The sequence below is a fragment of the Rosa chinensis genome, chromosome 5 (assembly GCF_002994745.2).
Source record: "Rosa chinensis cultivar Old Blush chromosome 5, RchiOBHm-V2, whole genome shotgun sequence".
In the NCBI taxonomy this organism is placed as follows: domain Eukaryota; kingdom Viridiplantae; phylum Streptophyta; class Magnoliopsida; order Rosales; family Rosaceae; genus Rosa; species Rosa chinensis.
The window spans coordinates 26,381,896-26,491,723 of record NC_037092.1 but is presented as its reverse complement, the minus strand read 5'-3'; the positions used below and the strand labels follow the sequence as shown (position 1 = coordinate 26,491,723).

At 40.5% G+C, this 109,828-nt stretch overlaps 7 protein-coding genes and 1 long non-coding RNA gene across 13 annotated transcripts; 2 read left to right on the top strand and 6 right to left on the bottom strand.

Moving 5' to 3' along the window:
* Positions 1–25,131: 25,131 nt before the first annotated feature.
* On the bottom strand, positions 25,132–26,322 carry LOC112165838 (ethylene-responsive transcription factor 4). Its single transcript, XM_024302520.2, has one exon. The coding sequence runs from the start codon at positions 26,217–26,219 to the stop codon at positions 25,467–25,469; it is 753 nt and encodes a 250-aa protein (XP_024158288.1). The 5' UTR covers positions 26,220–26,322; the 3' UTR covers positions 25,132–25,466.
* Positions 26,323–30,591: 4,269 nt separating this feature from the next.
* On the top strand, positions 30,592–32,910 carry LOC112203535 (protein FAR1-RELATED SEQUENCE 5-like). The gene is made up of 3 exons (XM_024344494.1): positions 30,592–32,400; positions 32,634–32,758; positions 32,853–32,910. Exons 1-3 carry the CDS (start codon positions 30,592–30,594, stop codon positions 32,908–32,910), a joined length of 1,992 nt encoding a protein of 663 aa, XP_024200262.1.
* A 10,523-nt stretch (positions 32,911–43,433) lies between these two features.
* LOC112201761 (NAC domain-containing protein 6-like) lies at positions 43,434–44,658 on the bottom strand. Its single transcript, XM_040505784.1, has 2 exons — positions 43,990–44,658; positions 43,434–43,916 (listed from the first exon to the last, which is right to left on the bottom strand). The coding sequence occupies exons 1-2, from the start codon at positions 44,656–44,658 to the stop codon at positions 43,434–43,436; spliced, it is 1,152 nt and encodes a 383-aa protein (XP_040361718.1).
* A 989-nt stretch (positions 44,659–45,647) lies between these two features.
* Positions 45,648–47,912, bottom strand: LOC112201979 (30S ribosomal protein S20, chloroplastic). Its single transcript, XM_024342905.2, has 3 exons — positions 47,694–47,912; positions 47,318–47,484; positions 45,648–46,133 (listed from the first exon to the last, which is right to left on the bottom strand). Exons 1-3 carry the CDS (start codon positions 47,842–47,844, stop codon positions 45,900–45,902), a joined length of 552 nt encoding a protein of 183 aa, XP_024198673.1. The 5' UTR covers positions 47,845–47,912; the 3' UTR covers positions 45,648–45,899.
* A 1,324-nt stretch (positions 47,913–49,236) lies between these two features.
* On the bottom strand, positions 49,237–56,243 carry LOC112167536. 2 transcript variants are annotated; one of them, XM_024304565.2, is made up of 17 exons: positions 56,090–56,243; positions 55,948–56,011; positions 55,690–55,798; positions 55,382–55,444; positions 55,113–55,213; positions 54,889–54,955; positions 54,722–54,793; positions 54,296–54,454; positions 53,770–53,843; positions 53,565–53,659; positions 52,775–52,882; positions 52,564–52,661; positions 51,468–51,605; positions 51,205–51,252; positions 50,648–50,762; positions 49,926–50,026; positions 49,237–49,521 (listed from the first exon to the last, which is right to left on the bottom strand). In XM_024304565.2, the coding sequence occupies exons 1-17, from the start codon at positions 56,160–56,162 to the stop codon at positions 49,435–49,437; spliced, it is 1,572 nt and encodes a 523-aa protein (XP_024160333.1). In that variant the 5' UTR covers positions 56,163–56,243; the 3' UTR covers positions 49,237–49,434. The 2 variants fall into 2 exon arrangements, with proteins under 2 accessions (XP_024160333.1, XP_040362393.1); XM_040506459.1 differs by lacking the exon at positions 51,205–51,252.
* Positions 56,244–61,035: 4,792 nt separating this feature from the next.
* Positions 61,036–61,487, bottom strand: LOC112203534 (V-type proton ATPase 16 kDa proteolipid subunit). The gene has a single exon (XM_024344493.2). The coding sequence runs from the start codon at positions 61,428–61,430 to the stop codon at positions 61,095–61,097; it is 336 nt and encodes a 111-aa protein (XP_024200261.1). The 5' UTR covers positions 61,431–61,487; the 3' UTR covers positions 61,036–61,094.
* An 8,535-nt stretch (positions 61,488–70,022) lies between these two features.
* On the top strand, positions 70,023–72,752 carry LOC112166212. 5 transcript variants are annotated; one of them, XR_005810788.1, is made up of 6 exons: positions 70,023–70,099; positions 70,223–70,655; positions 70,985–71,048; positions 71,756–71,842; positions 72,189–72,279; positions 72,525–72,752. It is a non-coding gene; the product is annotated as an uncharacterized LOC112166212 (long non-coding RNA). The 5 variants fall into 5 exon arrangements; XR_005810789.1 differs by having other exon boundaries at positions 72,486–72,752; XR_005810790.1 differs by lacking the exon at positions 72,525–72,752 and adding an exon at positions 72,394–72,412.
* Positions 72,753–79,000: 6,248 nt separating this feature from the next.
* Positions 79,001–82,226, bottom strand: LOC112168211 (protein CUP-SHAPED COTYLEDON 1). The gene is made up of 3 exons (XM_024305337.2): positions 81,705–82,226; positions 81,319–81,602; positions 79,001–80,672 (listed from the first exon to the last, which is right to left on the bottom strand). Exons 1-3 carry the CDS (start codon positions 81,910–81,912, stop codon positions 80,082–80,084), a joined length of 1,083 nt encoding a protein of 360 aa, XP_024161105.1. The 5' UTR covers positions 81,913–82,226; the 3' UTR covers positions 79,001–80,081.
* Between the last annotated feature and the right edge of the window lie 27,602 nt (positions 82,227–109,828).

Below are 109,828 nucleotides of genomic sequence, written 5' to 3'. Positions count from 1 at the left end.
ACTCTAAGGGACTCTTCCCTAATACCCCATTAAGATTTTTTTTTTTTTTAATTTTTTTTAATACCATTTTACCCCTCACCCCTTTGTTACTTAGAGAGAGAGAGAGAGAAACCATATGAGACTTCGCTGGAGCCCGTCACCGGCCTCAGGAATCCGGTCACCGGCCACCGAAATCCGGTCACCGGCCGCCGGATTCCGGTCAACTTTCGCCGGATTCCGATCACCGATCACCGGATTCCGGCCAACTTTCCCCTAATAGACGTCTATCAGCCATGTATTGCCCCCAATAGGCGTCTATTGCCTCTCAATACAATAGACGTCTATTGCCCCCCAATAGACGTTTCGATTATCGAAATGGGAACTAATTTTCCTATAATTAGACAAATAAAACTTTGATTGAAGAAAAAAAAGAGGAGATTACATCAATTTAAAACGTGTATTGCCCTCCAATAGTCTTTTTCTTTTTCTTTTTTCTTTCCTTCTATTCTTTTGCCCTCATTTTATCCAAAAAAAGAAGAAACAGAGTATGTATGCCCACAATTTCACAAAAGCAAAAGAGATGACCAATTAACTTCAAATTTCTTAGCCCTCAGCAACCTTTTCATGCTCCATTTATATTTTTTTTTGGACAATAGAACCATTACAACAAAAGAAGAAACAGAGTATGTTTTCCTCCTCAAAAAAAAAAAAAAAATCCTACGCTTTTGAAACAGAGAGAAGCAAGATGCCCGAACCCGAAACAATTCGGAACCTTACTGCTGGAATCGAAACGCTCAGTTCATGGTTCAGACTCCGGTGATTCCTACGCCCAGTTCATGTGTTCACCGTTCCAGGTAGACCTGCTGGACTCAAGGACGTGGTTCAGACGCTGGTGAAGTCTCCGGTGGGGCAGAGGCCGGCACGATCGCGATCTGGGGAGGAAGTCAAGAACTGAGGCCGCGCCATGAACTTCTCGAGCAAAATCTTAGGTGCAGATTTGGAGATGACATAGATTCAAATCGTCGTCCAAGGCAGATCAAGGAAGAAGAGAGAGAGAGAGAGAGATTGATGATGAGAGAAGAGGGCCAAGGCGGAAGAAAAGCAGATCGAGGATCAACTAATCGAGATTTGCCGGAAGCCGGCTGAGACAGCAGTTCTGCAGAGAGAGAGAGATAGAGGAGAGAGAAAGAGAGAGGGCGAGAGGGAGACGGCGAGGGAGATTGAGTGGGATGTAGTTTTCAATTTTATGGAGGCCAAAATCGTCATTTAGCTATTAAATGGGGTTAGTGGGAACAAAATTCTCTTGATGGTGTAAGTGGACTACTTTTAAGTCATTTTGGTGCTATGGGTCAAGGTCCCATATTTTATTGTCCTTTCAAAAAAAAAAAAACTAATATTTTATTGTAATCTTGGTAGTGTGGAAGAATAATTGTATAACAACGGTCTGGTCCGATCGTGTCTACTGCTGGTTTAAACTAGATGACATTATCCTAGGGTTTGCTCTCAACTTGGTGTAAAGCAGATGAGAAGTTTGGTTTGATCTACTTTGTTTGGAGCAAATCCTTGTTTGGTCTGGCAAGATTGGTCAACTTCAATCTGGGTGCCATCATCGACGGTTATTTGCATGTTGATCTGTGTTGGGGGAGTCTATGTGTCTAGTGCTCTGCTGCAAGAGCACAACATACACAGCGGCCAACGTTTGGTTATGATTAGGTGCGAGGTTTGGTTCTGATCTTGTTTAGTTTCCAGTCCATAGCATACTGGTGGGGTCGACCACCGGAGGAAGAAGTTGCAATGGTGGTGACGAGTGCAATGTTGGAGGCCTGGACGACGACGGCGTTGGCTATGGTGGCAACAAGAGGGATGTTGTAAGCTCCTGGTTCCCCTATTATCCATGCCCCCTTTAGGGGTTTGGACCTTTAGGCCTTGGCTAAAGTTTTGGGGGATTTCGGCCTTGTGGGATCAGTCTAGTCTGGGTCGCTATGATAAGTTTTGGTCCTCTTGTGGATTGGACAGGCTTGGAGGGTGTTGTTAATGTTTAAGATCTAGCGGTAGCCAAATCCCGTTAACGTAGGTCCTCGTTCGGACCGCTACTGAAGGAAGCGTAACGCTAACGTCACTTATCAAATGAAATACAAAGAGCGTCAAAGGAGAGACTTATCTACTCTGATGCCTAAGTCAGTCAATGTATTTATGTTGACAAACTCAAACAGAGTAATGTTAAGTATGTAATAAATGCGTAGTAAATAAGGAGAGAGGAATAGAACTTTTATAGGTGATAAGGAGACTGATCTCTTCCTTATTTTCGATGTGGGACTGATGTGGATCAGTCAGCAGTTTCTGATGTCTTAGCGAGGTAACCTTGACGAGGAGCATGACGATGCGTCAACAGTGATCTTGACCTGAGGCTGAGCTCAGGTAGCAGCCCTTTTAATGGTGTTCCTGGAGGTAACGCCCTTGACAGTGCTCGTGCCGCTAACGGCAACATGGGCATGACTCATTATGCTTAGTCAAATGCTTGTGTAAGTACTTGCCACCCTCAGTTACTACTTAGCGTTTTTGGGACAGCCTGCCCAAGGCTGGACATTCTTAGGTGTTTGGGTCACCACAAGGTTTTCAAGTGTCAGTCTCCATAGGTAGGATCGTGGCTTCTTTTTGAAGCTGGTAATTATCTCAATTTGACTAGTGTATTTCAATGGCTTATGGATAAGAAGTGACATCCTGTTTGGTTGCTAAGAAGTGACATTCTATTTTGTACCACAATTGCATTTAGGCGAACGGAGGGCAAATTGATGATTTGTTTCCTTAAAAGACACGAAGTTTGTTCTTTGTTTATAAGTTCACTACCAATAGCGAGCTCAAATTAGATTCTAATGAGTTAATTTTACTTTTAATAGGGTTCTGGATTTTCTTACTATTAGCCAAATAGTCATCCTCAAGTATAAGAGGTGCAAGTAACAGTATATGAATTTAAGAAAGATTGTCGAACCCACGAGGATTGGATTCCTTTCACTAGCTAGGGTGTTAACCTAAGGAGAGCTAGAATATGCAAATATACAATCACAAACCTAAATTCACAAGGAAATCTAGGCTCATGATGAGTATGTGCATTGTGGTGGTAGTGAAATTGTTTGTTGGATAGAGTGGTGAATCAAATTAAAATAAATGCTCAAATGTAAACTAAACTACTCTAAACTAACTAAACTAGTAATATAATGGATGAAGTTAGGGGTTGGATTATCTACCACTAACCTCCCTTGCGAGTATTGAAGTTCAAATACAAGTGATGCTATTCTTATTTCCCAATAATTAACCTCTTTGCATCCGGATAAGACTACAAAGGCTTAAACTCCTTTAATGTTATCAATTCCAACCAGATAAGTCTAGAATTAATTACCTAATAACAAATCTTATTACCGGTTAAGTCTCAATTCATTGTTCCTAGATGTATAAAGCTTTGAGTTTAGATAATCATGCAAGCAAACCAATCCTAAATCTAGGTGATTTTAACTCACAACCTTCACATGCACATAGAGGACGCTATCATGCTATCAATGCTCAAGGTTAACTACTACCTAAACATTTTTTTATGAGATGACAAACACAACACATTAAAAGTAGTTAAGTTTGAATGAATACATTCACTTCTTGAATTAGCATATGAAGATGAAAATCACAAATAACATCAAATTTCAATTAAAACATCAATTCATACAAAGTAATTACTCACTCATAATCATATAAATTAGCATTAAATTTATAAAGTTCATCAAGGTAAATTAAAGAGTTGAGGAAAGAATGAACTAGTTGAAACTTGACAAAATTAATGGGTAGCTTCTCCTTCGTTTTCCTCCTTCAATGCTTCTTGAATCCTCCTTGATGGTGAAATGGATGGATGATAGACTTCTTGATGGTGATGATGAATGGAATGGTGCATGATGAAGATGTGATGCTCATTTGGTCAACTTTGAGTGGTAGTGATGGATTAATGGTGGTGGTCATGGAGGTTGAGGAGTACGGATATTATGGGTTTGGATTTTGGGAGATAGAGATGGAGGTTTTGTGGAGGAGATTGAGAAAGAAAGAAGATGTAATGGGGTGGTGTGGGTGATGTCCTCTTCAATTGGGAATGGATGTTTAAATAAATGAAGATAGAGGTATGAAAATGATGATGAGGAGCCAAGATAGCAGCTTAAGCATTATAAGAAGCATGGAAGTGGAGTATGAGAGTGGTAATAAATCTTAAAAATAAGGGAAAAGGGTATGGAAGAGATGGAGTAAAAAGATGAAGAAATGATGAGCTATTAAAGAGAGTATAGTAGAAAAATATGGCTAAGGGAGAAGAGAGGAGCAGCTAGCTCTCTTATTATGCGTGGAAAGCATGAAAATGAAGAGTGTTGGAGTGATTTTGGGTCACCAAAGTCAAGGTGACAACAAAAGGAGAGAAGGTGCATAGGGATGCTTATTATCCAAAGGATAATATGATGGATTAATCTTGCTATAATTTTGTAGGACTCTTCTAGGACTCTCCTTGATAATTACAGCTTCATAGATCTTCCAAAAATGCACAAGAAATCCGCTCAAAGAAGGTTCTAGGCTAAACTGCCCTGTTTTGACTAGGATACGTTTTTTTTCTTTGAAGCTTCTTTCTTAGACAAGGATTGACTAGATATTGCCGTGATTCTAGATGTTTCTTGACTTATCCATGATCTATGAAATTATATTTTTAATAATGATCAATAAAGTTCTAGAAAAAATTCAGGCAAATTGCCAGAAAATATCTCCTAAAAAGTTTCGTGAAAAGCTGACAGTTTCTGCCTTATTGGGAAGCCTAATTTGCACTTGATTTTCTGCTGTCCCGTTGATGATTCTGACCAGGTTTTTAGCTCATGTTGAAGTACAACATCATACCTTTAAGGAATACCAGCCCTTTTTGTAAAGCTGCAGTTAGAAGAATGCAAGAAATGCTCTCCAAAACTGTTCCTGAAAAGCTGATTTTGAAACTGCAGTTTTCTGCTTTGCAGCAACTGTGTTGCATAACAAGTTCCGTTGACTTCCCTTGTAATTTCCGGCCAAAGGAGTGATGAAACTTAGTCCTTTGCATCATTACTTCATGGTCCATGGCTTCATTGCTCTATTTAAACTCCTATTTTTCTGGGATTGCTTCACGAAATGCTGATGTCGCCAAAAGTGATGGTGTATGTAAAATTCGCCGGAATTTTTTTTTTTTCTCCTCTTGTCAAGATTTTCTACAAAATATGAAATTAGATTAGTCAACACTAAATTGGACTTTTAGAACAAATAATTTTCATGTTTTAGGGTACATATGTATATATATATATATATATATATATATATGAATTATGATCCAACACTTACTGATTATCTTGTTGTGAGTACATAAAAACTCTAGCCGTTGCTTGTTGATCAATTTCTATCAAAAAAATAATAATAATTGTAAATCGCTTTTTGCTAGTTGAGTTTATTTGTAAGTTGTAATTCTAACTTTTTACTTTCATAATCCAAACAATTCATATTTTAGAGTATAAGGGTATATGTGATCAAATCAGAACTTCCTGACACAAATAATTTTATGTAAAAGTTCAGGAAAATGAAATGAATTTAACAATTATATAATTAAACTCTAACAAATCAACTTGTTTTGCTAGGATTTTCTAGTCACTCTCTCCCTGACACCTGGTGGGATCTCCGATCTTATCTTTATAGCTTTACCAAATCTTGCTTGTCCATGTGTGGTGGCTCACTACCATTGTTCTCAGCATTCTCTTAAAAATTCTCCTTTGTGTATTGACTTCTTGCTCTTAATCTTTGTGTTTTCTCTAATGTTCTCCTTGTACATATTACCCATCACCGAGCATATATTACCACTCACTTTGTGACTGTTCTGGCCAGGCCACAGTCTCGCTAGCTAGTCCAATGGACTCACTAGTTGTAGATCTTCCGGCCTGAGTCAAGTTCAGGTCCAACCAATAAGAGACACACCTTCACGCGCTCGTCGAACACGTACTTCCAGAAATCCTCCTTATTTATAGCTATGGTGCAGGTTCATCCTTCTAGGTGGTCATGATGGTTGTATGATCAGTGGAGTTTGTGGTCTTGAGGTCATGATGACGATGCTCCTTATTTGCTGCTCTGTCTCAACTCTCAAGTGGTTGCAGATTTGGATATGGCATCCAAGTTGGGTTTGGATCTTAGACCCTATGGAGCCTAAAAATAACACAGCTCCTGGATGAACGACTCTAGATTCTGAAAGAACCAAACTATCCTTAAAAGGAACGGGCCACACCCACAACATCGAATCTGGAACCAAGTCAGGTCTGGATAGTCTAAAAAGCCATTTAGAACATCTCCAGGAGACATGGGCTTCCGCCCACGACTTATCCAAAAGGGTTATGGACCAAGCCTAATAGATGAACGCCATGTCACATTATGAATAATCTAAGCCTAGTGGTAAGGCAAAACTCAATGCGTAACAAGTCAATCTCATTCGGGTCCGTCCAATCCAGATTAGAAGACTCTAAAATGAGTTTGAGCATGTGGTGGCCTACCCAGCGTAGGTGTGCTCTGCCAAATGGGTTCGGTAAGGAACACATTGCAGTAAATGATTGAAGTCCAAGGGGCTCTCCACGGGTGTCAAGCCCACTAGGGTTTCCTACAAACCCTAAAAGGTCCTCTATATAAAGCATTCTCATGCTTTGCCTCAGGGGATTCGATTCAATTCAATTCATTCATAACCAAGTCTATTCCGACTTTACTCGGTCTCTACGGTAAAACATCCATTCCAACTCACTCTATATGATTATACTTTATGTTCTCTACTAACTTGATCGTCGGAGGACCCTTGGCCAGTACCACATCGATCTTCTCACAAAGCCAAGGATTTCTCTTGTCGTTTCTTATGTGCAGGTAATCGAGTCTAAACATTGACGAAATTTGGCTACAATAGACTCGGTGTCAGATTTGGTTCTAAATTTTATGTTCACGATAATTCCTATTCATAAGATAGTTGCAGCTAATTACTACCATTGGCGGCATACATTTGTCTCGATTATTTGGTGGAAGGAAAACCTCAGTTTTGGGAGTGCGTTAATCTATTGGCTAGGACTGTCAGGTAATTTGGGTGAACGATGCATTCACTCCTGTTAGACATCTCCTTAAAGTTTCCCATTTTGCGCATTAGTTTTGACAACCTATTTTATTGTTCTTGCTTTTAGAACAAATTCTCTAAGGTTCGCTCGTAATCTATACTATTATTGAGAGAGCAAAGTTTTCTCTCCATAACTGAATGAGTGTTTCTATTGGGACCTCCAAATCTGCTCACTTGACCTCACTCTATTATGAATTATTAAATGACATATATAACCTACTATAAAATGACTATTAAAGACAACAATTATACTAAAAAAATATTATATTTATTTTATGTATACTTTCCAATTCAATAATATTAGATTGTATTCTTTATTATTTCCCATATCTATTTTCATTTTCCGATTCACTACATACTCATTAAAGCATTTATTTAATAAGAATTAAAAATATGATTAAGATAATGTGACATAAAAATGTATGATATATTGATATATTGTACATACATGTGCATTTGCAAGCATAATTAGCTATAATGAGCCAGACTCATGGTACCGCCAGGGGTATCAACGCCCACCATATAAGTGACTGGCGTAAAGACAGCTAGCCGGGTTACCGCCTGAGCCCCGGATCAACCCCAAAGCACCGCCGAAGCGCCGCCATGCGCCGTGTCAAGTTGGCATCTGAGGCTACTTAAACTGGGAACCGAAGCACATCAGTCCCACATCGAAAACAAGGAGAAGATCATCCTCTTCCTCACCTATAAAAGGTCCTCTCCTCTCTCCTCATTTATTACGCATTCAATACTTACCTACTGTTACTTTGTCAACATAAATACATTGACTAACTTAGGCATCGGAGAGTTGAAGACCGCCCAACGCGGTCTCCCTCTGACGCCCATTGTATTTTACTTGACAGGTGACGGGAATCACTAACAGCAGAAGTATCGGTCCGCCCGCCGGATCAGCGTTAACTAAAGTCCAGCTACCGCTAGACTTTTAGACATTAACATTGGCGCCGTCTGTGGGAAACCTTGAACAAAAAGTCATCCCATCACAATTACCATGACTAACGGTAGCGGGGGAAATGTCGAGGAGCAGGCAGACCAGTCCGCCGTTCCCCAACCCGCCCACCCAGCTGTAAGCATCAACCGCGCACTATTCAGCACCCCGGTCAACCCTGGCGGTGAAACAAATCCAAGCAGCAGCCGCCCCCCAGGTCAGGACCTCACCGCCTTGTATGAGCTGGCGCTGGCGGACCTCCACAAAGTAAACAGAGAGCGCGAGCAGGAACGCAAGGAAAAGGCTGAGGCCCAAGAGCAGGTGGCCACGCTGATGACACGTTTCGACGAGCTAAAGCGGGCGCTAGACGCAAACGCCAACCCAGCACGAAGTGAGCAGTCACACAGCACCAGACACAGCCGGCCTACCGCTGGTATAGGACCCATTGTGCAAATGCAGGTACCGCTAAACCCACCTGAGCTGGCAGGAATGGGACCACCCCCTGTCCCCCAACTATTGGAGCAGGAGGCGGAGTCATCGCTGCGCACCCACCCCTCGAGGACCAGAACAAGGACTGAGGGCAATCTACCCATTCCCGGGCGAGGGTCAGTTCCGCGGAGCGCCCGAGCAGGCCCCGCTGGCAACGCAACCGCCCAAATTTTGGAGAGAATACAGCAGTTAGAACAGAGGCTAATCCTGACAGAGGCAGGCACCCCGGCGCCAGCCCCAAACCCACTCTTCGCGTCCAGGCCAGGACCATTCACCGCTACAATTTTGCAAGCTGTCAGACCAGCGTTTGCAAAGACCCCAAAAATGTCACATTATAGCGGTAAGACCGATCCCTTCGTCCACATGGACACGTTCAAGAAGGTCACCAACAACAAGGGATTTGATGACGCCACCCTGTGCCACTTGTTCAGCGAAACGCTGGATAGTGAGGCAATGAGTTGGTTTTTCGAGTGTCCGCCAGGGTCCATCGGCTCATTCCAGGCGTTATCTCATGCTTTCCTCTCTCGATTCATCTTGTTGTCCGCCGGTCATCATAACACGAGCCAGTTGTTTGGCGTCCGGCAGGGAGGGGACGAATCATTGAAGGCATTCGTCACAAGATGGCGGGCAGCATCTCAGTGCCGCGATCTCGACAAAACAATGGCTTCGGCGGCTTTCAAGCAGGGACTCCTCAAGGGACCATTCCTCTATCACCTCAACTACAATCATCCAAACGCGGCGTATGATCACCTTATGAGTGAGGCGGTCATTCATGCCCAGGCAGAGTTTATCACATATGGAGAAACCCCACCACCACTAGCAACACCAACAAAATCATCTCAACCCTCCTCCAGCCATCAGGAGACCGCCAGCAAGGCCCCCACTGCACAGCCAGCTGACAAGAAGAGGGAGTGGCAACAGGGCAGTTATCAAAGCAAGAGGCAGAAAGACAACCATTACAAGGGCAACCGCCCATCCCATGGGGACAATCGCAACAAGCAGACGGAGTCCTCTCAGCGGTATGCGGTATTTACGGTCCTCACAGCCTCGTACGAGGAAATTTACAATCAGTGCAAGGATCGGATACCACCGCCACCCTCACCGAAATTCCCCAAAAAGGGCAAGCCAAGAAACCCCGGCATGTGGTGCAAATACCACGAGGACAGCGGTCACAATACCAACAGTTGCAACGCTCTCAAAACGGCCATTGAGACCTTGTACCGTGACGGCAAGATGGATCAATTCAAGGTGCGCCAACCGCCACCTGTAATTGCCAACATTGAGCCACTAGGCCGCATCAACACCATCGATGGCGGGGCTCTAATCACCAACATGTCTCACAGGGCAAGAAAGCGTTACGCACGCGCAAATCACCCAAAGGAAGTCTGTAACATCCGCTACGAGAGATCCGCCAAACTCCCAAAGTCTGGTTGGGAGCCCATCACCTTCTCAGAGGAGGAGGAGCGCGGAGCACATCTACCCCATGACGACCCATTTCTGATCGATGCCATTCTCGACAGATGGTCAGTGGGAAGAATCCTGGTGGATAGCGGATCTGCTGTCAATGTCATATTCAGCGGTTGTTACAGCAACCTTAAGCGGAACAAGAAACTACTACAAGACCATGAGCCATTGCTTAGCTTCTCCGGCGATATCACTCAACCGCTGGGTTCTGACTACATGCGGTTAACCATCGGCTCCAGTCCATGTATGGCGGAGGTACATACTGAATTTATAATTGTGGATTGTTTCAGTTCATATAACGCCATCATAGGACGGCCGGCACTCAACAAGCTCAAATGCATCATCGCCGGATACATGCTTCTCATGAAGTTCCCCACACCCAACGGCACGGGCTGTGTCAAGGGAAGTCAGCAATTGGCAAGAGAATGCTACTCAACCACCATTGCGCGGTCAACCCGCCGCCACGAAATCCTAACGGTAGGAAATCAGGCACCGCCACCGGATATCTTCGAGGATCCTAAGGATGAGGAGAAGAAATATGTGAAGAAGGAACCGGTCAATCCAGAAACATCGTTGAAGGTCATCAGCATCTCCGACGAGCACCCAGAGCGGACAGTCCGCATAGGAGCTCAGCTAGACCCAGAGGTGGCGGTAGAACTCACTCAATTCCTACGGGACAACGCCGCCATCTTTGCATGGTCATATGCAGACATGCCAGGTATCTCTCCTGAAATCATCACACACAAGCTAACCATCAAGCCATCCTTCTATCCTATCAAGCAGAAGCGAAGGGCCTTTGACGAGGAGAAATACCGCGCCATAGGGGAGGAGGTCGCCAAGCTCCGGGGCATGGGATTCATCCGCCAGGTAGTCTATCCCCAGTGGATCTCCAACCTGGTCATGGTCAAGAAACCTAGCGGCAAGTGGCGGATGTGTGTCGACTTCAAAAATCTCAACAAGGCGTGCCCAAAGGACAGTTTCCCTCTACCACGCATTGATCAGCTGGTTGACGCAACAGCCGGGCATGAACTCCTCAGCATGATGGACGCTTTCTCCGGCTACAATCAGATCAAGATGCATCCCAGCGATCAGGAGTGTACCACCTTCACCACCGACAAAGGCCTGTACTGCTACAACGTTATGCCTTTCGGTCTGAAGAACGCCGGTGCAACTTATCAGCGGTTGATGAATGCTATGTTCGCTGAACATTTGGGCAAGATAATCGAAGTCTACGTGGACGACATGTTGGTCAAGAGTATAAAGGCCAGCGGACATGTGGCAAACCTCAAGATCATAGTTACCATCCTCCTGGCCTATGGCATGCGCCTCAACCCAGAAAAATGCTTCTTTGGCGTCACCGCCAGCAAATTTCTGGGTTATATCGTCAGTGAACGAGGAATCGAGGCTAACCCGGACAAGGTACAGGCCATACTCGACCTGGCGGACCCTGAGTATAAGGTACATGTCCAGTGCCTCCAAGGCAAGTTAACCGCCCTTTCTCGATTCATCTCCAGGCTCACTGACAGGTGTGCCCCATTTTTCAAACTCCTCAAAACGACCCACAAGAAAGTCATCAACTGGAACCCAGAATGTCAGACGGCATTTCAGGGCTTGAAGGATTACCTAGCGGAAGTCCCACTACTCTCTATCCCTGTGCAAGGAGAGACACTGTTCATATACCTAGCGGTATCGATATCGGCGGTGAGCTGCGCCATTGTCCTGCGGGAGGGACAGGACGAGCTCCCAGTTTTCTACGCCGGCAGAGGCATGAACGGGGCAGAAACAAGATATCCACCCTTGGAGCAGCTAGCTCTCGCACTCATTGTTGCCGCCAGGCGCCTCCGCCAATATTTTCAAGCGCACACAATCCATGTGCTAACTAATCAACCGCTGAGACAGGTGATCGAGCTCAGTGAATTTGACATAGATTACAAGCCAAGAGCCGCCATGAAGGGCCAGGCAGTAGCGGACTTCATCGCTGAACTTACCGAGCGTCAGCCAAAACCCAGTACTCAAACAAAGTCCGCAACAGAAATAGTAGCCAGTGCAGAAACAACTCCCCCACAGTCCGATTGGAACCTCCACGTGGACGGATCCGCCTGCGCCAAGGCCAGCGGCGCCGGAGTCATCTTAACCGGACCCGGGGGACTGAACGCAGAGTACGCGTTGAAATTCAACTTCAAAGCTTCAAACAATATGGCGGAGTACGAGGCGCTCATAGCCGGTCTACTCCTCGCCATCGACTCCGGAGCTGACAACGTCAACATATTCAGCGACTCCCAACTAGTCGTCAATCAGGTCAACGACAGCTTCCAAGCCAAGGACCAGCAGCTAGCGGCATATTTGGGGTACGTAAAAACGTTGCTAAAGAAATTCAAATTTCACACAATCACACAAATCCCCAGGGAAAAGAACGCCAAGGCTGATTCACTGGCGAGACTGGCAACCGCCCAACCGCATCAGAGTCCAGCGGACACAAGGGTGGAGTATCTTGACAAGCCAAGTATCACAAAGACCCTGGCGGAAATCTACAACGTTCAGGTCAACCCCAGCTGGATGGACGAGATCATTACATATAAACGCAACGGAACGTTGCCAGAAGACAAGGTACAGGCAAGACAGCTCCAGCGAAGAGCAACCCGCTACAACATCCAGCACGGCAAGCTCTACCGCCAGGGGTTCACCCATCCTAACCTCCGCTGTCTAACCCCAGAGGAAGGAAGGGTTGTCCTAGCGGAAATCCATGGCGGGGAATGCGGAAACCACTCGGGCGCCAGATCCCTGGCCAACCGCACAATGCGACAAGGATACTTCTGGCCCACACTTGGTGATGACGCCCGGCAGATTTCGAGGTCTTGCCACAAATGCCAACAGTTTGCAGATTTCCCACACGCACCAGCGGAACCACTGTCAATCATCGTGGGCCCATGGATTCATTCCACGTGGGGCCTTGATCTGATGGGAAAATTCCAAACTGCCAAGGGTCAATTCAAATACATCATTGTTGCCATCGATTACAACAGCAAGTGGATAGAGGCAGAGCCACTGACGGCAATAACTACCGCCAAGGTAATTCGCTTCCTTTGGAAGAATATCTACTGCCGTTACGGTGTCCCACACACAATCATTACAGACAACGGCACACAGTTCAACAATGACGAGCTCATCTCCTTCACCACCAACTTAGGCACCAAGTTGAGGTTTGCATCTGTCGCCCACCCCCAGACCAACGGCCAAGTCGAAGCGGCAAATAAGATAATCAAAAAGTTGTTAAAAAAGAAGCTCGACAACGCCAAGGGTTTATGGGCGGAAAAGCTCCCAGAGGTTCTGTGGGCCATACGAACAACTCCAACCTCCGCCACCGGAGAAACTCCTTTTTGTATGATGTTCGGCACAGAGGCTGTCTTACCCATTGAAGTTACTCAACCTACCGCTAGAGTCGAAGGCTACTGCCCAGAGAACAACAGCGCTGGCGTCAACTTGGACAACGACCTCCTGGAAGAGAAAAGACGCAAGGCCCACTTACACAATCTACAAAACAAACAACGGGTATCACGTTTCTACAACGCCAGAGTCAAGGCCCGGAACCTCCAGCTGGGGGACTCGGTCATGAAGGAAGTCATTCCGCCGCCGACTAAACTCCGCCCAACTTGGGAAGGCCCGTACAAAATTGTGGAAGTCGTTAGCCCAGGCACCTTCTACTTAATGGACAAGGACGGCGTCACATCGGCCCGCCCTTGGAATACTGAACACCTTCGGTATTACTACAAATAGTCAGAACCCTACCCAGGAGCATCTTGACTTAGCTAATTATTTTGTTCAAATATTTAGCTAAGGGAAGCTACCCAACGGGTACTACCCCGCTTTTGTACACTGATCAGTCAGCTATCAATGAAACGAGGAATTATTCAAACCATTGTTACCAAGTCTAGCACTGAGGGCAACTGGCAACGCCAGCAATCGTCGGCGGACCTCGTCCGCTACGAGGTGCACTTGGACCAATCTTAATTCCTTTAATGTTCCATTGATCGACAAAAGAAAAATATAACTCAAAAACACTACACATACATCATGGCAAACCAAGTCAGAAATTTATGTTACGCCCCAAAATTCTTTACAAACTGATGCGCCTCAGCGGCTACAAACAAAAAGGGGAAAGCAGGAAAAAAACTAGGGTCTCGGATAGCTTCAGCGGTTGGCTTCGGCCTCTGCTGCTTCAACAGGCGGCGGCGCGACCGATCGGCTCGCTTGATCGGACCCTCGAGCTGTCGGACTGGGGGTCTCCATGGTGCCGTCCGCCCGGGTGGGTGCCTCCAGAAATCCGGCACGTGACACCTCCGACGGGGTCTGCTGGGGAGTCTGCTGGGACCCTTCCGTCGGATGAGGGCCACTTTCCCCGCTGCCCGAGTAAGTACCTACAGCTGGGGCAGGCACGACTTCTGTCTCCGCCGGGACACTCTCGGCCGGCGGCACGTCAGGCTGTGACGCCTTTACAAAGTCAATGGCGCCCTTCCGCTTCAACATATCTATATTGGCTCGGGTCCCAGACTTCGCCGCTTCGGTCAATGTCTTCTTAAACTCCGCCGACTGCTTGAACGCTTCAACAGCAGCGGCCGCAGCGGTACTCCCCTCAGCTCTCAGGCGGGTAACCTCACCCCCCAGCCGCTTCATTTCGGCCATCCTGTCGGCGGACTCTCGCTGCACTACAATGAGCTTCTTATCTTTAGTGGCTATCCGCTCCTGCAGCAGCGTGATCTCCTGCTCCAATTTGGAGACATGTTCATTCCTCTCCAGGTCCCGCCGGATGGCCGCATTAAGCTTGCCGCGGGCGTCCGTATAATCACACTCCGCCTTGGCCAGCCCCCGCTCGACCTCCGCCAGTCTCTCCTTTGCCTCCGCCAACTCCCTCTGGAGACCTCCAATTTCTCCCTTGAGCTCTTCCTCAATCCGGGGCTGCTTCGACGCCGCCACGAACATATCGTGTAATCCCGCCGATATTTGACCAAACGCCGAGCTAAAGGGCGATTGGTCAATTGCCGTGGGGCGCGATATGCCCGCCAGACCGCCGAACCCCAGCCGCTCACACAGATGGAAGAGGAACTCCCGCTCCCCTTCTGTCATAAATGGCGCATACTCGGCGAAGGAGTCCAGATCACTGACGGCGGGCGCCTCTCCCTCCACCGCCGCAGTTTTCGAAGGAGCCTGTCGGGCCTTCTTCTGTCGGCGGGCCCCGACCACCTCCAGATCATCTCCCTCTTCCTCGTCAGGAGACTCAGCCGTCCGGCGCTTTCTCTCCAGCGCCCTCTGGCTCCCAGCGGCGGCCTCCGTCGCCCTTACTGGCGGCTCCTCCCTGGTCACAATGACTTCTTCAGTCGGTTGAACCACCTTTTGAGGGCCACGCCTCTGGGCAGGCATCCGCTCCTTCTGTGGCCCGGCCGCAGCGCTTCCCCTCTGATCCCCGCCGACCGTCTGGGTCCCCGCCTGCACTATAGGGAGACCATCCTCACCAAGATGAGACTGGTGCGGCATCGGCATCACCACCGGAACCTCGGACTGGCTCAGCGCCAACGTCTCGGGGTTCACTACAGTCTGCTGGGCCGTTAGCCCCTCGGCGTACATGGCCTCCAAAAAATTCTCTATCTCCGCCCGATCCATCGCCTTCTCAAATGCGTCGCGACTCGATTTGTTGCCCGGCGGAGTTTCTAAAAAGAAAAACGACAGCCACCAGTCAAGACACAATTCAAAAGTATAGTACGAAACGACAGGGTAGACTCCTCACCAATGGAGCGTGTTAGTCGCAGGTCGACCAGCAACTCCCAACCAGTCAGCAGGCGGAAATCAAGCAAGTTTCGGTTCCGCCAGCAACCCCTGATCCTCGCCACGCGGCACTCTTCTTCGCGCGTTAGCGTGTACCGAAGTCCCGCTGCACACAAAAAAAAAATAATAAATAAAAAATAAAAACACGACGTTAGTAGGAGTACAAGTGCAAGCACGTGGGCACGCCAAATACTTTCAGCGGAAACCGGACACCAACCTCGAATAGGTTGGAACTCAGACTTAATCCTAAATGTCGGCCCTTCCGCATTCGATCTGGCGTGGTACTCCCAACCGTCGGTAGCCACGCAGAAGGTCCCCCGCCAGTAGGACATTGAGTCCCTTAGATTCTCGATCAGCTTGGGCGCTCCTTGCCGGCGACTCAAGTTCACTTGCCCTTGGCAGCCTCGGCGCTTCACGTACACCAACTCGTAAAAGTGAAGCACTTCCGCCACGGTAGGCCCCTCGCACCCGGATAACCGCCAAAGGGAGTTCACGGCGAGCAACAACCGCCACATATTGGGGCAAATCTGACCCAACGCAAGGCCAAATTCGCACACCAGGATCTGGAGGTTGGGCACCAGCGGGAGTGTCACTCCTTGGCGGAATATCGCCTCATGAACGGCTGCAGATCCCGCCGGGAGAATCGACGCCTTCTCATCCGCTGTCGGCGGACGCAGCTTCACCGACCCCGGCAACCGGAACGTCTGTTTCAGTCGATTAACCGCAGCGGCTGTCATCCGCCCACCTGCCTCGTCGACGGCGGTGCCATCTGAGAGGAACCACGCCGATTCCGCATTCTGCCCCGCTACTTCTTCTTCCCCAGCGGAGCCGCTAGCAGCACTATTGCTCGCCAAACGCTCGTCGCGCCTAGCTTTGCCAACAGCGGCCTCACCCGCCTTAGAACTCTCCGGACGCGAACCACGACCCATAACTACTTCCCAGGGGATAGTCTGAAGCGGCTCAACGTCTAACGCTTCTGGCAGTGAGGTTCCTGCAGGGGCAGACGGACGCAACGAATCAATAAAAATCCTATCCGCCGCGCTGAACGACACGTCAGACCCGGAATCCTCACTGCTCGAAATCTCTATAACGTTAGCCATCCCAAACCCTAAAACCCACATCAGTTAGCACAAACACAGATCTAGCCTATTCTCGCATCAGATATAGCCACAATAATCAAAAAACAAAACCCAGAAAACTCCAGAGTACAAAACAGACTACTCAACCCAGATTCGGCTATCTAAATCCTTAACCACCAACGTTTAGCCAACCATAATCCAACCATCCCACCCAAGGAAATCCCACTCCAACCTCAGAACACACCCATTAAAACCAGCAATTATCAAAGAAAATAGCAGAAGCAAAAGGCAGAGGAGGAAAATCCAGATACCAACCTCAGTGGTGCAAACTCCGACACGGTGGTGCACAGTTACGATTGACGTCTCTTTGGGAATGGTGTACCCAAACTTCGGTAGGCTCCTTCTCCGGTCTTGGACAAACAGGGCTCGCAAACGGTGACTAGGTTTTCAAAATTTTCACAAAGTGTCAAATCCCACAAAGTTCCCCCCCTCTTATATTGGCCCCAACGCGTCCTCAACCGTCCGCTCCATATCAACATCACGTACCAGCCGTACACGTGTCATCAGTCTCCACTCACTCTCCGGAGTACCCGAGGCGTTACCTCGGTTATGAAACCCACAATTAATATCATTAAAAGCTAGAAGATGGACAGGCTTAGGAGACAAGCCTACGCACGCTAACCCGCTATAGGTTCGACACGTGTTAAACAGTTGGGGTGACTTCGTAAAGAACCGCCCGGAGTCTCCGCTGAGCGAAACCCCGCCAGCGGATCTTCACTTGTCATCCTCCAAGTGACGGAGTCTCCGCTGAGCGAAACCCCGCCAGCGGATCTTCACTTGTCATCCTCCAAGTGACGGAGTCTCCGCTGAGCGAAACCCCGCCAGCGGATCTTCGCTTGTCATCTCCCAAGTGACGGAGTCTCCGCTGAGCGAAACCCCGCCAGCGGATCTTCACTTGTCATCCTCCAAGTGACGGAGTCTCCGCTGAGCGAAACCCCGCCAGCGGATCTTCACTTGTCATCTCCCAAGTGACGGAGTCTCCGCTGAGCGAAACCCCGCCAGCGGATCTTCACTTGTCATCCTCCAAGTGACGGAGTCTCCGCTGAGCGAAACCCCGCCAGCGGATCTTCACTTGTCATCCTCCAAGTGACGGAGTCTCCGCTGAGCGAAACCCCGCCAGCGGATCTTCACTTGTCATCCTCCAAGTGACGGAGTCTCCGCTGAGTGAAACCCCGCCACCGGAACTTCTTTTGTCACCATCAAAGTCTCCAGTGGAACTTCTCTCGTCATTCCGTGAACGGGGCGCCCTCTGCTACACAGCACACCGCTAGCGAACCCCCTTTCTCATCTGACAAACTGCGTACTTTATTCAGCGCAATACCGCTCAATAAAATACCACCAAGCACGTCTACTTGACGCTGCTTCCCGCTACATCTAGCGGGGGGACTTCCGCCAGCGGTGGATCCCGAGGCCACGCCTCTCTGACAACGCCACCATGCGGAGTTACGGTCAGAATGTCCCTACGGGACACGGGGACTAGTCAACAGTCTACGACAGCCCTGATCAGGTACGTTGACCCCCGTCACTTGGGTGCTAAGATTGGGCTCGCAACCCAACACCCTCTGCTCCGTGCAGCGCTGCTCCGTGCAGCGCTGCTCCGTGCAGCTCCCCCTCAACAAACAATAATAGTGACCATCCGGAGGTCCATCTTAGCCGGGGAGTGGGGGACTCCCTGGGGGGCCTAGCAGGGGCCCACCCGAAAGGGCACAAAGCGTTTGCTCAGTAAATCCATGGTTGACAACGCACTGACGCTAATTATGCTTCTGCAAAGTCTAGCGGGAGAAACGCTTCAAACCGCCGATCAACTCCCCAACCAAGATTGCCCTCCTTGACTGGGGATTTGGGGGACTTGTACATACATGTGCATTTGCAAGCATAATTAGCTATAATGAGCCAGACTCATGGTACCGCCAGGGGTATCAATGCCCACCATATAAGTGACTGGCGTAAAGACAGCTAGCCGGGTTACCGCCTGAGCCCCGGATCAACCCCAAAGCACCGCCGACGCGCCGCCATGAGCCGTGTCAAGTTGGCATCAGAGGCTACTTAAACTGGGAACCGAAGCACATCAGTCCCACATCGAAAACAAGGAGAAGATCATCCTCTTCCTCACCTATAAAAGGTCCTCTCCTCTCTCCTCATTTATTACGCATTCAATACTTACCTACTGTTACTTTGTCAACATAAATACATTGACTAACTTAGGCATCGGAGAGTTGAAGACCGCCCAGCGCGGTCTCCCTCTGACGCCCATTGTATTTTACTTGACAGGTGACGGGAATCACTAACAGCAGAAGTATCGGTCCGCCCGCCGGATCAGCGTTAACTAAAGTCCAGCTACCGCTAGACTTTTAGACATTAACATATATATATTGAACACATACTGGTGAGGGAAAACAAAATAAATCCTATTATAATTTATTACCTAAATATAAGTCTATCCATTATATTTGCAACAAAAAAAGTAGCAGTTATAAAAAATATATATTTTTTAATAATTAATCATGAGGTACAAAAAGTAGAGAAAATAAATAAACATTAAGAAAAAATGATTTCTTCAGTGCCTTTAACAGCTAAAATAGAAAGAAAGAAAGAAAGAAACCACAGAATAGTTCATGTTATTTTATTATTGATTAGAAATTAATTTTAAAAATCAATACCTTGTGTGTTGATTTATTTTATTTTATTGGAAAAGCAATTTCTGCATGTTGTTTGATTAAGGTATGTATATGTAGTTAAGATTTATAGAGTAATTAAATCATTTAAATGACTAAGTTTTTTATTTTAAAGATAATAATTTGTTTATGAGTGAGGTTATTTGAGGAACTTTAGTGAGGTTTAGTGAGTAAATTTAGTATTTAAAAATTTGATAAGAGGTGTAAATACTTGTGAGTAAATTTGGAGGTTCCAATAGAAAAACTCTAACCGAATTTTTTTACGATTATAACCCTAAAATAATAATAAAATTGAAACCAAAATTAATTAATTAGGACAATAATGTTCATCTTACAAAAAAATTATGCTCAACACACCTTTGAATGTAAATTCAATTGTGAAAAAATTAATTTTAAATTGAGTCATTCAATTTTCGACCGTTAGAATAATCCGATGGCGATTAAGTATAGTTTATCGTAATGTCAGTTCATAAAATAGAATACAAGTAAAAAAATAAATATAAAAATTCCTACAAAATATAGAGAAAAGAAACTATCATATCCACCGCCAGCAGTTATTAATGCAAATGAAACAGATCTTGATCTCAAGATATCACCCGCTCCCCATATCATAGGTAAAGTAATTGACAACTCATTCATCTAAATAGGGAAAAGAAATCTAACTGCACATCTGCATGAATGCAATAGATTCTGTTTGCTATGAATTTTCCTTGCAAGTTATGTAATCTCATCAAGTCCTATCTAAAGTAGGAATGGAGATCTTCATTAGTCACAGTGTGGTCCACTACATATAATTAGCTTTCTTTTCCAATACTTAGCCAAATATTTAGAGCAAGTCCACCGGTTACTCTTTAATCGGGTAAAGTCAGGATTTGCTGAGGTGGTGACCGGGCAAGAAAAAAAACCATCTTCCACCAACAGAACCTTGACCGGGCAAAGTCAGAACTTTCTTGACTTCAGTCAAGAAAAAAGGCAAGAGGATGACATTTTTCTTGCCCAGCCAAGGCTTGTGCCAGCTTGGCCGCGGAGAGAGAAGAGAAACAGACGCCACGGAGTTGCTTCGATCTCCGCCTAGGGTTGTTTCGATCTCGGCCTGGGGGCAGCTTCTGGGCCAGCTGATGCCACGGAGTGGCCGGACGAGGTGAGGCGACCTCGGGGTTGCTTCGATCTCCGCCTGGGTAGCTTCGATATTTGCCTGGGGGCAGCGTCTGGGCCGGCTGACGCCACGGAGTGACCGAACGAGGTGAGGCGACCTCGAGGAAGCCGGGTCCATGGACGGAGGACGCCGGAGGAGGGAGAAACAGGCGGGTCGGGTCAGACGAGTAAAAATGAACAGTAAAGTACAAACAATAAAACAATCAATAAAAATGAACAGTAAAAAGTGTGAACAGTGAAATGAACAGTAAAAAGTGTGAACAGTTTTGACCGGTCATGAAAAAAACGGGTGCTAACCCATGTCCAGTATATTCTCTTCGCAAATCTAGTCCAAGACTACTAAGCACTAATTAGGAATTAATGAAATTGGATTAAGATTCCTAACAACCAGCCAAACAGAGCCCATATCCGTTCCCCGTTTAAACCTGACAGCCCAACAACCAAAAGCAGCCGCCCAAACCCTGAACAACGCAAATTTTTATTCTTCCTTTTCGGTCCCCGGCCCCACCCCTCAATTTTTTTTTTATCATATCCTTTAACGTTTCGGCAGTTTAGTCCTTTTCCTCGAACGCGCCACCACGCGGCAGCCCACAACGCTCTCCGGGTTTTACATCCTCACGTGGGCCCCACTCCTCTTGCCCTCCACGCAAACCTTCCTCTCTCTCCTCCCCCCCCCTCCACCGCCCGACACGCGCAAGCTTTAACTGAGGCTGCCGTCGCTGTCAGACACGTCACCACACTCACACCCGTCGGCATGCCCCCCGCCCCGACTGTCCGTACGGCTCGCGGGCCACGTGAACACGTCACTCGTGGCGGCAGCTGATTGGTCAGGGTGTCAGAGTCACGCAGAGCCTGCATGGGGTGCGGACTTTTGCCGATTCCAGACGACACGAACGAGACGGTGGGGCCCACTGCCCTAGTAAGGCAGCCGCCGCGCTACAAGAGCCTTGGTTTCACACGTGGGCTCTGCTGATTGTCCCTCTTTATTAATTATTAGGATAATATTATGGGACTATGGGAGGGGTAGAATTGGAATTGTCATTATAATAGTAGTAGTCTGCTTTCGGGGTGTCACTCCCATAGTCTTTGCGGTCTTTACACTTTCTGTTATTTTAATAATTATTATTTTTTGAAAACTACCTAAAAGATACGAATAAGATTTTAGAAGAGAATAAAATATGCTGCTTAAGACGGCGGGTTTTAGCCGGCAAATCACTCAATTATCCAGCTAAAACAGTAAGGCCAACTAGATTAAGAGGGCTCTAATTTTATACTCTGCTTTCTCCCGTTCAAGACTGAAGACTAAAGACACTAGATTAAATAACTATATGCTTCTAATGCTCGAGGAGAACCTATAGCAGAGCGACAAATTATCTTGACGAGTTAGAGTTAGGTACAAAATACTCAGAATAATAATTTATGATTATCAGACGGAAGTAGATCGATATAGAAAAATTTACATTTAATTCAACATAAAATAGATATTGTTATTTGTCATTGCTTCCTTGATCTTGAAAAATTTATTACAAAAGAACAAATTATTCTAAAGTTCTCCCAAAAGTAAAATATTTCAAATTAGTGTTTACGGTACAAAAACACATTATTACAACTATTTACTATTGTTGAATGGACATGATGTTAGCATAACTTGTTAATATGGTCTTCGACTTCTGAATCCATTATCTTCTGATTTATTGTTATTGTCGACTTAATCCGACCCCATTCTTTATTAATATAATATTTTACAATAGATGTTTCGTAGTATATTTTTGATTCACTGATCTCAAATTTAAAAAACAACAATTTGTGCAATGACAAATTAATATGATAACTAAACTTCCAAAATATATTAGTATAATGTTGTATATTTTCCCTTCACTGACCTCTAAATTATGAGACAGTAGTTAGTGAAATGAAAAATGTAAAATTGATATAAGAGAATGTTTGTCGTATATTGTTGCCTCCCTGACTTTGAAAGTTAATAACCAATAGTTAATTAGTTTAACGATAAATTAGTGTGATGAGTCAAACTTTCAAAAAAGTAAAAATTTTCTACAAAAAAATCTATTAGTTATTATATGTGGTCACCTTTATAGCTTCGAAAGATAATAATTAATTATGTACCACAACGACAAAGTAGTGCGATGAACTGAACTTCTTAAAGAGTGGAAGTTTCTAATAGAATCGAACAAGAGTCATATGTTGTCATCTCAATGCATTGAAAGCTAAATAACAATTAGCAAAACGATGATAGTATGACAAGCTGAGCATCAATCAAAGGTTTACCTTTGCAAATTAGGTTTACAGTTACAGAGAGTAGGACAAAGATGAAAACAACATATAAATTTAATATGACATGTGTTGAATAGACAGGATATGATCATAACTAGCTACTACTTTTTTCTTCATTCGGCTACTATGGTATTTGATTTGTGAATTTATTCTTCTCTTTTGTGGGGAATTGTGGCACACAAATTGCCAGTGTTGTTGTTGTTGTTTTTTTTTTTTTTTTTCCCTCTAACTCAAGTATAAGAGTTACCACAAACAATATATCAACATATTAAACTAGAGTTGAATAAATTATAGAGCAAATTTTATTTTACCTTCTTGATCTTTATACATTAAACCAGTGTCCATGTACTTCTAATTTCATCACATGCACCCTTGTGCTCTATAATTTAATCAATGTTATCCATTCATTAGCTTTTTCATCAAATATTTTGTAAATTGAAAATGTGGTGCTAATAGGCTCCCTCATACGATAATAATTTATTAACTTGGGATGCATTAATTATATCATAAGTGACAAGAATTTTAAATATATTACACAATATGGCAAAAGAAATTAAGGATTAAATAAGATTGATTGAAATTGGTAACTATATAGACATTCGTGATGAAATTAGAAGTACATGGACACAGTAATTTAAGGTATAAGATCAAGAAGATAAAATGAAATTTGCGCTAAATTATAGATCTTTTACAACTTGAGATATGTAGTTACAAGCAAACATACAAAGATAGAAGCATCAAAATGCTCTCGCTAATCATATTTATTGAATGGAGAATAGAATAATTATATTGGGATAATTTGTTTGAAACAAAAAGAGTTGTGGTTGGTTTATTCCCCTAGCTGCTAGAATAGAAGACGAATTAGCGTAATAAGTAAAAATTCCTTGAAAGATGATGGAAGCTATGATTAAAGTGAAATTTTTATTAATATGTCACATTTCACATGTTCTTCTCAAAGTACACGAGCATAATATCTAAACAAAAATTGTGTTACCACAGTTACCTATGTTTTGCATTATGAACAAATGATTACATAATATTTTCATTTTCTTCTATATTGAAATGTGTAATAAAACAATAAAACTTACAACCGCTCACATTCGGGATTGAAATTAGATGTACTTTATGTATGTGTGCACACACACACCCTCTCTCTCTCTCTCTCCACAACAACAAAAAAAAGATTTATGTACCCAACAATTAAAATAGAATATTAGCTTAAAATAAGAAATTCAAAATAGGGACCTTGTAGGTGAAATAATACGAAGAAAAATAGGACTGGATTTGGGGGCAAATCCCATAAATAAAAACCGAACAGAATTAGTAATTACGGGAGGGTGAGAGAGTAGGGTGCACGTGACGACATCCGGAATCCCGACATGTACCTCGTCAACACGGTCCGTCTGGGGCCCACCTGGTGGACCCCATCTCTTCTTGATTCGGTCCTCTTAAAATACCCAGCGGTTTCGCCGTCGGTGCCGCCTTTTAATAAAAACCAAAAGAAAAAAAAAAGAAAAAAGATTAAACCAAGGAGAACTACAACGCTGGAACGAGTCCTCACGGATCCACCCCGCTCTCCCCAAACCACCACCGTCCGATCTCGATTTGGCTCCAGATCCTCCACACAAATCACGAGGCGCAACCGCTCCGCGGGTAGAGACAAAAAGCGAGAATAGCCTCCATGCTTCCTAATCATGATGCCGCTCCGTGCCTTCACATTTTCTTTTTCTTTTTCAAGAATAAAAACTTAAATAAATAATACCGACTAGTGTTGTGTGGGTCCCATGTCCCACCAGTGACGTGTGCAGATTTTTAACTGAAACAGTCGGGGAAAAATTGCCGGCGACATGTCTTTTGCATCTTGGTCGTATATAGCTGTAACTCCGAGAGGGATTAAGGCTGTGCTTGTGTTTATATGCCGGAGAAAATTAACAAAAAAAAAAAAGGAAAAAAACTTTTGTGTTTATATGTTCGTTTTTGTTGTCTGCATGAAAGGAAACACAGATAATATTGATACAGAAACGGAAATCTTTTTTGATTTCATTGACGATTTTTGAACATACACCACCAACCAGGAGAGTACTAAACAACGTCGAGAAAACCCAGATCGGGATCTCTCGCTGTGTTGGGGAAGAACAAAAACAGCTGCGGTTTTGGGTTTTCTAGTTTTGTCTATATACATAAGCTGCAGTTAATAAACAACATAGGCTAATGCAAAACTCATGATTACATGTCAGCTTTGAGCTTTGCCTTTCTCGCTCTAAGAGGTTGGCTTTTTTTGCTTTTCTAATTAAAGAACGGAAGGAAAAATGTGGAGGCGGACAGAGTTTCCGGCGGCGGCGGATTCAGGCTTTCTCCGGTGGAGGGGGGAGGTTGAGGTCGAGATCGAGCGGTCCTTTCTTGGCGGGGGAGTGAGCGAAATCCACGACGGTGGAGGAGTCCGAGTCGCTGAGGCCGGAGAGGGAACCGCCGGACGGAGAGGCGGCTGCCTTGACGCTTTTGTCCAGTTTGCCCATTTCGCGGGCGGCGAGGGGGCGATGGAGACCCGTCGTCGTCGTCGTCACCACGTTGTCGGTCCTGGCGAACGCGTCGAAGAAAAAGATGGGTCGCCCGAGGGGGAGCGCGTGGTAGGCACTCGCGGCGGTGAAGTAGCCCGCGTTGGCCCCCGCGAAACGGGGCGCTGCGAGGGTGAGGTCCAGGGCCGGAGGGGCCTGCGCCGGCGGGGACGAGGAGTCCACGGTGCTGGTCTGGCTGGGGCTGCGCGCCTGAGCCGCGGGCGGGGAATGATGGTTCTGTCTGCCGCCGCTGTTATTGTTGCCGCGGTTGTTTGTGTTCGCGTGAAGCTCGGCCGGCGTTGGGAAGTTGGTCTTAGCCTTAGCTCCACGGTACTCCCGCGCCGCCTTGTCGTACGCACGCGCCGCCTCCTCAGCCGTATCGAACGTGCCGAGCCAGACCCTCGTCTTCTTGCCAGGATCCCTGATCTCGGCAGCGTAGCGACCCCAAGGCCTCTTCCTGACGCCCCGATAACGGATCTCGAGCGAGTTCGGCTTCGGGTTCTGGGTCCCGGAGCCGGATTTTGCTGCCGTTTTCGGAGCCATGAGGTTGGTTTTTGTTTGATAGTGATTGTAGACGCAATAGAGAGAGAGGGAGAGAGAGAAGGAGAAAGAGCCTGTGAGGCTTGGTGAGGGAAGAAGCGAGGCAGTGGAGGTTGGATTTATAGCAAAGGGCGAGTGTTAAAGCTACGCTCCCTTTTGGGCGCCTGTGTGTTGTGGCGAGAGCGCAATCTATCCTAATGTGGCTTCTCTTGCACGAACCACCTCGGTTACTTCTGGGTTCCACTCGTCTCGTGCCAAGTGGAAATCTTTTCCTTTCTATTTTTAGCCTTCTAACCAACCCCCCTTACGCTTCTGAAATTATTAACACTCTCAGTTGTATTTTCTGCACTAGAGTTAATGATTATTACCGTTTATGTAATTTCTGTTTGACTGGACCAATTGCCATATTGGACAGCACCTACTTTCCTAATGGGTAAATATTCACTGTTGACGAGTATGAGATCAAAACATGATGACAACATTTTTCGGCGGAAGTCTTGTTTTTTATGGTACACATGTATTGTTTTACGCCGCAAAAAAATTAATCCGACATTCAAGTTTGATTGAAATTTTGTTTCTTATGTAATGAAATGTGCAAGGATGTATTGAAGTGAAAAATGTAAGACTATAGATAGTTGTTATAGTGGTCTTTATTTGTGAGATTGATCGGATTAGTGGTTTGTCGTTTGGGTTGCTCCGAACTGTGGTATGGCTGGGGCTGGTGATTTTGGGGTCAGAAATTTATAGGTAAGATTGTGGGGTTTTCAAGTTTGGCTTCACACATAGATTTGATACATGACGTATTTAGAGAACATTTTTGGTTTGATTTTTGGCAGTGGGACGACTGCTGTGGATAGGAGGACTTGGTTTTTTTATTTTATTTTATGTGAAATGGCACCAAAAATTTCGACCCTGATTTTATTGTTTTCAATTTACGGTTTCAGCATTTGCATATTTTTATTTATTGGTCGCGTTATGAAATAAAGCGACGTACACCTACAGTCTTTAGTACTACTACATGAGAGACAAGAATAATTTTAGCACCATAAATGACTTTCGATAATTGAAGATGCCCTAATGTAAAGAAGAAGATGGGTTTATGTTTATTCTTTTATCATTTATGATTCTTCTTATCATACATCTCTTGCATTAGAGAGTCCATATCCTTTGATTATGTAACGTCCTATTCATTCTGTTTACTTCATTGGTAGGGTTAAATTTGGTTTGGAATTCAGTTTACTGCAAAGATGTAAGTAATTTGCTTTGACATTTACTTTTGCATTCAAGAAATGGGTATTGTTACATAGGGCCGGGTAAATTATTGACTTGAATGAAGGTGTGCTAATGGATGAGATGGAAACGATTGTCGGGTTACTTTCCAACTACTCAACTATGCATCTTTTTCAGTTTTTGCTCTGAGTGCTGTATTGCTTTGACATGCATCAGAAAAGGAAACAGATGAAATTTAATGGATGATAGCATTCATTTCCCCACAAGTCACAATCGGTGCGCATTCTATAAGATGATTGAGACAAGTAATTTGTTGTCACCAATCCAAAAATCAACCTAATTAATTAATAACAAATCTTGCTTTCTGTTCTGCCCAGATACCTATATCAATTTTTTTTTTTTTCCTTTGAGATAAAGTAGATTTTGTTTTGAGAAATAATAATTATTTTGCCTTTTATGTGGAAAAGAGTTTATAACATACAACAATCAAAGATAGCATCAAATCAGCATATATTATTATTAAATGTATAGTGACAACTAAAAGTGTGAGAGCAACTCCAACAGTTTCTCTATAATTTCTGTATTATAGATAAACAAAAGTCAAACCTTTAGCCTCTTTTTCTTCTCAAACTCCAACAGATTCCATATTTTACAACCGTCTCTAAAATTTTCATAATTCTTAGAGATTGCTATAAATTTAGGAAATTTAATTTTCTCTTTCCTCACTTTCCCTAAAATAGGAATAGTTATAGGGAATTTGCTGGAGCAAAAGAGGCTTATTTTTTTCCTAACATAGAGAAAAATCAAAATATAGGGAAATTGTTGGAGTTGCTCTGATGGCTCCTTTAGTAGGATTTTCGGCAAAATATGACACTAGTTTCAATGTATCAATACTCCCAGTTCGTTCATATAACAATGCTTGCAATTCATTCATTACACTTTATTTTTTAATAAATAAAAAATATAAGTGGAAGATTTTTCAATATATTCGCAAAATGCACATTCACAAGCCTCCCTCATAAAATTTTTTCTAGCTGAAGTTCATCGGCCCTGGTGGCCGTTGGCCTATCTTCTAGCTCTTTATGTGGCATAGTCGGATTTGATCGTAGGATTGCTTCGCATGTTAACAACTTTAATCACTCCCCTAGATGAAAAGTATAAATGGGAAAGATTGATACTAGTTTGGAAAACATCAAAAAGTTTCAAGCTAATTCTCTTAAAAGGCTCACAAGAAGATATGTTTTTTGCCAGTTCTAGACATACATTTTGGGTTAAAGCAATTGATTGATCATCTGGCCCGACTTAATGAAGGTAAACTTCGTTGTTGCAGTATCTGTTTCGTGAAGCCTCAGCATCAGAAACGTCGAGATGGCAAGTCACAGCACGGGAAGGAGCGTGAAACTCACGCGCCACACGTGCCCATGCGCCCAATATGCCAACACACAGAAAGTTCAAACTTTCCTCATTCGGCTCGGTGAACAAGGCCTTTGACCGGATACACTCCCCACGCCCCACTATTTAGTATCATCATTCACTCACTCACTCACTCACACCCGATTCAAACTCCCCTCCCTGGGGTCGGCGGGTCCCACGTGGATAAATGCGCGGCGTTCCAAGCTGGCGCGTCGCCTTGTCGCCACGCGGCGTGACTTGGACCGAAGGGCGGCGTCATCTAACGGCGGTTATGAGGGCGCTGTTGTCGCCTTGCTACTTTTGTTGAGAAGACGGAACACCCTCCGTGGCGGCATTTAATTAATTTTAATTTTTAATTGTTAAACTTTTATGGGCTTAGCGAATAGGATTGTCGGCGTGGCCCAGCTCCTCGCCGCGTGATAAGGATCGCTGTAATTGTGTCAGTGTGTCCTTGAAAATCCTCTGTTCCCCCTTTTGCCTTTTGAAACGGTCAGCTCCACAGATCCGACGGTCTTCCTCTCACCTTCATTTGGATCAGACCACGTGTCCTCCAACACTAGCTTTCTACTAAATGCATCCCAGTGTTTTTATCATTTTATGTTATGTTATGTTATATAAGCACCGCCAAAGAAAAGGGCTAGTCTGTGATGATGCCGTGATGGGGGTGGTTCGGTGTAGTTGGAATGCATGAGCCTCTTTTTTTAGGTTTGGAGGTACCATGCGTTACGTGGTGATCCCCTAAATTTAGATGTGTATTGATAGTGCAGGCCCGCTCACCTGCGGGACGAAAATAAAGGGACAAAACGGGGCAAAACCATCCCAGCCGTTGAATCTTAATTCAGTTGATCAAACGGACAAAACGGCAAACCATTAAAAATTTTTTTTTTTTAACCTATTATCCAATCCCGTTTAGTCTCAACCAAGACTCTACGTTCAGTCTTGGGTTCTTCCTCCTCCCTTGTCTCCACGTTCAGTCTTGAGTTCTTCCTCCTCCCTCGCCTCCCATATACCATTCTTGATTCATCCTCATCCTCATCATCATAAGATTGACCTATCTTGAAGGTATTTTTCTTAGATTTTACTCTCTCTCGATTTTAGGGTTTTTTTTTTTTTAATTTTTTCTCTTCAGTTTGGGTGAATCATGGAGCCATCGTATTTTGTTTGATGATTTCATTTCTGGTGTTCTGATTTGATTGTCGAAATTTTGGTATTCTTTTGCAAGTATTGATTTTGCTGGGATATAGAGTTGGTCAAAAGAAATTGAAAAAAGGTCAATACTTTTTGTCCTGACTTTTTGTCCATGGAATGGATTGAATCATTGAATAGGAAGCCTCATTGACCCAAAAAGGTCAATACTTTTTGTCTTGGTTTCATTGTCTTAATTTTGATTTCATTCTCTATCTCACGGTCAAAGTTTCTGCTTTTTTTTCTTTCTTTTTCTTAAAATTCTTTTTCAAGTAGGGCAATATGTTAATTCAGAGCACTAAAATCTCAAACGGTCAACATAGATTTGTTTAATGAGGAGCTCATGGCTTCACACAATTTTGTCGTCAAAATGCAATTCCATACATGAAGAGCTCAATTATAATATAAGTAAAATGCTTGAATTGAAATTGTGTTTAGTTTTTAACTTCTTTTTTATTAGTGTTATATCTTTGACTCTGTTATGGTGAAATTCTAATTATAACTGTGTTTGTACAGGGTGTTTGTAATATAATGCTATAGCTTTATGATGGGTGAACCATCGTTACAAGAGACAAATGAGAATGCTGTTGTAGATGAACCAAAACTTCAGCTTGGTCAAGAATTCGAATCAATAGAGGAGGCCTATTACTTTTACAATGAGATATATGCAAAGACTATTGGTTTTAGTGTGAGAATGGGTTCAACTAAGAGAAGTAAGGTGACTGGAGAGATTACTTGGAAACAATTTTTATGTTCCAAGGAAGGAAAAACAGATGAGACTTATGAGAACTCAAGACGGCAACATTCATCGACCATGGAAGAAAGGAGGTGCGGAATAAAGCGTATGGGTTGTAAGGCAAGGTTGAACATCGTCTTTAACAAGGCAAGCAAAAATTGGTGTGTAAGTGACTTCGAGGAGGCTCATACACATGAACTTACAACCCCCAAAAGAGTACATTTATTACCATCACACCGCAAGCTTACAAAGGCAAAAAAGTGTCTTATGGAAAAGCTAAGTAGTGTTAATGTTCGAACAAGTCAGCAATTCAAAATAATGGAGACTGTGGCAGGTGGTATACAGAATGTTGGATGTATTCCCAGAGATTTGAGAAACTTTGAAAGAGATTCAAGGGAAGAAGTGAAGGGACATGATGCAACTATGCTACTTGAGTTCTTAGAGTCAGAAAAGGAAAAGAAGCCGTCTTTTTATTTTGAAGTTGACCGAGATGAAGAAAATAGGATGAATCGTTGCTTTTGGGCTGATCCTACCTCAAAAAAAGCATATTATTTTTTTAACGATGTTGTTGTGTTTGATACCACGTACAACACAAACAAATATCGCATGATCTTTGCTCCAATCACTGGCGTCAACCATCATGGCCAAACAATTGTATTTGGTTGTGGACTTCTAAGTGATGAGAAAACTGAGTCTTTTATTTGGTTACTGGAACAATGGTTGAAAGCTATGCCTAGTGGTCCACCGAAAGTTATAATTACTGATCAAGATCCAGCAATTGCAAAAGCCATTGCTCAAGTTCTTCCACTTACAGTCCACCGTTTTTGTCTTTGGCATATCATGTTTAAATTTCGAGATAAGCTTGGTCCTGTGATTGCTCAAAGTTATTATGGACTCTTCAAAGCCAGTGTATATAACTCCAAGACTAAAGAAGAATTTGAAGCTAGTTGGAAGAATGCTGTGCAACAAAGTAGTCAAGAAAATCATGCGTGGTTGAACACAATGTATGAACTACGAAGTAAATGGGTCCCTGCATTTTGCAATCACATCTTTCATGCGGGTATGCAAAGTAGTCAAAGAGTTGAGAGTAACCATTCATTCTTCAAATCATTTGTTTCGGTGAACAATTCTTTATTGGATTTTGCTACAAGGATTAAAAGGGGACTTAGACAACAAAGGCATGAAGAACTGATTCATGATCATGTTGATAGTAATGAAATTCCAAAGACAAGGACTTACTATCCCATAGAAAAGCAAATGCGTGAGGTGTACACAAAAGAAATATTTTTGAGATTCCAAGATGAGGTTGTCAAGAGTACTGCTTACTTGAAATGTGAAACTTTGAAGGAAGATGAAAATGAATGCGTGTATAATGTTTTAAGGGCTGCAGATGATGAACAAAGCTGGAAATTGCGACAAATAGTTCATGACAAAGTTTCTGGTTTTGCCAAGTGTAGTTGTGGAGGCTTTGAGGTTGAAGGAATTGCATGTAGGCATATCATTTTCTTTTTTCGAAGTATGAATATGGTACATTTGCCAATTGAATACATCTTGGATAGGTGGACAAAAAATGCAAAAGTTGGAAGAGTTTGGGATGATGATGGTGTCGAAGTGAAAGATGTGGGTGATAAGTCATTGATGATGAGATATATTCAATTATCTCAACTTTCACAAGGTGTAATTGATGAGGCGTCTCTTTCACAAGAAACAACAAAATATTTCACAGACGAACTCCATTCCCTTCGCCTTGGTATTAAAGAACTTCTCTCAAATCTGGGTGTTGAGGAACTTCCATCCACAAAAAAAAAAGAATACCTCAGGAAATACTCATTGAAGAACCATCTCAATCAAAGGCAAAAGGAAGTGGGAAGAGGTTGAAGTCATCCAAAGAAATTGCAATGAATAGGCAGAGAAACTGTGGAAAATGTGGTAAAACTGGGCACAACATAAAAACATGTGAGAAGCACAATGCTAATGGGTAATAACTTTATTTACTACTAACACTTGCTTTTATTTCTTGATGTGATCTATTTCATGCTTATTAATGTATCATTGATATTGTATATGAGCAGGTCAAGCATACAAATCAACCCCACTGAGCAATCAAATGAAGCACCACTTAGCATGTAAAGGATGAAGTTGATCTTTCTTCTGTTTTGTTTCAGCATAATCACAAGTTTTTTTATATGTAATGGATTGTAATATGCATCAGTTGGGTTGTCATTCAATGAATGTTTTTTCATTCATCCATTGCCCAGAACTTGTGTATATTCTTTTGCATTATGATTATAACTTGTGATTGTGAATTGGGATGTCTGTTACATGTCACTGACCAAGAAACTGTAACTGGTCACGTAACTGACCATGTCACTGACTAAGTAACTGACCATGTCACTGACCAAGTAACTGCCCATGTCACTGACCAAGTAACTGGTCACGTAACTGACCATGTCACTGACCAAGTAACTGCCCATGTCACTGACCAAGTAACTGGTCACGTAACTGACCATGTCACTGACCAAGTAACTGACCATGTCATTGACCAAGTAACTGTAACTGACCATGTCACTAACCAAGTCACTATAACTGGTCATGTAGCTGGTCACGTAACTGACCATGTAACTGACCATGTCACTGACCAAGTCACTGACCAAGTAACTGTAACTAGTCATGTAACTGGTCACGTAACTGACCATGTAACTGACCAAGTAACTGACCATGTCACTGACCAAGTAACTGACCATGTCACTGACCAAGTAACTGTAACTAGCCATGTAACTGACCATGTCACTATAACTGGTCATGTAACTGACCATGTCACTGACCAAGTAACTGTAACTGGTCATGTAACTGACCAAGTAACTGTAACTGGTCACGTAACTGACCATGTCACTGACCAAGTAACTATAACTGAGACAAATGTCTGTTGGGAATCAAATGTCTCATAATCTCAATTGCATCTCTCAATTGCATCTCAATTGATTTACAAGATTAAAAAAAGAAGAAGGAAAAACAATGTAAATAGAATTTTATATATTAAAGTAATATTCAAATTTGACATAGCCATTGGAGCTTAAAGGATGTCAAAATATTGTTATATCAAATTTGCCATGTCATATGTCAAGTTCAAATTTGACCCAAACCAAAAGAAAAAGCCATTGGAGATGCTCTAACTGGTTGAATCAGTATCTCTCCAACTTTTACAGCAAACAAATAAAGTTCTCCTCCAGTTCCATATAATCCTTTTAAACAGGGGAAGTTCTGATTCAAGGGTCATGGATGCATCGTATATTTCGCGAATACCAGCGCCAGGATTGTATTATGCACGGATGGCTCACTTTTAAAATATAACATGCATGGATGGCTCAAACTGGCAAGGGTTTTGCCTTCAGCAGACAAGAACTGTACCCTGACCTACATAAACAAAAATGAAATTAGTCAAATAAAAATCATCCAATGGAAACAAAAATAGCGTGGACCATGATGAAAAAATTGTAACTAGTATACATCCCACAAATATAGAAAACAAGAAGGACCACATAAAGTGAGAGATTAAAACCATACTCAAACGAAGCAAATAGTATTTCTCTCCTCGCTCTAACTTTCAGATTCCTAGAACTTGAGTTTTTTGGTTTGCAATTCACATGGTATAAATGTAGAATGAACTAGCTTCCAATACCACATTATTTGTTTTTCCTTTAACTAGTGGCTTGAGGTCACACCAACCAGTTGAAAATGTGAGAAGAAGCAGTTGACATATTTACAAAGTCCAGAAGAGATTTAACTATGAAACTTTCTCTTGCTGATTTAGTCCAGAGAAAAAAAAAAATATCTTCACTAATTTGGAAAAAAAATCTTATTAGATCCTTTCTTCCCACTGCTTCAACCTATCAACAGCCTAACCAACCTCTGTTGCAGCAAAAGATTTCATGATGATGGTAACTGGGGACTATATCTCCAAACCAGAGGGAGCATCACCATATTCTTTTGAAGAATCCATACTAATTACTCTTTGAGGGTGCCTACATAACATTGACTGACAACTGTGATACACCTTAGGTGTGTGCATGACTCAAAGATTTTGACTTTTGATCAACTCCAGTCAATTGAATTTTGACCAACATTGACTGACTGACTAATTCCTATTCAATGATTCAATCCATTCCATGGACAAAAAAGTATTGATTTTTTTTCAATTTCTTTTGACCAACTCCAGTCAATCGAATTTTGAGCAGGAATTCAAATCCGAAAACTAAACCAATTTCCATTTGCAACCACAAATCAATACTTCCACACGAACAACCAAAATTAAGACAATGAAACCAAGACAAAAGGTATTGACCTTTTTGGGTCAATGAGGCTTCCTATTCAATGATTCAATCCATTCCATGGACAAAAAGTCAGGACAAAAAGTATTGACCTTTTTTCAATTTCTTTTGACCAACTCTATATCCCAGCAAGATCAATACTTGCAAAAGAATACCAAAATTTCGACAATCAAATCAGAACACCAGAAATGAAATCATCAAACAAAATACGATGGCTCCATGATTCACCCAAATTGAAGAGAAAAAATTTAAAAAAAAAAAAAACCCTAAAATCGAGAGAGAGTAAAATCTAAGAAAAATACCTTCAAGATAGGCCAATCTTATGATGATGAGGATGAGGATGAATCAAGAATGGTATATGGGAGGCGAGGGAGGAGGAAGAACTCAAGACTGAACGTGGAGACAAGGGAGGAGGAAGAACCCAAGACTGAACGTAGAGTCTTGGTTGAGACTAAACGGGATTGGATAATAGGTTAAAAAAATATTTGTTTTAATGGTTTGCCGTTTTGTCCGTTTGATCAACTGAATTAAGATTCAACGGCTGAGATGGTTTTGTCCCGTTTTGTCCCTTTATTTTCGTCCCGCAGGTGAGCGGGCCTGTTGATAGTGAATGTCATTTGAAAAACTAATAAAGTCTATCTTGATGGGGCGTTAAAATTGAAGTCCATTCAAGAAGGGTTTCAGATTTCTGTTAAATTTCGCGGCATGTTTATGTTATATACCCACTGGCCACTGCTAAAGAAAATGATTATTTACGGGTGGTGGTTTAATATATTTGGAGTCTACGAGTTTTTTTTTGACCTTAAGCTAATTTACAACCTAAACATAAAAGTAAAAAACAAAAACGCATTTGTAATCTTAATTTTAAAAATCTAAAAGTTCTATTCCTTGAATTAGTTAAAAGAAAATAAATATAAATACGTGTTAAAGTTAAAAGTCATTCGAGAAGTCAAATATCTAAATGTTTGTTGAAGTTGAATGTCGAGAAGCTTATAATGGAGAACTCAAACTATTGCCTATATGTTCCTCGTTTCAGCTCTCAAAATCAGTCCAATACTTATTTTATTTTTCTTCAGGGTTTATGTCATTTGTATGAAAGTTAAATTTTTTTTAATTTTTATTATATATATATATATATATATAGATCTTATTCAGAGCGAGCTAGGCATTGCTTTGAAATTTCAGAGCGAGGTTAGGGTTTAGGGTCACTTTTCGGTCGCATATCCACATCTCAACCGTTCAGTTTCTAGGTTAGTAGATCATCTCTACAAAATTTCAGTCAAATTGATGGTCATTAAGGCATTGATAACTGCCTTAAAGCTAGTACGGTTCAGGTTGGACAGATTCAGTTCGTCTATTGGTTTAAGAGAGTTAGATACCTTAAAGACCATCAATTTCGTTGAAATTTTGCAGAGATGATCTATACATTAGTATCTAAAAACTGAACGGTTGAGATGTGGATATGCGACCAAAAAGTGACCCTAAACCCTAACTTCGCTCTGAAATTTCAAAGCGATGCCTCGCTCTGGATATGATCTATATATATATGTGTATATTTATGGTTCTTGTCTTTGTTTGTTGGGCCTTTTCTCTTTGGATTGGCTAGGTTCTTTCTTGTGCTTATGCTATGCTGGCGCAATTAGTTATCTAAGTCCAAGGCTAATGTTTCAAGTTCAGATAAATATATATTTATAAGACCTTTGAATTTTTCTACACGGGGTTTAGTCTGACCCTCATCACTGAAAAATAATATATTAATCAGGGTGGTTTAGGTCAAAGGCTCAAAGGTGACAATTAAGTCAGTTAAGACAAAAAAATAAAGGCAATTAAGGTAGTTAACTTATTGCTTTGTGCTTTAATAATCAGTGTCAAACCACTTGGGCATGGACTTACAGAACCTTCTGGGAAGAGGACTCCTCAAACTAGCAGTGAGAATCGTCAGTTTCTTCCCATGTTTCTAATTAAGTCCCCTCTCAAGAGTCTCTCGTATACTTGCATCTCACACGCACCTAAAGGCGAGTTATTTCAAATACTGCTCACAAAAAATCTCAATGTGCTAGCTTGACATGGAATCTCAATCTCGTCATACAATCACTCTTTTGGTACTTCTATTGATTTAATTCTGAATTTGCTTTTAAGTTTAGCTAATTGATTTATGTTCAATCGCTCATGTTACATATTTAAAAATTTAGAAAACTGATGCAAGAAAAATACTCGAAAAGCATATTTATTAATTAGTAAGAAAAAGAGTTAAAAGAATCTGAAATATATTGTAATGCTTCGAGTTCAGATTAATATACAAGACCCTTGAGTTTTTCTCAGTTTTTGGTTACACGCGGGGTCTGGTCTGACCTTCATAATATTTTAACCAGGATTTTATGATATATTTCTCGTACTAACCATATGCAGCTTAAAAAATCAGTGGTTTAGGTCAAAAGGTGACAATTAAGTCAATTAATTAAGACATAATTAAAGGCGAGTAAGTCGGCTCATTTACTGTTTTTACTTTAATAAATCAATCTCAAACCTCTAGGTCCTGGGGCAATGGCTTGTAGAATCTTCTGGAAGAGGACGCAGACTCTAACTATGTATTCACACAGTTGAGGATAGCTAGCTATCTGAGAATCGTCTGATTAGTTAGTTTCGAACAAAGTCTCCTCTATCTTTTTAATTTTTGGCTGTAATCCCACATTGAAAAAGAATGAATTAGTTAGTTCCTTTTAAGGACTTACAATATACCTTCCTGGCCGAAGGTGACTGTCATCCTCCCGAATTTCCAGAGAGTCCTCTCAAACCCTAAACAATGGAGTTCATGCGTACCCTTTTTGAGCTCTAAACCCTAAACCGTAAACCCTATGAACGTAGTGATACAAATAGCTAGTACCACTACTATGAGACGACTACGACTAGGTTTGGTTAACTATCTGGTTACATAACTCATGTGGTGGCTTTTGTCAATGAAGCCAATGTACTAACATAGTAAGTGCGGATTCTATACATAAGACAAGCATGGTGTATTACATCATATTTACTCTTCATTCGTATCTGGTTCATGATTTTTTCCAAAGTAGAGAAAGTGAGTGTTTCGCAACAACTCTTGTTCCTCTACATACATATGTTATGATGTGTATCTCATCACTATATATGGGATTAAACTAACCTATTAACTGTATTCTCTTCTCCATATATACCCTATAAATGTAATACATTCCTTGCCAATGTTCTTCAAAGTTCAAACTATCTCTCACATTTTAAAACATCCTATTATGGACTTGAAAGAGAGTGAAAACATAGCAGTTACTGATGCAAAGGCAGCGGCCAAAGGAAAGGCTGCAGAAGGTGCTCCTCCTACTGCTGTAGTCGCGATGAAAACCAAAACACAGACTAGAAGAGGATCCAATAAGAAAGGTCTCGCAATCGTAGACTTGGTCCTGAGGCTTGGTGCCAGTGCAGCAACTTAATTATACTACAGGCAATTCTGACCAGATTCTTCCTTTCTTCACAAAGTTCCTCCAGTTCCACTTTCTAACCAGATTCTTTCCTTCTTCACACAGTTCCTCCAGTTCCACGCTCAATACAATGATCTCCCGACTTTCACGTAAGAGACGGTTTTGTATGGCCTTTGAATTCTTAAAGTGATATTGATGGCTAACAAAATAGGTGTTTAATGAAAGTGTATTGATACAGATTTTTATTTATCAATATTTTGACTGTATCTTCATGTAATGCAACATGGCCTCTCTGAAATGTAGCAGTATTTGCTTTTAATATGAATCTTCTACCAGTATCAGTAAGATTCTCTTTCTAAATACAGGGAGATATCAGGGCGTAAATGACTGTAGTAGTAGACTTGATGTGATCATTCAAGTAGATATCAGTTACATGCTCTATTTTATGCTTGCAAGTTAAAGTTACTCAGCTGCATCCTATGTGGTTCCTTTTCGGAGTCTGGAGAACTGGCCGGAGTTTTGTCTTTGCTACTCGAAAATCTTTCATTAATTCTTATGTCTTTGCGTTTCCAATTTCTATTGAAAGATTTTTAAGCCATCTGTAATTTGTATGATCGATACTGAGAACAAGTAAATTTGTGGAACACGATTCGGCTGTCAATTAACGAGCATTGACATCTAAAATGAAATTGATAGTACCACTGTCAAATGAAATTGATAGTATTAATCAAGGTGGTTTAGGTCAAAGGTGACAATTAAGTCAGTTAAGACAAAAAAATAAAACTACCTTAATAGTTAACGTATTGCTTTGTGCTTTAATAATCAATGTCAAACCACATGGGCATGGACTTACAGAACCTTCTGGGAAGAGGACTCAAACTAGCAGTGAGGATCGTCAGTTTCTTCCCATGTTTCTAGCAAAGTCTCCTTTCATGAGCTTCACTTTAGGTCTCACATGCCCCTAGAGGCGAGTTATTTCAAACACCAATCACAAAAGCTCAATGTGCTAGCTTGACATGGAATATCAATCTCATCATACAATCACTTTTTTTAGTACTGCTATTGATTTAATTTTGAATCTGCTTTTAAGTTCAGCTAATTGATTTATGTTCAATCGCTCATGCTACGTATTTAAAAATTTAGAAAATTCATGCAAGAAAAATACTCAAAAAGCATATTTATTATTATGAAACAGAGTCAAAGGAATCTGAAATTCATATTGTAATGCTTCAAGTTCAGATTAGTATAATACAAGTCCCATGAGTTTTTCTCTCTGTTTTTGGTTACACGCGGGGTCTGGTCTGACCTTCGTAATATTTTAACCAGGATTTTATGATAAATATCTCGTACTAACAACCATATGTAGCTTAAAAAATCATAGTGCTTTAGGTCAAAGGTGGCAATTAAGTCAGTTAATTAAGAAATAACTAAAGGTGATTAAGTCAGCTCATTACTGTTTTTTACTTTAATAAATCTATGTCAAACCTCTGGGGCCTGGGGCAATGACTTCTAGAATCTTCCTGGAAGATGACTGGGTATTTATACAGTTAAGGATAGCAAGCTAGCTAGTTAGCTGAAAATCGTCTGATTAGTTTCGAACAAAGTCTCCTTTATCTTTTTAATTTTTCGCTATAATCCCACATTGGAAAAGAATGAATTAATTCGTCATTTTTAAGGACTTATAATATACACCTTGTAGTGCTGAGCCTAGTAGCGTGGGCTTGTCACTAAGTAGAGCATTAAAGTGATTGGTTGATTGAGTGAAATTTAGTCAAGTGAGTTGTGGTGAGTCTTGATTTGTTGACTTCGGTGAAGTCACCTTAAGCACGGGTTGTTGAGTGCAGACCAAGATATATCACGGCAGCTCAATGTGCTTGCTTGACATATGAAGATCTCATAACACAATCACTTTTCGTATTTTGATGTTGAACGATAAACTTGGAACTACTTTGCCCTAAATCCTAGCTAATTGAGACGACTCTGAAAATAAGCCCCGCTAATTTCATACATATTGCCCCAGGAACTATCTACTCCAGTGTGGTGAAATAGGATTATTAGATCTATACACGGAAAGTTTAATTAGATCACTATAGCTAGTGTCAACTGATCGACTCTTTCCGTTGGTACTTTAATAATCATATGTCAAACCTCTTGTGCACTGACCTATATATGCATGTATAGAAGTTCCTGGCCCAAGGGGATCGTCATACATCTTCCCGAATTTCCAGAAAGTCCTCTCAAACCCTAAACAATGGAGTTCATACGTTCCCTTTTTGAGCGCTAAACCCTAAACCCTAAACCCTATGAACGTGGTGATGATCATATATGTATTGCCTGATCCTCTTGTTAATGATCGAGGGAGTCTACGAGCAAATTAAGTCTAAGGTAGAGGTCCGATAGACTAGAACTAGATCAAGCTCATTTTCTGCAAGCCAGAAGTCGTGTGGGATTTAGACCGCAGGCGAAGAACGCAGGCATGCAAAGTTGTTGTTCTATGTCAGTGATTTTTTTAAGTGTTGCTGAATTAGTTTGCTATAGGATTGGGGTCAAAGGTACTTGTAAATCAGTAAACTGTACATGCATGTTTTCTTTATTGAAAATCAATGTCAAATACTTGTGGACTCATGATCAGTGCCAAAAATGTACCTATAAGGAGAGTCAGTCGAGGATCGATCGTCAATGTCATAATGGTGAATCTGATTGTTAACTTCTGCTTGTCAGGCATGCATGTAAGGTATTTCTACTTGTGGACTCGACGTCATTTACATAAGATATCGTTAGTTATCAAGATGACTTTACAGATCGATGAAATAATAAGAAATTTTGATGAATACTACAAAAATTCTTCTATGCACCAGCAATGCAAGTAACCAACCACCCATTAAGTGATCTCAACTCTTAATATTTATAATCGATCAATCTTTTTTTTTTAAATATCAAAAAGTACACTCAATGTTATCCAACTGTCAATTCTTATTAGCGCAATTGCACATTAATCTAAATAAAAAGGTCTGTGATGATACCTCTAAATAAAAAGGTATCCCCTACGATACAAATCTAATGCATCTTGCAACCTTTGAATGCGTTATGAATCATTTGTGATGTCGTAACTCGTAAATAAACTACCACTAATCATGCAATGATTGCAATCCCACAATATTAGTTTCCATGTACGATAAGCACTTACTATTTTTCTCCCCTCTAAATATACGATCTTCATCAATTGTTAAGTTGATTTACAAAGAGCAAATATTATTTGCAAAGATTTGAACTTGACATACTCAAAAGAAAGTATAATATTAGCAAAGATGTGAAGGAAGCGGTCTTTCATTATCTAGACTCTTCACGTTTCCACACTAATCAACTCATTCCACGTTGATGTTTCCGTCCAAATCAATGAGTTGGCTTTTCCGTAGAGTTTTAACTAAGCGGAGCATTAAAGTCAAAGTAAGCACGCTACGATAAGTCTACTTTTGCAATGGGTGAGTCCTCCACGGTTTCGCAGACCAATATATCTCGATTATGTCACCTCATCGTATTAGATTGGCTTGGAACACTTCGATCGACTATTAGAGTCGCCAATTTCATGTCTGCAATATGATCGATCGAATTAAACCTGTATGTGGAGTACCATAACGAATGAGTTATATATGTGGTGATCATGAACCTGATCCTCTTGTTAATTAACTGGGATGGATTATATTTATGACTCTAAAAGTCCAAGGTAAAGGAACGTCCTGTGACAAGTAGCTAGTACCACTACTACGAGTCTACGACTAGGGGTTAACTATCTGGTTACATAACTCATGTGGTGGCTTTTGTCAATGAAGGCAGTATAGTAAGTGCCGCATCTATACATAAGACAAGCACGGTGTATTACATCATATTTACCCTTCATACATATTTGGTTCATGATTTTTCCCAAAGTGGAGAATGTAAACATTTCGCAACAACTCTCGTTCCTCTACATACATATGTTATGATGTATAACACAATAAACACATCACTATATATAGGATTAAACTAACCTATTAACTGTATTCTCTTCTCCATACCCTATATATAAAATGTAATACATTCCTTGCCAATTTTCTTCAAACTATCTCTCACATTTTAAAAATCCTATTATGAACTTGAAAGAGAGTGAAAACATAGCAGTTACTGATGCAAAGGCAGCGGCCAAAGGAAAGGCTGCAGAAGGTGCTCCTCCTATTGCTGTAGTCGGGACGAAAACCAAAAATTAAACAGACTAGAAGCGGATCCAATAAGAATGGTCTAGAAATCGTAGACTAGAAGAGGATCCAATAAGAATGACTGTACTAGTATACTTGATGTGATCATTCAAGTAGATATCAGTTACATGCTCTATTTTGTGCTTGCAAGTTAAAGTTACTCAGCTGCATCCTATGTGGTTCCTCTGGAGTCCGGAGAATTGGCCGCAATTTAGTCTTTGCTACTAAAAAAATCTTTCATTCTTATGTCTTTGCGTTTCGAATTTCTGTTGAAAGAGGTTTAAGACATCTGTAATTTGTATGATCGATATGAGAACAAGTAAATTTGTGGAACACGATTTGGCTTTCAATTAATGAGCAATGACATCTAAAATGAAATTGATAGTACCACTGTATTCTATTTTACACTGCAGAACAATGGTAATGAATCCATGGTTCCACATCGTGTTTTATCCTCAGCCTATATATTGGTCAGATATTGTATTTTCATGTGAAGGAGACAAATTTTTTTTTAATGAGGGCTGGAACCCAGTCTAGCTGGGGGGTTTGGCCCTCACACCCATATTATTAGTTGAAGATTAACCCCATGAAATATACATGAATCGATTCTCTTAGATATCGATGTAAAAGAGAAAAACTGTTAACTAAAATGCAAAGTACTCAAAATCTGAATAAGCAGCATTCCACTCTCCCACTTCCATGGTATTTGGCTGCTCATCAATCATTAGATCCTCCAAAAAAGACATAGGCCAGTTTTCACCAAGCATAGCGTCGCTCAAGTTCCCTCCATCCACATTGGCTTCAGCTCCCATTTGCTGCACCGGATTTTCTTCTGGGTGAGAGTGCAGGTCACTCATCATCCCATCAGCTGCAAATAATGGTGTATCAAGTTGCTGCTCCAGATTTTCTTCTCCTAGTTGAGGTTCAGATTCCAATTGTTGAAGTCCTGAATTCTCATCAACTAGCGAGGCAACATTTTCAGCATAAAATTCTGCTACAAACCACTTTTCTAATTCAGCTAACTCCAAGGGCGTTGCTCCTTGATCAGCCTCGAATTGCAAGAAAAGTGGTTCAACATCTAATGGTGTGGGTACTGCTTCTTGTTCAGCTTCTAATGATGGTGCTGGCTGCAAGAATTGTTGGTCGCTTACCAACAATTGTTCTTGTTCAGCTTCCAATAATGGTGCTGGCACAATATACAATATCAGTGCATGGTAGAAGACGCTGCCGTTTCTCTTGCGGCTCCTCAATAACGGATTCAGGATCGATGTTATCTCCACTGCCGTCCTCGACATAATCTTCTAGCATCTCCTCTTCTTCTTGCCTTTTTCTCTTCTTTTCCGGTAGTACATCATTCTTCCTAAGCAAACAAAGAACGTATTCATTCTTGTTTACTTGTTTCTTGTGCAGGAGTTGTGACTTATCAAGTTCAAACTCATACATGATCCAGCAACCATGATGCACAGACCCCTTGTTCTTGTAGGTGTAGGTTTTCTTGAAACCAAGAAGAGTAGATGTTGGCTGCTGCTTCTGATCAAGAAGATATATCTCCTTGGCTGCGTTTTGGCCTTTCCAGGTACCGCCACTCCCAACTGTTCGGCTTGCACGTGAGCTTCTTGCAGTCTTCTTCTTCTTTTGGGTGAAGAAGTAGAGATCTTTTTTCCTCCTCAAGTTGTTGGCTCTTCTTGCTTCGAATCTTTCCCATATTTTCCAAGGATCTTGGTCACCGTAAAGATCCATCTCGCAGATGACGTCTTCGTTGCCGGGCACTTCCATCCCGTTCACCTTAGGCTTAAGGTAGAACATGAGTAGCTCATCTTCCATGGGGCAAAACCGTTGGCCTGGAAGAAGCATACCACCACCCTCCATGAAAAAGACCTAATTCTTTTGCTGCTAAAAGAATTGCTTTTGCCCTAAGCGTACGAGAACACTGCTGCGATGTAATTTAGAGACTATGTTACTGACTAGGGTTTGGGAGGATGGATTTATGGAAACTAATTGCGTACAAAGCAAGCAGAACCGACTTACTAGGGGTGATTAGGCGGACCAATCAGATTTCCAACTGATATTTAGAAAAAAAAATCCTTCATTAAGTAATGAATTTTTTTAGGTCAGTAAGGATTTCCCTCTTTTCAAAATCACTTATACTAGTGTTAATTATTTGAGTGAGGGTAGTAACACCCCTACAATTTACTCACTGCACCTTTTCATATTTTCGCATCTAAATTTTTTACCTGTAATATACATATACAATGAAAAAAAACATAATAGTATTATAAACTTGAAACTTGGTGGTAGGAACTAGGAAGTAAGAATGTAGAGAGAATATGAGGGAAAAATTGTAGAGATCTGTTACACCTGGCGCAAGAAAAAAGCAACTGCTATTTCTTAACATGGAGCACTTCCAGAAGTTCATGACGAATCTGATGGGCATGTGAACCATGGAATCTATTGCATTGTAGTCTATGGTAGCTACTGGCAAAACTACGGCTACTAGTACTACAGCTGCATCTACAACTACGTACAAAGAAGAATTGGTTCCATCGAGCTTTTCAGCAACTTAGCTGCTACACCTAGATGCTGAAAGACAGAATCAAGAACCAAACCTCTTCTCCTAGTGAAGCGTTGATTTAGACCTAACCAACCAAAACTAAAGCCTCATTGTAGCTCCGGTCATTTTCTAAGTTCGAATAAAATTTAATGCAGTACATGTATAAGAGACTTGATCGAAGTCGAACGCATGTTATTACTTGTTACTGTGATGGATTTCTTTGTGAGTAAAAAAATAATGCAATGCAGTACATCCAACTGTTATATGCACAAGCCATTAAGCTAAAATTGTTAATCAAGTAAACCACTGCTGTTTCTCTCTCTAGCTTGTTACATTTTTCTTCTTTAATCTCCCTTCTATCCGAAATGTGCTTTTGCAGCAAAAATCAATAGACACTATTTGGCTCATCAACATTTTGAATACCAAAAGAACGAAGACTACAGTTGTACAATATATATGGAAAGATACAGAGATTGAAAGGAAAGATAGCATACATTACAAAAGAAATTTAACAGTAAGGAAACAAAAGAATATGACCCAACAAAGGGGTTTTGTTCCCTCAGGCAGTGACTTCAGAATCTGCCGGGGTATACCAGCCTTTTTGGATCTCTACAGCCTTCTTTCTTCTGGCCAATCGAGACTTTCTGCGTGCTCCAGTATTCCTATGCAATGTTCCAACCTTCACTGCTTTGTCAATGATGGAGTATGCCTCGCCGATAAGCTTCTCAATTGAAAGAACTTCTTCAGCCTGAGCATCTGGTTTCTTCTTGAGCACGTCTAAAGCTTCCAAAACCTGGAAAAGGTAGTCAAGAAATCAAATCATTGGTGTTCATGAATCATGAATTTAGAAAAATGAACTCCTGCAATACTAATATATTCATTTCCTCGCTAGTAACATCACTAAAGAGATCCACATCAATTATGTGGAAATACAAAATTATTTTGCAACTAGGCATATTACACGACGGTCATCAACTAATTAAACGTGACAAATCAGTATTCCTATCCAACTGAACTGTTAACAATTATTACTAACCATGTGTTGAGATGGCATATCCTCTCTCAACATTCATATATACACATTTTGAACAATTCAGCGTGCAAACATCTGACCACAAAAAAAGACTAGAAAACAACATGCATAGTAACAGACAGATATCACTTTTAAGTGGCTGAATAGATCAAACAACCAACAACCATTGAGCCAATATCTCAGATAAAGTGAAAAGCCAAGTCATGCCATGAATCAGGAAAGGTTATAGTGATGAAAAGCACAAAGGTCATTCCTACATATTAACTGATGCACGATAACTATTGTGTAGCACACGTAATCCTCTAATATATCGATATGCCAGTGTCAGAGTGAAACCCACCACTTAGTATAGGAGTCTGAAACAAAAGAATGAACATAAACTTCTTTCTCCTCAATTTTTTGAGGCTCATCAAATAACAATTACCAACTTACAGGAACAAAAGAGTACAAGAAGATCTTTGAATGAAGTGCAGTTATTCTTATCTAACAGAAAACGATTCATCATAAAAGCGACAGCACCCTACATCCTGATTCACACATTTTTTTTCTTCTATACTAACTCAGCAATAGCTCATAGAACTTAATACTAATGTCCAGAATTTAAGCTCCCAAAAAAAAAAACAAAGAAGTAACCTAAATATAGAGTATGTGTCACATTGTAGTAGTAAATCTCCAAGTGACTTTACAAAGCATCCTCTGAACATCAAAAGGTCAACAGACTCGATATAACATCATTCCTCACACAACCACACCAATGTTACACACACAAAAAAAGAAAAACAGCTAACAAAGCAACTGATAAGTTAGTATCTAATGAAATGGTAGTGATTTTATAAGAATTCATCGAACTCAGAAGTCATAGCATCTTCACATATTCACAAAAAAAAAAAAAAAAATCCGAATAAATTTACTTCACAGAGAATGTAAATATGATAAGAAATGACCTTCTTCATCCTGGTTTTGATTTCAGACTTTCTGGACTTGTTGTAAATGCGCCTTTTCTCAGCCTGGCGAGCTCTCTTTTCAGCAGAATCAGGCTTTTTGGTTGGAGCTGCCTCACAAACCACAGAGCGACGAACTGACCTCTGACTTGGGCTCACACACAAATACCCTGCAAATTGAAAATTCCAATCTGAATTAACAACTGGTCAGAAAAAAAAACCAAAACTTTAGACCAGAAACAGCGAAACCCTCCACCCAAATGTGCTTAATTTACACTTGAAGGGTCAGTGCAGGTGGGTCTTTCTATATCTTGAAGACCCAATATATGAGAAAGTTTCGAACTTTGCATGAACACGAAATTGAGAGCATTGATTTTACCTTGGGAGAAGAAATCGTGAGAGAGGTTAGCGGAGAAAGAGAGGGAAGGGAAATGGGTGGAAGCTGAGGAAGTACAAGGGCCATTGAGGGAAAGGTTGCCGAATTTGGAAGGAAGGGCTAAGCAGGAAGAAGATAGGCAATGAAGAGCCATCTCTGAGTGTGTCTCTCTCTCTCTCTCCCCCTCAAAAATTTGGAGCTCTGTACTGTGAGTGTTGTTGCTGCCTGTGATTTTATCCACTGGGATATGGAATTCCTCTTCTGTCCCTGCGATGGAGTTGGATAACGTGCAATTCCCTTTTTTATTTTTTATTGTTCAATCACACGCTCCTCAAAGGCTTCCTAGGATCAGAGACTAATCCGTGCTCGGAGGATCTTGTCAGAACGCTTCCTCCCCTCTGGCCACCAAGAATATATTGGGATTTAACTCCAATAAGCGTCGGCGAGATTCGAACCCGGGTATGAGAGTTCCACACCTAGAGGCTCTTACCAACTCGACCACCTATGGGTAAAATGACGGGACTGAATTGATTTTCTGAACAAATTAAATTCGAAACATCACTCGATAAAAGCTTAAAAGAAGAAGTTTATATTACCATTTGGTTATGTGCAATGGCAAAATGAAAGCGCCTTGTCATATTTCTAGATTAGCCATTGATCATTTTGCATTGAAAAAAGAGACTCGAGTTTGCTCTGAAGGATTTTTTCTCTCGTATTGCCTCATGGGAGCCTTGCCTAGCAGCGGAAAGAATCGTTGCAAAAGAGGTTAGTTCACTCTTGACTAGGTCGTATGACTGTGATTCGTCGATTGAGAGACTGCAATCCTAATCAGAGTCTTTCGAGGATGAGCCGCCTTGACGCTTATATTCAATATATTGTATTGAACAACATTTCAATGTAACCTCTACTATCACCCCTTATAATAATGACCGTGAGGTTGAGCCTGGGATACATAATTTTAAAAAAGCCGTACAGCAAAGGGCTAACTCAACGTCCCTACTGTATTGAAATACCCGAGTCCACAGCCTTTTACCAACATGACAAGAAGCACGAAATGGCAGCAAGGGGTCAACTGCTGATTGACGTAAAAATAAGGATCTTGGGTTTTCTGGGCTTTAGTTGTGTATCAATCACATCAAATTGACTGGAGACTACCACTGTTACTTATCACATTACGCATTTGAAGCCTTTGCACGGCAAAGTATGAGATCTTGAGCCTCTCCGCCTATGGCAACGACAACTGATTCAAATACACGAGATAAATAGATCACAACTGTCTTCAACCTTATCGAGAGTTTGGCAATTCGATAGCCGCGGTCTATTTCCAACTAAATTTGTTGTAAACAAAACACGTCTTAGAGGAATACTGAATCCAGGAATATCTGGTCATAAATGAACTGGGCAGATGAGAGCTAATTTGTTCTTTAAAGGAATGAGTCAGAACGCAAATTCTCAACCACACACCGTCACAGATGCATTGGAAATTTAAAGCACAGGAACATCTGCTGCTGATAGTAGTCAAAATTTGGTAGGGTAACATTGCAGCTGCCTACAAGGTCTAAACCAAATAATATCTAAAAAAGCAATCCAAAGTTAAATTGTCACATTCTTTTTCAAAATCCATTCACTTGCATTTCAAGTAACCTAAAAGTGCATTTCATTGCAGACTAGCTGTTTGAACAAACTTTTGTATACAACAGGAGTTAAAAGTAACTGCAAGCTGCACAAAGTTGCTGATGTTAATCTAGAATCTGTCGGCTGTCACCACTGTCGGTTGAGCTTCATGATGCTTTCTAGCAAGATAGGGACCCAGTCTCACAGCTTCATGCAACTGCATGTAATAAGGGAGGAATAAGAGAAAATACACAAGGCAGCATAAACCGATTCAATTGATTGGTTGCTTACAGAAGATTAGAAAGACTGATTCTTATATAGGTTATAAAGAAAGAACAATTATTTGCATTTAATGACCAATTATTTTAGCAATTTTAGTTTTCTGTTCTGCTATAATTCCTTTTGATGGCTTAGCAACTCTAACCCACATAAGCCAATCCACATATACAGAAGACTCCTAACTAGAATACATGGATCAAATTATATATTTGTAACATGATTTATGCTCCAGCTTGTATGTGTTAGGTCTGACTGGCCGAACTAAATTAGTTAGGGATCCAGAAAACTTTTCCCACTCTTATTTAAGCAAAAGGAATGAAAAGTGATTAGTATAGAGCTGACCTTTGCCGCAATCCCACCAAGCGCTGGGTCGCTTGAAAGCTTACTTGACATGTTAAAAGCCGTATGGATAGCCTTGCAACAATTATATCTTGCTTCCATGCCTGAACAAAAAGTTTCGTTTATAATATTAGTTTGAAGAAAATTATTTCACACAGTTGACTTTCGGAATCGAGAAGAAGAGAGGAGCAGTAATTTGAGTCCAAAAGAGAACCAGAAAACATATGATCTGGTAAATTTTGAAATATACAACTCAAATTAACAAAGAAAAAAAATAGAACATCTACGTTGTCATACAGGAAAAAATAAAGAGATTCTGGTGCTGTGGTCATGAAATGGGTGTGTATCCTGTCAATTTCACTCTTGAAAGCACATTTAGTGCAGACGTGCAGTGACCACAAATTATAAATTCAGCTCATCCAGATAGGTATTGGTTTTATTTTCATAATTCAATATTACACCAGCGTCAATGTGACATCAGCTGGAGCACAGTTTAATAGCAATTTCAGAGGAAGGCACTCATTTTAGGAAGGCGCTGATTCGCTTCAACTTATCAAGGAAAACCAAATTTCATGTAATTACTATTTATAACTACTTCAGTATTTCATTATAAGAATTGCAACTATACACACAATCTGCAGGCAAAGGTGATAACTTGACAAGTTTTAAAGTCTATGAAAGGGAAACTGAAGGGGAAAAAAAAAAGGACTACGAAAGAGAATGACCTATTTTTGTGGTTTCAGTAGTGGCATCAGTCACTATATTTATTATCTCTTGCTTTGAGCAGATCTCCATGAGGCACCATGGGCGAGCCGCCAACCCGGTCAGCACTCTATAACCCTGCAATAATACATCCACCATAAATAACAAAACACGGTAAATCTTTATATTTTCAGTAAGGTGAACTTTTTTATGTCATTTCTATTTCCATTCTCTATCTACATTGCCACATATGAAGCATCAGCATATCCTTGTTCTTTCAACAATTTTAAGAGGTAGTGTGTTGTGAAGAGCGATTAGCATAACAAAGCAATACAAATAAAGGAAAGTCCAGTAAAAGTAAATATCATAGTTTCAGATGATCTATATAACATTATTGAAAATTACTTCCACATAGCTCCAATTAGAATATCTGTTTAGTAGTCATTATATAAAAACGGTGGCCTAACTGGGGTTGATAAACTAATTCCCTGTTCATAAAATTTAATAGCTGATGCATTCCTAAAGGAAAAGAAAAAACAAAAACAAAAAGACCCATAATTCATGATTTTAGAAACCTCACCGCCAAACGAGTCTCGGGATCCTGTTGGAAAACTGAGAGGAATATACCCTGTCAATTGCATTGAGAACTGAGTACAACTCCCAAGTATCAAAATATAATAAACTTGAAGTGATTTGATAGATGACACTTTTTGACTCGATCAAACAGACCAACTTTTGCACAGGCCACCTGCACTCAAGCGGCAGGGGCTTCTTGACTGGAATAATAATATCAAACAGTGCTTATGGTTAAAAAAGTAAGAGAGGACAAAAAAAATTGCTTACTGATGGTGTCAACTTTGAGCTCTTGGATGCGGTTTCATAAATCAAGCGTCGTAGGCTTTCTTCTGCATCACTAGTCAGTATTATGCTGTTCTCAGAACGAGTTTCTCCAGCGATGTTTGCAAGGGCATGCAAGGCAGCCTGTATTTGCCATAAAAATAAAAATTGAACATCAAAGAAGTGTCAGACAAGGTAAAGCACAACGGGTACTATCTCTGATCATCATCAAGAATTGCACAAAGTACAAAAAATACAAAATATAAAAAAAAAGATAAAACTGTACTAGGTATACTATTAGGAAACATCATAGATTCCCCACTTTACAATCCAAATATTCATCTTATTTTGGCAAAGAAAAAAGTCAGCGGAATAGTGGATACATCGATGAATGAAATCGAGCTCCAAGAGATTAAAGAAGCTCTGTATGAGACATGAATGTGTAGCAGAAACAAAGATGATATACTCTCTGTACCTAAGGACGGCACAAGTTCTGTAGAGTCAATAAAACACGAGACATATGTGGCCCTCATAAATACTGGGTATAATTCAAATCGTTTAGCTTTTAACTATGACACTCCCCCATCTTTATTTTAACTAGTAATCAGCTATTTCATTGTCAACAGCCAACAGGAATCATAATATAGCTTATTCCTCACTCGCTATCTTTAAGCGTTCATAACCTTGCATTACTTTTTTGGAGAGGTGTAAAACATGACCAATACCTTATTTCAACGACTACTTATTCTCCTCTCTACTTTTATGCATAAATATATTGATGATAAAGACTAATAGGTTGCTAAATTAGTTATCACTGTGGGAGTATTTCAATCAAGGATCCAAGAATAAAAGGTTAGCCGAAGCCAAATTCACTAGTAATTGCCAGACAGCCACACACACACACACACACTTGGCAGAACCTTTCAAACTGAATCAATTGGCAAATTTATACAGAATAAGGAACAGAAAGAGGGGACGGAGGGAGAGGGACCACGGGGTTAGAGAGAGAGAGAGAGGATGATGTTAAAAAAAGCAACCAAAGGATGAAAGACAAAAAAAATATATCTATATACACAGTGGTAAAAAGAGTAGATGCACTGACCAGTTGTCTACCGTGTCCCTGCCTATCAAAGGAAGAATAGATAACATGTCTTGCAGCTGGTGGTGAGCTTGACAGTAGCAATTGCGCTCCTTGCATTGCTAAGAGCACCCAGAAATAATAGCTATCAGTATTGAGTTCTTAAGGAACACATAGATTTGTTCCACACTATAGAATCTGATTTCCAAGAGTACAGCAAGTAGTGCATACTTACATGACCCTATTTGACCCAGAGCTTCAAGAGCAGATTCACATTCATCTGTATCATGAGTTTCTGATGAACTAAGTATTCTATCTATGGCAAATACCACAGTCTTCGCGCCTGCAAAATCAAGCAATCACTTACTACTCTTCCTAAGAATTTAACAATTATATCATTATTCAGAAATAACAAATCTCTAACATTTAGCCTATAAAATTATCCTTTATTTGATATTCTCAACATGTTCCAAAGAGAATAAATTGCATGCAGAAAAATAAAGCAACTATATAGAATGCATTAGACTCAATCCAGCATGGTAAACATATTCAAGTTGCATAAGGTGTGGTAAAAAGATTATGTTAGTGTGGCTATTTCAACCTACTACCGACAGTTGGGGGAAATTGCAACTAGTGAATTTCAAGCATCTTTACTCAGGTGGAAAATTACCAAGCAAACAAGCTGGCCAACAGAAGTTATCAAAAGAGCATTACATCATCTTTAAGTGTCAACTAACGGAGCATTTGTGCTTCTTTCTCTCTGGGCCAGAAAATGGTATAATAAGTGCCTTAAAAGTGTAGGGGTGAAGTAAAAATGAATTGTTCTTCTAGGACATGTATACAGGCTTTTAATGAGTCATAATGCTAAAGGCAAAAGGCTTAAGTGAATCTTATTTTAAAGAGAATACAACAGTTTATAGTATTTCAAAGAGAAAATCACTTCTCTGGAAATGATGTAAATGGCAATTCTTCAAATTAAGAGTCCCCAATCATTTGTAACACTAGAGAATAAATGTAAATCTTACTGGATTCATCAGACAAAATGTAATTCTCATTTGACAGCAGTCTTCCACTGATCATCATCGCCCTTGATTTTAGAATTGAGTCCATTGACTGGTTGCTAAAATGCATACAAGTGAGCTGTAATATTGTGTCTATCATAGTTTCTAAGAAGTTAAAATGATATAAAATGAAATTGATAATAAGAGCATATTCGGCACAACTATATACCTTATTATAGAACTAAGCAGCTGCAGAAGGGTGCTTGTTGACAAAAAAACTCTACCATGCTTGATCTCTGATAACTTCATCATTTGATAACATGTAAAATCAAGATTTAAATCCCACAAAGATAACTATCGAGGAAAAGAGACTCAAAACAAAAACAAGATCACAGAAGTTTGAAATTGTCTACCAATTTTAAAACAAAATTATGTATTTGAAAATAACATTTAATCAGAAATAATCAATAAAAAGCAAGAGCCATTTTTCTTTCATACTTGTCCTACTTATTAGTCCTAGAATATTTTTGTGGACCTTCTCTATTTCCCATCTGCATATTCAAATTTTATTCATATCAGACTGCTGAATTCTACATACAAGCATACAAAGCTTGCAGGGAAAAAATGGAATGCACCACCAATATAGCAACTTAAGAGAGAGAAAGCTTCAAAGAATGGCATGTGAATTGTGTGCACTGCATCTCCAGAAAGAGAGTGAGAGGGAGGAGGGGGACTGTAGATAATCAATGACCAACCTCATACAAAAGCTCCATAACATTTAAGGTTGCAAGGGTATCATTGGAGTTAATTTCTGCTTCGAAAAGTCTAAGTAGATTTGACTTTGAAACCACTGATGCCACATGGGGGGAGACAGAGAATAACTTCACAATTAAAGCCAAAATTCGAACCCGTCCCTGAAAAACATTAATATGATTTAGGATAAGGAAAAGTTGAGCAGAGAAAATACATGACTAAGATCAGAATAGATCATGGAAGTTTGTACAAAGACCCTAAATGCGTAGAAACAAATTTAGACTCAAGTAACTGAGACAAATCTATCTAAGAATTTAAGACAACAAAAATATCCCAAATTCTTATTAATCCGGAAAAACAGAACATAATTGTAACTACTTTTACAATGTCTAATTATGTGTAAAATCACAAAGTACCAATCACCCTACCAGTGGTGAGCATTCAGATGCTAACTTTCCAAGATGTGTAGCTTCATTGGTATTAGCTGGGAAAACAATATCCTACACATGACAGCAAAGGATTTCAATATGCTATCACAGACCATAATCAATGTAAGAACATTTAATAAGTAGCTCAAAAAATGCTATAATCATACTATGCCTGCTGGACTACCAGCTATATTCTTTATTGCTTCAGTTGCTACAGTTGTAACTTGTTCATTTCTACATATTAAAAAGAAACATTGTCAGAAATATATATCCATGAAGTAACTTACAAAAATAAGATAGGAGTCGGTAGAAGCAATTTGACCCAAATAGATTCTTATCAAACAATAACAAAACCAAGTTTTGATCAAACAATAAAAATATTGAAACTTACCCATTGATGAGGCAATCAAGCAATAGAGGATATATATTGTTGTCAATTATAAGATGTGCAGAAACAGCATCTCCATTCACACTTTCGAGAAGGCGAGTAACCTAAATGTGCCATTTAAGATGTCAGACTAAATAACTTGAAATACACTATATTACATTAATTCCTAGCCAAGACACCCAAGAAACAGATGGAAAGCAATATGCCACAACATACAGAACTAAAGAGATATCATCATAAAGCAAAGATGCATAACGAATAATGATACATACCGTTTTACAAGCTAGAGATTTGACTTTCTGAGAATCTGCCGTCAGACCAACTTGTATGAAAGGCTGAAGGAAAACCAAAGAGAAATGCTCAAGACATTCTATATACAAATGTTTCTTCCTCTTTAGTGAAGATTAAGCCTCTTCGAGTATTAAATTCTTTTAAGAGGTCTGGCATTCCAATGTTCACCGATAAGTACTAGTTAAATTTTAATCGAATTCAGTAAAACCCCGGCATCATTTTCCACAAGAAAGTAAGCTGAATGATCATAAGCAATAACTAATCAGTTCGCTCCAAAATGCAGGCATACCATATACTGTGGGATGAGAGAAGCACCATATCTTGTTTTGAAAATACATTCCAAAACAGCAACCAAGGTATTTTCTAAACCAGGCACATCGGCTTTCGTCTGTAAAGCACTGCAAGCAAGAAACATAATCACTCCACAAACTTTCCCAGACAATATCACTACACAAATTCCGCCATACACAAACACAGAGAACAAAAATCGAAACCGAAAACCAGACGAAATTGAAATAAAAAGAAATTCGAAAGCAAAGAAGGTTACTTGAGGATGACAGGAAGAGGGAAGCGGTCCAGAAATTCCTTGGCTGAAGCGTCGGTTTGAACTCCTGGAAGAAGAGAATGGTGTTAGTTCAAAGAAGTTGATGAAATTGAAATAGAGAAGTGACCGATCGGAAATAGTTTACCGGGATAGTTTGCGAACTCTGAAGCAGCTTCGAGAAGCTGAGCTGGATCGTCGACCGAGAATTCTTCCTCCATAGCCTAAACACTCACTCGCACTGAACGTACACTGCGTGTCTGTGTGAAAGAGAGAGAGAGAAAGAGAGAGAGAGCGGTGCAGCAATGGGCATTAACACGCGTTGAGTAGGCAGCAAGACACCTGCAAATGACACGCGTCGGTGATTTTGTGGATTGGGTCAAGATGTGGAGTCCAGCAAAGTAAGGCACAGATGGCCCAAATGTTCTTTCCGCCAATGGCCCAGACGTATATATAAGTGTTCATGGGACCGGATCACCTTGACTGCTCCAATGAACTCTATGTCAATTTGCATCGGAGAGCTGCTGGTCCGCTACTTTGTTTTTTTTTTTGTAAAAGTAAATTGAGAATTGGAATTGGTCTCCTCATTTCATTTCATAGTCTCTTTATATAGGGAGAGAATTACAACGGAAATATCAATTACAATGATGACATTAAATGCTGATTGATCTGTAATTGTGCTTATTGATGGTAATCGCTGATACCTTGATTCTCTCTCCGTCAGTCGCTTTGACGAAGGCACATAATATGTTTTTCCTTTAACACTCCCCCTTGTGCCAAGTCAAAGACGAAATGGTGCATAAGCTGTTGTCTCACTAAAAACCTTGCCAAGTAACAATAAAAACCATGTGGGACAAAAAATACACCTTGGTCAGAAGAAAAGAGCACAACGCACATTTTACATTTGAGGATGACATGTGTGTGTTAGACTCCCCCTGACGTCTACACCTCCCCCTGATCCTTACATTAATCAAGGAAGCTTGGAAAGTCTTCACAATCCTATGTTTCTCAAATGTGGCCTTAGGCAGTGATTTGGTGAACAAATCTGCCACATTCTCCTCAGACCTTACTTGATTCACTTGAATCTTGAGGAGGGTCTGTTGTTGCTGATTGTAGGAAAACTTTGGCGATATGTGTTTTGTATTATCACCATTGATATATCCTAGCTTCATCTGTTCGATGCAAGCTGCATTATCTTTATAAATGCAAGCAGGCTCTTCAGTGGTAGAACTCAAACCACTAGTCCCTCGAATATGTGTAATGATAGCTCTTAACCATATACACTCACGAACCACCTCATGTAGAGCAATGATCGGTAGCCACAAGGGTTTGCTTGGTTGATCTCCAAGATATCGCCTTGTTCCCAATGGTAAATACATAACCAGTTTGGGAACGCCATTTATGTGGGTCAGAGAGGTACCCAGCATCAGCAAAACCAACCAAAAAGTCATTTGGTGTTTCGGAGTAGTGAGTGGCGCTTTCGCCATCAACATTTCCTTTAGGGATTGCAGTTCCATCTGCGGACCCTCTTGTCCCTCTGTAGGGAAAGAACAGTCTCAAGTTAATGGTTCCTTTTAGGTATCGGAAAATGTTCTTGATACCATTCCAGTGACGCTGCGTTGGCGCTGAGCTAAATCTAGCTAACAAGTTCACTGAAAATACAATGTCTGGTCGAGCACATTGGGCTAAGTACAATAATGCGCCTATTGCATTTAGATAGGGAATTTCAGCTCCCAACACCTCTTCGTCATCTTCCTTTGGACGAAATGGATATTTCCTTGCATCCAAACTTCAACCGATTATGGGAGTGCTAGCAAGATGCACTTTGTCCATGTTAAATCACCTGACTTTTGGACATACACAGCCTGGTGGATTAGTATTCCACAAACTCGGTGTTCTAGTTCAAGGCCTAGACAGAATCGAGTTTTCCCAAGATCCTTCATCTCAAATTCAGATTTCAAGTAACTTACGGTTTCTCTTATTTCATCAAGAGTACCTATTATGTTCATATCATCGACATATACAGCTACAACTGCAAATCCGGAACTTGTTTTCTTTATGAATACTCAGGGGTATAATTCATCTTTCTTATATCCCTTCCCAATCAAGTGGTCACTTGGACGGGTATACCACATCCGCCCAGATTGTTTCAATCTGTAAAGTGAGTGTTTCAATCTAATTGCATACGCACTCCGTGGTTTAGAGTCAATTGACTTGGGTAATGTAAGGCCGGCCATTAGGCACTTTCATATATATCTCTGAATTAAGATCCCCATAAAGATATGCAGCAACCACATCCATGAGCAGCATTTCTAGTCCTTCGGAAACTACCAAACCAACTAAGTAGCGGAACGTTATAACGTCCATTACGGGAGAATATGTCTCCTCATAGTCAATTCCAGGCCGTTGTGAGAAACCTTGCGTGACAGGACCCGCCCCGGATTTCACCTTGAAATCCGAAGTGGGCCCTACGGGTCCACCTTAGAAGAAATTCTTCCAAAAATTTGCAGAACCTCCCCTAAAATAGACTACCCAAAACCTGTAGAAATGAAATTTACACTTCTAAATCACTCATCCTTATTCTCCTGGAGCCATCCTGCTCCCCAAACACAACATCGTCCAATTCACATAACACAAAACGCAACTTGAATAACATTAAACCCACAGGTAATCAGAGCAATTCTAATAGAAAGGTAAACAAGGAAAACCTAATTCAAAGGCAAACGAATAAGCCATGTTGTCGACTATGCCTCAACTCCATGTACGCTCGACCTCACTCTAATCTGGCCTGCAAACTGGGCATTTGAAACCGAAAGGCCCAGAGGAAAAGCATTTAAAAACCGTTAGAGTGAGTGGACGAAAAATAACCAATCTCGAAAGAAAATAATTATAAGATTTAGTGCTTTCCCAAATTATCCTCTTAAAAACCAAGCATGCAGTAAGATCTTAAAAACACTCTTAATCCTTCTCTTTACTGAAATCTCAATCACGTAAAATAGAACATCTCGAAATCTCTTTAAGATCTCAAATCCCTCAAATACATAATGATATTTCAAACATCTCGTTAAATTACTCATATCTCAAAATGGACGATGACTAAAGGGGACTGCCGATTAGCCATCTCATGCCACCTGGAGGGAACTGTCGACCAGTGACGCATCAGAGGGGACTGCAGACCAGACGAGGAGGTGATGGTTAGAGGGGACTGCCGACTAACCATAGGTAGTTAGAAGGGATTGCCGACTAACTAGCTCATATCATCTGGAGGGGACTGCCGACCAGATGACGCATCGGAGGGGACTGCCGACCGGAATATTCTGGAGGGGACTGCCGACCAGAATATTGTCTTGAGGGGACTGCCGCCCAGACTATTACCTGGAAGGGACTGCTGATCAGGTAAAGCATGCATGCGTTGACTTATTTACCTCCTCAATAAACTGGATTCAATCACTTTAAGGCAATTGCTTTCGGAAAGAACTCGATATTAATTCACTAAATCCTCAATAATTCATCGAAAGCATAACTCAGGAATATCTCGATAACTCAAACCTCAATATCTCAATAAATCCTCGAAAGCATAAATCTCATACTCGATAAATCAATAAATGCTTTCGGAAAGAATTCTCAATGTAACTTCAAAGCTGATAAGTGCGGAACTCAAAACTCAAAAAATCTCAATAATTCCATCGTGCTCTAATATTTGATAAATCATTCGTATTCGTATATCATCATATAAATCGATATTCGAAATCAATATAATTCTCATAATATTTTCTTAATCGAACACTTCCCGAAATCATTTCTCAACTCAATAACTTATAACTAACTATCTCGAAAATCTACTAAAAGCCCTCGGGAAGGAGTTTCAACTCTAACCTCGTAATTCATAAATAAATCTCAATAAACCAGAGTTTATAAAATCATAAAACTTAATAATTCAAATAATAAATTAAACCTCAATTAGAAAATAATAATATACTGCATGCACAATTAATTTAAAATAAATGACAAAATACTGTTTACTCCCTATACTTATAGGGTTTCGACGTTTCAGTCCCTGACGTTTCAATTTCACCTAAAAACTCCCTAAACTCTCCAATTTCACCCAATTAGTCCTTACCGTCAATTCTCCGTCAAAAACTCAGTTACTTTGCTAACGTGGCATGCTTTTCACATTAAAATGACTGTTATACCCTCACTGATAAAAAAAAAAAAAAACTCTCCTTCTCTTTTCTTTTTACCTGTTCTTCTTCCTCCGTGTCCCTCCTCTTCAGCCTTTTCTTCCTCCACGTCCCTGCTCTTGGTTGTTCATGCAAAACTCATTTACCCAGAAGGCGAAACCAACGGGAGGAAAAAGCAAAGCTTATACTACCATCAATTCAAATCCCACACATCCCAATTACTATTTAACAAATATCCACAACCAACATGAACCCAGTCTCTTTCCCGAGACGAAATTTGAACAAAACAAGCAAACTAGCAAATCAGAGAAAACAAATAGAGTCTTACTGACGTAGCATCAATCTCACAAGAACTTATTCATATTCAATTAAATCCCTGATTCAAACTTCAACCACCAACATATATACCTGAAAACCACAAAGAATTGAAATTTAAAGTATCTTGCACTGAATCAGTTTTAGAGGGTTTTGCCATAGTTCTCTCTGCTACCCACGATGTCGGCCATCTCCTTCCAGTTCTTCTGCTATAGGTTCCCTCTGCTCAGCTTCCATTCCGACTTCTGCAAATTCATCATCTCAAATTGTTCATATTGCACGCGACCACAACATGATTCAAATGAAATCAACTCTAACTTCTAAACTCACAATCCACAACTTCAAAAACAAAATCAAACAAAATAAGTAAACCCAAACTGCAATCAACTTGAAAGATGAACTATACAGTCTTCGACTACACAAATACAAAATGTTGATGAGAAATTTTACCATGGTGGTCCAGTGGTATAGGAAAGCGGGTCCAATTATTCGAAAGCTTCAAAATCTGAGCGATGAAGCTGAGAATTTCATTGGTAATTCTTGGCACGGAACCGCCGCCGTCTTCTTCCGAAAGCTCCGTTCCAAACTGGCATCAAGTTAGAAGCCAATTTGGAGATTTCGGCGATGGAGAGAAACGAGAGGCCTGTCTTGAAGCTCCTACCCAATTCCGCAAGATTGTTTCGAACTCCCAAGAGCGCCGGCGACGGTGAAGGTTGAGAATCGGAGGAGGGAAAGGGGGATGACGACGGTGGAAAGTCCAGCGAGGCCACAAGTAAGGACATAGGACAAGTGAGCATATCCATCCAACAGGTAATAAGATTTAGCCTTTGGATTGATCCCGATGCTGATAATCACAGCTATGATGAGGCCGTAGATCCCAAGCACTCCAGCCATGTCCACCGGAACAATCGATTTCATGACCAGCTCCTGCCGCATCACTCCCATCGAGGCCACGCCCACGCCACTCTTGGTGGTCCAGTATGCCGCGCCCATGCCTGTGGCAAGATCAGAAATTAAATCAAAGTTCTAGGAAGAAACGAGTAAAATCAAGGGATCTGAGATCGGGGAGGGACTTACAAGAGAAGACGAGAGCTGCGGCGGTGATGATGAGGATGGAGACGAGAGAGGGGAAGAAGAAGAGGTAAAAACAAGAGAGAGAGAGAGAGAGGAAAAAATAAAAATAAAAATAAATAAATAAAAAAGAAAAGAAAAAGAGAAAGTGAGGGTATAACAGTCATTTTAATGTGAAAAGCATGCCACGTCAGCAAAGTAACCGAGTTTTTGACGGAGAATTGACGGTAAAGACTAATTGGGTGAAATTGGAGAGTTTACGGAGTTTTTAGGTGAAATTGAAACGTCAGGGACTGAAACGTCGAAACCCTGTAAGTATAGGGAGTAAACAGTATTTTGTCCTAAAATAAATGTCCACTCACAGTACTATTTAGGCGATCATGCATACGAGTTCCTTCATCGAGTAATAGCTCGGTATATCGCCCTGTACACAATTATAATTTGTGAATATCGATTCGGCAATTAAATACGATTCTAATATCTTATTCTCCTAAATCAAACTTCCAATTTCTTTTCCAATTTAATTCAACCTCACCCTTAATACCAACTCATTAGTTTAAAGGTTCTAGGGCAGAACCGAGAGAAATCCAACGGCCGGATTCTCGTAATCTAATGATCGACAACCTAAACTTCAGAATTACACAATCGATACAAAACTCCTTCAATTTCCACCAAACTTCTCATATACAAGCTCTACAATATTGATAGGATTTAATTGGCTAAAAACAAGAATTAAAAACCTGCCCTATGCGCCTCCACGCGCCATCTACAGTGGCAGCGAGTGGGCCCCAAGCGCCGCCGGCCACCACATCCGATGGCCACCAAATTTCATCCACAACATCATCTCAACATTCTAAGCATCTTTCACAACTACAACAAATCCAGAAAATGACTAGAAGTACCTCAACAATTAAGGAGAAGTTTGAACCCGAATTGTGAATAGTAACCCAGAATTTCAAATCTTCGATTCGACCTCCACACTGCAAATCGTGGCTCAAGGCTTGGGGTAACATGATCCTTGGCAAAAACCGTACCTTCGACGCCGGTTTGGTGGCCGGAATCGCCGGAAATCGACTAAACCTCCGTTCAGCTACAGTAATCTTTGCGGCTCAATTCCGAGCTCCTTCGGCCGAGCCACCGCAAAACACTACCACAGGTGTGACAAGGAGGAGGAGGCGAGCTTGCCGGTGCTCGGATTCCTTCGTGGGTTTGCTGGAGAAGGGAGAAATCGGAGGAAGAAGAAACCAGACCAAAGAGGAAGAAAGGGTCAGGGGGAAGGAGAGAGAAAAGCCGGTAGGTTTTCAAAAATGGAAACTTACCACAGTAACTCGGCTATTTATAGAAAATTACCATGAACAGTAACTTTACCTTTTCGGTTAAAACTTTTGCATATAAACTCCGATTTTTACGTACCACATGTCCACAGACTCGGTTTAACGTCCTCTACAACTTTCATGAAGAACATTTTCTCAAATTTTGACCCGAACAAAAAACCAACTTTTAGGGCCACTAAACGCACTAAAACGATAGTAAAAGTGAAAGTAAAGATCGTTCATCGTCTAAATGACTAGTAAACCGGTGAATTTGGGTTCGGGACATCACATTGCGCCACAAGGCGAGCCTTGTACCTCAAGACTTCATTCTTCTCATTACGCTTTCTGACAAAGACCCATTTATGTCCTACAGGCTTTACACTTGGTGGGGTTAGCACTACCGGACCAAATACCTGTCTCCTTGCCAGAGAATCTAGTTCTACCTAGATTGCTTCTTCCATTTAGGCCAATTTGCTCTTTGTTGACATTCTGCAATAGAGCGTGGTTCGATATCATCGTGCTCTATGATTTCTTGAGCAACAGTGTATGCAAATTCATCATCAATGTGTATGGAAGATCTTTCTATCAACTCATACACACTCTCATAATCCATTGAGATTTCTTTGTTCTCTGTAATCATTTCAAACATCGGAGGGTCCTCCAGTATTGATTCATGGACGTAACTATAATCAGAGACAATCTCATGAGAGGAATTCTCTACATTGATGATTAATGGATTGGCTTGTGCCTTACTCTCCCTCTTCTTCCTTGGGTAAGTATCAATCGAACCAAGTAGCCTCACCCTCTTCCTTTGGGGAGCCATGGTCTCAACCACACCTCCACTAAGTGTGGTTGCAGCGCCTTTGTCTGCGGCACCGTGCCCCTTGTTGGGGACTTCTAACCTTACAGGCACGTTTGCAACTAATATATGTGATCTCGTCACTTTTGCGATATCAGTAAACGTATCAGGCATCGAATTTGCTACGTTCTGAAGATCGATTATTCTTTTCACTTCATTTTCACATTATGAAGTGCGGGGATCAAAATGAGACAGAGTGGGGACAAACCACAACAATTCATGTCGTTCCCTTGGAAAATCCTTTTTCCTATCTCCCCCTAACGACGGGAAGACTGTCTCATCAAAGTGACAATCCGCAAATCTAGCGGTAAAGAGATCGCCTGTCAAGGGTTCCAAATAGAGGATAATTGTTGGGGATTCGTATCCAACATAAATACTTAATCGTCTCTGGAGACCCATTTTGGTGCGCTGTGGGGGCGCAATAGACACATATACTGCGCAACCAAATATGCGTAAGTGTGAAATGTCAGGTTCATATCCAGTTACCAACGGTACGCATAAAATGGTTGGCTAGCAGTGGGTCTGAAACAAATAAGTAAAGCTGCGTGCAATATTGCATAACTCTATGTAGATATAGGCAGGTTGGTGCGCATAACTAGTGCCCTAGCCACCATATGTAGCCTTTTGATGGTGGTTTTTGTGAGACCATTTTGTGTATGCACATGGGGTACATGATGCTCTACATCGATCCCAATAGACATGTAATAATCATCAAATGCTTTTGAAGTGAACTCTCCAACGTTATCAAGCCTTATAGACTTGATAGGGTAATCAGGGTGGTGAGCCCTTAAGCGTATAATCTGTGCTAGGAGTTTTGCAAATGCAGCATTTCTTGTGGACAATAAAGCGGCATGTGACTAGCGTGTCAAAGCATCCACCAGAACCATAAAGTACTTGAATGGTTCGCATTCTGGATGGATAGGTCCACAAATATCTCCTTGTATCCTTTGTAAGAATGAAATGTTTTGTTTTGTATCTTTAGCATAGGAAGGTCTCGATCCTGTTTTTATTAAAGAGCAGGCTTTGCAAAACGAGTGATGTGCCTTTAAAATAGTCAATGAGGCATAATGAGAGTGAGGTAGTGCTTCTGGTACATTAGAAGGCATTGGCTGCATTTAAGCAGTACTAGGACCGACACCTTGTAGTGTGACGGATTTTTGTCCCATTTTATTTTTCACTCGAAAGAAGGGATGTCCATATGAGTTCTTTAAAATACAGATCATCATGTCACGACCGGAGTGCCCTAGGCGGTCATGCCAAAGCCTATATGAGTCAGTGTCTCACATTTCATTGTTGGTGACAGCATACGATTCAATGATTAGAATCGTAGTGAGGTACAGTCCACTAAATTGACTCATAAGTTTCTTTAAAATGCGTTTCCTTCCACATTCATTAGAGGTAATATAAAGGTATTCAGTTCCATTCTCACAGTGTATTTCTACATGATAATCGTTGGCACGAATATCTTTGAAACTTAAACAAGGTTCGATTAGCTCTTGGTGCATACAGAGCATATCTCATTTTCTTTAGAGTATTTCTATTTAGGTAGAATGGTGATCTTTTCATTCTAAATTTTTCTTTTTTTCTTTTTTTCTAGATGTATTGCTTTACATCTTTATAGTGCTATTTCGAACCATGTAAATATGTGTAGTAAATAAATTTGAAAAAAATTAATGCTTCAGAATAAAATTCAAAATTTATTAATAAGCCAACGATAATCAAATCAAGGTCTTGTTCTAATTCATCAAACCATTATTGAAAGAAACTTTAAGACCAAACAATAGTCTAATTAAAAATGAGGCATTATGTCTTCACATCTGTCTTTGGAAAATAAAATAAATAAAGCAGATCAGTCAAGATTGAGACCATCCATTAACTGAACAAGTTCCTCGTTGCCATTGAAGTCTTCAATTGTGAGGTTGACGTCTAGGTCATGGCCTCCTTCTTCCATATAGTGAGCCTCTTGTTCTTTAGACTCTCTATACCTCTTGTAATTGGCTGCAACTATGTTGCTTGCTTGACAGTTCATGTACCAATGCCCAATGACTCCACACCTATAGCATGGTTCATTGCCAACGCCATCCTGTTTGACTGAAGGGTTCGTAAGTGCCCTTTGCACCTTATTTCCATGACCCCCATGTCCTTTTCCACGTGGTGCATTGTTGCCACGTGGGTAGGGATCAGCACGTCTAAACCCCTTTGTATTGGAGTTCTTTCCACCTTTCATTTTTTCATAATTAGCCTCATAAATTTTCTTTGTCCCAGTGGGTCTGGCATTGTTGTTCAAGAGAATCTCATTATGCCTCTCAGCCACTCGCAGTAGGCTGATCAACTTATTGAAGGTTGTGATTCTTTTGTGGTCATACTCCACCCTATACTGGTTCGCTAGTATAAGTGCTGAAGTAGGAAAGGTGGAAAGAGTCTTGTAGATCATATCATCTTCTGTGATTTCCCTTTCGCAAAAATTGAGACGTGCCTTTAAGCGCAACATGTCATTTTGAAGTCATTGACCATTTTGTAGTCAAGCAAGCGGATTCCATTCCATTGAAAGGCCAGTTCTGGGAGCAAAGTGTCATGAATGTTTCCAAAACGTCCCTTAAGGGCATCCCACAGTTCTTTGGGTGTCTTCAACTGAAGGTACTTCCAGCGTAGGCTAGGATTAATATGTCGCCTCAGAGACATTAAGGCATTTGCTTTCACCTTATTAGATAGTTCATCACCTTTGGGGTCGGTAATGGTAGCAGTGTAGTCTTTTACCACAAAGGCAGTTTCCACATCGGAAGCCCAACGATGGTACTCAAGTCCTTCTAAGTCCAAGACGTCAAATTCAGGTCGAGTTGGATCAGTCATCTACATAAACAAGAGGGAAGATATAAATTACGCAGTCATAAAAACATCCACGTGAATTTTTTTTCTAAAAATATGACTTAGATTTCAAGACCAAGATTCGTAATGGTCACATTTTTTTCGATGCTATGTGAAAATACTTTATCACAGTAAGTGTGTATGTATAATGCGCATGAATTTTCATTATCATGGCAAAACCAAATTTTTGTATAGCATTCTAAATAAGGAATAATCCGTGTTCTAAAAATCGGCTGCCTAGGCGCTAGGCGGCAGCTTCCTGACTCGACTAATGTGTAATCGGTAAATTTAGGCGGTCATGATTTGGGCGGTCACCTGGGCGGAATAGACGGGCGCCTAGGCGGTCGTATCTGGGCTAGGCGAAGTAGGCGGGTTTGGGTATTCATGCTGCTGCTTTTGTAACGAGAGCGCATAATTCCTACGGCTACTTTTGAAAGAAGCCATATCTTTGAAAGAGAAGCCATATTTGCATAGGATTTGAGAAACATAAGAAACTAAAATTAAAAAATCAAGATCTAGGTTTTAAGATGAAGAAGATCCAGACGAAGAGAGGCTTGGTGAGAAGAAGGCATCTGAGAATTTGATATCGTGAGAGAGTAATAGAGAGAGAGAGAGAGAGAGAGAGTCCAAGTTTTTGGAATCTTAAAAGATTATCCACGGTTTCCCAGTTTCCCTTTTCATTTTGGACAATTAATGCACAATTTTCTAAAATGGTGAAAAAAGGCTTTTTAATGCTTTAGGTGTCAGATACAACAACTCTAAAATTATATTTTATGCCACTTCCCACGTTTTGCAACATTCATGATAGTAATTGACCAAGTCAAAAGAAGGGTTGATGAATATATTTAGATTTAATATAAATATTTTCTATAAAAATTAAATAAAATTTTAAAAAATAAAAACCGCCTGACTAGCGCCTAGCGATTTTTCGAACCTTGGGAATAATCATAGCACGTAATAAAGAATAAAACATAGCATGTATAAAAATAAATTGCATGGCATGCTCATATTGCACAAATATACAACAAAATATATGCTACATATATCATGTATAAAAATAAAATAAAAACAATAGCATAAGATAAAGACATGCTTAGAAATGATTATGTAAGCGTAAATAAAATAAAACATGCTCAAAATTTCATGATACAAACATAAACAATAAAATATAGAGCATCCTTAAAAAAAATAGTAAACATAAATGAAAATCACATGCTTTAAATTCCACGTATATATATCACATATATAACAAGCAATAAAATAGCTTGCTCAAAAAAAAAATCTAATTATAAATAATTAAATATACCATAGTATGAAATTAAATAAATAAAAGATAACATACTTGTTGTCGAGAAAATAAAACAATCCTAGCACACGTGCATGTTGATGCAGGCGTGTGTAGCGATGTTTTTGGGCATGAGAAAAACTGGGCCGCTTCCTCTTTTTTCAACAGTGGGCCACAAGGCCTTGTTTTTTTTTTCTTTGCTATTCTCTTTTTCTTTTCTTTTTTGTTGGGCCGGGTCACACCGTTTTTGTTCTCTCTTTTTTTCTTTCTTTTTTCTCTCTTCTTCCTCTTTCGCGTCTTCTTCTTTCTTCACATGTTCTGTTGTTTTTCTTGCAAAGCTGCTGCTGATGGGTGGGAGACGCTGGCAGAAGCAGCAAGCTAGTGGGTCTGTTAGAGGCGGGGTGTGCGCAGGTGGAAGGGCCCTGGGATCTGCGCAACTGTGCCCTGCGCTGGGCTAACTCTGGGAACTGGTGGGCTTACGCCGATCTAGAGGAATGCGATCTGGAGGCTGCGCAGATAATTGGTTGACGAATCCTATCTGGATGCTACGATGGTGGAGAGCGCCGGCGAGCAGTGGCCTTCTCGGGTCGTGCGTGGCTAGGCGAGGTGGGCAACGGGATGTGCGAGACTAGGCGAGAGTTGGGCAGTGTGTACAGGTGCAGCAGCGCAGTTGCAGGTGAGGAGGTGGGGTGTGCAAGGTGCGGGCTACTGGACGCGGGTCTGCTGCAGGCAGGAAGGGTGGCAGGCCAGTCTGGGGAAGACGAGGTGAGGGCAGGCTAATGTGCGGTTAGGGAGAAAAGGATTTTTTTTTTTTAGGGTGGCGGCCAAGAAAAAGTTTTTCTTCTAGGATTTTCGGTTGTTTTTTTTTTTTTCGAAACTAGGGTTTTTTCCTTTTGGCTATTTGCTCTAAATGTGCTGATGACGTGTAAAAGTAAATTAAAAATTGGAATTGGTCTCCTTATTTCATTTCATAGTCTCTTTATATAGGGAGAGAATTACAACGGAAATATCAATTATAATGATGACATTAAATGCTGATTGATCCGTAATTGTGCTGATTGATGGTAATCGTTGATTCCTTGATTCCCTCTCCGTCAGTCGCTTTGACGAAGACACATAATTCTTCCTCCATAGCCTAAACACTCACTCGTACTGAACCACTGCGTGTCTGTGTGAGAGAGAAAAGGGAAAGAGGGCGGTGCAGCAATGGGCTTTAACACGCGTTGAGTAGGCAGCAAGACACCTGCAAATGACACGCGTCGGTGATTTTGTGGATTGGGCCAAGATGTGGAGTCCAGCAAATTAAGGCACAGATGGCCCAAATGTTCTTTCCGCCAATGGCCCAGACATATATATAAATGTTCATGAGATCGGATCACCTTGACTACTCTAATGAACTCTATGTCAATTCGCATCGGAAAGCTGCTAGTCCGCTACTTTTTTTTTTTTTTTTGCTTAACTTCATCTTATGATGATAGTGAGAACTGAATATATTACCTCCACAACAGTTATTTCAAATAATCAATAGCTCACCAGTCAGAGCTACTTGTGCGCTATCTCGTTTACTCAAATGCCTAAGCGTGATATAAAAAGATGACACATTTGAGGTTAAAAGTCAAGACCCTCAATAGCTCAACAAGGTGGCTTAGGTAGGGAAAAATTATCGTCTGAACCAAATTTGGGCATTCTCATGAGCTTGATTACTATTGTAAATACATGTTAACACTATAGGAGAAAGTGAATCAGACGACACATAACAGACAACATATTGAATTTATATGTCGTCTGAGTACGTCAGACGACATACATGCTAAACCTGTCGTTTCTCTTTTCCTTAGCCAACACAGGCTCAAAAATGAAATTTGCAAAATTTGGGACAACACTTGCAATGATATGTGTTGTCTGAAAAACCCATAAAAAAAATTCAATTAATTGGGTGGGTTGAAAATCCTAGAAACCTTTTGTATCCAAAAAAAAAAAAACCTCGAAATCTATCTAGTTTAGGGTTCCCTCCCTTGGCTAAAAAAATTGGCCCTTCTCTTCCCCTGCGTATTTGACTCAGCCTCGCTCACCCGCTAGCTTCTCTCAGTAACGATACACTCTAATCAGATTCAGTCGATTACTGCCTCTCTCGCTCTCTCTCTCTCTCTCTCTCTCTCTCTCTCTCTCTCTCTCTCTCTCTCTCTCTCTCTCTCTCTCCACTGCGAGTTCTCTCCCCCTCGGTCGTGACTCTCTTCACTCTTCAGCCTCCATCTCTCTCTCTCTCCTTGTAAGTTCTTCTTCTCTGTCTCTTACTTGTTAATCAGATTCACTTCGTTTTCTCATTGGGTTTTGGTTGGGTTTCTGAATTCCGATATGACTAGGTTTTCTGGTATTGTTGTGTATTGATTAGGTTCTGAAATCGATTGATACTTTTAATTTTGAAATTGGATGGTGCCCAGAAGTCTATATATAGAATCTATGGCTCGGAGCCAACAGTCTCAGAGTCAGAGCCCAAGTGCCAAAGCTCCGACCTTTATCTTCCACAATCTACCTCAACCTCCCGACCGCGTAACTGGGCTCGAAGGAGAACAACCCATCCTGTGTTAGGGTTTCAAGAACCCTAGAATTAAGTTAAGGAAATCTGGGGTTGATTGAGTTTGAATTTTTAGGGCTCAAAGTTGATTGATTATTATTAGGATTTTAATTATGATTTTGGTTTCTGACAGGGTTCATTGGAGGTTTCGGCGACAGAGATGAAGAGATGGACGCCCGGTGACTTTGATATTGGAAAGCCTCTGGGACATCGAAAGTTTAGTCATGTCTATTTGGCAAGAGAGAAGAGGGTATGGTCCTTCTTCTTACTATGGGGATTTATTTGTTCAATTTGTTTTTTACTTAGCTTTTTTCGATTACAATCTTGGTACTTTTCTTATTGATTATGTAGTTTATGGGGTTTATGGAGTGGTTCTGCTATAGCTGTTGACAAAAGGGACTGCACTGATTAGTATACATAAGTGATTAGATGTTCAATGATCTACTGATTTCTAGGAGTATGCTGTAAAAATTTTGGTAACTTGAGTGTTAAGGGGGCGACAACAACTCTGGAGTTATCTCTTTCTGTGAAACAAGGCTTTACAGTTGTTTAATTTGTTCTTTTTATTAATTTTTCTAGGTGTCATGGATACCTATCTACCTCTTAATAAATTGGCTATGCATTTGGTTAATCACAATGACAAGTAAGTATACCTTATCTGGTATTATTATATCACTTCTATGTGGTTTTGTTTGGTACTGAACGATTTGGATATGTTGGCTTTTGCAGAATAGATTTAGACGGAATTTAATACAGGGAGGAATTGCATACACAACATAATGTTTTTGTTAATTTGTTTTTCTCTGTTTTGGTCAGTAACTTAGCTACTCCTATTGCTATCTATCTTGAAACTCAGTAGATTTTTACTTTGCAGTAGAATTGGGTTTGTTTGTGAATTTCCAATTGGGTTTTTGTTTTGAATTGGAGTTTGAGGACGTTGGAATGAAAATGATCTATGCTTTTGATTTTTGTTTTGAGTGTGTGACATGAATTGGTGAATAACAGTGTTAGTTATTGATGATTCACTTTCTTTTGGTCTTAGCTGTTTGTGATTATTTGATTATGTGGCCTATTCACTGTGCTTGGGACTGTTTATTAAGCAAGGTTGATCCTAAGTGATATGAGTTTATGGGGTTTTTGCAAAGGCCAAAGTTAGTTTGTGTTCTTTATGCACACCTGGAGATCTTAGCTTTGCATTATTTTATATTGAAAGTTTGAAACCCATTAACAGAGGTATAGGAATTCCAGAATTGAAATTATATCAATAAGATTATATATACTAAATTATATATGTTGTTCTTTTAGGTGTTTGCTTTGATGTATTAATGTTATATATGACTCCTACTGTAGGCATTGAACCTTTTGTGAGCTGTTGCACTTTGACTTGCCACAAGCCCTGGAAGACAAGTATAAAGGCTACATGAATCGCAGATTTGTGTAAGTCTTGAACCCTAAGCTCTAACCACTGTTGGATTGTAAACATGATTTGAAACAAATAGGAAAGGCTGCCTACTTTTTCTGCAGAAGAGTATGTTAAAAATTAGATTTTGTTGCGATCAATTACTATAAGTCATAGAGTATGTTAAAAATTAGCAACCATCTACTACTGAAGAGCGACGCTATTCTATTGAAGTAGCAACTGAACAAACAAGTAGAGTATTATTTATCTATCTAATTGTAGGTTTGAACAGAAATGGGATTCCTCTTGGCTTGGTACGAAAACTCAAATCTTTATATATCTGCATATCTACTCATGTACTTATAACTTATGTTTACATTGCAGGACAAGGGAGATTGGCCAGACGGGTTGGAGAAACTGATGGTCTATATAAAGCAAAAATATCAAAACCCAAAAATCTATATTGCTGAAAATGGTTTGATTTCTTAAACTTCAGCTAAGCCCCGTTTATACTAAAAAATTATCCTAACATGATTTTTTTATATCTTATCCGTGTCTTTTCGATCAATGTAAGATTTCCTCTTTCCAGGAAGGACAACTTACCACTTCCTGAACAGAGGACTTAGATCGAATCTCCTATATTGTTTCTTTTTAGACAGTAGTTGTGTTTTGCTTGGGCAGATGAGTTTCAATTTTACTGGCAAGTTGTTTATTCTGCAGTTTGAGTTGCTGCAGTGTCATTGTTTATGGTCAACCAAAAAATGGCTAAGAGCTGGGGTCTCGGCACAGTATTGCTCACTCTTGTGGTTAAAATTTGGTTGGACATGAATTGCAAGTTGTACTTTGAACTGATACATAAGAAGTACATTGTAGTAGGAGACCTCTTTGTAGTTTTTTGTATGTTTTGGCAATCTATGAGAATGATGTGCTACTAAATGACATTTGGAACTTAATTATTTGTATCAACATTTTCATATTTGCCTATTTCCAGGAAGCAATTGTGTCAATTCAATTCAAACAACATACAGGACAAGTAACTGTAGTAGTGCAAAGTTATCAGACAACACATGCATCCAGTAACTTGTTATATTAAATGCAATTCAAACAACAAAAAGAAATAGTAAGGGTAGTGTGAGGTTCATTTAAGACAACACATGCATCCCTCACTTGTTATCTAAAATGTATTTCAGACTACATATATATCCTGGAAATTGTTATCCTAAATCAAATTCAGACAACATAAAGGGAAAGAATGTGTAATCTGAGGTTCATTTCAGACGACAAATTATCCCACACATGTTATCTTAAATGAATTTCAGACAACAAAGTCATCCTCAAACTTGTTATTCAAAGTAATATTCAGACAACATAAAGGGAAAACATGTGTAGTGTGAGGTTCATTCAAGACGACAACTGGTCCTACACATGTCATCTGAAGCTTATTTCAGACAACAGGGCCATCAAACAAATTGTTATCTAAGGGTGAATTCAGACAATAGAAGGAAATAGTATTTATAGTATGAGGTTTACTTCAGACAACATATTTATCATTGCCAAATGAACTCTTGTTTGAGGTTCACTCCAGACAACATATTTATCATATCTATGTTGTTGGATGAATCACACAACCACACAGACATGGAAAAATTGTTGTGCTAAGATCATTTCACACAACACTTGGGCAATAAACTGTTGTGTGATTCTATACTCTACGACAGTTTAGCCAAATTAATAGAAATTGCATAAATTCAGACAACACATATTTATATATACATGTTGTATGAATGAGAAAAAAGACGACATAAAAAGCCTGTCATCTGATTGAATGCAATCAGACGACAGGCTACTAGACAACAGCCTCATTTTCAATCAGACAACAGGCTTTAGCCCGTCGTCTGATTCACTTTGTCCTATAGTGTAAGGTGGCTCAGGTAAGTAAAGATGAATCGTTTTCTACATCTTTTCTTAGAATTGTTATAGGCATTGTAAACAATCAGAGTGTCAATTAATGGAACTTCTTCTTTTTTTCAAATTTTAAACAGATTGGATTGATGTTTCGGCTGTAATTCTCTAAAACTCTTTTTTAATTTTATCAAAGCGATGTAAGAGCTAGCTCAACGGCTCATCGCCCTCACTCAAAATTCATTAGTATAGAGATGATAAAAAAATGGTAGGCCAAGACCAAAAAAAAAAATCAATGTACTAAAAGAAAAAAGTCAAGTTAGAAGATATCCTCCGATCAAAATATATAAGGTCAAGGAAGAATGCCTAATAGTTAAACTTAAAACACCAAAACAAAAAATGTGCTAAAAGTAAAAAAGTCAGGTTAGAAGATATCCTTCGATCAAAATATATAAGGTCGAGGAAGAACTTAAAACATTAGCAGTAAGGAGCATAGGAATAAGGTTCTTCCATTAATAAGGTAAATTTTCTTTCCTCTACCACGGTGCAGGTGGACCACGGTTATATTCGGGCAGGTGAACAGCACGCGTGGTTATCTAGAGAATGGATGAAGGAATCTGACGTCGTGGCACCCATGTTCCTACAATTACACGCCTGACTTAGGTTGTTCACTACTCGCCGACTTCGTCCCTTCTTGTTCCTTCCATGCTCCTCGAGGGTTCCCTCATCCTCTTCCATTAAACCACCTGCACAACAAAGACCACTAAGGCGGAGTAGATCACATCCATAGCTGAACCGATCCACCACCCAACTGTTGTAATCGGAGAAGTTAAGCTCCCTGGTGAAGAAGCTCTGCGTCTGTACTTGCTACTGCTGGGCATGGTGGTGGTGATTACTTTGAGATTGTACTTGGTGAACGGCGCTCGGATTCTCCAATAAGCTACTGGAACTAGGGTGGTTATCAAACTAAATCAGCTTCGAGATGTGATGGTAAGTGGTACTGGGTCCTGAAGTCGCCGGACCCATGTTCACCGACTCTTTAACAACTTCAATTGTGCTGGCTGGGTTGTCGTTGATCCACAGCGACAACGGGTAGTTCTCGCCCTGATCGGCAGCGCCACCCATAGGCTAAGAACCGAATTCAAGGTCATTAAAATCAAACAATACTCGGACCTTGTTCATCAGATCATGCTCTGGACTATGAGCTCCATCGAGCCCAATTCGACGACCCCATTCGCCGTTGGGACGCAGACCATAACCTGTAGGCCACTTGACATTGTTTAGCCTGCTCGCATGACAAGGAGGCGAGACTGTCTGGCCCGGGTTGGAATGAAAAAAAGCCTGACCCGGTGTCATGGGCCGAACTTTGCTATGTGCAAAGACAACTGTGCAGCACTTACTAGCAAGCAAGACAGTCAAGTGAGTACCTTGCAAGGAACAATGAAACTCACACGATATTAAAATAGTGCTAGCGGCAAGCTAGAACACAATTATATAAATGTTAGGCAACCACGACGAACAATGAATAATCGGAAGAAAAGATCAAGGAGCAATCTCACGGGACACAGATGATTGAATAATTCATTTTTTATTGATGGTAAGACGGTAAGGGAGGTAAAAGTACATATGCTTACCTATATTAGTTCCGTAGTCCAAACTATGCTGACTAGGAACCCCTCCTTAAAGAGCATATCGAACTTAAATAACCAAGGCTGCGAGAAACATGCACTTGGCCGAGGAGACTAAATGTTAAATAAAATAAATTACATAAATTACCAAAACATTCCTAGCACACAAGCAACCAACCAAAGGCTTAACTAATGACCCTAGACAAGGTTGCTTGCAACATTACAAGTGCAGCCCCTAACACCCGGCAACCAGCTGTCGGTGACGAAGTTCTGGGTCAATGAAACAAGGAAGAACCATTATGTATCATTGACCTCCTGATCTACGACGTCGTCCTCAGTTGTGGTGTTGGCCCCGAAAATCAAATAGTTGAGGTCTCTCAGCACTTTCTTTCGGTACTCCTTGCCTCGATCTCTTCTTCCACATCGTACCGAACACTCCGACATCTCCACCAACATCTCCCTCTCGCTTGGGCCCACGACGCCCTAACCACGCTCAAGCTCATCTGCAAACTCCGCGTCATACACAGCACCGAAGAAGTCTGACCAAGAAGGGTTCTATGTGAATCTACATCTCTGCAAAACCATCCGCGGTTATGTAACCGCGCATGTCGGTCAAACGCGAATTTCAGCTTCACGCAGGTGGACCATAATCCACAAAAGACTCATCGCTCATACAATAGTAAAAGCCAAAAATTATGTACCATCACAAGTCATGATTGAAAAGCACGAGAAATTTGTGCTCTTTCTTGATCTTCATCATCAACCCTAGGCAGATCAAAGACAATTAAGGTTTAACGCACAAAACTACAGATACATAACGACAATGCATGTATAAGAGGGCAAGACCTCATAATCCAAATACTATCCACATCCTGGAAAATGTAACAACCTAAATCAGAATCCATAATTATTCACTTTTGCTTCCATAAATTCCAAACCCTGGCTTTTAGTCTTTGGCTCCTTCTTGTTGTCTGGGTTCTTTCTCTTTGGCTTCAAACCCATACTTTCACCCTCTTCCAAAGTCCACTTTACATGCAAACTCTGCAAAACTTTCACCAAAATGGTACAACCCCGCGTGCTATGCCAATTTCATGCATATATATCATTGTACCCCCCCCCCCCCCCCCCCCCCTCTCTATTGGCCCCCACCGATTTGAACCTTAATGTACAAAATTGGTGACCACATATGGGACCTCCACAATGGCCTCCCTCAACCTGGCGGAGAAGAAGAAAATCATGATAAGTCTTCACCCCAGTCGTGAGAAACTTCACTAGTGGCATTGGTTGTTTAGATTTTCAGTTCGAATCCCACCAGAGTATCCCAATACTGGCATAGTCGGTTTAACCGACGACGGTTTCAATACGTTCCAATTTCAGTGTTCATGTTCGAAAATAAAATTGATCTAGGTTTTCAAACCCACAATTGATGATGCGCTACTTTTCAAAGAGGATTTATGGGGTTTGGTTTCGGTGTTCTACACGTTTCGGTGTTTTACAAGTTGATCAAAGTAGAGGTTCCAAGGATGATTTGGATTCGATTGGGGTCTCGAAATGGATTTTAATCCCGTTTATCATGGCTAGTTTAATGGATGAATGATTTTTGGTTGGTTTCAGTTGCTGTCGTATTTTTCTAATGAATTTTCATTTATCTCATTACTTTCACAAGAAATCGACTTATCAATGCTCTTGTTAATTTGACTTGTCTTCTGATGATTTTCTTTGGTGGGATTTGGGCCTAGATTTTATGATTTTATCAATACCTTGTGTCATAAAGCTTGTATGAGTTTTTTTAATTTATGCTTTTACTTGAAAATTCTTCTATTGGTGCAAGTCACCGAACACATATATGATGATCTCAATTCTTGATATTTATCATTTTTTTTAAAAAAAAAAAACCAAAAAACTTATTTGATATAATCCAATGGCGTAGCTACATGAGTATTAGAATGGTCAATTGACCCTGCTCACCATCATGACCAAGTCTATTATGTCTTCGATTTTTACTTTTATATGAGAGAAATATAAGCTATTTGACTCATTTTGCCCCTTCTAATATGATTAAACTAGACTCCAAACACACCCATAGGATAATTACGTGGGAAATTATTCCACATAATGTGGAGAAAATTGCTGCACATATTTTGTTTTTAATTTTTGAACTTTTTTTGTTAAATTTCTTTTGTTTTTCTTTTATTTGTGAATTGACCATTTTATCTTTCTCAAATATTTCAGTTCAAATGTTTTTTAATATTTGAGAGATATTTTGGTAAAATTTTTCTGTTTTGGTTGACAAACTCTCTTATCTTAATAATAGTATAGATATGTAGTTACTTTTAGCTAGTTTATGAGACCAAAGCAAAAACATTGTGTTTATTTGTATCTATTTCTCTCATTTCCTCTCCTTTAGTTGGTTTATATGATCCTTATTTATAGTGTGTTTTTTTAATTATTTATTATACAAAGAAATAAATTCTTTTTGTACAGTTAGGTTGTCCAATAGTATAGATATGTAAGTTTGACCCCTCTTAACAAAGTTTCAAGCTATGCCACTGATGTAATCCAATAATTCATTCATGCAAGTGCATGTCGGTGCTTTAAATCTTTTTTTTTATTAGGCTTTTTGATTGCTTATTCTTTGTGGTTTCTAAGTCTGTTTCAGCGGTAAGGTTTGTCTCCTCTCCCTGTATGTTTTCATTTTAGTTTACTCTGGTCATCTGGTGTAAGGTTAATGTCCTCCCCAATCAGGGTGTAGTTCATCTTTATATTTTTTTTTAATAAATGGGAGGACTGGTGCTCTAACTTCAATCCAAAAAAAATTATGTTGTCCAATCCAGAATTGATGATTCTAGGTATTCAAAGAGGATAATGGGTTTCTTTGCCAAAAAAAAGAGAGAGAAAAAAAGAGGATTATGGGTTGCGGTGTTTTTCAACCCAACCAAAGGAGAATTTTCAAAGATGAGATGAATTTGGCATTGGTTGTGAGTTTCGAAATGGATTCTAACTTCAGTTTGGTGCTTTTTCTTAAATTAAAAACTGATCCCTACATCAAATATTGCCGGTTCGGTGCAGTTTTAAACAATAAAAAAAGTTTTGTAGTTCAATTTAGTTTAGATTTAGTTCAAATGATATATGATTATTAATTTTTCGATATAGTTTCACTGTTATGGGTAGGTCACCACTTCGGTTTGATGATTTACATTTCTATTGCGATTTTTTTTTGTTTTTTTTTGTTGTTGCCTTCAATGTTAAAAACAGGCATCCAAATGGGAGAGGTTTAATGCAGCCGTCTAAACAGGGAGGAGACTTGATTGCTAGAGTTGCATAATGCCTGTGTTGGCCATGTCCTATATGGTCCCTCGTCTACACCTTACATGCTCTATATGTGGATCATATATAATGTTAAGCTACCTGACAAGGAAAGGAATACAATGTTACAGATTTTAGTCATTTTATAGGCCCTTTCCTTGAGAACTATAGGACCAATAATACTCACTAGCCTGGTCTCCCCAAGGTCTGAAACCTATTGGGTACTCTACATATATGTCTACCTAATTCAACCAATACATTAAATGATTTGTATGATTCATGTTGTGAAGGGACCATTGCAACAAGAAAAAAAATAAAAAATTGTTGTGAAGGGACAAGACATCTCTAGAGTCCGGACTATTGAGTACCCATTTTCACTACAAAAGTTACAGATCGATGACTCCATGAGGGAGTTTCAAGTTATGCTACTTGGTCCTTTGATCCCTTTCGTTTCCGAAAATTCTACCGACGCCCTTTAAAGGACATGAGTGTACTGTACGTAGGGAGAATGATCGTTTCGTGATCGAGGAAGCCTCAATCTGCATTTCAATAGCTAGCTAGAGATGAATGCAATGGTGATATTCATGAAACTGAAGGGAACCGGCCGGGTGACAAATAGGCGATCCCATGATACCTTCGGAGCGGAATTATTCTACAGATATATATCCTTTTTAGTGAGGATGCGTCAATCTTCTCAACATCTCTCATATACTTCTTGGCTCGTCGGACATTAAAAATAAGCCGGAAATAATTTTTAAAATCTGAACATTAATGTCCATGAAAATAACCCTAATACATATTTTACATTTCAATTCCTAAATTTTACATCTGTGATGCGTTAATTGGTGAACCCAATGCAGAAATCAATGAAAGATCAGAGCATCTTAGTTTATTGTGACGAAACCATGCAGAAACCATAAGGATAAGGAGCTAGGGTGGTCCAAACAACATTGAACAATGTCCATATAAGTCCCTTTCTGTTCTTAAACCATGATCTCAGAACCATACGTGCAATACTAATTAAGGCAACCAAATTATGACAAAAATCTTCTGCATGATAACTAATAATTAAGCTGGATCATGCAGGCGGATTCAGTAACCAGTCACTATTCTTCTTCCCATACAACAAACAGAAACATACCTCTCAAACTTTCCCAGAAGTAGACCACAGCAAATAAGCATATTACTAACCATCATCATTACCTTGTCAAATACGTAACACAAACCATAGGAGAAGAGTCATTACATACAACACTTATAATAGAAATTCAGGTCCACTGCGACCTGATATAGATAGACTGGGTTCGTCACTTTCAAAGCAGCGACTTTAGGTTATAGATAATACGTACTGAAATACCGAAACTGACCCTGATACTGATACCAGAGACACCACAAATGCCAGTCTCAGTTTTTCAACGACGACTCGGAACCACCCTCCTTTTTAGTACGTCCACATGCAATCGGCCTCGGTTGGACCCACAGCCCTGGGCTCTTCGGCAGCGGCGCCACGCCAGTTTCCGAGTGAGCTCCAGTCACCGAGGTCGAAGGAGCCACCGGCCCCGGAGTAGGGCTGGTGGGGCTGCAGTCCCTGCGGGAAGAAGAAGGGCAGGTGGAGATTCTCCTGGAGAGACCTGAGGCTCGGAAAGTCCGAGAGGCCGCCGAAGCCGCCAGACAAGTGGAGCGAAGTCTGCGGCTGCGGCGGCGGAGCGAGGTCCAAGGAAGTCATGAGATGGTTGAAAGTGCCGGTGTTGGCGGAGTCGCTGTTGGTGGAGAAACAGGACACGTGCTCCCTCGGGGTACGGTTGTCGTGGGAGCAGCTGTCACGGTCGGTGAGGGAACCATTGCCGTTGGAGAAAGGGACGGTTGGGTAGTAAGGGGAGGAGTCGAAAAGTGGTGGCAGTGAGACAGAGGAGGAAGAAGGCGAGCTGGGCTCGGCTGGGTACCCGCTGGACCCAATCATTCGGGTCTTCTTGGATTCGGGTCCATTGCTCTTCTTGGCCTTCTGGAATACCCTCGAAATGACCCACTCTTCCTGCATTTTTGGGATCATGAGACAATGTGGTGACAAAATCGGGTTTTTTAATTCAAATTATCAATGTTTGGTTACCCAGAAAATAAAGAAATTGACATAATGTGTTGCACATTTTTAACTAGGTTAAGAAATAATTACATGCAATGAAGTAGAGTGCAAAAGAGAATGTCACGCAGTTTGTATTGTACTGGAATTAGCTAGAGCTTGAAGTAGTATTAATGTGGAGGAACATAATGGAATGGACATGGCAGGAAACTGGTGTATGCATTACTTATGCTGAAAATGTATGCGTTTGCAGGTTGTGTATGGTAATAATGTACAAGGCATTAACTGAGAACGATATGCTTAGTACATAGCTTTTTTTGAGAAGTCGATGAAAGCTTAAATTAAATTGATGAATCAGGAGGGTACTCTGTGAGTCTGTGACTATGAATAATATCATGAGATATATGGACCTACTTTCATCAACCACCATCAACGAATTTTACCTAACTATATACATTGATGGTTAATATATATTCATTATATTGTTCTGAAGTTTAATTAATGTGCATGATCAAAAAGTTTGGAACAATTGTAACCAAAAAAAAAAAAGTTTGGAACATTATGTGCATGTGCATTTGACTGAGGGAGAATTATTAAGCACCTGGGAGTTCCTGGGGAGGTAATTGTAAGCAAATCGGCCTTCAAGGCGGTACTCATGCATGACCCAGTTACTTTTCACACCCTTGGGAGCTCGGCCGCGGTAAAAAACCAAAGTCTTCTTCATCCCAAGAAGGGAACAAGTCTTGGAGCTGTAAATCTCTCGGTCTTTCCCGGTGGCTTTCCAGTACCCGGCTTCAGTGGCACGGTTGGTGCGAAGGCCAGTCGGGTATTTCCTGTCGCGGAGGCTGAAGAAGTACCACTCTTTCTCCCCCATCTTTGCTTTCTCTGATAAACCGGACACATCGATGAATTTGTTTACAAAAAAGTTAAATGAAAAAGTGTTGAGATATTACATAGGGAAGATGGTCAAATGTAAACTGTTACTACCAGGGAGCTGCCATGGCTCGCACTTGTTGAGGTCAACTTCGGCTATGGCGCGACAAGTGAAGTTGGAGTCCATGACCTTTTTGAGGAGGTAGTAGCTGATGAGTTCCTCGTCGGAAGGGTGGAAGCGAAACCCCGGCGGCAGTTGGTTGTCGTGGAGGTGAACACCGTTTAGCTGATCAAGATGGCGACCGAGGTTCATGAGGTCCATGGCAAGGAAGCAAATCAGAACGGGATTCAAGGGTTTTTGGTTTGGAGAAAATAAACCTAGAAGAATGCAAATTGAGAGTGCGGGCAAGGTGTTGGATGAAAGTTGTGGCTGGGGTGGGGAGGGAGGGAGAGTGTGTTTATGTAGAAGCAGGTGAGGGGTCTGGTTTCTAGAGTGGAAGAGGAAGAGTGTGGGATGGGTTTTTCATAGGGAGTTGATGAATGTGAGTGACAAAGGGGAAAAAGGCAAGGAGGGATAGATATAATAATAATAGGGCATGAGATGAGAGATTAGAAAATAAGGCTGGAAAAATCTCCCTGTGCTTTCTCTGCTCTGTCCTTTTCTGTTCTCTCCTCTGCCACCTCCCTTATCATATCCATCGCAATCTCTCTCTCTCTATATCATAGAGAGAGAGAGAGAGAGGAGTGGGGCTCTGCTGTGTGATGGGGAGGTACTCTGTTTTGAGTATGCGTGAGAAAGTGTGCAGGTATTCCTCTGTCAGTGAAGAAAATGAAAGGGTGGGAACAGAAAGTAGTTTCTGTGAGGGAGAAGGAGAGCCCCTTTGAGAGAGAGAGAGAGATTTTCATATATTGTTGTTTTTCACCATGAATCGATAAAGCTGTGGCCTATCCCTCATGTCAGCACAGCACAAGTAATCAATAATCGAATGGAGCCAATTTAATACCCACGCACCAAACTATCTTTCATTTTTCTTTTTTCTTTTCCCTGCCAAAAATTCTCATACTTTTTGCAAATTTCTCTGTGAGATTCGCTGATGATCAAAATCTGTTTCTTAATTTTTTCATGTCATGACTCATGGTGTCCGAAAAGCAAGAAAAAGCCAGTTAACAAAGCTTACAGAGAAAGCATGCATGGTGATCTGCGTCTTCTTCTTGGGTTTCTGCGACTCATTTAGTGTCTTAATTATTCACTTCCTCTTTGTTTCTTTCAAGCTAGGTAAACAACTGCTGTAAATTAAATTTTAACACTGTTTCAGAATCACCCTTTTTCTGGTGTCACTTGGCATTTTCATGCTAGTTGATTAATTACCACCACTCAGTATTTTTACCCATTAGACAAAAAGGTTCGGTGAAATGCTTGGAGCATTACAAAACCAACAAACTGTTGCCATGATTTGGTCCATTTTCAGAGAGCTGAATTGGAAAAACCAAAGAGGCAAAGATTACATATCTGATCAATATCCGTGTTTTTAATTATTTTTTATTTTTTTGTAAAAATCAGAGTGGGGTGAGATAGCTTCTGACCTCATCCTTTTTACCATATTGACGCTAGATGCCCTACAGTGTAGCAAAGCAAATCTTGCTTGAAGTAGACATTTTCCCATCAAAAAGTGCGGAAGAGGGTAAAGGGAAAACTGAAAAGGGCTACAAATGGTTGTTGCAGTGCATTAAATATTTTGATTTTACACAACGAGCAGTGCCTTGCCTTTCATGTAGTGTTGGATTCTAGCCCGGAGTCTGGATTCAAGTCGGTCGTTTAATCATGATGTGTTATGTATAATACTTTCAAGTATTAAAATCTTACAATTAAAGGACATTAGATTAATACTTTGTGTGACGCATGCTACAAATAATTATTTAACAATTCAAAAATATCTTAAAAACATTATAGAACTTTCACAAATATAAAAACAATTGAAACTCCAAAACAGTGGAACATTATAGAACTTTTGCATTTCATCAAACAGATGGTGCATGGTGCATGGTGCATGGTGCATGTGCAATAAGCCTATATGACCCGTGTCGGACGATTTTGAAAACGGGGTTGGGAAAGTTCAACAGGCGAAATGATGAATTAGAGCATGCATGAATCCATTCATCAATCCCATCCATCCAATCCATCCAATCCATCAGTGTCACAATGGTGGTGGGTTTCGGAAGAGATTGACACAATGGGATTTTGACACATCGTGCTCATTTTTTGAGAGACCCCAAAAACCAAAACAGGCTTTATATCTTAACATCAAATCTGCTCATCAATCTGCATGCAAAAGTCGTCTCCAGCACACAAATATTATTTATATTTGACAGATTGGACATGGCGTTTGGCTTTGTTGCAAATATGAGGTGAAGTTGGAAGTAGCTTTCCTTCTTCATGTAACAACAGTGGCTTAACAGAAGAAAACAATGAAATCCCAGGACGATATTCTCCCATTTTGGCCACCTCGATCATCTTCAGCCAGCTTTTGAGGTTTGCTTGCTTTGAAGGTTGGCTTGGGGAGTTGGGATTTTCACGGATTTGAAATGTCGAAGGGCCGGCTTCAAATTCAGACGCTTTCGTCGCCGATTTGTGCTATTTGGGACCAAATCCCAAAGGATTTGGGAAACGACAAATTGGAAGAAGATTAATGTCACACAGGTGAAATGTTTGCGTGTGTGGACAAGTGGATTTGCAATTACTCAACTAGATGCCCCAGGTGACGGACCTGATATGGTATTTATCCTAGAATAGAGTTTCCTGGGTTACCTCCTTGTGGCCGAACGTTTGGTTCTAGACATCAAAGTTTCTAGGGCTAAGCGAACCCATACAGCTATACTTCTTTTTCAATATCCATCCGATATGTGTTGTTGGGTATGCTTATTGTGAGAAGGAGGATGCACATTTCATAATCCATATATATAAAAGGAGTACTCGGGTAACAGTGTTAGAGTAGACGTGCATGCAACCGGATTATTAGATTTTTAATCCGAAGCTTATCTAATGAATTGAAAGCAGGGTCATTTCGTTATGAAACGAGTTACAAGACCAAACGTGAAGTTTGAGGAGGTCTTCCAAACTTAACAGGAGAGTATGATGTATAAAGAGAGGCTCAAAGAACCAAATAATTTTATTGACATCTATTTATTGAGTTTTAGGCAAAGACTAAAGCAACATAGATAAAAATTTTGAGGCATATGTATTTAAAGCTTAGGGAAGACTATTTATATTGTCAAGTTTCTGATCCTTTCATCAGCTTTATTTTATTTTATTTTTTTGTAATAGCTACAACATTTTCTTTTCTCTTGACCAAACGTGAAGTTTGAGGAGGTCTTCCAAACTTTAGTCTTGGTTGCCTTAGCCAAGGGACGGCCATGATTGAAAGATGATTTGTTCAGCAATAGACCAATGCCTTGGTTAGCCATTTAATGTGAAGGACTAGCTTGAAATTGCGAAATGAGATAATGCTAATCTTTCTAAAGTTCACTCAAATGGTTAATAAAATGTTGTAGCTATTACACTTCATGCTATATGAGATTAACAATTGTCATCTTTGTTTTGTATTGGTGGATGGCAGCATTTGATGCTGCTCTCCAATTTTGATCTCATATCTTGAGAGGGGAGGATTCAGTGCACCGACGTGCACTTGCATCGACATAAATGGATGATTATATTATATTAAATACACTCTTAAGTTATTAATAAAAATTTTAATTATAAATATCAAGAGTTGATATCATCTTATAAGTGTTGGGTCATTTACACCGTCGGTGCATAGAATAATTTCCATATTTTAGAGATTCATTTCAAATAGTGGCGGAGCAACAAATATGTAACAATGGAGACATCCTACAGAAGTTTACTGAGGTAGTGGACTAGTGGTTGATGTGTTGCAAGATTTCTCTACTTTTGTAATTGGAAGAAGACAATCTATTATTATTATTACTATTTTTTAATAAGGGCCGATGTGGCTGCCCTCAAGCATTCATTAATGAAACCGCATAATATATTGTGTGGGGGAGGGACATGATGCCTAAACCTCAGAATTAATAGAAAACAAAGTCTTTAAATTATTAAAGAAGTTCGGGCGAAAAACCCTTCGATTATCATGTTAATATGATATTCAACATACCCTAAATTTAAGAATAAAGATTGACCTCTTTGTGCTGTAAATAGGGTTTATATAGGATGATTGTGGGCTGCAGGGTAGGAGTTATTAATCACAATGATTATTTGAGGCCTATCTTCTGTTAGGCATCACAAGCCTAATTTCGTGTCAGGTGTTCATTATAGAGATTGCATATTCAGTTTGTGGAGCTTGATCGATCTTTCAATGGATGCTTGTAATGGGTCACAATCACTAGAAGTCAACATGTAGGACTTAAAACAGAAGCTCTAGGGATTGTCGGAGACTCAATTTCATTCTTGACTTTCACTTAAACTACTTTAATTATGGTCACAATGATGCTAACATGGTTCTTAAGGGTTAAATCGTGCATGTCCAGCTAACACATATTAATCATGATCATGGAGGCGAAACGAAGTAAGTGATGATAATAAAAGGGAAAATTAGATGTAAGAAATAAAGAATTTTTTAATTTGTTAGGATTAAATATATTTATATATATATATATATATATATATATTCTTTTAAGGTATACGAATAAAACAACTACTCCTTGACTATTTGCTATGCATGATATGCCATTCGACTAACTTGAACCATTTTGTAACCACGTGGTGTGGTGTGCTGGTCGAACGGCTTAGTCTGTAACTCCCATCTCCAGCGTTCGATTCTCAGCTCCATCTCGTGGCCAGCAGATTCCTTTGTTTGTTAACACGGGGATTCGTGCGTCTGCGGTGCAGTGATTAGTCTGACAAAACTGGGATATACTGCATGAGGGTGCGTATGTGGTTCTATTGACGTTTTCCCCTAAAAAAAAAAAAAAAACTTGAATCATAACTTTACATTTAATGTATGCTCAAACTTTAGATGAGACTCAAGAATTAATAAAAGAATTTCAAATTAAAAAAAAGAAATTACCTCAGAAAACCTATGTAGAAATCTAAAACTAATGAAATATTTATTGGAATTATATCACAACAAAGCTTCTTTTTTTTTTTTTAGCTGGATAGCTATGTTTTTGTGCTTGATAAAACACGAACCATGGTTTCCACAAAGGACAGAATCAGACCGAACTGACCCAATTGGAATCCAACCGGAGACTTTTGAAAGCCCAAAAGGAAAACACTTCTATCAGTCACTCACATTTTTGGGGACTTGGGAACCCAAGCCAAGCCAAGCTCAGTGCTTTTTCAATTTTCTCCGGTTCCCGCAAAAGACAAACGGCGCGTGCATCGAGAGCGATCTCCCTCTGCCTTGCGAATCGAGCGTGTGACGCGACCGTGAAATCATCCCCCCCGCCGCCCTCCCACCAACGGCGTTTAATATATCTCTTCGGGGCCACCGCCACGGCACGGCACGCTCTGCTCCTCGCGTGATGCTCAGTACGCAACACCCACACCCCCACCACCACCGCCCTTCCTAGTTCCTCCTCCGCCTCTCTTCCTCTTCCTTATCTATAAAGAAGCCCTGATTACAATAATCGCGTGTGTCAGTCCCAATAATGCGACCCTATGATTCGTACGCGCTCCCGGTCTCGACGCGTCAACATCACAGCGCCCCCCCGGCGGGTCCCACCGTACGTGCATTTGCTTTGCCTAGCTTGGATTCCGTTTTATTTATTGCTTTACGGTTGGTGGGTCTTGGGCCGCCCCGAATAAATGGTAGTGGGACCGGGCCCGTGTTGGGGTCTTTGTACTCCACGTTATACTGTTGCATGTGCAGTTTCTCATGCACATCACTCGTGTCGGGTGAGAAAAATCGAATTCCATAAGGAAACCGATCGAGTTATTCTCTATTTTGCATCTTCACTTGTGGATTAGAAAATGATGGTTGAAGCTTAGTGGTTAATCTCACTTGGAACTACCAAAAACAACTAGTAAGTGCTATCTTAATACAAAAGAGAGCAGAAATGTATGAGAAAACGAAGTTTATTCTCGATCGAGATTTTAACTTTCCATAATTTGAATAGAAAACATTAATTTTCAGAAATGTTTTCAACGATTAAAATGTCATGTTACGATGCATAATAATACCCCCTCTAGTAGAACTGTAGAATACAAACCTTGGTAAAGTGTCACATGTTTTATCCAGAAGGTTGTTTCAAATCAAACAAGAGGAATTGAGATAAAATAAATTCCAAAAAAAAAAAATTTATCATTTTAAATCATTAGACGATTAGTTAACATATGAATCAACCATTATGTGCGATTAAGATAATCGAAACGCTTGGATTTCATTTCAATTGCAAGTATAGGAAGATTTTTAACATCTTGATATTGAATCATCAATCCTATTTTATTTGTAGGTGGTTGAAACTTGCCAACTCTATACCTCTTAAACAATTAAACTAATTAAATTTGTAGTGGATAGTAATGTTGAAAACATGGTGTTTCACTTTTTAAGGCTATATAAAAAAAATCCTAGGAGTGTTTTTTTTCTCTCAACCCTAGTTGTAGCCTCCAAGACTACACCCTCTCTTCTTCACTTCTTCTCTTCGACCCTATGGCTTCCTTTAAAGCTGTGATTGCGAGTTTTGTTGCATCACTTGCGATAGCAGAGGGTGATGGTGCTCTTAATCTTAGCAAGATTGGGGGTGGCCATGTTCATCGTTCTTTCCAGGCTTTTCTCCTCGTGAAACCTCTGATACGCCGACTTGTTGACCCATCTACTTTCAACTTTTGCACTTGGGTGGTCGACAATGGTTTCCAGGTTCAAAAGAAGGTGGGTGTGGCTTCTTTGCGTCTCACTTATCCTACTGCTGATGCTGTTCAGGAGGGTAGCCTTATAGATAAGGGCAAAGGGAAGCTCTAAGCTTTATGTTTCTCAGTACCTAACATGTGACGCTTCAAGTCTGTTGGCATTTAAATTTAGTTTATCTAATTGTACACTAATTGAGGTCTTTAGGCGATTAGGGTTACTCTAGCAAAGATTTAGGTAGTGTTGGATTTGCAATCATATGGCTAGGTCTTTTATTGTGCTCACTTTGTTCACAGTGAGGGTTACATGTCATGCGCTTGGTAGCTTAGACCATCTAGGTTTTCATTTGGTGTAAGACAGCATATGATGTAAGACAACATATGATGTACGTGTTTTCTGGTCATGGATAAATTAATGAAATTATCTTATTCTCAAACAAATTTTTTTTTTTAAGAATATAATTCTAAAAATAAAAAAACCTTTGTAAGACTATAATCATCGAAAAAAAAAATACCTTCGTAGATAATGAGAAGTTGAGAACTACACCTCCTAGTACATCGGAGAGGAGACTGATTAGAACTTCATGTTGTATAAATGCAGATCAGATAAACTCTCCATCATTGCAGTGATTCTCAAAAATGAAAAAAGCTTTTTGAATCAACACTGACGCTATGTTTGATTAGAAATCGATTTGAAAGGTCAATGTGAATTGATTTAACCCCACCACGTTAATCAAATTGAGTAATCACTCATTGCCCAAGAAATAAATATACTAATCAATTGATAGGAAACTATCAACTGATTCATGACCATTTTCGTTTCTCTTTTAATTGATTTTGGATCAGATCGATCAAAGCATCAAGCCGATTCAGCCACTGTTTTCGCGTTTGAATGAAAATAGCTTCTTTCACATAATTATCAATCATTCTTGCCAAAGTAATCCAACTTCTAAAGATTGTCTTTTCTTTTACTTTTTAAGGATTTATGTTGGGTTGGTGGTCAGATGGGCCTGATAGAACTGATTATTTCGTTGGGTCCATCATGGCTTGAGGTGGTCGATTTTTGCATGGTTCAGCCCTTATTAACACGTTGTTTATAATTTTAGCATGACTTGACGTATAAAAACTTAAATAAAAATAAAAGGGAAAATTTCATAAATAGTATTTGTTTTAGAAAAACGGGAATTGAGAGAATTGTAGACGTGCTATGTATTCTAATTGATAACAGGGGTCTCTTTATATAGAGGATTACAATGCATAGAATCCGAATCATACACGGAAATGTAATCATATATTGAATAGAAATATCTAGATCATTCTAATTTAACCCTATTATCACTAGGTTAGCTTAACCTAGGGTTTGGGCTAGACACACAAATAATGATGTACTTGAACACTCCCCCTTGTGTCGCCCAAACGTGGTGCTTCTCTCGTTGTCTTGCTAAAAACCTTGTCGAGTAACAAAAACCCAGTGGGACAAAAATAATCTCGATCGAAGGGGAAAAAGAGCACAACACACCCTTCACGTTTCGAGACCATACATGTAGACACCTCCCCCTGATGTCGGCATCTCCCCCTGATGATTACGATCATTGGAGTTCGGATAACTTCCGCAAACGATGCTACCAACATGTTTCTCAAAAGTGGAATTTAGGCAATGGTTTAGTGAGCAAGTTTGCCATACTGTCCTCAAATCGAACCTAGTTCACTTTGATCTTGAGGAGAGTCTGTTGTTGCTAATTATGCTTGGTATTGTCGCTTTTGATGTAGCCTTACTTCATTTGTTCAAAATGAAAAACATTATCCTAAATGCTCGTAGGCTCATCTGTGGTACACTTCAAACCACAATTGTTCGAACATGCGTAATTATGGATCCAATCCATAAACATTCATGAACTACTTCGTGAAGAGCAATAATCTCTGCATGGTTCAAAGATATAGCGACTAAGGTCTGTTATGCAGACATCTAAGATATCACGGTCTTTACCCATAGTGAACATTTAACCAGTTTGGGAATGACTTTTTTATGGGTCAGAGAGATACCCAACATCAGCAAAACCTTCCAAAACACATGTCGTTTTGGGATGGGGATAGTGGACGCAGGCCAGTGTTGGCGGCGTTCCTCGTGTGTGATGGGTCCGAATCCATCATCTCTCTATAGGGATAGAACAAGCCCATATCAATCGTACATCTCAAGTACTGAAAGATATCTTTTTCCACCAATCCAATGGCGTCCCGTTGGCGCACAACTATACCTGGCTAACAAGTTCACAACATATGAGATGGTCGATCTTGTGCATTGGGGTAAGTACAATAATGCGCCTATTGTACTCATGTAAGAAACTTCTGCCTCTAGCACATCTTCGTCATCATCCTTCAGACGAAGAGAATCATTTTCAGGATCAAGACTACGAACGATCATGAGGGTGCTCGAAGGCTTGACCTTGTCAAAATGCCTAAGCATCTATCAACACGATGCTCAAGTTCCAAACTAAGATATAATCGTGTTCTCCCAAAATCCTTCATCTCAAACTCGGATTTCAAGTGTTCAGCGATTTCCCTTAACTCTTTAAGGGTTTCTAATGAAGATCATGTCCATAGAATCTGAAACTTATTATGGAAACGCGCAGGCATATCCCTTCCTAATCAAATAGTCAATTTAGTAAGCGTTTCAATCTTATTGCAAACGCGCTCCGTGGTCTAGAGCCACTTGACTTGGGTAAATGAAATTCACCATGAACCTTCATGTATATTCCGTATCTAGATCCCCATAGAGATACGTAGTGACCACATTTGTAAGTTGCATGATCAGTTATTCGGAAACTACCAAACTGACAAGGTAGTGGAGTGCAATGACATCCATTACGAGAGAATATGTCTCATCGTAGTCGATTCCAGGGTGTTTTGTGAGAAGCCTTGTGCCATAAGGCGAGATTGCCATCTCCTTTTCTCATCACGCTTTCTAACGAAGACCCATTAGTCAATAGGTTTTATGTTAGGAGGTGTTGGCATCACTGACTTGAAACCTTCCTCTTCGTTAGAGAATCCAACTTCACCTGGATCGCATCTTTCCATTTAGGCCAGATTTCTCTACGTTGGCATTCATTCATCAACGGAGCGTGGTTCGATACCATCTGACTCAACAAACTCATGCGCAACGAGATTCGTAACTATATCATCAGTTATGATGGAGTTTCTATCCCACGTCTCATGTACACTAGTGTAATTTTCATAGAGCTCTATATTCTCAGGAATAGGTTCTGACGTTGAGGCGTTCCCCAACAATAACCATAACCTGGAAGATTCTTATGAGACGGATTTTGAGTGTCGATGATCAAAGGATTGGAATGTGCCAAAGTATCATTCGAACCCACGGGCCTCCCACGCATCCTAGCTGGGGCCATGGCCTATATCCCCAGAGTGCCCCTCTCTTTGGCGTTAGCGCCATGCCTACCTCCGTGTAGGGTGGCGCTACGTCTTCTCGTAGGGACATCCTTCCTTGCAGGCATATTTGCAGCATATTTGTGTGTGTGATCTCGTCACTTTAACGGGGATGAAGATGAGACATAGTGGGGACATGCCACTACAATTCCTGTCATTCTTGCTGAACATCTGTGTTCTTATCTCCCCCTAATGACGGGAAAATAGTCTCATCAAAGTGACATCCTCAAATCTAACAGTAAGGAGATCGCCATGCAAGGGCATTAAGTGGTGGACGATTGTTGAAGTCTCAAATCCAACTGAGTTGCCCATTCGTTTATCAGGACCAATTATAGAGCGCTGTGGCGGCGCAATTGGTACATAAATGACACACTCAAATATGCGTAAGTACGATATTTGTACCTAGTCACTAGCAGTAACGCAGAGGTAGATTGAGTGGCAGTGGGTCGTAGACGAATTAGCATAGCTGCATGCGATATTGCATCACCCCAAGAGGATATAAGGAAATTGGTGCACATTACCAATATCCGGACTACCATCATAGTCGTTTTTGCGATACCATTTGGGTGTGTTCATGGGAATATAATGTCCAACATTAGTCCCAATGCAATAACCATCGAAAGTCTTCGATGTAAACTCTCTAGCAATATCAAATCCAATTGACTGAATATGATGATCTGGGGAGTGAGCGTGTTGTTATATGATATGTGCTAGAAGTATAGTATAAGCAGCATTTACAGGTGGACAATGGCATAACACGTGACCAGCGTGTTTGCATGGCAACCAACATCATGAGATATTTAAACTTCCACAAGTTAGTTAAACTAGTCCACAGAATCCCTATGGATTCTATGTAAGAACAGAATGAGTATTTTCATATCATTTGCATAGGACGGTCTCAGTCCTAATTTTCCTAAGGAACCGGCTTTGTAAAACGAGTGAGAGGCTTTAGAAGCAACCAATGAGGATTGTGGTTGAGCCTGAGCGTCTGAAACGCTATTTGAAGCAAAGTTGGTGATTGCAGTATCACCTAGGGCGCCATCACCATGATGGGCACCCTCCATGGCTTCATGTATAGGGACTGTGCCAGCCTTAGGCTGGTGGTGGACTGTGGCGGCGGTCACATTTAGTCCAGGAATCAATTTTTGATTCATGCTTTGTTTTGCTCAAGAGAAAGAATGTCCATGTGAAGTCTTTAGTAGACGGATCATCATATCATGACTAGGATGACCTATCTTGTCGTGACAAAGCCAATATGTGTCTAAATCTAAGAGATCTTCTCTCATAACTTTATTGGATTTAATAGCTCGAATAGTGACATAGAATTCACTAGAGAGACACATAAACTTCTCTAAGATGCTTCTTTGTTCACAATCGTTAGAGGTATTCTAAAGGAACTCATTTCCGTTCTCTACACGCAATTTTGTGTCTATTCATAGGTGCGATTTGCCCTAAGAGCGTAGAGAGTTTTTGTGACAGTAATTAAGGTGCCATTTGGCAAGTGGAACTTGGGCTATTCCCTGTCCTTGAATTAATACTGATGACCGAGCCATCGTAGTCACATAGTAATATGCTTAGAATCAAAATTAGGTCATAATGAAAAAAAGCTCGAAATTTTATTCATAAGCCACCAGAATACATCATTGTCTCTTTTACCAAAGAAAATCTAATCCAAAATGATAGCTAATGCAAAACAATGGTAGTCGTCTATCTTATTTCGGTAATTCCAAAATAAATGTGACCAGGTGAGTAGAGAGATGTTGGTGGAGCAATGCTCGCTTAAGTACCACTAATCTCAGAACCTTCCTAGACATCACACTTACTTTGGGTGAGCCTACTTTGAAGAAAGACTAAACCGTTGGCATCTATTATAAAGTATATGACAATTGCCTCTTACATCTCTTGGAAAAATAAAGACTTAAACAGAATTGGCGATATATTGATTCCAGGCAGATTTATAGTCTTCAACACTGGCGGCTCCAGGTAGAAGCTTGGGCGGTCTCAACCGTCCGATATTTTTGGGCCTAAAAAAAAAATTAGATGTATACATTTTTGAAGCCACCCAAAGTACCCTACTCTCCCGACTCCACAGTAGAAAACGACTTCGGGCTATTCGATCTGCCCAGTTCGGCACTCTCCTCCAGTTGTCCTCCTCCTCTCGCCTTCTCTTCCCTTCTCCACTTCTCTCAGAGATGAAGACATCAAGACATCAAATTCTCTTGCTCTGGAAATCTTATATGCAGCATTCTCTCCGTCTCCTTGTTCTGCAAATCTGCAATTGATTTCAATACTTATCAATTGACAATTGTTGTGCTATCTCGGCCAAGAGCTTGGCCTCATTCGAAGGGCTTAGACCCTCAAACAGCAAGTTTGGTTCTCCAGCTGCAGGCTGCAGTGTCACTAAACCGCTCCTTCCGCTGCCTAATAGTCAAGGCCGCCAGCCTGCCACCAGTCCACTACTGTCGCTCCCAAGGTTGTTCTCAACCCTAAACTCCTGATTCATTTATGTTGCATATGCGTTATTGGGTCTTGTAAAGATTTAGTTTTTGTGGATAAAGTTGGTTGCTTTGGACATTTTTTGCTACTTGGTGTTTTGTACTATGTGGTAAAAAGGTAGTTGGTAAAGATGATTTGAGACGTGAGTAATTGGTTAGCGGGAAATTTATATGGTTGACTTTGGTAGTCTGATTGTGGTGAACTTGTTACCAATTCCTTATACCCTCTGCGGTTATATTGTGGGATGAAGCTAGTTTCTAAGTTTAGAGTTTAGACATTGTTGAGGTTTTAGTTTTTTGTGTAATTTTAAGGCTCATCTGCACTTCTTCAGTGGGTTTCATTAAAGTATAACACAACAATTTTGTTGTGCTAATGAGTAATCAAGTTTGGGTTTAATCAAGTTGTATAACGATGCTCTGTCGAGTTTGGGTTTAATTAAAGTGTTGTGCTAATCAACTTTGTGCTTCAAATAGGAGGCTTCTTTCTATTTGTTTGTTTAATTGTGAATGGCACTATGAATTGGAACTACGAACTAGAACACAAAGTGAATGGCAAAAGCTTGAGTCCATTATTAGAGTAGCTAAAATCTACTGCTTTCCAAGGTACTTTTTTCTTTTCTTTTCATTGTGCATATAAAATTGTGGCTTATATTGTGACTTTTTTTAAATTAATAAAATTATCTCGCACCGTCGAGATTCTCCATAATATATATATATATATATATATATATATTTTGTGTTTAAGAAATCCAAGCCCACCCAAGGTTTCAATCCTGGATCCGCCACTGGTCTTCAACCCTTCCCTCTAGATCATCTTTTTGATCTTCTTGTTCCACATAGTAAGCTTCTCTTGCTTCACAATATGCTTTGTAGACGGTGACACAATTTCTTCACGAGCTTTACAAATGTGTGACCAATGATCAGACACTCCACATCGAGAACATACATCTGTTTGCTCAAACTCCATTGATTGAGGCACTTTGAAATCAACATTTAGATGGCTCTTAGTGTTGGTGGCGCCCTCTCTCTTTCCACGTTTACCTCTTCGGTTCCATGTTCGCCAATTTTAGCGATTACCTTCCCAAGTAGAGCGATTATATGGACCAGAACGTCCAGAAGTATCCCTAAGGTTAGGGTTTCGCTCTTGGCGCCTTCTCTTAGGGGCGTGACTATAATTAGATTCCGGAATATGCTCTATTTCCACGGATCTCGAATTATAGTTCTTCACAAGGATGTTGTCATGCTTTTTAGCGACATTCATAGCTCTAATGAGCTCATGAAACCTTGTGATCCGTCCTGTAGTAACATCAATTCGATAGTTCTTAGCAACCATCAATGCAGAGACGGGGAAGGCAGAGAAAGTCTTCTCAATTAACATTGCATTTGTGATCTCTTTACCACAGAATTCCATTAAGGATTTAATGCGAAGTGCTTCCGAGTTGTAGTCAAGAACTGACTTGAAATCATAGAAACGGAGGCTATGCCATCTCACTTCTAGGTCAGGAAGCAGGGAGTCACGGACGTTAGCAAATCTTTCTTCGAGTGAGACCCACAACCTTCTGGGGTCTTCTTCATTCATACACTCGTACTGGAGCGAATCATCCATATGACGAGTCATTAGGATGATGACTTTAGCCTTATTTGCCTCTAAGGCTGCTCTATTTGCTTCCAAATCTTGAACTTGCTTAACAGTTAACACGTCCTGGCTAGGCTCGAGAATCGTATCTAAGATTCCATCGACCTTGAGATGCTGGTGGACATCACAAACCCACCTGTGATATCCAGAGCCAGTTGTTCCCAATGGAGCAAAGTCCAATTTGTTCAGGTTACTCATCCTGAAAGAGAACAAGAAATTAGGGTTAGTTTCGGAGCATAAAAGGCTACCACGAAAACATATAAAAATTTCTGAGCGTAGTCGCTTCTAAGAAATTTGGAATTTCCTAGCGTAGCCGCTTCAAAGAAATTTGATTCCAAGAGGTATTGGATTAGATCGAAACAATGACATAAGTGGTTGATCATAAATTCTCTACAAACTCTAAGTTTGAAGATCTCAACAAGCTCCAAGCTTGGAGTGAGTGTGAACCCCCACAGTTCGGCTTAATTAGGTCTCCCCTATGATGAAGAAAGGGGGGTAGAAGAAGGGAGGTTGCAAGTCCCCTAGAAAAAGAAGAGAAATTGAAATAAAAACTCAAAAACGGGAACTTTTAGTAAAACATACCTCTTAGGATTGCATAACGTATTTGGTCATTGTCATAGAATTTGGAGACGAGCTTCAGTCCTAGTGCAAGCAAGCAGACTTGTAGGATTGCAGCATGGTTGCGAAGTCGCGAGACCACAAGTTCACGGAGTCGCGGGGTGTTGCGGGAATGTCGCGAGGCCGCGAGGCTGCTGCAGAGCTACGGGTGGCACTGATCGCAAGGGCGCGTAGCGCTGGGCTCTTTGGCTCAAGGCCGCGCAGGCTGTAGGGCTGAGGATTGCAGGGGGCAGACGTTAACGTGGGCTAGCTGTGTGCAGTGGTTGCGGGGCAGCAGGCGAGCGTAGGGCTACGGGGGCAGCAGATGCAAGGCACGCTCGCGGGGAGCAACGATCGCAGGGGCGCGTAGGAGCTACGGGGGATTTGGTGAGAAGAGTTTTAAAGTTTTGGTTTTTAGGGGTAGGGTTAGAGCTCGTGCTGATAACGTGTTTTAGAAAAACGAGAATTGAGAGAAAATTGTAGTCGTGCTATGTATTCTCATTGATAATAGGGGCCTCTTTATATAGAGGATTGCAAATAAGGATTTACTTGAACATAATTCAATTATCACTCATTCAACACTTTAATCACTCAATTTTTAAATATATCGCTTTGGTCACTCAACTGTTATTCTGTCAATCACATTAGTTATTTTGCTAAATCCATTGTTAAAATCTCAGTTAAATAGACGATATTTTTATAAATATGCATTTTTTAGATGATAATTTTATCAAAATCTCACTTTAGTTATATATTCCCATCATTCAAATTCAAACTTCTCAATTTTTCATGATTAGTTGGATGAAAATATCTTTGATGTTGTGGTAAAAAAAAGAAGTTTAATTTACTGAACCAAGGACTATATTGCATGCACTAGTTCAATGACGCACAAGTAAAACTTCACTAAAAAACTGCACTGAGCAATATCCCACATATTGCACTCGAAAATAACGTATATTGTATGAAATAATACTATATACCTGCTTCTACATCAAATATTAATACCTTATGACTGCTATTACACATTGATCAATACCATATAATTGCTACACAGACCACCGAATATTATATGATGGCTACTACACCAAACACATAATTGTTTCACTATATCACATAAGTAGTATTTCACCTTTGGAATGCCACATACACGTAATTTTGTAATTGTACATATAAGTGCTGCAAAAGTTTTGAGAAAGAAGTAGGCTAGGTTGTCAACAATTTTTGTAATGGTATCGTTATAAGAGAAAAAGAAAAGAAAAATTAATTTTTATTTTTTTATTATTATTTTTTAAAGAGGATCAAAGGATTTCACTCTTACTCCTATGGTGACTTGAACCCAAGATCTGGATCTTAGATAGTGGGTGCTCTAACCACTGAGCTAACACCAATTAAAAATGCGTGCAAGTGAAGATAATTAATTACATGTTGCATGTGAATGTATGAGAATTTACGTCAAAATGAACCAAAATTATTCCACTTTTTGAATGGAATAATTATCTTTATTGAAAGAAGCCTTAAGTAGGCTGATTACAATCTGATTGTAAAGCGTCCAGAATGCATTCTAGAACCTTATCAATCCAAACTGATGTATAGTTTTCATCAAAAGCTATGCTAGCTAGCCTATGAGCTACTGCATTACAAGTTCTAGGAGCAAAACAAATCTGCACTCCTGGGAAGGACGCCATAGTCATCCTGATATCATCAATAATTTCATAATACTCAATCAGATCGTACCTTTCGCTTCCTATGTCCAAAGTAGCTTCCAGGCAATCAGACTCTATCACCACAGATTGTACCTTCAAAGATTGTAACAGTTGCAAACCTTCTTTGATTGCTAGGAGCTCTACTTGTTTGGCACTATCCACATGTTGTACTGGCTGTGTAAATGCAGCTTTGAAACCACCATCCCCATCACGCAAGACTCCTCCTAGACCACCTTTCATTTGGTTTGGTAAGAAACTACCATCAACATTTAGTTTCCATCGCTTTTCTGGATCAGGCTTCCATGGTTTCTTTTGCATTTTAACTAGCTTGGCAGCAGCATCATGTCGTGCCTTTCTAAACTCATCCAACCAAGAGAAGGAGCTGAACACAATATCAGTAGATGTTTGTGCACAACCATCCCAGAGTTTAGTATTTCTGTTCTTCCACAATGCCCACAGTATCATAAGCAACTTCTTGAAAGTGTCTTGCTTTAGGTTCATAGCTTGCTCTAGCATCCACTCAATGAAGTTTAGATGTGGCAACAGACTAGCTTGCAGATTGAAAGGAGGAGATGATAAGATTATTTGGGCTGTAGGACACTTACAAAAAATGTGCGCTCTATCCTCAAATCTTGCAGGACGTAATAAGCAATCAGTGTCCCCCGTATAACCCTTCTGGAGTAATTTTTCTTTTGTAGGTAGAAGATTTTGGCATGCACGCCAGATACAAATTTGTACCTTTCTTGGAACATGTGCTCGCCAAATTCTTTTCCACAGAACATGATAAGGGTTTCCCTGAGAAGAGGATGTAAGCACATTTCCTAACACCTTCTCTCGTGCAATCCAATAAGCAGACTTAACAGAGAAGAAACCTTTGCGTTCAGGTCTCCAAAAGAAAGTATCCTTAATGTTTCTTCTACTCAACGATATGCAGAGTATTTTTTCAGCAATATCATAAGGGAAAGTACCTCGAATTTTCACTGTGTCCCAAACCCGCACTCTAGCATCAATAAGATCTGCTACAACTTCCAGATTGGTGTTGGGTGGCTTTTGAATGCGATACTGTGGGCAGTTTGGAATCCATTTATCACACCAAATATTAATGTTATTTCCATCCCCAACATGCCACTGAATTCCCGCTTTTAGCACTGGTCTGCCATGTAAAATGCTTCTCCATGAGAAGGATGGAGCGTCACCAAGTTTAGCTTCCCAAAAGGAACAAGATGGAAAGTATCTGGCCTTGAATAATCTAGCAATAAGAGAGTCAGGATTGGAGAGAATTCTCCATCCTTGTTTTGCCAGCATGGCTAAATTATATGCATATATATTTTTGAATCCCATACCTCCTTCATTCTTTGTGAGACAAAGCCTTTCCCAGCTTCTCCAGTGAATCTTCTTTTTTCCTTCAGTGTCACCCCAAAAGAAAGAAGCACAAAGCTGGTGCATATCATCAAAGAGACCCTTCGGTAATAAATAACAGTTCATGGCATAAAGAGGCATTGTCTGGGCTACTGCTTTGATCAAAATTTCTTTTCCTGCTGAACTTAAAATTTTTGACTTCCAAGTGATAAGCTTTTTTGTCAACTTTTCTTTTATGTAAGCAAACTGTGCTGTTTTTGATCTTCCAACTCGAAGGGGCAACCCCAAGTATCTATCATGCTCTTTGACGCATTTCACTTCCAGAAGAGATGCCAATTTCAGTTGCTCTTCCTGCCTAACATTATTGCTAAATACGACACTGCTTTTTTGAAAATTCACCTTCTGTCCTGACGCTTTTTCATAAGTATCTAATATTCTTCTAAAGTGAATGCACTCATGTTCAGTTGCAGTGCCAAACATAAAACTATCATCTGCAAAAAATAGATGATGAAGCGTAGGAGCTTGGGGACACATGGTGAGACCAGCTATGTTATCTGTCGCCACTGCCTTGGAAATTAATGCTGATAAACCTTCAGCACATAATATGAAGAGGTATGGGGACAAGGGATCTCCCTGTCTGATGCCTCGAGTAGGAAAAATCTGAGCGGACACATCTCCCTGAATCAGAATTGCATAATGAACTGAAGTAATACAATTCATAATCATTTGTATCCACTTTAATTCGAAACCCAACTTGGTTAGCATTGCATGTAGAAAATTCCATTCTAATCGATCATATGCTTTGCTAATGTCTAGCTTAAGAGAGAAGAAACCTGTTTCTTGATTTCGAAGCTGATGCATAAAGTGTGCTGCTTCCGTGGCTACAAGTGTATTATCAGATATTAACCTGCTAGGTACATATGCACTTTGTAGAGGAGATATTATCTCAGGCAACCATTGCTTCAATCTGTTAGCAACCACTTTTGAACTAATTCTGCAAATAACATTGCACAATGCAATAGGTCTAAAATGCGTCGCATCTTTAGGATCCTTTATTTTTGGAATCAAGCACAGATGAGTGAAACTAGATTCATTCCAAACCTCACCATTTGTAAGCAGATTACGAACAGCAGTGCATACATCAAAACTAACTACATCCCAATATTTTTGATAGAAGAAAGGAGTCATACCATCTGGACCCGGACTTTTGGATGGATGCATTTGGAAAAGAGCCTTTTTGATTTCTTCATCTGTATACTGCTTGGTTAGGTCAGCATTCATTTCTTCAGTAACCTTGACTAGAGTTGCAGCCATTACTTCTCTAATTGCTTCACCGTCTGTACCTTCAGTAGTGAATACGTCTGTGAAGTATTGCATGAGGAGATTATGGATTTCAGAGGGCTCAGTTTGCCATACTCCATTTTCATCAACAAGTCCCTTGATTGTATTGCGACTCCTCCTGTTACTCGCACGTCTATGGAAGAAAGCAGAGTTTCTATCTCCATCACGCAGCCATAACGCTCGTGATAGTTGACGCCAATACTTCTCCTGTAGTGCAAGTAAATTGCTATATCTAACATGCAAACCACGTTGCTCTTCATATTGTTTAGGAGAATAAGGCATCTTCATAAGATCATTTAACTTTTCCTGTACTACTCTCATCTCCACTTTCTGTTTATCAAAATCCGTATGATGCCATTGCATTAGCTTCATTCCAGCTTGTTTAGTTTTCTGACCCAATTGCTTGAGAGCATTTCCCGTTGTAGGTACTGCCCATTCTTTCCTAATTATGGCGTTACACTCTTCATTCCCATACCAAATCTCTTCAAAACGAAATCTTCTTGAACCCCTCTTATTTCGAATTCGATCAGTACTGATTTCCACAAGTAATGGACTATGGTCAGATTCATTAGGATGCAATGTTAGAACTCTACTAAATGGAAAGCGACTTCTCCATTGTGCAGATTGGAAACTCCTATCCAGACGCTCCTTTGTGAATTTGTTTGCCCAAGTAAACCGGCTTCCCACAAACCCCATGTCAATCAAACCAGCGTTGGAAGTATAGCGAAACTTTGCCATGGCAGCTGCTGCCCTAGGAGGGCCTCCTGACTTGTCATTTGGTGACATAACCTCATTAAAGTCACCAGCCATAAGCCATGGCAGATGACAGCCTTCCGCTGCAAGATCGTCAATCAAGGCCCAGGTACGATCTCTACTTCTTCTAGCTGCAAAGCCATATATACCAGTAAAACGCCACATTGCTTCTCCTGGCCTATTGATTTCTGCATCAATATGATGCGCAGAGTGTGTTCGTAGGTTCACATGAATATCATCATTCCATAGGATCGCTAGCCCCTGTGAATCCTCTTCGTGATCAACACAGAAACTTCCCTTAAATCGCAAACGGTCGGTGAGAGAGTCAATGAAACCCTTGCAGGCTAAGGTTTCTGAAAGAAAGATGAGGCAAGGTTTCTTTGCTTGAATGAGATCGATGAGAGCTCTTTGTGTTTCTGTGTTTACAATTCCTCGACAGTTCCAAACGAGTACACTGCCCTGTAGCATGATCGAAAGAGGATAGTGCCACCACAAGGCGCGGTGGTTGACGGCGTCGCACAAGATGAAGCTTCTGACAACGCTTAGGGTTAATAAAACTTGATAACATAAGGATTACCAAAATTATTCCACTTACTCAAGCAATATATATATATATATATATACACACATATATACAGGGCCCTTCTAGTGAGGGATCCCTATTTTTGGTGTTTTATAGGGATATGTATTATACCAACTTTTAGATCATATTTTCACATCTTAACCGTTTAGTTTTTTGGTCCTAATGTATAGATCACTTCTGCAAATTTTCATCCAATTTAATGATCGTTAAGGCATCCAAAACTGCAATTTACCATGATAAACACGAACGGTTCCGGTTTGACAGATTAGGTCCGTTCGTGTAAATTGCAGTTTTGGATACCTTAACGATCACTAATTTAATTAGCTGAAAATTTGCAGAAGTGATCTATACATTAGGACCTAAAAACTGAACGGTTAAGATGTGAAAATATGATCTAAAAGTTGGTATAATGTCTATCCCTATAAAAGACCAAAAAAAGGGATCCCTTAGTGGAAGCCCTCTATATATATATACGGAGCCGTTCGAGAGCGGAAGTCCACAACTCAGAAAAAGTGCGGACGTCGTTGCTCCGGCCTCGATCTACCAGCGATCGTGCGGCGCAGCTTGCAGGAGGGAGCCAGGGGTCGTGCGGAGGGGTCTGCGGTCGGGTGGAGTCGCCGGTGACTGGCTTTGTGGTGCTGCACAGAACCTGCAGTTGCAGGTGAGGTGGCTGCCCAGAAACCGGCAAGCCTGACCTCCTCCGACCTCGAACGGTGCCCAGAATGGTCCGGGACGCCTCCGACCTCCCTCCTGCAAGCTCCGCGCTGTCGCCGCCACCTGGAAGCCTCCTGCTGCGTCGACGTCTGCACTTTAGCGATAGTGCGGACGTCCGCCCTTGATCGGGCCTGTATATATATATATATATATATATATATATATGTATGTATGTATAGACACACACACACACATTTTACCCTCTCTCTCTCTCTCTCTCTCCCCCCTCTTCCCTCTACACCTACGATCAATCATCAGGTCCGTTAAGGGCCACCGCCGCCAATGACTTTTTCACCGTGGTAGAGACCAGAGACGACGCCACTGAGAGGCCGGAGTCAACACCGCGATTTCTAGTTCTCTGACCTCGATCTCTCTCTCTTCTTTCTCACCACTGCCGTCAGATTCAGATTCTCCGCCACATTGCCAGAAGCCGTAGAAGTCCGGGTTTTGGGTCGTTGTGCAGAAGATGCAGAAAGACCGAGGTCAGGAGACGCATAGGGGCATTTCATCTGAGCTGATTTTGGACAGAGGCGACGCTGGATTCCTTAAGACGGTTTTGTTCTTCAGATGTCCCGGTTTGTTCGTTAGAGGCGGGGCCAATTTTGCTAGTCAGAATTAGCAAAATGGAGCCGATTTGAGTTCAAGGGAAGTTCCGATTTCAAGGCAAACTAGAAATTTAATGTCGGAGTCGATATGAGTTGAAGATGCAGACCTCCGAAGCTCCACGTGTTCGAGTCCGGGCTTTGCTGGCGTCGTTTTCTTTTTTTTGGGTTGTAAATGGGACAGAAGGCCTATAAAAAAAAAAAAAAAAAAAAATTGTTGGGGGCAATAAAGGTCTCTTCGGGCGTAATAAGTGTTTTGAATGGATGTAATCTCCTCTTTTTTTTCCTTAATCAAAGTTTTAGTTGCCTAATTTTAGGAAGATTTTTTTCCATTCCGGTGACTGAAAGGTCTATTAGGGGCAATAAAGGTTTATTGGGGGGAGCAATAAACCTCACCGGTTTCATATGAGATTTCTGACAACCTCTTTAGGGACTTCCAGTGAGGTGTCATAAACTTTTATTGCCCCCCCCAAAAAAAGGTCTATTGGGGGGCAATAGACTTTTATTGCCCCTCTATTGGGGGGCAATAAAGGTCTATTTGGGGCAATAAACTTTTCTGGCGACCTATGAGATCTCCGACGACCTCTTTGAGGACATTTGATGCTGTTTTCAGAGAAGTCCGGTGGGTGGCAAGTAGAGTCCTGCGGGTAATGACCTGACTCCGGTGAAGTCTCCTATGGGTTCTCTCTCTCTCTCTCTATGTAACAAAGAGGTGAGAGAAAAAAAAAGTCTCAAAAAAAAATTTGAATTGAGTATTAGGAAAGACCTTATTAGAGTCTTTATGAATAAGTGAGTGGTGTAAGGAGTAAAAAAATCCGTAGAATTAATGTAAATGGCTAAAATCCCTATTTTTGAGTGTAGTATCCTTACTTGTATAAAACTTATATTTATGGATTTATTAATATTTTAAAATGTTATCTAGGGTGTGTAAGTTAAAAACTACTCTTTCAATGGGTTCGCTTCCAAGAACTTTCCAAAACACAGAATGACATTCTAATTAGTCTCTATTACCTTCCAAGATTCTATCATAATAATTTAGGCCGGCCATGAAATAGCATATGATGTCGTGTGCAATTATCTAGTTCGATATCCTAAACTTTTAACATGGACTCTATCTGAATCACCTCACACTAGTGGACTATGTTTTTTTTTATTTTTTTTATTTTTTTATTTATGTTGATTGTCCTGCGTTGTCTGATTAAGTTGTCCTAGGGCTGGGTGTCCGGACCTGAAAAACCGAAGACCCGACCCAAACCGAGCAAAATAGCCAGATTCGGTTCGGTTTTGATTTAGAAATTTTTGGTTCGGTTTAGAGCCCGACCCGAATATATTTTTTCAGTTCGGTCTCGGGCTTTACATATTTGGAGACCGAAAGCCCGATCTGGCCCGATTTTCCTCCATTTTGATTATCACAGCCTCTGTCTCTCTCAACAACATCTCAGCCAGTCAACCCGTTCATGGCTTCATCTGCAAATCTAGCATTGCATCCCTTTCTTTAAGCATCTTCTATGTTCTCTCTTATCCAATCTTATCCTCTCTAGCTTCTTCCTCATCAGTTATCGCACTCAGCTCCTCAGCCAAAGAAGTGACCATCACCGCAGTTTCGAAACTATCTCAGCCAGTCAGCCCTTGTTCTTCCCCAATTTCTGAAAACTCAGCCCTATTATCAACAATTCAACCCCAAACCTGCTAGAAATTTTGGCTGAAAGCCTGAAACTCCTGACCTGTTAGCAACTCCAACTTTGGGCTAGGGGTCATCATGGGCCGGGCTAGGGCCTGCCCTACCCTAAATTTTAGGGCTTAGGGTCGGGTCGGGCCGGGCCTAGTCAAAGTCAACAAAATTTAGGGCCGGGTAGGGTTGGGCCGGGGCTTAAATATGCTAACCCTTACCCGCCCGAAAATCCCGATCCGTTAGGGCCGAAAGGGCCGGGTCGGGCCGGCCCTCAAATAGGGCCGAAATGGGCCAAAAAGGGCCTTATTTTGTTTAACAAAAAAAAAAACATTATTTTTTTCTTCTCAAAATATGGCTTAATGGTATATATTGGTGATAAAAGACTCATTGTTTTTATTGAACATATTTTATGTTCATATAATACTTGTAACTTATAACATTTATTAATATTACTTAAGGTGGTTATATTCAATTAACTATCTATATAAATCTCCCAATATTAATTGTTCTGTAACAAAGAAAATAGAAATTAAAGAAAACAAAACTTATGAAATCAATTACAAAGAAAGAGATAAATTGCATATTATAGAAAAAAGAGAAACGTAATTAAAAAATAGAAAAAATAAAAAAAAATTATGGCTTATTCGGGCGGGCCAAAAATTTCGAAATGGAAATTGATCAATCTGACAATGCTCATGGAGGGTAACAAGCCTACTAAACTAGTTATACTACATTACAAGGCATATAAGGATTATGTGCGATCCAAAAATTTTGAAATGAAAATCGACCAATCTGAAAATTCTCATATGTTTATACAACATTGATAGGTATTGTGTAAAGATAGGCTGATCTGCCGTGAATAATACGTCCAACGTAGCGGTCAACACTGTGCACAAGCAAACTTCCCTAAGGGGAGCGGCACCATGCGCGGACAAACGTTGCGGAATTTTGACATCCGTAAGTAGACCCCCTACCCATGAGAGTGTAGGAGCTGAAAGATCGAAAAAAGTGAATTGCCAAGGACCAGTTAAGAGCATATTTATTTTATGTTCTATTTAGGGTATTGAGTTGACCAGGTAGATCGAGGTCCAACCGAAGGTGGAAATTGCTGAAATTTCTACCACTAACATATATTCATATGAAAACAACATCCAGCGGTTCATTTTAAAAAATTCCATTTCGTCCCCCATTTTGCTCATGGAGGGTAACAAGCCTAATAAACTAGTTATACTACATTACAAGACATATAAGGATTATGTGGGATCCAAAAATTTTGAAATGAAAATCGACCAATCTGAAAATTCTCATATGTTTATACAACATTGATAGGTATTGTGTAAAGAAATTAGGCCGATATGCCGTGAATAAGGCGTCCAACGTAGCGGTCAACGCTTTGCACAAGCAAACTTCCCTAAGGGGAGCGGCACCATGCGCGGACAAACGTTGCGGAATTTTGACATCCGTAAGTAGACCCCCTACTCATGAGAGTGTGGGAGCTGAAAGATCGAAAAAAGTGAATTGCCAAGGACCAGTTAAGAGCATATTTGTTTTATGTTCTATTTAGGGTATTGAGTTGACCGGGTAGATCGAGGTCCAACCGAAGGCGGAAATTGCTGAAATTTCTACCACTAACATATATTCATATGAAAACAACATCCAACGGTTTATTTTAAAAAATTCCATTTCGTCCGCCATTTTGCTCATGGAGGGTAACCTTAATCATTTAAATGCAATGTATAAGTTATACAACTTTAGGAGGCAAATTGGTATAGACCAACATATTTATAATTAAATTTGAAATTTTTATCTTATATCTACGCACATCCATTGATGAAATATTTAAAAATGTGATGTAAAAAAATTAGCACGTTTTGCGGTTGTCACGCCATCGGTCAACCAAGAAAACATACAAGTGAATATGGTTGACCAATCCGATCGGGTTCGAAACTATGGTGAAATTGACTAAATTTTTAACCACACGCATAATTTATTGTAATAATCACATCCAACGGTTGATTTTCTCATTTTATTTGAATTGATAGAGGTTGCTCTTTGGAGTGTATGATATATAAATATAGATTTATAAAAAAATTAGTGTCCATTCTCTTTGGAGTGTATGATATAAAAATTAGATTTACATAAATTAATTGGGTTCAAATGTTCAATCTAATACCCATTCTCTAAAATAACATATTTCTTATTTCTTTTTATGTAAATATGTAATATAGAAAAATAATAAAAATAAAATATAAATTTTAGGGCCGGGCCGGGTCGGGCTTTTAGGGCCGGGCCGGGTTTGGCCCTTTCGGGCTCAATCGGGCCGGGCCGTAGGGTAGGGCCGGGTTTCATTTGCATGACCCTTACCCTACCCTATTTGAGAAAGGGTCGGGCCGGCCCGCCCTAATGGAAGGGTCGGGCCGGGCGGGCTTAGGGCCCAAGGGCCATATGATGAGGCCTACTTTGGGCTATGGCGGTCACTACAAAAAAGAATTGTTTTGGCTTCGGAAGTTTGCGTCAGCAAACCTTTGCCGTCGCCAATGACCGCTCTATTGCGTTGGCAAAATTTTGTCGTCGCAACAATATATTGAGTTTGCAACGGTGACGATGTGCCGTCGCACTGAGGGTCGCCAAACTATCTTCTTTTACATCGGCAAAATATAGCCGTCGTAAGGAATTGAAATTTCGCGACTGCATCAGCTCTGCCGTTGCGTTAGGTTCTAAATTTGTAACAGAGGCTGCTGTTCCAAGTCACATTTCTTTTTATCGAGAGGAAAAATAGTCTTTGAACTTCCCCTCTCTTCGATAAAAAAAAGCCCTTACTCTCTCTTTCTTCTCTCGTGTGCATTTCGATCTGACCCATTCCCGCTCCATGCTATTTAGATTTTCCCCTTCATCTCTTTGTTTGTCATCTCTCTCGATCTGACCAGTTCGCCGCTGAATCTGCAAGCACCTTTCTTGGGTAAGGTCAGAATTTCTTCACCATATTTCTATCAACTTCACCATTAGATCTACCAACCAGAATGTTTCTATTAACTTCCTATGTAAACCCAGCAAAAGATCGAGGGAAGAAGAAAGGAAAAGGTGAGATCTGATTACATCTGATGAACTGGATTTTATTATTTTTACTTCTGATTTGTTTGGGTGACTGTGAATATCGACGCGGCGATGACGAATCACGTGGGCGGGAAGGCCGGAATCGCTGACTGGACCAGGTATATCTGTGGTTTATATAAACCAAGGTATTCATGATATTATAACATGGTATTTGTGGTTTATATCTGCTTCTGCTTCTCTTCTTCTGCAGGCTTTAGGTACTTCAAAGGCTGGTGGACCAATTCCCTCCTTTAAAAGCATTTCATTTTATCCTTGACGACACTGATGAGGTATGGCATTGTAATCTCATCTTTTGTTACTTTGGATCATTGTTTGTTGCCACTTAGAACCCATTCGTTCAGTAATAGTAAGAAAAGTTAGGGGATTCATTGATTTGTATAAAACTAAAACTAAATCACGAGAAAGAGAGAGGGGGCTATCTTCTTAGATGGCCCTAAACGCATTTTCCTCGAACTTTCTTCCTTTGTTTTTCTCTCACTCGTTGATCTTCATATACAGAGGGCTCTTTGTTTGTTTGTTTGATTTGATTGTCAATACCCAAGTCAAGGCTTTGTTCTTTCTGTTCGTTTCTGGGTATGTTGTTCCATCTTTTTACTTGATGAATGAGTTCAGGTTGTTGTGTTTTGAGTTGAAAGTTGTGATTTTTGATCAAAAGTTTATGTTTAGTTGGTCAAAGATTGAGTTTTTAAGTTGCTTGGGAATATGATAATCTATTATGTTTGCATCCCAACTAGTTTAGTTGGTCAAAGATTGAGTTTTTAAGTTCTTTGGGAATATGGTAGTCTATTTTGTTTGCATCCCAAATCGTTTATGGGGTGAAGTTAGTTGATTTATTTTTCAAAGATTGATTTTTTGTCAGTTATTTCGATGTGGTTTTGTTGGTGTTGGGTTTGTTAGAAGATAGCAATCAGTTTTTTCAGTGCATGTAGTCTCATCTATTAATTTATGGATGTTTCTGTGGTGGAATTTTGTAGGTTTTCTTGATCCTGGTAGGTTTGGTTTCAATTGTTTCATGAAATATGTGCATTTGTAATTTTTGTACTTTACCCATAAACATAAAGTAGCCTAGTATATGTTATGAATTCTTTGTATTGCAGCTATGTTTATTCTTTTGGAATTACCTAACTAGAATGACTATATGTACAGCATTTCAATATCAGATTTGCTTTGGAAGTTTCAAATCTTGAGGTTGCAGTTTTGAATTGGAATTTGATTGATATAAATTTAAATCATCAGAAAATAAGTAATATTGAAATTTAGTTCATTTTCTCTGTGTTTATTTTGATCTGCAAACATTTATGTATGCTCTAAACCCTCTTATCAATATCCCAGATTTGATGTGAAATTTGGGCTTTTGTAGCTTTAGTCA

Bases quoted from the DNA above. Each gene is read 5' to 3' on its own strand.
- LOC112203535 (XM_024344494.1), top strand. From the start codon at position 30,592: ATGGGTGAACCATCGTTACAAGAGACAAATGAGAATGCTGTTGTAGAT. The intron at 32,401-32,633 runs GTGGGTGATAAG...TCTCAATCAAAG, and splicing joins ATGGTGTCGAAGTGAAAGAT to GCAAAAGGAAGTGGGAAGAG. The intron at 32,759-32,852 runs GTAATAACTTTA...GTATATGAGCAG, and splicing joins GAGAAGCACAATGCTAATGG to GTCAAGCATACAAATCAACC.
- LOC112203534 (XM_024344493.2), bottom strand. From the start codon at position 61,430: ATGGGCGCGGCATACTGGACCACCAAGAGTGGCGTGGGCGTGGCCTCG.
- LOC112167536 (XM_024304565.2), bottom strand. From the start codon at position 56,162: ATGGAGGAAGAATTCTCGGTCGACGATCCAGCTCAGCTTCTCGAAGCT. The intron at 55,214-55,381 runs GTATGTATCATT...TGGCACATTTAG, and splicing joins AATCTCTAGCTTGTAAAACG to GTTACTCGCCTTCTCGAAAG. The intron at 54,956-55,112 runs GTAAGTTTCAAT...TTTAATATGTAG, and splicing joins CTTGATTGCCTCATCAATGG to AAATGAACAAGTTACAACTG.
- LOC112168211 (XM_024305337.2), bottom strand. From the start codon at position 81,912: ATGGACCTCATGAACCTCGGTCGCCATCTTGATCAGCTAAACGGTGTT. The intron at 81,603-81,704 runs GTAGTAACAGTT...CCGGTTTATCAG, and splicing joins CGAGCCATGGCAGCTCCCTG to AGAAAGCAAAGATGGGGGAG. The intron at 80,673-81,318 runs GTGCTTAATAAT...CCAAAAATGCAG, and splicing joins ACCTCCCCAGGAACTCCCAG to GAAGAGTGGGTCATTTCGAG.
- LOC112165838 (XM_024302520.2), bottom strand. From the start codon at position 26,219: ATGGCTCCGAAAACGGCAGCAAAATCCGGCTCCGGGACCCAGAACCCG.
- LOC112201979 (XM_024342905.2), bottom strand. From the start codon at position 47,844: ATGGCTCTTCATTGCCTATCTTCTTCCTGCTTAGCCCTTCCTTCCAAA. The intron at 47,485-47,693 runs GTAAAATCAATG...TTCAATTTGCAG, and splicing joins TCACGATTTCTTCTCCCAAG to GGTATTTGTGTGTGAGCCCA. The intron at 46,134-47,317 runs GTCATTTCTTAT...TACCTTTTCCAG, and splicing joins TCAAAACCAGGATGAAGAAG to GTTTTGGAAGCTTTAGACGT.
- LOC112201761 (XM_040505784.1), bottom strand. From the start codon at position 44,658: ATGGAGGGTGGTGGTATGCTTCTTCCAGGCCAACGGTTTTGCCCCATG. The intron at 43,917-43,989 runs GTATATTGTGCC...CAATTCTTGCAG, and splicing joins TTCTACCATGCACTGATATT to CCAGCACCATCATTAGAAGC.